General features: G+C 42.2%; 6 protein-coding genes and 1 long non-coding RNA gene across 11 annotated transcripts in view; 3 read left to right on the forward strand and 4 right to left on the reverse strand.

Annotated features, from left to right (window-relative positions):
* aldh8a1 (aldehyde dehydrogenase 8 family, member A1) overlaps positions 1 to 635 on the forward strand; it is an 8,955-nt gene extending 8,320 nt beyond the window's left edge. Inside the window, exon 7 of the mRNA XM_076271970.1 lies at positions 183 to 635. Coding sequence (XP_076128085.1) covers positions 183 to 635 — 453 coding nt within the window. The remainder of the gene's footprint in view (positions 1 to 182) is intronic.
* Positions 636 to 5,588: 4,953 nt separating this feature from the next.
* On the reverse strand, positions 5,589 to 14,731 carry LOC143110129 (zinc finger CCCH-type antiviral protein 1-like). The gene is made up of 8 exons (XM_076272969.1): positions 14,656 to 14,731; positions 14,188 to 14,329; positions 13,297 to 13,432; positions 12,659 to 12,779; positions 12,362 to 12,446; positions 10,627 to 10,735; positions 9,875 to 9,995; positions 5,589 to 5,769 (listed from the first exon to the last, which is right to left on the reverse strand). The coding sequence occupies exons 1-8, from the start codon at positions 14,708 to 14,710 to the stop codon at positions 5,714 to 5,716; spliced, it is 825 nt and encodes a 274-aa protein (XP_076129084.1). The 5' UTR covers positions 14,711 to 14,731; the 3' UTR covers positions 5,589 to 5,713.
* Positions 14,732 to 15,526: 795 nt separating this feature from the next.
* Positions 15,527 to 28,082, reverse strand: LOC143110130 (uncharacterized). 5 transcript variants are annotated; one of them, XM_076272971.1, is made up of 12 exons: positions 27,977 to 28,082; positions 26,568 to 26,907; positions 23,433 to 23,584; positions 22,681 to 22,924; positions 21,836 to 21,977; positions 21,508 to 21,643; positions 20,909 to 21,029; positions 20,531 to 20,615; positions 20,410 to 20,436; positions 19,360 to 19,468; positions 18,805 to 18,925; positions 15,527 to 16,299 (listed from the first exon to the last, which is right to left on the reverse strand). In XM_076272971.1, the coding sequence occupies exons 2-12, from the start codon at positions 26,905 to 26,907 to the stop codon at positions 16,244 to 16,246; spliced, it is 1,533 nt and encodes a 510-aa protein (XP_076129086.1). In that variant the 5' UTR covers positions 27,977 to 28,082; the 3' UTR covers positions 15,527 to 16,243. The 5 variants fall into 5 exon arrangements, with proteins under 5 accessions (XP_076129086.1, XP_076129087.1, XP_076129085.1 ...); XM_076272972.1 differs by having other exon boundaries at positions 23,433 to 23,581; positions 27,655 to 28,078; XM_076272970.1 differs by having other exon boundaries at positions 27,655 to 28,077.
* A 10,887-nt stretch (positions 28,083 to 38,969) lies between these two features.
* LOC143109558 (adhesion G-protein coupled receptor F3-like) lies at positions 38,970 to 88,687 on the reverse strand. The gene is made up of 15 exons (XM_076272328.1): positions 88,468 to 88,687; positions 87,461 to 87,616; positions 87,290 to 87,360; positions 87,133 to 87,194; positions 85,419 to 85,540; positions 82,823 to 83,053; positions 57,704 to 57,958; positions 54,044 to 54,190; positions 53,767 to 53,954; positions 53,448 to 53,630; positions 47,938 to 49,254; positions 47,814 to 47,855; positions 47,690 to 47,725; positions 47,531 to 47,593; positions 38,970 to 39,669 (listed from the first exon to the last, which is right to left on the reverse strand). Exons 1-14 carry the CDS (start codon positions 88,685 to 88,687, stop codon positions 47,540 to 47,542), a joined length of 3,084 nt encoding a protein of 1,027 aa, XP_076128443.1. The 3' UTR covers positions 38,970 to 39,669; positions 47,531 to 47,539.
* Positions 88,688 to 90,076: 1,389 nt separating this feature from the next.
* LOC143109559 (uncharacterized) lies at positions 90,077 to 108,363 on the reverse strand. Its single transcript, XR_012983900.1, has 3 exons — positions 108,227 to 108,363; positions 105,642 to 105,699; positions 90,077 to 90,217 (listed from the first exon to the last, which is right to left on the reverse strand). It is a non-coding gene; the product is annotated as an uncharacterized LOC143109559 (long non-coding RNA).
* Positions 108,364 to 112,945: 4,582 nt separating this feature from the next.
* LOC143109368 (transforming growth factor beta-3 proprotein-like) lies at positions 112,946 to 119,657 on the forward strand. Its single transcript, XM_076272081.1, has 7 exons — positions 112,946 to 113,516; positions 114,749 to 114,909; positions 115,315 to 115,444; positions 115,862 to 115,969; positions 117,746 to 117,911; positions 118,211 to 118,364; positions 118,850 to 119,657. Exons 1-7 carry the CDS (start codon positions 113,171 to 113,173, stop codon positions 119,006 to 119,008), a joined length of 1,224 nt encoding a protein of 407 aa, XP_076128196.1. The 5' UTR covers positions 112,946 to 113,170; the 3' UTR covers positions 119,009 to 119,657.
* Positions 119,658 to 127,025: 7,368 nt separating this feature from the next.
* Positions 127,026 to 131,823, forward strand: part of LOC143109693 (saccharopine dehydrogenase-like oxidoreductase) — a 12,952-nt gene continuing 8,154 nt past the window's right edge. Inside the window, exons 1-4 of the mRNA XM_076272495.1 lie at positions 127,026 to 127,224; positions 127,973 to 128,085; positions 128,614 to 128,694; positions 131,173 to 131,302. Of these exons, the coding sequence (XP_076128610.1) occupies positions 127,026 to 127,224; positions 127,973 to 128,085; positions 128,614 to 128,694; positions 131,173 to 131,302 (523 nt within the window). The remainder of the gene's footprint in view (positions 127,225 to 127,972; positions 128,086 to 128,613; positions 128,695 to 131,172; positions 131,303 to 131,823) is intronic.

Genomic DNA, 131,823 nt, shown 5'->3' on the forward strand with positions numbered 1-131,823 from the left:
TGCATGTGCATGTATGTGTGTGTGTGTGTATGAGTATGTGTGTGTGTGAGTGTGTATGTGTGAGTATGTGTGTGTGTGCATGTGAATGTGTGTGTGGGTGTGTGTGTGCATGTATGTGTGTGTGTGTGTGTGTGTGTGTGTGTGTGTGTGTAATTGTGAATATGCTCCTCCCCCACCCCCAGGTGCGAGGCTTTGTAACGTTGGCCCGTAGCGAGGGCGCCCAGGTGCATTGTGGGGAGGGCGTTGACCAGCTGCTTCTCCCAGAGCGTAACCAGAGCGGCTACTTCATGGCCCCCACCGTCATCAGCGGGGTCGCCGACTCCTCGCGCGTCATGCAGGAGGAGATCTTTGGGCCCGTCACCTGTGTGACGCCCTTTGACCTGGAAGAGGAAGTGATCTCGCGGGCCAACGACGTGCGCTTCGGCCTGGCGGCCACGGTGTGGTCCCGGGACGTGGGGCGCGTTCACCGCGTTGCCCGGCGACTGCAGGCGGGCCTGGTGTGGACCAACTGTTGGCTGGTGCGGGACCTGAACCTTCCGTTCGGAGGGATGAAGCATTCCGGAGTGGGCCGAGAGGGCGGGAAAGACTCCTACCACTTCTTTACCGAGGTCAAGACCGTCACCATTAAACAATGAGCTCAACACACACTAAAACACACACACACACACACACACACACACACACACACACCACACACACACACACACACACACCACACACACACTTCTTTACCGAGGTCAAGACCGTCACCATTAAACAATAAGCTCAACACACACTAAAACACACACACACACACACACACACACACACACACACACACCACACACACACACTTCTTTACCGAGGTCAAATCAGTCACCAATAAACAATGAGCTCAACACACACACACACACCACACACACACACACACACACACACACACACACAGTCAACACCCGAGGGAAGGGAAGGCCATGATTAAGTGGCATGCATAAGGACAGGTTAAGTTACCTTCTGCTCAGAGACAAGCTTACAGGTATGAGGTAATACTCACAAACGGTGTCAATGTACTTAGTTTAGCAGGTACTATTTACCTTAGTATATATAATTTAGTGACTTTAGAGTCCTTTAGTATAGTTTAAATATTTTTTAGGGATTATAGAGATTTTTAGTGTAGTTTGGACTAATAATACTATCTTTTGCTAGTGTCAAATGAGCCATTATTATGAAAATGTATTAGCAGTGTAGTTAACACCAGAGCCTCTAATTCTGTGTGTGTATGTGTGTGTGTGTTGCTCGATGGTGTTTTAAGCCCCCGTGTTGCGACCGTCGACTTAAGGCACCTAACCCTAACCTTAACCCGTGCCTAACCCTAGTGCCTTCCATGCAGCGCTGCCTGAAATATGACTTTGGGGGCATAAAACACCAAGTAACATGATGCTGTATCACCTCAAGCAAAGGACAGAACACTTGAGCTTGTGGTTTACAGTGTAGGCCTACATTAGTGATGCAGTTTACTGTGTACGTTAGCGATGCAGTTTACTGTGTACGTTAGCGATGCAGTTTACTGTGTACATTAGTGATAATATGCAGCAAACAACTGAAGCTTATGACTTTTCTGGGGCCACACAAACCGTTCACTCCATGCCCATGTGCCTTTTCCTAATCAGTGCCTGACCTGGACGTGATGATATCTGAAAATTGCTGTCAATCCTGTTTTGAGATGACATTGGCGCTTATATAACTGACTTTCTCTTAATACGTTGTTAATGCCATTTATTAGTGATTTACAAAGTGTCTTAGAGTGTCTTCCCTTTATGAAATGTAAGTTTTTTGTGTCCAGAATAAACGTCATTCTCACATCATCAACACGTTTGATCTCCATTTCACCATCAGCACTCCGTGTTTACTGTAAGCTCACACACACACACACACACACTCTCTCTCTCTCTCTCTCTCTCTCTCACACACACACACACACGCACGTACACACACACACACACACACACACACACACACACACACACACACACACACACACACACACACACATACTCCTATGTCTACCTGTGTCTTAAACGTTTGCATGTGTCATGATATCGAATAAGCACAGAGAGAGAGAAAGAGTGTATGTGTGTGAGTGTGTGTGAATATATGAGTGTTTATGTATAGTATGTGACTCTGTGCTTGTGTTTATGTATGTGTGGGTGTGTATGTGTGTGAGAGAGAGTGTTTGTGTGTGAATGCGTATGTGTGGTTTTATGTGTGTGTGTGTGTGGTTTTGTGTGCATATGCATGTACACCTCATAAAATTCTCAGTAATCACACCTATTTCTCTCCCACACACACTCGCACCCACCCACACGCACACACACACACATACATACTTTTATGTCTACCTGTGTCTTAAATGTTTGCATGTGTCCTCATGATATCGAATAAGCACACAGAGAGAGAAAGAGTGTATGTGTGAGTGTGTGTGAATATATGAGTGTTTGTGTATGTGTGGGTGTGTGTGTGTGAGAGAGAGTGTGGGTGGGTGAGAGAGAGAGAGAGAGTGTTTGTGTGTGAGCGTGTATGTGTGGTTTTATGTGTGTGTGGTTTTGTGTGCATATACACCTCTAATAAAATTCTCAGTAATCACACCTATCCCCCCCCTCCCCACACGCACACACACACTCACATCCACCCACACACACACAAGCAATAACATCAGCAACATATTATTTACGGCTATGTTTGAACATTGGAGATTTTTGTCTGTAAAGTGTATTTATTATATGGGCAGAAACAAAATATTTGCAAAATCAATCCAATCAACATACATAATATTGCATATTAGCATGACTGCAGCTTGCATGAATCGGAAGTTTAGCTGCAGTGTAGACAGTAGAGAGATTCATGTTGAGTTCAAAAAGCTGCGTTCAGCAGCTACACCAGACACAGGAGAAACATGTCAAGTCAAGTCAAGTCAACTTTATTTATATAGCGCATTTCATATACAGAGGTCATTCAATGTGCTTTACATAAACAAAAGTAAACAGGAATAGCTGATGAAAGCATAGAACAGCAAAAGTGAGTTTAGAAGCTGTGTTCAGCAGCTACAGCATACAGGAGAAACACGTTGAGTTCAGAACAGACGCTGTGTTCAGCAGCTACAGCATACATTCAGACTCAACGGTGTTCAGACGCTGTCTTCAGCCAACCCCACGTCATCATAGAGGTCTTCGTCTCCACTCTGCTGCCCCTCTCTGCCATGATGTCCAGAGGTCTGCCCTCCTCGTCCGGCCCTCAGCTTGACCCAGATCACAGCAGAGACCAGCCCCAGCAGCACGCAGGCTACCAGCGGAACATACGCTCTGTAGAAAGGAGAGTCCACCCCGAACGGATCCTTGTACTGAAGGCGAACGCTTCCCTCAAAACACGTTGTGAGAAAAGGGTTTGCGTCCACCCCTCCGTAGACTCTCCATGTGTACACTCCGCTGTCCTGTGCCGTGAGGTTGGAGATGACCAGAGAGTGATTGGGACGTAATTTGAGCACTCGGCCCCTCAGATCCGCAGGCGCAAGCACAGATGTATTCTTCGAGTCTAGAATCAGAACCCGTGGTGGTAGAACTTTCTGACGGTACCACTGGACCCAGTCCCAACGACCGCGTGCCGTGACCAGCCGGAGACTCTCCCCGTGAGAGAACATCACGTCCAAGGGGGAGATTCGGGTGCAGACATACAGGTGAACACTCTTCATCAGGTCATGCCCCACACAGTCATATTTCCCAGAGTGGTGCTGCCTCACAAAGGGGATGGTGAGGGAGTAGTCTCCAGCCTGGCTGTCATTGAGCATGTACATGCCTTCTTCCTGGAGCTCATCGTGGCTGAGATGGAGGTAGTAAGGGGGAGTGAGCCAGTGCACCTCACCGGGGAACTCTCCTTTTGACATGCAAGGAAGAGTCACATTGTCCTCTTCATAAGCAAAGGTCATTTCCGAGCGTATGTACAGAATTGTGTACGTATACCTTTGGCATTGAGCTCCTGTCCATATCGTACAGTAGAAGAAAGAGTCGGCCTCTGTGATCCCTGAAAGTGTGACCAACGAGTCGGTGAGATTGACCTGCAGCCTGCCCCTCAGACTCTCCAGGAGTGGCTCCAGCGAGGAGTTGGTGTCCAGGACCAGAGTCTTCTCGGACCTCTCCTTGTTCTCTCGGTACAGCTGTAGGCTTGTGTTCCCTCGGCCCAGAGTGGACCGCTGGCCGCACAGCGCAGCGCGGTCATCATACACGACGTCCGCCTCGTGCTCTATGCCCTCTGCGCAGACGGTGAGTCGGAAGCTTCTGTGGTCGATGACGTTGCCTCCTCTCCAGCCTTCAGCCCTGTAGGCTCCACTCTGGGACACGTTGAGATTGGTCATTGTGATATAGTATGTCAGAGGACAGTGGACATGGTGGCCGCCTGGCTGCGGTCCCACTGGCTGTGAGCAGTTGGCCAGGAGTAGATCTCTATCCGCTGAGACACTGTACAGGACCCAGTAGTCCACACTAGGGGAGTACACAAACTCTGCGTATCCTCCTTCAACTTTGATCTCGTGGTGGGGGTCAGCGTTCAGGTGGGGGTCAGCGTTCAGGTGAGGGTCAGCGTTCAGGTGGACTCCAGCGATGACCCCCAGCAGGAGGAGTGCACTCGCGCAGACTGCCGTCTCCATTCTGACTCCTGTGCTTACTTTGCTGCCGTCTCCATTCTGACTCCTGTGCTTACTTTGCTGCCGTCTCCATTCTGACTCCTGTGCTTACTTTGCGTTAACTTCAGGCTGGTGTGTTGCTCAGTGTCGCTCAGATTTTACCAGGCAGACAGAGAACTCTGCCAGGCTCATCCTGTCCTCTCTACAGAAACTGTGTGTGTGTGTGTGTGTGTGTGTTAGTTCCGGAGCCTTCACTCTCTCTATCAGATCTAATGAAGAGATAAAACTGTTGCAGATTAGACCATGTGTATGTACATTTAAACATCAGATTAGACCATGTGCATGTATGTCGTATGTGATGGTGTTTATCACTCTATAGTGTGTGTAATAAGAAATGGTTTGACTGTGTGTGTGTATTTGTACATAATGAGTGATTTGTGTTTGTGTGTGTTTGAGTTGCATAAGTGAAAATTTGTCTGTCTGTGTGTGTGTATGTGTGTTTAGTAAACAATAGGACACATGCACTGATAAAAGGTGCCTGTAAAAGATGCAGGAACTGTGTCTATGAGAGAGCATGCTGGTGCTATAGCAACACTGTGTATGAGAGAGCATGCTGCTGCTATAGCAACACTGAATCTGTGTGTATGAGAGAGCATGCTGCTGCTATAGCAACACTGTGTATGAGAGAGCATGCTGCTGCTATAGCAACACTGAATCTGTGTGTATGAGAGAGCATGCTGCTGCTATAGCAACACTGTGTATGAGAGAGCATGCTAGTGCTACTGAAATCACTGAATCTTGAATGAGTCTTTAGCCCCTTGGCATCAATTTGGTGTTAAGTTGGTATCAGTTCTATTACCATAGTAAAATAATAGAATGAAATACTCTTCTGCAATTGTTTTGCTCTTAAACAGGCTGTAGGAGAAACAGGTCAGAATTCAGTAGCAGCTGATTTATTTGAAGACAAAGACATTTGTCAAGACATTTCTATTCTGTAATCCATGATTTAATTTAATTAATAATTCAATAATCCATAGCACCAGAGGTGGAACTTGGAGAGTCTTATACTCGCCGGACCCTGCGGACCGTCCCAATGCTGGTGTTGGTTTGCGTCATAGCTGTGAGATTAAGGAACCATACAAAACAGATTAGGAAATTGTACCCACAGGAAATATGTCATTTTTGGATTGAGCTGCTATGCAGTATACTTGAAAAAAGTTGCACATCAAATAGAAGGCAGTTGCTCAGAGGAAAAGGCCAGTAAAACAGAAGAGAACACATGCAAACGGGCACACTGCATCTCCATGAGAACCCTGGAAGGAAGTTATAATATACTGTAGGTTTCTAAGGGACTGTTCGTTATTTATTTAAGGGGCTACCGGAGGATATTTGGGAGCGTTAGTCTAAAAAGACGTGACCCTCCCTCGCCAGCAAGAAATTGTTCTATGACCCTCCAAAGTGAGTGAAATAAAAACGCATGACCCTCCCCAACAAATTATTGATGCCTTCTGTACTGGGTCAATTTGGGAGCTTGCATGCTACCACTCCTTCCTTGATTCCTCCTCCACAATTTCACAAATAATCACCGGGACCGAAACATACCTGTCAACTTTTTCCGGGTTTATCAAGTAGGCTATTTTACTTTTTCCCCGCTGTCTTAGGAGGAGCTGCAGGGCCGTCGCAAGGGGGTGCGACGCCCTGTGCGAACTTGACAGGTGCGAGGCCCTTTTTTATTACGTGCATGAAATCATGCGATAGCCTACTTTACATGTAGCCTACTGTCGGTGCATTTTAATAGTAGGCCTAGGCTAATAGGCTACACCAGCTTGTCTTTAAGAGGGGAAATTGTATAGCCTATAACATTAGCTGAGTCACATATTTGGTCATAAGCCGTTTATCATAGGGTAGGCTTCATCACAAAACCAAGTGTAACAAAGGCGAACACTGTACTGAACGCTATTTGTCAATGAGCAGAAACACACACGACATTCAAACTATTCATAAGATGTGCTCTATTGACGTGTCGCCGACCGTATGGACCACAGAGCGGTAGCACAAAACCAATACGTCTTACAAGGCGAAAACGCAGAAAGGCTAGATTCAGCGCTAGCTATCAAGGTAATCTCTCTGATCTAGAAAATATGATTAGACAAATTAGGAAAGAAACTGACCAGGAATTGAATCGTAATGTTAAACCAATTACTTTGCAACCTACTCTTGAATTAAGATCACCTGAAAGCGTGGAAGTGAATGAATGTGTTGAAGCAGATGTTGAACAATGTGCAGGATTATTAAACCAGATTACCCTGACCTCAGAAATACTTGATGATTATTGAATATGAATAAAAGAATGGAAAATGAACCATAACTGCAAACAATGACCTCATAATAAATAATAAAGTGCGATGAATGAAATGTATCATTACAAGTATTTTAGTAGCATGACTTTGTAAAGTCTAGGGAGTTATGTATGTAAAAGAATTGTATGTCTCAAAACTGTGAAATGAGTAAAGTGCATTAAACTGTTCAAATGAATGTATTCAGATTGCATTGTGTGAAGAGTTAATGCCATAAGTGTTTGTAACCTGTAAGAATGTAACCGATCTCTCTTGATGACTGTAAAAGTGTATGTTGCTAAATGTAATGTGTTACATGGTTATAATTGCCATTGAATGTAAACTGTTTGTGTAACCTCTGGAAACTATCTGTAAACCTGAATGTAATGTATCATCTCCAAAATGTAACCCGGAGAAGGATGTGAATGCGTGTCATTTTAAATTGTTGGGTAAGATCAGTGGCTTCTAGAATGTATTAGCTATTGTGAGAATATTCCCAGCTATATTCCCAAGCTGCCGTGAGAATATTCCCAGCTATGTTCCCAGCTAACGTGAGAATATTCCCAGCCCTCGTGGGAACCTTCTAGAAGGTTCTAAACTGTCGTGGGAAAGATTGATTTGCCTTAGGAATGTGTGGGGGAGGACAAGTCTACCTAGTATAAATAAGGGTCGAACTAAATGATCGGGGCTGCTTCTTCTTTTTTCCTTCCTTCAACTCGCTGGGTTTTTGCTTTATGATGTCGCGTGTGGTTGTTAGAATTCGTCCTCCGAAATTCGTTGAGAAGCAAAGTGTTGGACGTCGTGCCAGGCTGAGTCGCGGACCGAAACTCCGTGGAACCTGTTGCAGATATCAGACCTGCTACTCCGACAGGGAGTGACTACAGAATGACAATCAGCTGACTTTTTCCCTTTTTGAGGACTTTTATTCCGTATCCGTATATTCTCTTCTTCTCCATTTGTGGATTTACCATTTTTATTGTAATCTCTTCTCCATTTGTGGATTTACTATTTACCTATTTTGTGGATTTACTCTTTTTACAACATTGTAACCTGCAAGTGGATATTACGCCGCATTTTGTTATCATCACCAAAATGCTGAAAAGTAAAGAACTTATTTAACCTTGGCATCTAATTCTTCAAGCAGTATTTTTTGTCTTTTCTTGGTTTTCCTACGAATTCCAGCAGGAGGGTAAGATAACGTGTCTCTTCTGTGGTTATTCATCTGTCTTTTCTAAGACTTAGGTCAGCGTGACTTTATACTGAACTCCACTCTTTAAAAACCTAAGCAAGAAGTAGCCTATAACCTGTGTCTCTAGATAAATTCTAGGGTCAAACATCTTCGCACGTTAGCCAACTGTTCGAGACCTAGGCGTAGTCGCTCCTTATTTCATAAACATCTCAATAAATCCACCACGGAAGCCTGATCAACTTCCAAGGGGGATATTTAAAAATAGGAGCTTTAGGTTATCTGCGCCGCAGAGGGAAGTCGTGCGACTGCACTCGACAGTAGGTCCCTGCTATCTACAATTACCTCCAGGGAGGTATCGTAGGTTTTAACTGCTTAGGCCTGGGGTTACGTCTGAGAAACGGCTGACGTTGACTAGGTTCTGGGGGTTACCTGCAGGGGGCAACACACTATGGAAACTGGTCTGTAGGCCAACATTGGACAAATAAAATTACATTGACTCGCCATATCCTGACTCAGAAAAAAAACTTTGTTCACCCGATGCCAGTCACTGATCGCAATTTCAAAGATCGGGAAGGTTTGTTCAATCTTGTTAAGTTTTAAATGCAGTAGCCTATCTGTCCCCTTTGGAATTATACCTCGGGCCTATTAGGTTATGGTGTAATAAGAATAAACGCTTAATGTCATCTTTGGCCAGGTGCGAGGGCCATCAGACGCGAGGCCCAGTGAGCAACGGCCCCAAATTTTGCTGTTTTCATGAATACAAAAGTTGGGTGACCCTCCCCCTTAGACTAAAAAAAAGTTGGGTGACCCTCCCCTCAACAAAGAATAAAAAGACATGACCCTCCCCTATTTTCCTCCGGTGGTCCATTCCATAAATACCGAACGGTCCCTAAGGGAAGTTATAATACACTGTAGGTTTCTAAGAGAGGGCAGTAAGTCTGTTTTTGTTGCTGTTCTACTATAACCTGGCTCTCGCCAGATGAATTTCGTTCCGCCTAGCTCCACTCATCCATCTGGGACCAATTCATTGGAGTGTTCAGAAGGCTGGGCCTAATCAAAAAATGCTTGCATATTATTGAATAAGCCACTTGTCCGTCATCTATTGACGTGCTACTTCAACCACTCACATCGAAGCCAACCCGTGACGCTGATAACAGTCTCACAGTCGCTTCTACGCTATGTCACATCTATGAAACTCCCGCCCTGCGTCCTGATTGGCTGTACCATAAAGTCGGTTGCAGAAATCACTCTCAATGGAAGAGGTCCCAGATGGATGTGAGTGAAGCTAGGCGGAGCTAAGCGGAACGAAATTCATCTGGCGAGAGTCAGGTTAGTTCTACTATGCAGTAGTGGAGAAAAAAGAATGTCTTCAACTTGACTGTTTCTCTAAGTGATAACTGAATGTATGAACACAAATGTGATGTTGTAAACTGTGATAACTGAATGTATGAACACAAATGTGATGTTGTAAACTGTGATAACTAAATGTATGTACACAAATGTGATGTTGTAAACTGTGATAACTGAATGTATGAACACAAATGTGATGTTGTAAACTGTGATAACTGAATGTATGAACACAAATGTGATGTTGTAAACTGCGATAACTGAATGTATGTACACAGATGTGATGTTGTAAACTGTGATAACTGAATGTATGAACACAAATGTGATGTTGTAAACTGTGATGGGACGTACTGGCAAAGTCCAGCAGGTAGGACTGTCCGCTCACAGTGAAGGTCATGGAGCCCTGCGGGTTCTTACGGTACTCAGCCTCAATCAGGACGCTGTCTGTGGAACATTCCAAGTTGGTTCCAACCTGGAGAACAAGAGAACATACTTCTTAGAACATGACCAGAGGCGTCAGCTCCAGAACTCTGATGTATCAAATGTAGAATTTATAAACAGTAAAAGTAAATACTATGCAGATTTCACGGCTGTGTCGGAAATGGCAGGCAGCTGCCTGCTGCCTCGGTCAATTGCTGTAGCAGGTTAAAAATGAGGTGTTTAAAAAATATTTGAAGTACTTTTACTTAGGGGCAGCCAGGGCCTAGTTCTTCAGACTTGTAACCAGTAGGAACAGCTGAAGTGCCCTTGAGCAAGGCACCTAACCCCTCACTGCTCCCCGAGCGCCGCTGTTGTTGCAGGCAGCTCACTGCTCCAGGTTAGTATGTGCTTTACCTCACTGTGTGTTCACTGTGTGCTGAGTGTGTTTCACTAATTCACGGATTGGGATAAATGCAGAGACCAAATTTCCCTCACGGGATCAAAAGAGTTTATATACTTATACTATATACTTCCCATAATTCACATTCTGTGTTACTTACAGGCCTACTCCGCCATTCAAAATACAACCTGTTGACTTTGTTCCCCTTAACATCTGCCTCTGGTCTTTTCTGAAAACAGCGCTCTCAAGGTCTCTTGCTGGGGTGAAGTTGAGGAGTCCTCACCCTGTGTTGGAAGTTGTGCCACTTGTTGCCAGTTCCACTGAACTGCCACTTGGGGGCGCTGGAGAGTCCAAGGAGGCTCATGGCGCTCATGGATCGGGTCAGTGCAGCTCTAGAGAGAGAGAGAGAAAGAGAGAGAGAGAGAGAGAGAGGGAGGCGTTTCAATACATGATATTTTATGTTAAATTTTACACATACAGAGAAATAATGCAGATATATTATCTGTAAGACAACTATCTTGTACGGAAACCTGGAGAGGTCATTGCAAGATATTTTTTGGTGTATATCCAGAAAACGTGCGCTCATTTTACTAAATTGTGCTCACACTGGACTAAATTGTGAGCATGTGTAACGGATGCCAGCTAGCTTAGCTGTGCTTGTGAAACGTTGGTAAACCTCACTCCCCGACGCCTCAAGAGTGCTGCTGGCATGCGAGCCAGTAGCCTGGGCTATTGGCTCAATTGTTAGCGCACTCGCCTTCCGATCCGATGTGCTGCTGTTCGCGGGTTGGAGTCCTGGCGTGTGCAGGGCTGAATCGCGAAGGTTCAACACACTGCAGGTTACACATGTTTAACTAAATAGTGCATCATTTTACTAAATTGTGCTCTCATTTTAATATTTGTAAAATATAGTAAAATGTGTGCCCGGTTTACTAAATTGAGAGCACAATCTAATAAAATGAGACAACAATTTAGCAAAATGAGAGCATTATGTAGTAAAACGAGCACACAATATACTAAATTGTGCACAGAATCTAGAAAAAGGAGACCATAATTTAGTAAAATGAGCGCACATTTTCTTGACATAACAATATTTTGCAATGACACCTCCTGGGCTCCGTAATCTATATACTGTATCTGCAAAATATTATGAACCGGAACAGCAGAAACTTAGCCTGACGAGCCAGACCCACATTAAAATGTAGGGTCTGGGCACTCACCGTTCACAGTGCTCTGTCCGAGGGGCGAGATAATCGGTTGTCTTTCAAATTCCCTCTGCACGCAATAGGACAGCGCTATGAGTCCCATGCGTTTCCCACCAGCGGAGCTAGTTGGCTAGTTCAAACTTTTGCCAACTTAATAAAAAGCTTAACTCATGTCACACTGTTCGCCAACAGCAACATTATCTTATTTGTTTTCAAGTAGCAGGGAATTCAAGCCAAACTGTTGCAACTCTGCCATCAATCATTATGTTAAGCCCGCCTAACGACTCTATACATGATTTGATTGGCCTGATAGAAGTTTAATTTTTCGAGCTCACAAGCCAACGGAGAGTTGCTAGACTAGCCCTGGCCGCTAGGGTGCGTCTAGATTTCTAGGCTAGCAGAAACTCTGTTATCTGCAAAACATTATGAACCGGAACAGCAGAAACTCTGTTATCTGCAAAACATTATATATGAACCGGAACAGCAGAAACCCTGTTATCTGCAAAACATGAACCGGAACAGCAGAAACTCTGTTGATGGTCCAAACAAACTTAATCCGAACGCTCCAACAGATGAAGAAGATGACAAACAGTGTTTCAAATCGAAGAGCTCAAAGTTGAGTTTAAAGATGTTTCAAATTATATATGACTCCTATTTCAACAATGCCGACAGGTCATAAGAAACAAAATAGTCAAGAGTAAGGCAGAGTAGCATTAGTCCTGTGATATAAGATAAAATAAGTTAATTTACCTCAAGAAATTATCTTATGTGTACACAAAACTGCATCTTTGAAAACAAGAGGTGCACACTCACTGCACAGGACTCTGAGTATCTAGATAGCAGGGCCTGCGTTTGACTTGTCTTCTACAGCCAGTCCTTATGTTTTCCTGATGCATGTCTGAAAGGGAAAGGGAAACTAAAAATGTGTGCATAGGGACCTCATATTCAAATTATTCAACCTTTTTCAGTTCTAACTGGATGACTTATCAATTATGCTGTCCAAAAGCTGACACCCTTGCACATTTGCCTCCTAATCAGAGGTTTGAGCCCAGACCTGCACAGGCCTAAACTGCACGGTCAACACAACACAAGTTACACAATGACACCAACCTCTGAATGTGATCTGGTAGGTGTACGAGCTGAATTTGAACTGATAGGAGCCCTGCTGATTCTTCTGATACTCCGACTCAAGAGTGGCGCTGTTAACCTTTGAACATCTGCCCTGAGGATCCTGAGAGAGAACACAAGAACACAGACACCAGCTCACAGCTAACACTGTTGGTTAGGTACACAATGTACACACCATAGGCTAGACACAAGACAAACAAGAATGTGGTTGAGTTATACAATTCAGTCTGGGAATTTAGCACGAGAACCTTCCTCGTCAAGTCAACTTCCCTTGGGATGGAGCTGGTGAGATGCCAAACAAACTGATCATTCATACTGCATACCAGATGATGTATGGATATGGAAAGATAGTTCAACTGGTGCAGTAAGATATATCAAAATAGATATACAGTATATGCAAGCATAATCTCACACACATATTCACACACACGCACACAGACACAGAAGCACGTACATACATACACACATGCAAACTGTAGTGTACATACATATGTACAGTACATACATAGATATTCACATACATGTGTATACTGAAGTCAGCCTGACACACACACACACATTCTGTAGTGTAGATACACATCCACATGAATGTGCTGAAGTCAGCCTGACACTTCACCCACCGTGTCTCCGTACTGACTCCAGCCCTCGTCGCTCTTGAAGAACCAGCTCCACGCTGTGTGAGGGGAACTCAGGCGACGCACCTGAACGTCCAGTCTGTGACGCACCTGCAGAAGCTGGAAATCTATAGAGATGGCCCTGCAGCGTGCGTCAGGGGAGAAATGAACAGCGCATTCTCCACCTTTTAACTTTTATTTGTCTCTATTACTATTTCTGTAGCAGATATATTATTGTTAACATTATTATTATTATTATTATTATTAATACTATTATTAATATGTTTATTATTACTTTTAGTAGTATTAGTAGTTGTAGTAATCAATCATGGTAGTGCTGGTTACAGTATCAGTGTTAAAGGTTTGTCCATTACAGTTCCTATATTAGATTAGATTCAACTTTATTGTCATTGTGCAGAATACAAGAACAGAGCCAACAAAATGCAGTTAGCGTTTAACCAGAAGTGCAAAGAAAAGCAGTAAAGTGCAGAGCATGTACCGGTACATGTAAGGGGATAATATACAGTAGAAACCGTATTCTCCGGACTATAAGTCACACTTTTTTTCATAGTTTTGCTGGTCCTGCGACTCAGGTGCAACATATATATATATTTATATATGTGTTTTTTCCCTCTTCATGACACATTTTTTGACTGGTGCAACTTATAGTCCGGAAAATACGGTAATAGTGCATTGTGAACAGTATAGTCAAATAGTGCAGTATGAACAGTATAAATATGTGTATAGTACTCAGTAAGGATATATAAAGTACATATCCAGTACTTTATAAGAGCAGTATGGATATGTATATGTGTATACAGTGTGTACAGCACATTAATAGAGTACTATACAGTAGGAGGGATGTACATATATGTGGTGCACTGCATGCCCACTCACCCCCAGGGTGTATTGTGGAGTGTGATGCCCCCTGTGTTCGGTTTGGAGTAGTGCGCCTCAAGGATGAGGTCGTTTGCTATGTCCATCCAGCCTTGGCCACCATTTAACTGCCACTTAAACAGCTCACCATTCTTCAGCTGATCTGAAACAGGTCACACCGGGGTGTACAGGACTGATCTTGCTCTTTTGCACACAACACACAACCAACGACTAATCTAAATGATGTTCAATGTCTTGATGTGGCGTAAGTCCAGGGCAGTAGCACTAGCACTGCTATTTGAAGAGCATTTGTGTGTGTTCTTGTTCATCTGTTGAGGTGGTGCATGCTGTTGGTTTCATATGCTAATACCCAGTTTGTCCTGTTGACTAATTCGTCCTGTTAAACCTATTGATGGTTAGTGGAGATAAACCTGTAGATTGGAGATTTAAGACACTTTACCTAACCCTTTATGAATAAAATAAACGTACCGTCTGATGAGTCGCATTGGGAAGCCATGATCGCTTCAGAAAACACAACCCACATTTAACCAAGGCAAAATATAAATTCTTTCACTTTCATTCTATGAACAGGTATTTCTACTAGGCCTGCGGGACTGAAGCCGTCATACAGGCCCAGTTGTGTAGACATGCACAAGGACTAGCAGAGCAACCTGCTCAGAGACAAGCTCCCAGGAATAAGGTCACACAACACTAACAAGCTGTGCTAGTCAATGGACCTGACTCAGACAAGACAATCAAAGGAAGAAACTTTGAAAACATCTGAGGTGGATGTGCTACACCACTTATGCGATAACACTGCAGAAAGTAATAACAAGACGAAATGTAATTAAGTTTCACTTTATTATGCAATTACTGTTGCATTTTATAATCTGGCACATTTTGTAATAATCTGCCACATTTTGTTCTTTGTAATAATTTGCCACATTTTTGTTTACGACAAAACCCAACATGTGTTATTTCATAGTTTGATCCTCAATGTAAAAATGATCAGAAAGACAAAGACCTATAAAAACTTTCAAAATGTTTGACTGGTGGTGTAGAAAACGCTGTAAAAACGTAGAAAGGGGGCTATTTACAGGACATCTGTCAGAGTTGGTTGCCAGGTAAGTTTAATCGCTAAAAATATTAAATATTACATTTGTATTTCTGTTATTATAAGATTGAGTGATTTTGATGAAAACACCAGCGACAAATTTAGTTTAGACTCTCCTAAGACCGTGTCTTTAGGCACTTTCACACACACACACACACACACACACACACACACAAACACACACACACACACACACACACACACACACACATTATTTACATAATAATCAGTTTGCATTAACAAAAGCACAGTCATTACAGTTTTATTAAGAGTAATTGACAGAAACAAATTCATCCTTCCACAAAAAATACAAAACACTGCATTTCATTTCTGACCTGAGAACAAAACAGCTTTCCTGATGAGAGGGAAGGAGAAAAGCACTGGAGGGCAGAGTGGCTCTCTGGCTTGTACGTTGTAAACAGAATCATGAATGTGTGTTTATAATGTAAACATTGTAAATCATCCAACATTTCAATTCTTTTATTATACCTGCCTATCGCCACAGACCCAATCACCCCACAAATAGTGTTCAGTCATGGTCATTATATTGTGGCACAGATATGAGTATAGACATACATTATTTCTGTTAAAATTGAAGTCTGGGATGGCAGTCTGATGAAAAACTCAGTTAGTGGCAGCCCTGTGTAGCATGATCACTAAGTGCTTTTAAAACTATTTATTAAAAATATATTAATCTAGCTCGTTCCTTGAGACACATATCCATGATTTCTATTCAATAATCCATATACAAAAGTTAAGTACTGCCCAAAATGAGGGGATTCTGAAAGAAGAAAGAACTGCTACCTGCTTGTGGAAGTCAAAGAGGCAATGATTATTTAGCACATGTAAAGCAACATTAGAAGGCAGTTGCAGTAGCTAGCAGTGCAATGCAGCATGTCAATGATGTTTAGGCATCAGAGGATGTCATTCCATAGCGCCAGAGGTGAAACCTGGAGAGTCAGCCTATACTCGCCGGACCTTGCGAACCGTCCCAATGCTGGTGTTGGTCTGCGTCATAGCTGTGAGATTAAGGAACCATACAAAACAAATTATGAAATCTTATCTACAAGAACTGCTTCATGTTTAGATTAATCAACTATGCACTATACTTGAAAGTTTGCACATCCAATAGAAGGCAGTTGCTCAGAAGAAAAGGCCAGTAAAAAAGAAGAGAACACATAAACAGGCACACTGCATCTCCATGAGAAGCCTTGAGGGTAAGTAGTCATATAGGTTTCTAAGGGAGGGATCTTTGAGGGTAAGTAGTCATATAGGTTTCTAAGGGAGGGATCTTTGAGGGTAAGTAGTCATATAGGTTTCTAAGGGAGGGATCCTTGAGGGTAAGTAGTCATATAGGTATCTAAGGGAGGGCAGTAAGTCTGTTTCTGTGTTCTTTTCTGTTTTACTAGGGGTGTCACGATTCTCCAAATCCTCGATTTGATTTAATTTTTGATTTTAAAGTCATGATTCGATTTTCGATCTGTTTTTAAAATTATATTATTATTATTGCATTTCTTATGTTGTTTACTTTTTTGCTTTATTTCCACAAACTTTTTTTTATTTTGAAACTGCTCCTACTGCGAGCTACTAAACAGAATAGACATAAACATAGACGTGAACATAGTGAAATGAAATAACACGGAATGATAATTTGATTTTCATAGCATACACGGTCAGAATGTTATGCTATTAATGTGCGTAATATACCTTAAAGTAATTTTGGACTCTATTTACAGTAGAACTTCAAAAGCCGAGTAAATGGACTGCATTTATATCGACTCCTCCGAGCACCTACCCTGGAAATGGAATTGTCTCTGCGAGACACTCTGGCAAAGAGCAATGATGCACGTTACTTTTCCCCCAACATTCCGGGGAACCAGCTAAACTGATGAAGATAGCGCTGCAACGATGGAGGACAGTACACATTGGTCATAGTGTTATCTGATTGCGTCGAAGTCCGAAATCATTCAGGGTAAACATGGTGTAGTGTTATCCAATTGCGTGCAGTGAGATTTTTAAATGCATGCTTGTTGCTGCCCCCCGAGTTGGACCATTACATTGTTCTCGGCCAGACCCTTAATCTTTCTAGATTATCAGGGTCTTTACAATGTCATGGTTACATTCACCCATTCACACACACACGGATGGCGGAGCTGCCATGCAAGGCGCCCACCTGCTCATTGGGAGCACTGGGGTTAACAGGGTTCCCACTCTAAGTGAAATGTAAAATTCCATGACTTTTTCCTGACTTTCCCTGACAAGAAAAACTGAATTTCCATGACCTACTTTATAATGAAGGGTACAATATACCGACCAAAGCTTTCAGAACAGTCGCGTAGCGTCCAAGAATCTTTTACTTTTTTTTAGAGCGTGAGATGAATAAATGGGTATTGAATGAACAAAGTTAGGCTAATCACAATACTCAAGCAAGCAGTAAAGCTAATAACCAGATATACTCTGAGTGGAAATATCTGTATTAATGTATTTTGGCAAGTACATTTTAAACTGCTACAACAAAATTCCCTGATATTCCATCACTCTGCCCCCAAAATGATAAAATTCCCTGACTTTCCATGTCTGGAATAGACTTTCCAAAATTCCATGATATTCCAGAAATTCCATGATCCGTGGGACCCTGGGGTGTCTTGCTAAAGGACACTTCAACAGGGTCAGGAGTAGTTGGCCTCGAACCGGCAACCTTCCAGCTGCTGGACGACTCCTCTACCTCCTGAGCCACTGCCATTCCTGAAGCCTAAGTTAGTGTTAACTGACGTGAATGAACTGATGTGAATTTGGGGGTTCAAATTCGGTTGATGTGTTTTTTAAGTGGCTGTAGTTTGAGGAGATAATATTGACGTGCCGCACTTCAATACACACGTGTGTGTTTTTCCCCCTCTTGGCTTGCACGCTGGACGTGACACTGGGGTAGCGTCAATTCTACCTTTGATTTCGAAGTTCGAGATTGTGATGTCATTCCGATCGATTTTCCACTTAAAACGAAGATTGTGACACCCTTATGTTCTACTATGCAGTAGAGGAGAAAAAAGAACGTCTACAACTTGACAATTCTCTAAGTGATAACTGAATGTATGTACACAAATGTGATGTTGTAAACTGTGATATCTGAATGTATGTACACAAATGTGATGTTGTAAACTGTTATAGCTGAATGTATGAACACAAATGTGATGTTGTAAACTGTGATAACTGAATGTAAGAACACAAATGTGATGTTGTAAACTGTGATAACTGAATGTATGTACACAAATGTGATGTTGTAAACTGTGATAACTGAATGTATGAACACAAATGTGATGTTGTAAACTGTGATAACTGAAAACTGTGATAACTGAATGTAAGAACACAAATGTGATGTTGTAAACTGTGATAACTGAATGTATGTACACAAATGTGATGTTGTAAACTGTGATAACTGAATGTATGTACACAAATGTGATGTTGTAAACTGTGATAACTGAATGTATGTACACAAATGTGATGTTGTAAACTGTGATGGGACGTACTGGCAAAGTCCAGCAGGTAGGACTGTCCGCTCACAGTGAAGGTCATGGAGCCCTGCGGGTTCTTACGGTACTCAGCCTCAATCAGGACGCTGTCTGTGGAACATTCCAAGTTGGTTCCAACCTGGAGAACAAGAGAACATACTTCTTACAACCCTGCTGAAAGAAACAGCCTGACCAGCTAAAGGTGGTTTGCTGGTTGACCAGCTTGTTAACCAGCTTGTTTGACCACCCTATAATGGTTGACCTGCTTGACCAGCAAAACTCTAGCGAAAACATACCTTCAGCTGGTTTACCCAGCTTATGATGGTAATTCAGCTGGTTTTGCTTGTCGTACCACCTCAAGCTGGTCATTTTAGCTGGTGTTGCTGGTCTACACTGCTGGTTTAACTGGTGCTTAAATCTGGTTAGAATCATAACCACGCTGCACTAATTTGTTAAAAACTGTTGCATTCGAGTTTATTTTGCAAACCTACCACCACAAATAGAATTACAATTCTGTGGGAAACACTGTAGAGTCACGTGTAAATGTATGGGGTTAAGTTGAGGAGTCCTCACCCTGTATTGGTAGTCGTGCCACCTGCTGCCAGCTCCACTGAACTGCCACTTGGGACCGCTGGAGAGTCCAAGGAGGCTCATGGCGCTCATGGATCGGGTCAGTGCAGCTCTAAACATTATATGAACCGGAACAGCAGAAACTGAACAACAGAAACATGGTGGTCCAAACAAACTGGGAAGTGTTGTGAAATATGAAACAAAAGGTAATTTACATTTACTGTAGACTAATGAATAATCTAATTTCACGTTAATCATCATTTACTGTAGACTAATGAATAATCTAATATCATGTTAATCACCATTTACTGTAGACTAATGAATAATCTAATGTCATGTTAATCACCATTTACTGTAGACTAATGAATAATCTAATGTCATGTTAATCACTATTTACTGTAGACTAATGAATAATCTAGTCATGTTAATCATCATTTCTATTCTATACACTCCTGAAATTATTGCTAAATTAATATGACTGAAGGTACATATTTAAGGGCTTTTCTTGTGCCTTGCCATGAATGTGTTGAGACATAAACAAGACACAAGAATCTAGACAAACAATAACAGCAAAGGCTGATGGAAAACTATATAAACTATATAAGATAATACACCATTTACGACACCTACGCCATTTAGACAAACAGCAAAGGCTGATGGAGTGTCTCTGAAAAACTATATAAACTATATAAGATAATACACCATTTACGACACCTTCATTTACTGAGCAAGGAAGTCATTTTACACTGCCATTATGAAAGAAACATTGAATCTTTCGTGAATTAATTACATTCATGATTGGAGTCAAGTATAATTAATTAAGGCACTACGCCACTACGCACCAACTGATGATGGCAAGATGACAAACAGTGTTTCAAACGAAAGAGCTCCTTCATATGATTTAAGGACAACAAAGTTGAGTTTTTGCATATTTCAAATTATTCTAAGAGATAAACTTATACACTTATAAACGTATAACTAGTGATAAACTAGTGACTAGTATTTCAACAATGTTGACATGACATAAGAAATAGCATAGCCACATAGACTCACTGTGATTGCGGCAGAGTGGCATTACCCCTGTAATATAAAATAAAAGAAGTAAATTTAAAAGTTATCTTATATGCACTCAAAACTTCAACTATGAAAACAAGAGGTGCAAAGCAACACTCACTGCACAGGACTCTGAGTAGCTGGATAGCAGGGCCTGCGTCGGACTTGTCTTCTAACGCCAGTGCTTACGTTTTCCTGATGCATGTCTGAGAGGGCAAACATCAATTCATATCAAAAAGATCAATTTACCGGTATATAGTAAAATATAGAGACTAAGATACTGTGCATAAGGACCTAAATTTTAAATTATTTAACCTTTTCAATTGGAACTGGACTGAACTGGACAGTTATGATATCTAAAAGCTGACACTCCCTTGCTAGCACATTTGCCTCCTAATCGGAAGTGCTGCAAGTTCACAGGGTTGAGCCCAGGCCTGAACTGCACAGTCAACACAACACAACACAACACAACGTAACGCAACGCAACGATGACACCAACCTCTGAATGTGATCTGGTAGGTGTACGAGCTGAATTTGAACTGATAGGAGCCCTGCTGATTCTTCTGATACTCCGACTCAAGAGTGGCGCTGTTAACCTTTGAACATCTGCCCTGAGTGTCCTGAGAGAGACCACAAGAACACAGACACACACACCTCACACACTACTCAGTTAGCACTGCTGCTAATAGGCTACACCATAGACTATACAGTCTATAGGCTGCACAATGTTAACACCGTAGGGCCTGGAAAGGCTAGACACAAGGCAGACATGAGTGTGGCTGGGTTTAGCAGTTCAGTCTGGGTATTTAACACATGAGAACCTTCCTCATCAAGTCATCTTCCCTTGAGGCCGTGTTGGGATGGAACTGGTGAGATGACAACAAACTGAATATTTGTCCTGTACATATAATAGTCATACTGAATATTCATACTGACCTTAACCCTATGGTGCAGTAAGATATATCAATATAGATATATATGCAAGCATAAACACACACACACACACACACACAAACACACACACACACACACACACATTCTGTAGTGTAGATACACATCCACATGAATGTGCTGAAGTCAGCCTGACACTTCACCCACCGTGTCTCCGTACTGACTCCAGCCCTCGTCGCTCTTGAAGAACCAGCTCCACGCTGTGTGAGGGGAACTCAGGCGACGCACCTGAACGTCCCGTCTGTGACGCACCTGCAGAAGCTGGAAATCTATTGAGATGGCCCTGCAGCGTGCGTCAGGGGAGAAATGAACAGAGCTGATAAACACTATGGCTTCATTCTCTACCTTTTAACCTTTATCTGCCTCTATTTCTATTTCTATAGCAGATATATTATTGTTAACATTATTATTATTATTATTATTATTATTATTATTATTATAATCATCGTATGTGGTGCACTGCATGCCCACTGACCCCCAGGGTGTATTGTGGAGTGTGATGCCCCCTGTGTTCGGTTTGGAGTAGTGCGCCTCAAGGATGAGATCATTTGCTATGTCCATCCAGCCTTGGCCACCATTTAACTGCCACTTAAACAGCTCACCATTCTTCAGCTGATCTGAAACAGGAAGTCACACCAAGATGTGTCCTCGAGTTAGCTAGTGGAGTATGCAGGGTAAAACATTCTCACACAAGACTGCACACACACAAACATAAACACACACACACACACACATATACACAAACACACAAACATAAACACACACACACACACACACACACACATTCCGTGCAAATCTAGTTGATACATGCTAAGACAAACTGTATGTTATATAACTGCATTATATTCACCATCTGCAAATACCAAAACATAGTTTTGTGTGTGCGCTCAGAAAAAACTCAAACAGTCATTGCCTTGTATACGTTACTAAGCAACAAACAATTTCAGTTCTATCAGCGCTGAAGAGAGAGGGATGCTCAAACATCAGCAATTTTTTGTTAGAAAAGAACTGTTCCATTAACGTTTGTGTAATGTGAGGCTTGGGGCAAGATTAGCTTGTTAGGAAAATAACTGTTCCATAAACGTTTGTGTAATGTGAGGCTTGGGGCAAGATTAGCTTGTTAGGAAAATAACTGTTCCATAAACGTTTGTGTAATGTGAGGCTTGGGGCAAGATTAGCTTGTTAGGAAATGTATGGTGATGTACTTAGCTCACAAGTATTTGAATCCATCAATGCTTTATAAGTCTGTACCAGTGTAACCTAATGAAGCTAATAAAGTGTGCTCCGTCTGATTTGCTGGCTGGCTTAGTGCCCATGTACCACTGGAAGATGGTGTTTCTCTGGAGTTCCTGTTTGTCCTCGTCCCTGCTGACCTCTTCCGTCTTCCTTCTGTGATGTCACTTCTTCTTCCTGTGTCATCCGAATCCGAGTCCCCAACATGCCGCAGCTGGCAGCTGTTGCCATAACGACAGGACCCTATCCAGGAGAACCTGCACACGTGCAAGTAAGAGCAGTTGTCTCCGTTCCGACATCGCCCCCTGTTGTAGAACCGACAGGGTTCCATCTGTTCCAAGACACAATGAGTTCACAAAGGTTGTTGTTCTATAGCTCTTACTCCATCTTATTTCCCATTTCATTCTGTATTAAAGACACACATGATAGCACAAACATAGTAATAGGCTAGACTAAATCATCTGAATAAGAATATTCTTCTGTTTATGTATACTTTTGTGTCTATGCCTAAACTGACACGTATAGGCTTTTGTGTCTATGCCTAAACTGACACGTATACGTTTGTGTCTATGCCAAAGTAAAGTACATTTCTCCATCTATTGAAGAGGCAGCTCTTCCAATAGTATGTCCTCTTCCAACACCTTTAAACAAACCAAACCTGCATGTGCCATGTAGTCCTTTCTTATCTGCTACTATCTCTGTTGAATAGGTTGCATCCCCTTGGCTTTACACTGCACCGTAATCCTCTAGTCATATGTTTCAAGAGTACCATTCAATAAGTGGAGCATTGATAGCATCGAGTATGCTATATTATACAGCACAGACGAGAGATAACAGACCCTTTGGTGTGCTGGTGGCGCCATCTGCTGGGAATACGAATTGTCATATGAGTCGTATCCTTCACTGAATTGTATGTAATCATCTTCCTCATCATCCCGGTCAGTGCCACGATGGCGAAAGGACATGGGGGTCGCTTGGCAGGGGCTTGCTTCTTTTTCAGATAAAGTGGGAACCACCAGTCAGCAGTCACACACAAGCAAACAGACAGACAAACAAACAAACAAACATAATTTACACGATAGTATGGACCTAATGGACACTGAATGAACAGACTAATGGAAGTTAGCGTAGACTGAATCGGACCTGGAACAGGAACATAATGTTAATTGTAGTAGGCTAGTTTGAAGACTAGACTAATAGTAGACCATTAAGACGAGCGGTAGCCTATCTATCAAAAGGAAAGCACAAGTAGTAGAGATAAACTACAATAAGGGCTATAGTATAGACTATACTGCACTGTCTGAGTAGCTAACCTCTTGACTTTAACGTAGTCTACTGTGGACTATTATAATAATAGATTATGCACACGACATACTTTGACCGCTGAGGTTGTAAGCAACGCTTCCCCCCGATGTGACAGTAACTTAAAATGGACACACTGGGATCATATCACAAGTTTGACTTTTAACACTCCATAATCCTTTGCAAATAAGACAAACTCACCGTCTGACGACTCATAATAAGCCATGACCACCGCTGAAAGCAGGACCCCCTACACAAAACGCACAAGAAACCAAAGGGTTCCTTTCACTTTCGTTTCAAGTGCCGGAACTGTGTTTGGGAAACGCCATAGGACTGAAAAGGTTTACAGTAAATATTCTGATAGCTATGCTCTAATTGTTTCAAGGCTATGATAATTCAAAATGATATTTAACCTAGCCTATGGCTGGTCTGAATATTAATAGTCTGATTGCAGTTAGACTGTAGAGACGCCCGAGCAATGTGTGAGCTGCTTTGTAATCTGGATGTTTTTTCGCTTTTCAGACAAAATAGGCATAAGCCTACTGCCCATGATGACTATCAATGCTCTAGCAAAAGGCTAGTAATAATTAAACAGTTTTTGAGCACAGTGTTGGCTAGGTCTACATTATTCATTCAGTAGGCCGAGATTCCAAAACGGGACAAATGTCAGAAATTGACATCACAATGTAGGCTAATTTGCGCTTTTGACATTGCGCTCTGGTGGCAATTCAGTAGCAGTTAGTCTGCAAAACTGAAGACATGAAGCTAAAGGCAACGGCTGACCCCTCCACTCGAAAAAAAAAAAACATAATAGGAAACGCCTCAATGCGCTCGGTCATGTACGAACTCATAATAATGGTAGAAATGCCCGGTCCAAAACGACTCCCACGCCCCAAATCGAACATGTGTTCCCGAGCTTTATTATGGCTGGAACTGGGGCAACTCTTACTGTACCACCCAGCACGCTCGTACGCCTCTATCAAAGCTCGCGCCGGTGTCGCTGTTGGCCCTGCGCCCCGACTCTGAACTTGTGTGTGACCACTAGTGTCATGGCCCTCATGGGAGCAACGTACTGAACAGAACGGCATGAGACCACGAGGACCGTCGAGTCAGCAATCCGCTCCATTTCACCGGACATCTGTGTCCCGCTGTAAAGGAGTAACCTGATAGTTTTTCTCTCTCCCATAGGCCTATCCACTGGCTTTTAATGCTAATATATTTTATTGGAAAGAAATGTGAGGTTAGCCAAAAAGAGGAAAATATACCTTAAACACATACCTTGTATTTAGAATAATTTAGGCTATGTTTTAATAAACGTGATTTAAAATATACTGTGGCCTAGGGCATTTGCAATAGGCATTGGACCATAAGATAGCAGGCCATTAAGTGGTCGGGAGACCAGAGAAAGTGACATTAAAAGGCATGCTATATTTTCAGTGAACAGGCGCAGATATCTAAGCAGGGGCATAGTGAGCCTTCAATACCAGAGCCAGCATCATGCATGCGAACAACCGCATACATACCAGAATGAGTGTATGTCCAGAACACATGAATTGTTTATCTTTATCCCTGACGTCTTTGTTTTTATAGATCAGAAATAGGTTTGTGATCATATTCTGCCCAATTAGCAATGCAGTAACTGGAAAGAGCACTAAAACACAACACTGCATTGGCCTTTGGGCCAGATTTGGATCATATTTGGGACACAGACCTGTTGGCCCCATGCCAGACATGTTACTGAATCAGATGCTGGTAGTTGATTTGGTTTGTGCCCTAAAGCTGATGATACACAAGGCTACATGTTGCTAGGCAATGTTCCTTTGGGATGTCTTAGAGAACAACCAGTTTGCAAATCTAGTTGATACATGCTAAGACAAATTGTAGACTATCTTATATAACTGCATTATATTGACCATCTACAAATAACAAAAAATAGTTTTGTGTGTGCGCACTCAGAAAAAAACTCCCTACACAGTCATTGCGTTGTGGGGCAGCCGTGGCCGTGGTTAGCACTTCGGACCTGTAACCGGAGGGTTGCCGGTTCGAACCCCGACCAGTAGGCACGGCTGCAGCTGTTGATGCAGGCAGCTCACTGTGCCGGGATTAGTGTGTGCTTCACCTCACTGTGTGTACACTGTGTGCAGTGTGTGTTTCACTAATTCACGGATTGGGATAAATGCTGAGACCAAATTTCCCTCACGGGATCAAAAGAGTATACTATACTATACTATACTATATATATGTTACTAAGCAACAAACAATTTCAGTAGGCTACTATCAGTGCTGAAGAGAGAGGGATGCTCAAACATCAGCAATTTTTTGTTTTGAAAATAGCTGTTCCATAAACATTTGTGTAAAGTGAGGCTTGGGGCAAGATTAGCTTGTTAGGAAAATAACTGTTCCATAAACGTTTGTGTAATGTGAGGCTTGGGGCAAGATTAGCTTGTTAGGAAATGTATGGTGATTAAGTTAGCTCACAAGTATTTGAATCCATCATGCTTTATAAACTATTTCCTGACAGTGTTAGTGTACTGTAGTAAGTCTGTATCCTAATGAAGCTAATAAAGTGTTCTCCGTCCGACTGTGTTAGTGTAGTAAGTCTGTACCAGTGTGTCCTTATACATGAGGCTAAAGTGTTCTCTGTCTGACTGGCTGGGTTAGTGTAGGCCTACCATTAGAAGATGGTGTTCCTTTGGAGTTCTGTTTTTCCTCCTCCTTGCTGACCTCTTCAGTCTTTTGTTCCTTTGGAGTTCTGTTTCTCCTCCTCCTTGCTGACCTCTTCCGTTCCTTTGGAGTTCTGTTTCTCCTCCTCCTTGCTGGCCTCTTCCGTCTTCTTTTTTTGATGCCACTTCTTCTTCCTGTATCATCCGAATCCAAGTAGCAGACATGCTGCAGGTAGCAGCTGTTGCCATAACGACAGGACCCTATCCAGAAGAACCTGCACACGTGCAAGTAAGAGCAGTTGTCTCCGTTCCAACATCTTCCCCAGTTGTAGAACCGACAGGGTTCCATCTGTTCCGAGACACAAAGAGGTCACAAAGGTTGTTTTATAGCTCTTACTCCATCTTATTTAGGCTACCATTTCATTCTGTATTAAAAACATACATGATAGCACAAACATAGTAATAGGCTAGACTAAATCATCTGAATAAGAATATTCTACTGTATACTTTTGTGTCTATGCCTAAACTGACACGTATACTTTTGTGTGTATTCCTAAACTGACACATACTTTTGTGTCTATGCCAAAGTAAAGTAAATTTAAAGAGTCAGCTCTTCCAAGAGTAGGCCTACCTCCTCTCCCAACACCTTTAAACAAACCAAACCTGCATTTGCCATGTAGTCCTTTCTCTATATGATATACTGCTCAAGGGCTGCCAACTCTCGCATTGGCCGTGAGACTCACTCATTTGATTGGCTTCACACGTTCTCACGTCACACTTCCGATTTATCACGGTGAAGTGTCAACCCAGTCAGTCAAATTGTAACGTTTCCGCAATAGCATCCACCAACAGATTTTTGAATACTGAAACGTCAGGTATTGTTCCCCTCAGACATCTCTGAGCCCCCTAGAAACATTCTGCGCATTGTACACCTGCCTTAACAGTTAGATCAATTACACAAGTATTTCCTACGGCTAAAACACCTCAGGCAACATGCCACTCAATCAATGCCAAAGCCCTTTACCAATGTAGTAAGAGTTCCCTTTTCTGTCAGACAGAAGAAGGGAAAAAATGCTCTTATGAGAGAAATACTTACCCCTCTTTCTCTGACACCCAAACACCAGTGGAACACACGTTTTCAACACACAAGAATCACGACTATTCCACAGAGATTTAATTTTAAGTCCACAAGAAAGAGTTGGGTCATTCCACAGACACCGGGAGGAAAATGTTCCCTTTTACAGAGCGACCAGACAATAAAAATAATTTTAACTCCTTACTAGAAGTAGTTTATTATACAAGACAAAAAACCAATGCTGAAAAGTACAAAAATCAGAAATATGAAAATACCCCAAATGAAATAAAAGTTAAAAATAAAAACCTGTGGTTATTAAGAAGTGTGCCCTGTGTGCCCTTACCCGCCCTGAACAGGTCTCAACTCTGCTTCAAACTCTCAAAGTCCCAAAATCTCAAAATCTGCCAACTTGTTTTTTCTCTCTCTTTTTATACATTGTGGTCTGACTACATTCAACAATTCACCCGATTCTGGTTCAAGCTGGTTTTCTGACAGTCAGGTGATTGACTGTGCTATGCCCCCCCCCCCTCCCCTCCAAACAGGATACTCATGTCTGCAACATTTACGCTTGCTTTTCTGGGTATTGTTCCCCTCAGACATCTCTGAGCACCCTGTGTTCTTTTGTGGTTTGTCTAGTGTAGGCTGCAAACAACCAGCGTGTGGTTACACCAGCATTTTGTTCTGCACTTGGTCCTTACACAGTCACATGTACATAAGCATGATTATATGTGTTACATTGCTGACATGATTATACAACAAATTCCATTTCAAAATATGATTAAACTTTGCACAGGTTTACATTTCAATATATTTCAAACATTGAAATGTCATATACTTCAAAGTTATATCACTAGCTAAAACTCCTTGACCATTCCTTGTGCTTGGGTGTCTTTCTCACATTTTATTCACACAAGGTTTGGTTTACAAATCACATTTCAATTTTGTTTCCAAAGTCTCTTGACAGCATGTTTTGGTCCAATTTTGGCAAATGTATTTATCACCCTACCCTTGGAACGAACATGCTGACAAACTCTGACAGGGCCAGGTCTCCTGACTTTCCATCGCTTACCCAGCGACTGCTCCGGGCATGTCTCGTTGTACAGGAAAAGTTTCTCAATGAAAAATGTCCATGCGTAAGCCTTTATCGTCTCCTCGAATTTGCTTGGGTGTCTGTCCCAACCATTCTCCCGAATCTCCTTTGGTGTTAAGGCCATATGTTTTCCCTTGTTCTTAAACCTATGTCCAGTGCCCCCCAAAACACCATACGTACAGTATTCATTGTTGCACAGACATCCACACAACCCACTGTACAGGCCCACACATGTGGGAGGGTTCATGTCAGGATTAAATCACACACCTTGGTCTAGCTGGCCTGGTATCAGTCCCTAGTAGGTGTTCTTCACCTTCCCAGTTCCCGTCATAACGGTAAACTTTATGGAATGCCCAAGTATGTACTGTTGTTCTCGTGCGCGCTATATGTACACCTTGGAAGTGGTTAACTGTTGGACAGTGGTGTCGATGCCTCCCAATTCATCCCCCAAACTCAGCGCAACGCCAAACTCATTTCCAGAGTGTAATTCAAGTGTATCTTCAGGGATTTTTTTTGGCTGCCGCCTCCCTGGGGGTGTCAATTGCACCCTCCGACTAAACACCTACGTATAATATGTCCATACTCAGTGAGGCTATAATCACACTTCAGTCAGCTTAACTTGGTCAAAGTGGATTTCAAAAGGTACGCTTTGTCTTCTATTTAATACTTTGAGTATTTATTGTATTTTTATTCTAGCAAAGTATGTTATACAAAAATACACATTTCAATCTTGTTTCCACGGCCTCTTGTCAGTGTTGCCAATTCCACTATTCGCAAACAAGCATCATTCAGTACTCTAAAACCAAGCACTGCATACTGTACATACTATATACAGGGAAGCGCTACATACTGTACATACTATATACAGGGAAGCGCTACATACTGTACATACTATATACAGTGAAGCGCTACATACTGTACTGTACATACTATATACTGTACATACTATATACAGGGAAGTGCTATACTGTACATACTATATACAGGGAAGCGCTACATACTGTACTCTACATACTATATACAGTGAAGCGCTACATACTGTACTGTACATACTATATACAGGGAAGCGCTACATACTGTCCATACTATATACAGGGAAGCGCTACATACTTTACTTTACATACTATATACAGGGAAGCGCTACATACTGTCCATACTATATACAGGGAAGCGCTACATACTGTACTGTACATACTATATACAGGGAAGCGCTACATACTGTACTGTACATACTATATACAGGGAAGCGCTACATACTGCACTGTACATACTATATACAGGGAAGCGCTACATACTGTACATACTATATATACAGGGAAGCGCTACATACTGTACTATACAGGGAAGCGCTACATACTGTACATACTATATACAGGGAAGTGCTACATACTGTACATACTATATACATGGAAGTGCTACATACTGTACATACTATATACAGGGAAGTGCTACATACTGTACTGTACATACTATATACAGGGAAGCGCTACATACTGCACCTGTACTCTGCTAAATGACAATAAAGTTGAATCGAATCTAATCTAATACGGAACTCTGACAGTGCTGCACCATCACAAAGTGTTCCTGCCGGACTCAATGATTTCCCAGAGCTGACACACACCACTGGAACCCTGCCTGGTAAATACACCATAAAACTTGAACCAGGTGCAAAGGGTGTAGTCCACCCTGCACGCAGACAACCACATATAAGTGTAATGGATGACATCCTCATAGCTGCCCCCACAGTACAGGAGCATGATTCAATTCAAAGAGAGGTAGGAGCTATAACTTGAAGCTTAACTTTAATAAATGTCACATACGCCAGTGATCAGTGCCATATGTGGGACATCTGATAACATGGCCTGGAGTCATGGAATGGTCTGAGGCCTGACACATCTTTTGGAAATTGATCTTAATGCCTTAATTAAAAAATTAAGGACAATTTTCTTCGTGAATGAATAATGTATCGTAAATAAATAAATGTTCTTCCTCAAAAAAAACAGGGCCCATAAGTATACATACCCCTATGTTAAATTCCCATAGAGGCAGGCAGATCTTTATTTTTAAAGGCCAATATCATAACTATTCCTTCTGTGTGTGCATGGTTAAAATTCTGAAGTGCAAAATAGTTTAGGCTACAGCATAAATATTTCCATCCATAGATAAAACAATACCGGTAAACAAGTTTAACCTCTGAATTTCTTTTCAAAGTGCACTGCACTAGATTGATGCATTTAATGTTAGAATGTACAACATGTTCTTCTAGGGGGAGCTACAATGTTAACTCAACTCTGGGACCCTGGTCCCTACACTGAGAAACACTGATGTGCAGCGAATGCTATCATCTACTCTTTGTTGCTACGGTAATGATGCTGAATGAGCTGCTGTGTACGTGGCAACATTGTGGGGGGCCCACCAAATCTCACTCCAAGGTTTTTTGAAAAGTTGGCAGCCATGCTACTACAAGGGCGCGGGAAGGGGGGTGCTGAGGGTGCTGCAGCACCCCCTGCTGGTAGGAGATAGATTTTTAAAAAATATTATATATATTTTTAAATAATTACTAATTCGCTGTCTGACATTATTTATATTTTTGTATGTTAAATGATGAGTCAAATAGCAAAAAAGGGTTATAGATAGGTTCGAATATAGGCTACTAAAAACAGTTATAGAGATCAACGTGAACGTGAGTCAGTTACTGTAAGAACCGTAGCGTGGTTTCATCTATGTGATAGCGAAGTGTGTAGGCCTACGGTTGATATAGGCCTACATATTCTATGCGATTTACACGTTAAAAAAAACATGGATAAGCTGAAAGAAACTTTAATTGTGTTTTACAGTTTTGCAAAAATAATAAATGCATATAGTGAAATCATTTCACTATCCTAGTCGCTAAGATTATTAGGACACATACTTGCTGTGGAGACGACACACTTTAGGCTATTCAGAAATTATTTGCGAGATCATTGCGGCCTGATTATTAGCCTATTAAAGCCTAACATCTCTGGTGTGGTTTTGACGATCAGAAAAGTATTTTTTTCTTTAGCTATACTGAAATAGGCTAACTATGTCAAGTGCGCTTCTGTGGGGTTAGGGTGGGCGCAGTGGACTCAGAGTGCTGTCGCGGAACATTGGAATTTGTGGCTGCCCAGGACTTTTCTAAAACTTCTCGCTATCACCCAAAATAGGTTCCCGCGCGCCTGTGCTACTATCTCTGTTAAATAGGTTGCATCCCCTTGGCTTTACTCTGCACCATAATCCTCTAGTCATGTTTCAGGAGTTGCCATTCAGACTATAGTATATATACAGCACAGAAGAGAGACAACAGACCCTTTGGTGTGCTGGTGGCGCCATCTGCTGGGAATAAGAATTGGCATATGAGTCGTAGTCTTCGCTGAATTTTATATAATCATCTAAAAATATGAAAATAAGGGGGGGAGGGGGGGTTTCACTTCACCGGCTTACACTTCAGTTAATAGACAAAGAAAGGGGGGGTATTGATTGATATGTGTGTGTGTATGTGTGTGTGTGTGTGTGTGTGTGTGTGTGTGTGTGTATTTACTAAATTGAGTACACAATATACTACATTTTTTATTCACAATCTAGTACAATGATAGCATAATTTATTTAGCCAAGTGCAAAATGTTGTCAAATGAGTGCACATTGTCATGATATAAAAAAAATGCAACGACGCCTCCAGGCCTCCATATTTAACTAGTGTACTACTCCATTATTTTCTTTCCTGTGCAAAACAAGAATAATTTTGATGCAAAAACACTTAATAAAGAAATAACTGTTTATAGTCTATATTTTACTCAATCCAAACAGCTCTGAAATGTATAACACTGAACTGTCAGATATCACAGAAAAAACATCTTCACAAGCAGCTCCAGAACCACAGCTCTGAGTTTGGTGAAGGCTTATATTTTCTCTGGCTTGTTTCTGTCCAGGCAACAAGTAGGCTAGCCTAGATGTTTGTCTTACACAGAGGTTAAACTCTGAGCAAGACATTTCATCTCACGCTGACAGCGTACAGTAATGGGTGACTCGCAGTGGCTCAAATGAAAAGTGCATTCTGTGTTGGGATAGTGATGACAAACAAACCGATACGATAGTAGCCTATGTACATGATAGCATGGGCCTAATGGACACTGAATAAACAGACTAATGGAAGTTAGCGTAGAATCGGATCTGGAACAGGAACACAAAAGTGAATTGTAGTTTAAAGAGACTGGGCTAATAGTCTCTAATCAAAAGGAAAGCACAAGTAGGCCTAACCAGAGATAAACTACAATGAGGCCTGCCCTATAGTAGACTATACTGCACTGTCTGAGTAGCTTGCCTGTTGACTTTAATGTACTGTGGGCTATAATAACAATAGTGGACAAAGTGCATTATGCAGACTTTGACCGCCGAGGTTGTTTATAGGCCTATACACGCTTCCCAACGATGTCACAGTAACTTAGCAGGGACACACACTGGGATCATATCACAAGTTTGACTTTTAACACACTCCATAACCCTTTGTAAATAAGACAAACTCACCGTCTGACCACTCATAATAAGCCATGCCACCGCTGAACGCAGGACCCCCTACACAAAACGCCAACAAACAACAACGCCACCCCTACACAAACCAAAAGGTACCTTTGCTTTCACTCTCGTTTCAGGCTCTTCCAGGAAGCTTTTCAGCAAACACATAGCTACATTTCCGATGGCCACTGTGGTCACTTGTGTTGTACAGCGGCTATTGTCTTAGTGTTACACAGATCCGGATAGCTGTTGCACCTAGTGGTGAAGGAGCATGTTAAGATGCAAAGGATTCAAAGTTGAATAAAAGTTGCCCTGTTATCAAACAAGATATGTAGTGTCCGAGTGAACATGAAAGGAGCAGAATAGTCCGTTAGATGTTTCAGTGTGATGTGGCACATGGAAGTACATGCCACTGGTGAGTGCCACTGTAGGCATATGCCAACGTTCAGGCTTGGAATTTCATAATTTTAGGATCAAGACCACTTGGCAGTGGGCATATTTGGCAGAGGGCACAAAGGCCACATATCAGGCCAGAGTTAACTATACAGTAGGCTACATAAAAATGATCAAACTTGTATTTAGCCTATATTCACAGCAGTAGACCTGCATCACTGTATAAAACTTCACAAAAACATGAAACATACATATCACATAGAACTGATTTTAATATTTACAGATATCTATTTGGCCTGTTAAATCATCTATTGAACAATTTAGCACAGCTCAGCTTTAAGAAACTCAAATAGCCTATGCATGCTTAGCATTTTGTGATCATTAAGGTTACTTTGACAAACTCTTAGTCAGCAGTATATCTTCTGATGTTAATATTTACAGATATCTAGGTGATATTGGTAACATTTTGTATTTGGCCAACATATGAAATCATATATTGAACAATTTTACACATTGTGAAACCTAAAGCCCAAAGTTGGAGACATGCATGTAGAAGTTTGCTGCAAATTCAAAACGGGATTACTTTGGAATGGCTACTGTACAGGGGAATGATTTACACCAGTGGTCCGCAAACTTTTTCTTCAGAGGTCCAGCTCACTATGCCTGGCTCTAAGAGAGGGCCAGAGACTCAGAACCATAAATATCTTAGTGCTGTGAACAACAGCAGTCTATCTTAGTTTTATATTAACCCTTTACATTCAATCATAGGCTATTGTAATCTAATACCATTGTTAGCTGTGTTTTTTTTTAAATATTGCCATCATGTCATATGAAATGAAACTAGATGTACCGCAGAGCGGTACAAAATATGACCGCCGCCCAGTCTAGCACATTTTTTCTACAAAAATAAATCACGCTGAAAGGCCTATATAATTCTAACTGTCTCACTAAATTGCATTATCCACACTCAATTCTCACTGGTATCTGCTAGACAACAAGTACCAAAACATGATTAGTTCATAGATTTCACATGTAAAATTCATTTTATACAACCCCACCCCCATCTTGCCTGTTCATAATTCTGAGAAATTCTTGAATTGTGTGCATGTGTACGTGTACATGTTTATGTTTATGTGTGTAGGTGTGTGTGTGTGTGTGTGTGTGTGTGCGTGCTTGTGTGTTTCCCTGCGTATGTGTGTTTGTGCATGTGCATGCATGTGTACATATGTCTACTGTGTGAGTATGTGTCATACGTATGATTACTGTGAATGTATGTGTGTGCGTGTGTATCTGTTTGCACATGTGTGCACATGGAATGGGTTAACATGACTCCTGGGGGCAAACATACGGAAAAAATTGGTCCTCCTAAACCCTACGGTTCTCGAGATATTCACAGAAAACTGTGTCTGCCCTACCCTCCTTTCGGAGGGTCCAGTCCAGCGGGGGGGCTACAGATCAAAACGAAAAACGATGGTTCCATGCTATCCATGTGGGGTTACATGCCCACCAAGTTTCGTCTACCCCGGTCTTTCAGTGTCCCGGGAATCTTTGACGGAAATTTGGACATGCTGCGCAGCGGTCATAATAATAGCCTACTTATAAAAAGCATTCCCAAAAGTATATTTTATTCCAAATTTGTGAACTTTGAACTCTGTGTTTTTACATACCAGACAAAATTCCAGAATTGAATTGAAACTGGCTCTTAAATTCCAATTCAATTCTTGAATTTCTCTTGCATTTCAATTGAGGTAGCAAACAGGAAGCAGAATTGCAATTCGAATTGTGCACAACCCTGTTACATACACAGCTCAAGTTGTGAAAAAGCAATAGGCCTATCCTACAAATAATTTAAAGTTAAGTTTAAGAATACTTTGAGCACTTATGCAGTCATCACATTCACAGGCCTATCTTACATTGTTTGCAGGTAGACCTACATTTCATTCCGTTTTCAATGGCAAACTCGGAAAAAAAACAACCACCAGTGGACAAAGAAAGGTATTACATGTGTACTGTTAAGACTCGCCAAAGAGAATGAATGGGGGGAAATTGGTAGCCTGGCTAGCGCCACCCAGGCTAGGAAATTGGGTCATTCTACAGAAACGTGCATTTTTTGCATGGCAACATGTCCAAAAAAATATTTCTTTTTTTTTTTTTTTACATTTAAACTTACACCACATTATTACTTAAGTAATTTGCTGCAAGGATATACATAAGGTAAATCATTTGTTTTTAAAAATACATTTAAGTTTTACATGTAATTTCTATGAGTCACTGGTGTAGTTACTTTACGATTTCATCAATGGTAAGTTGTCACTGGGGTTACCACCACCACCGCCACCACCAGTGACAATTTCGTGAAAAACTGCATTTTAGAAAATGGCTGCTATAAGAAATACATATATATATTCATTCAGTAGATTCCAAGACTGGACAAATGTCAGAAATTGATACATCACAATGTAATTTGCGCTTTTGACATTGCGCTCTGGTGGCAATTCAGTAGCTGTTCAGTTAGTCTGCAAAGCTAAAGACATGAAGCTAAAGGCGACGGTTGAAGGTGGAGTTTTGACGACTAACGAGGATCGGAAGCATGATTGTGCAGTTGAGGCCTACCCCTCCACTCGAAAAAAGAAAAAACATTATAGAACGATAGGAAACGCCTCAATGCGCTCGGTCACGTCCGAACTTATATAATGGTAGAAATGCCCGGTCCAAAACGACTCCCATGCCCCAAATCGAACATGTGTTCCCGAGCTTTATTATGGCTGGAAGGCCCCAACTGTGGCGCAACTGGCTGGGGCACCTGCACTGTACTCCGGCGACCCGGGTTCGATTCCCGCCCCGTGGTCCTTTCCTGATCCCACCCCAACTCTCTCTCCCACTTGCTTCCTGTCATTCTCCACTGTCCTCTCATTAAAGGCATAAAAAACCCCCCAAAAAATAAAAAAAATTATGGCTGGAACTGGGGGCAACTCTTCCCTACCACCCAGCATGCTCGTACGCCTCTATCAAAGCTCGCGCCAGTGTTGCTGTTGGCCCTGCCAGAGCCATATAAGGTACCTTTATATGGCAAATAGTACAGGCAATATAAGGCGAATGGTACAGGCAATATCAGAGCCATATAAGGTACCTTTATATGGCGAATGGTACAGACAATATAAGAGCCATATAAGATACCTTTATATGGCTTTGGGCCCTGCGCCCCGACTCTGAACTTGTGCGTGACTAGTGTGGGCTGGGCAGATGTCATGGGAACAACGTGCTGAACAGAACGGCATGAGACCACGAGGACCGTCGAGTCGGCAATCCGCTCCATTACACCGGACATAGGCCCATCCACTGGCTTCTAATGCTAATCACACTCCTTTATAGATTGTATTGGAAAGAACCGTGAGATAGCAAAACAAGAGGAAAATATACCTTAAACACATAGCGTGTATTAGATTAATTTAGGCTATGTTTTAATAAACGTGATTTAAAATATACTGTGGCCTAGGACATTTGCAATATGCATAGGCTATAAGATAGCAGCCAATTAAAATGGTCGGGAGACCAGAGAAAGTGACATTAAAAGGCATGCTATATTTTCAGGGAGACCAGAGAAAGTGACAGTTGGAGTGGTGTAATAGACTGCTACCTAATGTTTCATCCAACATAATTAATTAAATAATAAATAAAAGGGGACAATATCAATAACAGTGTCCATAGAAACATTTCAACACAGTAACACAAAAGTAATGTAATGTGTTACTTTCCATATAGAGTAAAGAAGTAATGTAAGGGATTACGCCACATTTTTTTTTATAGTAACGAGTAATGTGTAATACATTACTGTTTTGAGTAATGACCCGAAAACTGGTTATAATACAGAAATGTTGGTTTCCTGAGCCTTTAACTCTTTGTCTGGTTCAGTAAACACAACCACAATCATAGGAAAGACTGCAGACTTGATATTTGTCCAGAAGACACTCATTGACACCCTCTTTAAGGAGGGTAAGCCACAGAAGGTGGCCAGGGTGTTCACGGAGTGCTGTATGAAAGCATATTCATGGAAAGTTGACTGGCATAGATAAGTGTGGTAGGAAAAGATGTGCAAGTGTAACAGGACAGGTCCACGCCCTTTGTCTAGCCCGGTAGTGCCATTGCTCATTTTATTGTCTGTTGAAGTGGCCTGTGTGTTGAGCGCAGCGCTAACAGCCACTCTAGGACTAAGTTGTATTTGTGAGTGCATACTGTGTATTAGAATTGCTGGTGCACTCATTGATCTCTACCTCTTTCTTGCTGGACAGGAGCTGCAGGCCAATTGGATGGCAGGCTATCTCAAGGTGGTAGCATCCTTTCACTTTTCCTGCTGTGGTGAATCTGAGTATTTGGTGTTGACATGTTCACGTGTGGTGTGTCTTTAGACCCTCTACTCTGATATACTCTCCAGCCCTGGGTAAGCTCCAGCCCTGTTCCTGGCCATTTCTATTCTTCATCAGCCAGTAGTCTACTGCAACACAGTGTGTGTGTGTGCATGTGTGTGACGGTGTATACATGTGTGTCCAGGCCTTTTAGGCCATTTATGTCAGTGCCTTAGTGGCAAAAGGTTTTGACTGTTTGGAGGGAACCCACTCCCTGTATGTTTTTAATGATTGTTAATAAAGAGTTTATTTTTGGAAACACGCCTCAGGTTTTCTGTGACCACAAACCTGTGTTGCCTGTTTGGGCTTCAGGTAACATATTAAATAGTCCAATTGACTGAATATTTTGAGGGGCAGGGTCTCAGATGGCATAGTCGACATGTTGCAATATAGAGCAAACCTACCACTTGCCACACAAGCAACAAGGATGACAGCAGCCTTGAGAGAATGGTCAAGTCGATTCAAAAACTTCACAAGGAGTGGACTGAGGCTGGAGTCTGCATCAAAAAGCATTACAATATGGCCACCGAGTGGAGGGACTTGCCTAAAAGGACTTTGCCTGTACCATTCGGCTATCCTTACATCATGGTCATGGTGTCCTACCCTTCTCAGCTATGTAGGCCAATTTAATTTTACATTGAATTCTTATTGATGTTATTTTGTACCAAAAAGGAGTGTTTAGTTAGACATTTAATTCTCAAAGACAAACATTCTACCTGAAATGTCAGTAGTCAGCAAGAGGCTAAAAATAGGCCTAACTTGAACCCCTAGATATAATTGAGATGTCAGTCTTAACTGAGGTCTCCTTTTAAACTTTTTTTAACAACATAAACGACTAGAGTACAATTGGCTTTACTCCTGTGACATTTATGAATAATAAATAATCAGAAAATTAAACTTTTACAATTTTATTGCACAGGTGAACATAAAACATAGGCTTCTGATGGCATATAATATGATAGTTCATTACATTTAGTCATTTAGCTTATATCCAAAGCAACTTACAAAAAAGCAGTAAAAACAGTAAAGGTGTTCAGAAGGTGCAGTCAAAGATCCTTGATTTCTAACAGTGCCACAAGTACATGTTAGTGCAACAATAAGTACTACTCATATAGAATTAAGTGACAGTTCTAGAAGGGGGATGGTCATGTGGTAATGCTAGAAGAGGAGGTACTCTCTTAATTAAAATATTGTCGCTGAAAAATGTTTCCAACAAATAAACAAAGCTACTATTCTATTCAAAGACAAATACAAGCTCAAACATTAGCAGATTTATTACAAGATTTAGATTTTTTTTGTACAATCTAACCTACATAACATGACAGAAAATCAAAGGTTAGGCTAGCATGGACACCAAGAAACACTCAGCTAATGCAGAATTGATCCCGGAGGCTGAAAGGGAGATTATACTTTCCATAGTAACAGTTTTGTAATGAATATTCTGTCAAATGAGTCATCTCTAGTATTTCCGTGATGTCCTTGCGTGACCCTGTGAACCCCGCCGCTGAATGGCTTCTTTCCATTTAGCTGTGCTGAAAATGCTGGTCACGCCCTGGTCCTACAGTAGGTCTTCATACCCGGTCATCTAATGCTAGCGTTCCACAAGCTGTGGGGAAGAGACTTGCAGCAGACATGGATGACTTAGGATAGCTGTCATTTATTCGGGGGTTGTTATCTACTTGAAACAATGTAAACTAAAGAAACACATAAAGTGGCTCCATGGATTTTTTGCTTACAGTACCTTCCAGAATAATTGGCACCTTTGATAAAGTTGACTACGAACGGGTAAAAATGATATTTTGGCAATTTATTGTAATCTCACAATGAAAACAAAGAGGAGAAATCCACCCTTGAATGGAAGCAAATGTTATTTAAAGGTTTGGGGCAGCCGTGGCCTACTGGTTAGCACTTTGGACCTGTAACTGGAGGGAACCCTGACCAGTAGGCACGGCTGAAGTGCCCTTGAGCAAGGCACCTAACCCCTCACTGCTCCCCGAGCGCCGCTGTTGATGCAGGCAGCGCACTGCGCCGGGATTAGTGTGTGCTTCACCTCACTGTGTGTACACTGTGTGCTGTGTGTGTTTCACTAATTCATGGATTGGGATAAATGCAGAGACCAAATTTCCCTTACGGGATCAAAAAAGTATATATACTTATATTATACATATACTTAATCTCATAAAGAAATAAATAATTTTAACAAAAACACATTGCTCACATTTATTGGCCCCCCAAGAAAAATCTTATACAAAATGTAACAGAAGCATTTTCCCATCTAATTCCAACTTTTTTTTAAGTTGATCAAAGTGTCTTTCTAAAGTAGTTCATGAATTTCTTTTTCACAATGGTATGAAAAGAAAGTGACGCAGAGGCTAAATCCCAGAGTCCTTTTTCAACATCAGAAAGACAAGAGAATACACTAAATTTAAATAAAAAGAATGTGTGTTGACATTTGTAAGTCAGGGAATGTCTATACAATTGAGGTACTATGTTGAAAATGCCTATATTTACAGTTAAAACAATGATTAAAAGGTTCTAATCAACATACTTTGACAAAGACCCATTGTTATCTTGCTCCCATATGAAGGATGGTAAAATAGGCAAAAAATTCCATAAGAACCACTGTTGGAGAGTTACAGAAAAAGGTATCATCTTGAAGTCACCAAGTCCCCCAAAAAATCTTCAAAAGTGACCTCACTGCTTACAGATTAGGGAGGAGTTATTGAATGGTGACTTTATCTGGAAGTATGGTCCATTGTCAGATGAAATAAAAATTGCGCTCTTTGGCAAGAAACACTTAAGGTGTTTAGGTATACATAGAAGAATGACTTTACTGAAAAGAACCCCATGCCTAATGAGAATTATGGTGGAGGGGCTGTGATACTGTGGGGCTAATTTTATTCCCAAAGGCCTTGGGAACCTAATTAAGGTACATGGTATGGTGTATGGTATCAAGATGTAGGGTCTGGTAGCCCTGGCCGTGGCGCAACTGGCTGGGGCACCTGCACTGGACGCCGGCGACCCGGATTTGATTCCCGCCCCCCTGGTCCTTTCCGGATCCCACCCGACTCTCTCTCTCCCACTCACTTCCTGTCATTCTCCACTGTCCTGTCATTACAGGCATAAAAAGGCCAAAAAATATAAAAAAATAAAAAAATAAAAAAAGATGTAGGGTCTGGGAACTCACCATTGGCAGTGCTCAATCCGTGGGGTGGGATAAACGGTTGTCTTTTAAATTCCCTCTCCATGCAATAGGATAGCGCTACAACTAATGAGTCCCATGTGTTTTCCCACCAGCGGAGCTAGTTGGCTAGTTGATCAAACTTTTGCCAACTTAAAAAAAGGCTTAACTCGAGTCGCGCTGTTCGCCAGTAGCTGTATCCATCTTCTTTGTTTTCAAGTAGCAGGGAATTCATGCAGAACCATCGCAACTCTGCCGTCATTATGTTAAAGCAACACCCAAGAACTTTTCCTCTGTCGCACGCACGCTGTTTGTTTATCCAGCACCAGCTTTGCAAATAACAACGTCCACAGACAAGGTAGAGTATGTTGCATGATTTCATGAAAGTATGATGTATTGCGACATCATGCAGGTCAAATTTGTAGTTTCTTATGTCTCATTACATTGAACTACAGATCCGCTACCCGATCTGGCAAACTTACATAGTGCGGTTATAGCCGATAGAGGGTCGCGAAGCGAATGCAGAAGTGCCGTTCACCCTGTTACGAGTTGATGAACCACTGAAACAATTTTGGAAACATTATTTCAAGGTACAAAAAACTCTTTGGTGTTGCGTTAAGCCCCCCACCGACTCTATACACGATGTGATTGGCCTGATCGAAGTTTGATTTTTCAGCTCGCAAGCCAACGGAGAGTTGTTAGACAACCCTGGCTGCAAACTACATTTGCTGCCGCTAAGGTGCGTCTAGATTTCTAGGCTACATGGTATCAGTATAGTATATATACAGTATAGTATATATATATATATATATAAGTATACAGGGCATGAAATTGGCACCCGCCCACACGCCAAATGCGGGTAACTTTTGTGATTGGCGGGTGAAACTGTCAATCTACCTGCCACGTTGGCGGGTAGCCAATAAGACAACACAACACTGAGCAAGGAGATGCACTGTCGGGATTGCCGTAGGAAATGTACTCTTTACTCCGCTACATTTTCAATTGCCTTTCGTTACGAAAACAAGTTTATTATTGGAGAAAGTATCTCAAGGGAGAAAAGAGCACCTTTCCCCGGTACACAACGGCGTGGGAGAAAAGAAACAGGGCTTCAGAAAGCATTGCTACGTTTCCCCGCGATTATAAAAGTAATGGCTGGCCTATGTAGCCTACTACACAGAAGTAAATGTTCTATATAGCTAACAACTCAGTTAACGCAATGACGTCCTGCCAGTTGCTGCATCGGTAACACTCCATAATAAGGTGCCATAATAAATAGCAAACTAATAATTACCTAACCCTTTGTTAATTGTTACTAAAATATCTATTTGGCACAAGTTAATAGTTTTTTCATCATTAATTAAATATTAGTTGTTTGCATAAAATCTGTATGTTAATGTTTTAACAAATCTATTAACTAATATTGTATTAATATATGTTAATAGTTAACTAAATATATTTTTGCCACTAATTAACAGTTATTTCTTACATCATTTAAATGTTAAATGTTTATTTATTATTATTTACAAACTATATACTAATATAAAAGTTAATGACATATCATTATTTATCTAGCTTTTATGATTAGCTTTGTTGAGAATTTATGGAATTTATGGTTTATGGCTTTATGGTCTTGTGGGGTGCATACGGCACCCTACTGCCAGTGGTTGGTTGTGTGAGAGTTTGCGCTCCTCTTCTTCCACTTCATCCTTATTGGATACCTTTGTGGTTGGCTGTCCTGTAATTGGTGACTCTCTGTCTAGTCTTTGAAAGTAGTGTACTCTTTGCCTTTGGAAGTACTATTTGGTTGCTGCTTGGATTTGGTGAAATTCAGGGGAGGGGTGTAACAGAGTTAGAAATGTAGTTTAGTGTTTGTATGTGATGTAATTAAGCAGCTTTATTGATATTGGTGTTTTGGAGCCCCCTTTGGAGAAACGCTATACTGCAGTTCTGCTGCGTTTTGTCCTTGTATTGTTGCCATAGCCGATCAGAAGCGGTATCAGAGAATGTCTAATAGACGGGCTCTGGCGGTATGCTATGCTTTGCATTGGGTAGGTTGACTGTATAAAGCACTCCCCACTTTTGTAACTGTGAAATGTTGTTTAAGTTGAAAACTTTTATATACCACGTGTATTATGTTACTTTACATGTATTTTTAAGATTTGGGTGCAATTCTAGCGACTTAGAGAACGTTTATTAATGTTTTCATTATGACCACGAGTTCATACACACTGAGTCTAACGTGACTAGCTGTAAACTCCGCTAGCAACTTTCCATGCATTCAGTGTAGTTAAGCAGTTTAGCTTAGTGTGCATGGAAAGTGCAATTCAGTCTAGCAGGAAATGAATGTACATTTAGTTTAGCATTATGTTTATGCATTACCTCCGTATGGTCTACGTCTGTGAGTGTTTAGGGAGTCTCAGAATATTAATAAACTGTCGTTCTGTGCACCTGAACATTCCATGTCTCCCTTGCTAGTAGGGCTGACAGTGATGGTATAGGAATGATGCATGTAATATAGCCCATTCAACTACTTGTTGTTTTGTTTTAACTTTTCCTAAAAGAATAAATGTGATAAGCCAGTTTTGGTCTCAGTCCCTTCACCATCTGACTATAGTTATATATTACTAATATATTAATAAAGCTTAACCAACTTTATTATAAGGGTCCCCCATACTGATAGTTATATATTACTAATATATGAATTAAGCTTAACCAACTTTATTATAAGGGGCTCCACACTGATAGCTATATACTACTAATATATTAATAAAGCTTAACCAACTTTATTATAAGGGTCCCCCATACTGATAGTAATATATTACTAATATATTAAGCTTAACCAACTTTATTATAAGGGACCCCACGCTTATAGCTATATACCACTAATATATTAATTAAGCTTAGCCAACTTTATTGCAAGCGGTTCCGGCGCTGACAACAGTGGCAACATGTCAAGGTAGCTCCATGTTTTTTTCTTGAATTTCCCCTTGGGGATCAATAAAGTATCTATCTATCTATCTATTGTAAGGGTCTTATGGAGAGTGGTTCATATTGGGATAGGCAGAAGCACAGTTTAATAACAATTAGTTAAATAATAATATGTCATTAACTTTTCTATTAACATATAGTTTGCAAATAAACATTAAACATTTAAATGATGTAAAATATAACTGTTAATTAGTGCCAAAAATACATTTAGTTAACCCTTAGAACCCTAAGCTGTTTTTAGGGCATTTTCACTACCTTTATTCATAAGGATTTATTCTGGTCATTGTAAGTGCCACACACATATATTATATATTGTTTTTTTCAGGAGAGTCTAGGCTATTCAGATCTGCCATCATTTCATGTATTAATACTAGCATTGATTTTATTTTGATTTTTAAAGAATTAAAATATAAAAAGTGTATTATAAAAATTCTTATATTTCGACATGTATCTCACCACAGCAAGCTCACAGCTCTACATGCATTTCATGTGTGTGTAGGGCAGACTGTCCTGAATCGGGCAATATAATTGCCATGTTGGAGGGATACTCTGGGGCTGAGCAATTTACAGAAATATTTGCTGTGTGATTTACGGAAATAAATGCCATTTTTTATTTAGTGATGAAAAATGACCTTTCTGCGCTCCATATCTGTGACACGAACTGATCTTACCTGACTTGACCCGAGGTTGCGTGTTAGCCTGCGTGCCTGTGTGTATGCAGTCATAATAATTCTCAACTTTTACTGCATTGCCATGAACAAAGTAAAGGCAAAAAAGGTGTTTATTTGTTGAACAAATTGGGATGCAATGTGAGCCTTGAATTGGATGCCATGCAGGAATTTGCTAGGATCTCAAAACCGGAATATGAACATGCTTTGCCATAGAGAAACACATGATAGCATTGGATTATAAACATGCTTTGCCACAAGAACAGACAAAAACGTGGGGTAAGTCCAGCTATATGAAGTTATTATTTTGCTGTCACTTCGTCTGTTTTATAACCCAGAAGGATGTACTTGGTATCAAATGATAGCTCCGAGTCTCCTCTTTCATCTGACATGCGTGGCATATCTATGCGATCACGGGTCAGCGAGTAATTCAAACGAGAGTAATGAGTGTGCAGCGTTGGTTTGTATGCATGACGTTATTATTTTGCAGTCACTTCGTCTGGTTTTATAAGCCAGAAGGGTCGATAAACATGGTACCAATGGATAGCCCTGTGCCTCCTCTTTCATCTGATATGCTTGCCATATCGATGCGATCACGGGTTCGCGAGTAATTCAAACTAGAGTAATGTGTGTGCAGGTGAACGCAGAGAAGTATAGACTGTAAATATGATGCAATTTGATTTAATTTCATGATTTTTTTTAATTTTCATACTTGATCGTACAGTAGTAGTGTGTAGTCTCGTTGGAAAGCCCCACTTCTGCTCTATCGTGCAATAAAGGTTTCATCTCGCTGCGAACCGTTCAGGAGCAATGTAACAGAGAAGAAAGGGTGTGTTTTTTGACGCACTTTGCGTCAATCGGGTTCTAAGGGTTAACTATTAACACATATTAATGCAATATTAGTTCATAGATTTGCTAAAGCATTAACATACAGTTTTTATGCAAACAACTAATATTTAATTAATGATGAAAAAACTATTAACTTGTACCAAATAGATATGTTAGTAACAATTAACAAAGGGTTAGGTAATTACTAGTTTGCTATTTATTATGGCACCTTATTATGGAGTGTTACCGCTGCATCTTCTGGTGAGGCTGCCAGAGTGCCAACGAGACTAGCGGTATGACATGACACGGAAACTTCCACATATATTCATTTCTGGCCAGCATCGTTCAACAAGCACATTGGACAAGGAAAGTAGGCCTACAACTTTACAAGCAAAGCAAATGCACTGGAAATCGAGCATACAAGTTAGAAAAAGCCTATAGCATTCATTTATGTAGCCTCAATGTTGCAGGACATGACATGAGACGGTCGGCTGAAAAAAACGATAGCCTGCTCTGTCGCTCTGCCCGAGTGGATATGCCTAGGCTATTATAGCCTAAATATAGGTCTACCCATAATATAGCCATTGTTTTTAGGTTACATTGTCTGTATGGTTAAGTTATAACCAGACTTCTAGCAATGCAAAGCAGAAGAATCAGCTGCAATGTATTGGAAGACTGCTTTTCAATCCATAGCCACTTAATGCTTATTCTGGCTATGACAAAGTATATTAAATAAAATATATTTGAATTGGGCTTTTAAAATATGTTTGACTATATGATTAGCCTACAGAGGAGGAGAAAAGCAAATAGGCATAAAGGATACTTTTGTATCCCTTTAAAGGTCCATCAAAAATATAGAAATGTAGGCCTACAAAAAAGTAACTTGTTAGGCCTATTTGAGTAATTTATTAACAAAGTACTTTTTTACTTTTACTTGAGTACTGTAATGTGTTTAATCTGTACAAGTTCAAGAACCATTCTTATGCATTTTTGTTCACCTTTATTTTGGGCACAAAATAATTTTGGCTGGTAAAAAACCACTGTGGCAGGTGGATTTCAAAATTCACCTGCCACAGTGGCTGGTGGCCAAAAAAGTTAACTTCAGGCCCTGTAAGTATATATACTATATATATATACTTATATATAGAATTGTAATAGCAATTACATTTGCTGCCGTTAAGGTGCGTCTAGATTTCTAGGCTACATGGACCCCAAGAAAAACCTGAACATTTTCAAAGGAAATCTCTCAATCTCTGCCAAGACACTAAAATTGGGTCATAATTGGATCATTCATCAGGTCAATTGACCAAAACAAATGTCCAGATCAAACCAAAAAGGGTTTACTGAACACAAAATAAAGCTTCGACCATGGCTATCTTAGTCCCCTGACCTAAACTCCATTGAAGACAGTGGGGTGAGTCAAATAGGAGAATGCACAAGTGTGGACCTAGGAATCTGGACAATCTGGGGGGATTTTGTAAAGATGAACGGTCTTAAATCCCTTGCTTTGTATTCTCCAACTTTATGGGGTCATATGAGTTATGGGGTGATATGCTGTCTTATTTGCAAAGGGAGGCTTAAGAAGGTATTAAGCAGGGGTGCCAATACTTGTGAGCAATTGTGTTTATTTCTTTATGAGATTTTCCTTTTCCCCACAATACATTTGCTTCCCTTCAAGGGTGGATTTTTCCTCATTGTTTTCATTGTGAGACTACAATAAATCATCAACGGATTTTATTTTATACCTTTTTTTAGTCAACTTTAGCAGAGGTGCCAATAATTCTGGAGGGCCCTGTATATATGCATTATGTCTTACCTTAAGGTATCACTTCTTAATGGACGTTGTCAGGTTTTGCTTGCTCTCACTTTTTGTTGATCTCTATGGAAAATTGACAAGAGATTAGTAAAACCATTCAACAGTACTGTATGTAGTCTTGGGCGGAGGGATCAGTGTTGCATTGGTAAGGGACCTCACCGAGCCCAGTATGTTTCTCAGAACCTCCTCTCGAACCTGATTGAAACAAAATGGAGAGAAATTGTCACTGCAAAAGTCTATGAAAAGAGCTTAACAATATATGTGCTTTAGAGAGGACAATTACCCTTTTTTCACCAAGACATCCTGTTACTAAAATTAAGAAGCCCTACAAATAAAAAAAGGTTAAAAAATTACATCCTCAAAAACATGACTTAAAGGAGATATTAATGAAAGAAAATGAAATATACCTGAAGAGAGTTGACAATGGTGAAAGCATAGTCAAGTATTACTTTAAGAGTGGTTTTCTCATTTATTGTGAATGAAACAACTGCAAGAAGCCATGTTCCACCAAAGACAGGGGTCAGAAAAACGATTGCTTTGATGATACTTCTCAGAGTCTCCTTGTCGTCTGTCTTGCCCTCCGAAACCTTTGGCCTCAGGAGGGTAATGATCACCACCACCATAGAGATCAGGTTCATCAGAGTGATTACTCCCACCGGGAACAGGAAAGCATAAAGTGAGCCTTTCATTAGCCCCTCGTACCTCAGCCAGCAAGTCTCTGGGTTATGGTAACTGCTCCCTGGCTCCTTCCCTAGCACATCGTAGTACACATATGAGACACCGACTACCACTGTGGGGCTGCCATAGCCGACGGTGAAGGACAAGATCATGAAGACTCTTTTCCTGAGTGGACTGAAAACGAAGATGAGTTGATGGAGAAGCATTAAGCTCAAGCAGAGCATCCAAAAGAACATGGCCGTGAAGAAGAAGTGCTTTGCTAACACCAAGACAAAGCATGTTAGCTTTCCAAGTTTTTCTGGAAATGCTGAGGCTAGGAAACAGCAGTTGGCAAGTAGCAGAGACGCGGCAATGTTGGCCAAGGATGTGTGACGGTAAAGGGAGAGGTTGGACTTGACGATGGCACTCCAAACTAGCCATTCAATGAACAGAAAGACAAGGAGCGAACAGATGGAAATCCCAAGTCCAATGTAAGTGATCATATCCAGAAAGGGATGGTCAACTTCCTCTTTGGATATGAGAGATGAGAACGAGGTCAAGTGGCTGCACTCACAGACAATGTTTTCCTCGTTCTCTGTCCACACACAACCCTCGTCTGACCACTCACTCCGATTGGTGTGCCAGAAAACACATTTAATTTTATAGCCTGGATGGGCTGTGGTCTTGTTGAAAGGAAATATTAGGGTGATGTTTGTCATGTGATCAGAGGTGTTTTCAAGAGTGGCTGAGACCACAATGCTAGCACTCTCTGTCTTGTTGAAACGATTTGGGAGTTTATTGGACAGGTTCTTTAGCGCCACCACTTTCGCCTGTGCTGTAGTTGTCAATGCCATTTCCACACCAAAGATTGTTCTGTTACAGCCATCATCATTTCGACAAACTTGGAACTGTACGTTTGAGGAATTGTGCCCATCACTTTGGTTTACTTTCATATTTGTCACCAGGCCCTCAACGGCTTGCAGGTAGTTTGTAGAAAGGTCCTGTGTGATGGTGTTGTCATCAGTCCATTCTGTGGACAGAATATTGCTAGCAGAATCTATAAAGTCCTAAAAGAGAATAAAATCCATATATTTGTTTCTCCAAAGTATCAATCAACACAGCAATAACAATAACACGTATCACAAAACAGTAACACCAATAAGGTGATTGCTGGGTCCGGCTTGTGATATTGTACAGCGGCCTCCACAATTAGTGACACCCCTGGTTGAGTAAAAAGAGGAATACAAATGAATCTTTTGGTGTTTTATCTTAGTCTCACAATGAATACCGGTACAATGAGGAAAAATCTTTTCTACCTTCTACCAGACCTTTTCTATTCTGAAAAAAAAAAAAAAGAATTCATAAATAAATAAATATATTTAACAAAATCGCATGCCACAATTATTGGCACACTTACATTATATATTATAAACAAAATGTAACTGAAACTTTTTTCTATTTTTAACCATTTCTTTAAAAGCTTTTCAAGCAGTATTTCTACAACTGAAAAATGTCCACTTATTCATTAAGCGCTTAATGGAACCATATGTAAGAATGTGGCCAAAACTGGTACTTCAATCACTTCTAAATTACTGTAGAGCGGTGTATCCCCTCCCCCTCCCCCCTGACTCGAGGTTGCCAACCCAGATGCCGAAACACTACTGACTTTGTGATTAGTAGATAGGTAGAGGGTGGCGCATCAGGCCAAAACACAACATGACATGACAAAACACAACATCAACATCAGTTGAGGGCTGCAACTTCACTTTTTAAATGACAATATCCTGGCCGGACTACTGTTGTCAGTGATTGAAGTATTTGAAATGAACATGATTTCTTAATGTCTAGTGACATACTGTATCAGGGCCATTTTATGATTAATTGAAATACATTTCGGTAACACTCCATAATAAGGTGCCATAATAAATAGCAAACTAGTAATTACCTAACCTTTTGTTAATATTTGTTAATTGTTACTAAAATATCTATTTGTCACAAGTTAATAGTTTTTTCATCATTAATTAAATATTAGTTGTTTGCATAAAATCTGTATGTTAATGTTTTAACAAATCTATTAACTAATATTGCCCTACACACAACTAAATGTCTTTTTGGCACTAATTAACAGTTATTTCTTACATCATTTAAATGTTAAATGTTTATTTACAAACTATATGTTAACAGAAAAGTTAATGACTTATTATTATTTAACTAATTGTTATTAAACTGTGCTTCTGCCTATCCCAATATGAACCACTCCCCATAGGACCCTTACAATAGATGGGTACTTTATTGATCCCCAAGGGGAAATTCAAGAAAAACACACGGAGCTACCTTGACATGCTGCTACTGTTGTCGGCGCCGGAACCGCTTGCAATAAAGTTGGTTAAGCTTAATTAATATATTAGTAGTATATAGCTATAAGCGTGGGGCCCCTTATAATAAAGTTGGTTAAGCTTAATTAATATATTAGTAATATATAACTATCAGTATGGGGGACCCTTATAATAAAGTTGGTTAAGCTTAATTAATATATTAGTAGTATATAACTATCAGTATGGGGGACCCTTATAATAAAGTTGGTTAAGCTTTATTAATAATATATTAGTAATATATAACTATTAGTCAGACGGTGAAGGGACTGAGACCAAAACTGGCTTATCACATTTATTCCTATAGGAAAAGTTCAAACAAAACATGCCTTCAGGCACTGGCATACATAAAACAGCATTGCACAAGCAAAATAAAAAGAAGTAGTTGAATGGGCTATATTACATGCATCATTCCTATACCATCACTGTCAGCCCTACAGACCATACAGAGGTAATGCATAAACATAATGCTAAACTAAATGTACATTCATTTCCTGCTAGACTGAATTGCACTTTCCATATGCACAGTTGCACACTAAGCTAAACTACACTAAATGCATGGAAAGTTGCTAGGGGAGTTTACAGCTAGTCACGTAGGCCTACTGTAAGTGAGTGTGTATGAACTCTTGGTCATAATGAAAACATTAATAAACGTTCTCTAAGTTGCTAGAATTGCACCCAAATCCTAACAATACATGTAAAGTAATATAATACAGGTGATATCGAAGTTTTACAACATTTTACATTTTACAGTTACAAAATTAGAACAAAGTGGGGAGTGCTTTATACAGTCAACCTACCCAATGCAAAGCATACCGCTTCTGATCGGCTATTGCAACAATACAAGGACAAAACGCAGCAGAGCTGCAGTATACCGTTTCTCCAAAGGGGGCTCCAAAATCTCAATCTCAATAAAGCTGCTTAATTACGGCGAAAATCACATACAAACACTAAACTACATTTCTAACTCTGGTACACCCACCTCACCTGAATTTTACCAAATTCGAGCAGCAACCAAATAGTACTTCCAAAGGCAAAGAATACACTTCTTTCTAAACACTAGACAGAGGGTCACCAATTACAGGACAGCCAACCACAAAGGTATCCAATAAGGATGAAGTGGAAGAAGAGGTGCGCAAACTCTCACACAACCAACCACTGGCAGTAGGGTGCCTTATACACCCCACAAGACCATAAAGCCATAAACCATAAATTCCATAAATTCTCCACAAAGCTAATCAGAAAAGCTAGATAAATAATAATATGTCATTAACTTTTATATTTGCATATAGTTTGTAAATAAACATTTAAAATTTAAATGATGTAAGAAATAACTGTTACAGTAATTAGTGCCAAAAAGACATTTAGTTAACTATTAACAAATATTAATACAATATTAGTTAATACATTTGTTCAAACATACAGATTTTGTGCAAACAACTAATATTTAATTAATGATGAAAAAACTATTAACTTGTGGCAAATAGATATTTTAGTAACAATTAACACATATTAACAAAGGGTTAGGTAATTACTAGTTTGCTATTTATTATGGCACCTTATTATGGAGTGTTACCTACATGGGATTTCTTACATATGGTTCCTTTAAGGTCTAAAATTAAAGCGACACTGGGGTCAGAGGCACTGGTCATTCACATAGGAAAGACAAGAGAATACACCATTCGAATGTATTGTGTTGACATCTATTCTTATTTATTTCTTAACCTACTTATTTTCTAATGTATTTCATGTTCTTGACATTGTAAAGCACATTGAGCTGATTGAAATGTGCTTTATAAATAAAACGACTAGAGTAACTATACAAATAAGTACTCGCCTAAAAATGTCCTCTTCAGCTAAAAGCAATTATTAAGACATTTCAATCAACAGGAAATGTCCAAGTTTGCCTGGACATGGACCCATCGTGTCCCCATGCACAGCGAAGACAGTAAAAGAGACAACAAAGCCCAATTGTTGGAAAATTGCATAAAAAGCCTTTCTTGTAAATTAGGCCTAATTAAAAAATAGTAGGTTGGAGTTGCAAAATATTATTGAGAATATTGGGAATCATTTTCTGTGGTTAGATGGAATCAACTTTGCCAGGGGTGCCAAAAATACAGTTTATCACTTTATATACAGCACCCGCCACAAATAAAGTTGAGTAAAAAGAATTATCTATGTAGTAGTGGTCTATTCACTTTTATATACACTATATACAGCTTTAGAAAAATGAATAGACCACTGCATTCTTTTCTGATGTCATCCTACGGTTGCTGAGTGACATTCGAATGAGTCATGGACATGACGAATGTATTGTGCTTCCTTTTTTTCTTGTTGGCTGTAACATACTGTATTCGCAACAGCAAATTATTTGGGAAAAATCACTATTTTTGGTTTCAATATTGCTTACATGTTTACTGTGTATTTCAATTTCTCACTGTAGATGACTTTCATTATTGTCTGGAAATATACATAAAGGCCCATGAAAGACAGAAGAGCTTTTGGTTTTGAGCAACAGTGTGTACATGATGTACCCAAAATGTCATATTATGACAAAAGTGTTTATAATGTGAGGCGAATGTTTGTTTTAGAGATCTGTTTGTGACATTTTGAATGTTGTGTGTCATTTTGCTGGAGATCTGAGGCATTTTGCATTTGGTGTGAGCATTTGTGTTTTTTTGTGTTTTGAAAAACATACACAGTTTTGAAAATGTGTGTAAACAGTTGTAAAAAAAAATTGTAATTTTGAATATGACCGTCAGCTCATTCGAATGTCACTCAGCAACCGTAGGTTGACATCAGAAAAATATGCAGAGATCTCTTAATTTTTTGCAGAGCTGTATATGAACTGGCTTAGTAAGGCTTGTAAACACTTCCTAAATGCTCACATTCATCATTGAATCATCCTGTAGTGTGACTGCAGAAGATGCATTTTTCATCCCATCCAGTATGTTTATGGTGGCCGTGATATCCCCAAGACTCATATTGGTACCAGAAGCACTGTTGTTCTTCAAACCAGAAAATATTTTCATGGCGATCTCAGGAGTGGCATCCAGTCCAGTTTGGAAGTTCTGAAATGGTACATCCAAACACAGAAGAGGGGTGGCAAGATGGTTAAGTATATCGGTGATATTCTGTAACTTGGAAATGGCTGGTATTCTATCCATGTTGAATTTAAGTGCTGAATAACTGAGGTCATAGACCTACCTCTACAGCAGAACTCAACTTGTTTATCACCTCATTCACACAGTAGTCCAGTACAGACTGCCATTCACCAGCTACATTACAGGGGCGGATCCTGTAGCCTACCCTTTCAACTGGGCATTCCATAAGGGCTTTTTCACCAGCCTTGGTTTTTTGCCAAGGCAAGTCTGGTTCACAGAATCGGTCTACCGCTTGACATAAATGACACATTTTCTCTGTGAGTTGTATGGTATACGCACACTGAAATGCAAAGCAAAACAATAGCTCCTGTGACACTTACCTTGGAGAATTGGGATGTTTAATTCTTGTTTTTTATTCTGTTTACTGCTGTTTTCGAATAAACATGTCATGGGTTGAGACTGTTTTTTTTTATCTGCACAAGATATTGTTGTTGGCTTAATATACCAAATTTCGTCTGTTTTTTCAGCTGAAGAAAACAAACACCCATATTAGGAAAGAACAAACAGAAATATGCTAGTTCGTTCAATAGTACATGATGGATCAATGATGCTTAAAGGAGAATTTTGGCGATTTTTCACATAGATCTCTGTTTTTTGAGGTAACTGAGTATTATCAGTGCGAACCCACCCACCCACCCCCCCGAAAACAATCCGTTCTTCCCAGCTTTGCTTGCAGCCAACAGCTAGAGTGAGCAGGGAGCTACAGTGCTACAATCTGCGCCATTTTAGTTGTACTAGATCTTAGTGCTGCATTTGACACCATTGACCATCACATCCTGCTGCACAGGCTGGACCACAGAATTGGCCTGCAGGTCACTGAACTAACCTGGTTCACCTCATACCTCAATGACAGGACTTTTTCCGTTAAATTGGGACATCGCTCCTCTTCCTCTGCTACTATGAAATTCTATGGTTCTATCCTTGCCCCCTCCTCTTCTCTCTATACATGTTGCCCCTCAGTGCCATCTCTGATAAAGATGGCATCCAATACCACTGCTACGCCGATGATACCCAGATCTATCTCCCATTTGCTCCTCAGACTACATTAAACAAACTGTATAGCTGCCTCAATGACATTAAATATTTGATGGCATGTAATTTCTTACAACTTAATGACAGTAAAACCGTCACAAAAGTCATCATATTTGGCCCCCTTTCTTCTGCCTCCAGCCTCAGCAGTACTCTTGGTCCGCTCTAACAATGTGCACTCCATGGTTAGAAATCTTGGGGTCATGCTGGATAGCTCTCTTAATTTTAATAAACAAATCAATAGTGTGGTCAGAAGTGTTTTTTTTATCAACGTAGACTAAGAGTAATATCCAAGTCCTTTTTTTTTTATCACAGAATGATCTTGAAATTCTCATACATGCTTTTATTACCTCCAGACTCGATTACTGCAATATTTTATACATAGGTCTGACTCAATCCAACTTGACTTGATTTGACAATCTGGGGGCATGTTCATGAGCCCCCATGTTCACACCCCCAGAGTGTAGCACTGTAAATAGAGAAATAGAGAAGCGTATGAAAAATCGCCAGAATTCTCCTTTAAGCCCTATAATAATTGTTGAGAGATAGTGATCCTCAGTTACTACTGCTGCTGTAGTCTAGGAGTGTGTGTTACATAAGTGTATGTGCACAGCTACACTAAGCTAGCGCATGTTATGTGACTGTTTTCTAAAACCTGTGTTCTTTATCAAAGATAGCATTTCAGACACTCAAACTGGAGGCATGGACAAAATGAGTTTCTTGGTGTTTTAAGCCCCCAACGTTGTCTTCAAGGCGGTGCTATGGTTAGGCATGGGTTAAGGTTAGGGTTAGGGTAAGGGTTAGGATTAGGTGCCTTTAAGTTGACGGTGGCAGCGCTGCCTGGAAGACGACGTTGGGGGCTTAAAACACCATCGAGCACAAAATGACAAGAGCTGCTTGTTTAATCTATTACCCTTGGTGCCCAGTAGAGAGCGAAAGGTCATCGCTATTGGTTTATTCTGTCTGTGTATGAGTGAGTGAGTGCTTGTGTTTTTTTCTCACGCAGCACAACTATTAGTCTATCAATTTACACCAAATTTTCAGTCACAATTTGGACGTTGAGTATCTCAAATTATTAGAAGAGGTTATAATACAGACATGTTGGTTTCCTGAGCCTTTAAACTCTTAGTCTGGTTCAGTAAACACAACCACAATCATGGGAAAGACTGCAGACTTCATATTTGTCCAGAAGACACTTATTGACACCCTCTTTAAGGAGGGTAAGCCATAGAAGGTGGCCAGGGTGTTCACAGAGTGCTGTATGAAAGCATATTCATGGAAAGTTGACTGGAATAGATAAGTGTGGTAGGAAAAGGAACAAGGATGACAGCAGCCTTAAGAGAATTGTCAAGCAAAGTCTATTTAAAAACTTGGGGGAACCTCAAGTGTCCAAAAAATGGGTTACAAGTGGCATATTCCTATTGTAAACCTGCCCACAGTGTCAAAGCTGCTAGTAACCGGTTTGCTTACCATGGTAGTATTGTGCTTAACCCTTAAAGGAGTAGGTTTTTGAACGTTCTAAGTTCCGCAACAATTGAAGGTTTCTAAAATTCTATCTTGAATTCAATGAACCCAGATATTCTTTAGAACGTTCATTTCTCAACATTCCCGTCACACTGGTGTGACGGTACTCCTTTAAGGGTTAATTGGCCAGACAACTTGTCTGACCTGAACCCCATAGAGAATCTATGGTTTATTGTCAAGAGAAAAATGAGAGATACCAGATCCAACAATACAGATGACCTTAAGGTCGCTATCAAAGCAACATGGGCTTCCATAACACCTCAGCAGTGCCACAGGCTGTTTGCCTCCATACATACAACGCCTACATACACAGCACATTATTTCATCAGGAAGCTTCTCCAACACACTTACAGCACACTGCACCCCCCCCCCCCCCCCCAATACACAGCACATTGTCTCATGAGGAAGCTTCTCCAACACACATATTGCACACTGCCCTCTCCCCACATACACAGCACACTATCCCATCTCCCTTGTCATCCCCCCAACACACACACCAAGACCCCTGGCAGTTGGGTTAGCCCCTTGAGCCGTGGATCTGCCCAAGGTTTCTTCCTTGGTAAGGGAGTTTTTCCTTGCCCCTGTTGCTCTTGGGTGCTCCTTGTTGGTGCCCCCCCAATCCCAATCCTCCCCCACCTTTCTTATGCAGCCCTTGCCACTTAATCTACTAACCCCCTCTTCTACTGCATATATAATGCACAATGCACAAATAGGCTGACACCAGACATAATTTCACTGCATTTCTTACTTCCAGTAACTATATGCATGTGACAATAAACTTCCTTGTATCCTTGTAACGCCACATTGATGCAGTAATTTGTGCAAAAGCAGCCAGGACAAGTATTGAGTGTATAAATTAACTATTTTAGATTAGTCAAATTAGTCAGATTAGTTCATTTCTTTTCAAAAGGTCGACATTTCGTATCATAAGCTCCTTATTCTAATATTCTGAGATACTCATTTTTGGATTTCATTAACGGTAAGCTGTAATCATCAAGATTACAACAAAAATGACTTGACATATTTTTATTTTTATTATTATATTTAAACTAAATTAGGTGGGGAGTGGGAGGTGGGGGGGCTTCCACAATATTCAATTTTTTGAGACCCTGTATATTTGTATGGACAGAGGACACAACTGACATGGCAGTGAGTGTGATGGCTATAGATATGCTACTAGGTGTGATTTTCAACCAGTGGTCCATGGCTGGTAGTAAGTCTTTGTAAAGGCTTTGCCGGTGGTTCCTGACCATGCATTAAATAGTAGTAGTTTCTTTGTGGTCATCACTATTTGTTAATTCAGCAGTGGACCTCTGGTTGCCATCATGGCCAGAGTCAATTTATTTCAATTAATCATAATTAAAGGTTTTCAGTAACCAATCACTGAGATACTGTAAAGGTCCAGGGCACATCATCATGGTTCTTACCGGGATCCACCTTATCCATCAGCTCTTTATTGCCGTCTGTTGTATTAAAGGTGACAGTGTAATTCACAGGAGTGGTAGGACGGGGAATTGCACATTTGACCTTCACAGCAACCGAGGTTGAACTGCCTACTGTGCAGTCTGCTGTCGAGAGATCACTTGTCATTGTGATCTTGTCTGGAAGCAGGTCAATCTCTAGCTCCTCTCCGGTGGCCTTGTGTGAAACTGAACCCTCAGTAAACTTGCATGTATATACACCTATATGAAAAGGGAAAGAGAGAAATCCTTCAGGATATGTGCTTCAAACTGTTTATATAGATAGACCATGTTACAGTTTTTCACAGTTGCTAAAACACTAAACTCCATTCTCTGAACCAAATCCTCAGTTGCCTGAACACATTTTTTGAATCGATCCCCCTTTTGGCAAAACTTTAAACAGTTTTCACATATAAAACACAATTTGCAGATCTCATGATAGTCTCTATTGGCAAAAAACTAAACACATTCTCATGCAATAAGACACATTTTGCACTGTGATGCACTTGTGATGCATGATGGTAGCACAAGTGGCAAAAGGTAAACACAAATAGAGCACAAAAGTCATATGTTCAGTAAACAGATTGCTGAACAGTGCAGTTTCATATCAACAATGGACAGAAACTGTCAGTGAGGCATTCAGGGGGGACGATTCAAGAAATGGACACCAAATACAAACTGAGATCTGCAATAAGAAGAGCCAAATCCAAGTATGCCACTAAACTAGAAGAACAAATCACTACTAATGATACACGTTTTATCTGGAAAAAACGTGACAATTTACAAAAAGAAACCCATCCCCACACCTGACAGCGACAATCAGCTTCCTGACACACTCAAGATCTTTTGTTGTTCATGCTCAATCACCTAAAAACCGTCAGCACCCCCCTCATGGACCCATTCAAATTTGCATACAGAGCCAACAGGTCAGTTGAGGACACCGTCAACTTAACAATTCATCACATACTGAACCACCTCAAGTCCGCAAAAACATATGCCCGCATCCTGTTCATGGATTTCAGTTCTGCATTCAATACAATAAACCCAGCCAAACTGTTCAATATATTACTGGACATAAATATTTACCCATGCATCTGTCACTGGATTCACAGTTTTCTCTGGAACAGGCAACAGAAGGTGAGGATCAACAATAACACATCCTCCCCTCTGTTCCTCAGCACAGGCTGTGTTCTCTCACCCTGGCTATTCTCCCTTTACACAAACCAGCTCACATCACACCACAGTTCCGTCAACCTGTACAAATATGCAGACGATACAACCATCATAGGACTCATCACCAACAACCAAGAAAATGAATACCGTGCACAGATCAACCAAGAAGTGACCTGGTGCACAGACCATGATCTCCTACTCAACACATCAAAAACCAAAGAACTCATCGTCGCCCTAAGATGCCAGCCATCACCCAAAACTCCTGTGTTCATTGAAGGTGAACCCATCTCCATCACTGATTCACTCAAACTCCTTAGGACCCACATCAGCAACAACCTCAAATGGAAAATCAACACAGACCTCATCTACAAAAAAGCCCAGCAAAGACTTTTCCATCTTCGACAGCTCAAGAAGTTCAGAGTAAGGTCTCATCTCCTGCTCTGCTTCTACACAGCCACCGTGGAAAGCATCCTCACCTCCTCCCTCACAGTCTGGTTTGGCATCCTCACCTCCTCCCTCACAGTCTGGTTTAGCATCCTCACCTCCTCCCTCACAGTCTGGTTTAGCATCCTCACCTCCTCCCTCACAGTCTGGTTTAGCATCCTCACTTCCTCCCTCACAGTCTGGTTTGGCATCCTCACCTCCTCCCTCACAGTCTGGTTAAGCATCCTCACCTCCTCCTCACCTCCTCCCTCACAGTCTGGTTTGGCATCCTCACCTCCTCCCTCACAGTCTGGTTTAGCATCCTCACCTCCTCCCTCACAGTCTGGTTTAGCATCCTCACCTCCTCCTCACCTCCTCCCTCACAGTCTGGTTTGGCATCCTCACCTCATCCCTCACAGTCTGGTTTAGCATCCTCACCTCCTCCCTCACAGTCTGGTTTAGCATCCTCACCTCCTCCTCACCTCCTCCCTCACAGTCTGGTTTGGCATCCTCACCTCATCCCTCACAGTCTGGTTTAGCATCCTCACCTCCTCCCTCACAGTCTGGTTTAGCATCCTCACCTCCTCCTCACTCACCTCCTCCCTCACAGTCTGGTTTGGCATCCTCACCTCATCCCTCACAGTCTGGTTTAGCATCCTCACCTCCTCCCTCACAGTCTGGTTTAGCATCCTCACCTCCTCCTCACCTCCTCCCTCACAGTCTGGTTTGGCATCCTCACCTCATCCCTCAGTCTGGTTTAGCATCCTCACCTCCTCCCTCACAGTCTGGTTTAGCATCCTCACCTCCTCCCTCACAGTCTGGTTTAGCATCCTCACCTCCTCCCTCACAGTCTGGTTTGGCATCCTCACCTCATCCCTCACAGTCTGGCAGGCGCACGGGAACATATTTTTGTCCAGGGGTGCTGAATAACAAAATAATGGATGTCCGACGATTTCTCCCCTAGCATGATATGATTAGAATTTAGACAGCTAAATATGCCATTTCAGCGCCGTGTATGAGTAGGCCTAAGAGCGAGAAGTTTTATAATGCCCACTGCACCTATGCGCAGCGCCCCTCCGACTCATCAATAAAAACTGCGCGCACACACACCAGGCCCATAGAAGCGCACTTGATTTTACATCATTAAACTATTTCAGTATATTGCTTTTCTGATTGTCAAAACCACACCAGTCTACTGATAGGCAACAGGTCTCACCAACACGAAATTCTAATTGCAAAAGATGCATCCTACCTCATCTGTTGTACTGTAGTTATTCGAAATTGTGCTTTTCACAATCCAACGATATATCCTAAGTGCGAACTAGTTGGTGATGGTCTATGAAAACTGCCAGTATGCATGCTACACGGAGTTCTGACAGGGCAACGTCTCTCCTCAGCGAGTCACGTCATTTTCACTTCTATAACGTTTAATCTATGGATAGCTATATTCAAAGCTATCCATAACCTTTTTTGCTATTTGCCTATTTGATATACAACAAATATAATGATTGATAAAAAGCCTATTGATAAAAAGCAAGGGGTGCTGCAGCGCCCTCAGCACCCACCTTCCCGCGCCCTTGCAGTCTGGTTTGGCATTCTTGACACACTCTCCCGGAAGAAACTACAGTGCATCATCAACAGAGCATCCAAAGTCATTGGTTCACCCCTACCATCCCTTGAATCACTCTACCACAAACGGACACTACACAGAGCCCACAAGATCATCTCGGATATCACCCAACCTGCACACTACGCAGAGCCCACAAGATCATCTCTGATATCACCCACCCTGCACACTACCTAGCTACTGCCCTCTTCGAGGCGTTACAGGACAATCACCTGCAGAACAACCCGCTTCAAAAACAGTCTCATTTCAATAGCAATAAACATTCTGAACTCTGAACGCTGAGGATTGTGGATTGACCCTTATGTATCATGTTCAATGTGTCTGCCTGTATGTATATGTATGTATACTATATGTTTAATGTTTAATGTAATGTTGTAACCTGTACCAAAGAGCTGTACTGAGAACAAATTCCACCAGCCTGGCTGTGTGGTCATTACAGTAAGCAAGGTGTGTCAGCTTTAGCAAGAGAACTACAATGTTTTGCTGATTTGGTGAAAGGTGTTACTATTTGTGTGTAGAGTTTTGCAAAAATAGCCATAGTTACAAAAAATTTGCTTAAGCAATCAGAAAAAACTGTTAATTAATGAATTAATCAATCAATCAATCAGTCAATCAAATGTGTTCAGGCAACTGAGAATTTGGTTCAAAAATGGAGTTTTGTGTTTTAGCAATTGTGAAAAACTGTAATTGACTTCATTCTGATTGGCCAACCTATTTAGGCTGAAAATGTTCAATAACTATTTGCAAGTGGTAGCAACAAATCAGTGGTGGAATGTAACGAAGTACAAATACTTCGTTACTGTACTTAAGTAAATTTTCCACGTATTTGTACTTTACGAAAGTAGAATTTATAGTGCATACTTTTGACTTTTACTTCGTTACATTTTACAGCAATTATCTGTACTTTTACTCCGCTACATTTCTACAACACCATCGTTCCTTTTTACGATACATTTTATGATCAGATTTTTTTTCTCTCTGACAAACACGTTTGTTTTACCAGGGGGCGGGGTTGCTACCAAAGATTCTGGAGCGCTACGTGCCCAGCTTCTAAATCTTTGAAACATAAGCTTCTAGTCTAGACCAGGCAAAGCGTGAGCTTGTAGCCATCTGCATTCGGTATTCACCAGACCCATGGCTACACTGGACATGCAACTGTGTTCTGTGCCTTTCTCTTTCTCTCAGCGTTAGGCCTCCTCTGCTATGAGATTTGCATCCGCGGATCAGCGAAGTTACAGGCTATGTCCATGCTTCTGTCACACGTCTGATCATTTGCGGCACAAATGAATGGTAGACTATTATAGAACCGCTGGCCATAAAAAACGTAGCATTTTCCAGATTAGGAAATATTTCTTAATTGTGTGTGATCAAATAAAGAGGCATAGCCTACAATTGGGGGGTAGAAATGTGAGCGCTCATTCAATGTCTATGTGCGTCTGCGCAAGTGAAACTGAACCTAATCATAAAGACACCTTTCTCAGCAACTTTTCTGTTCAATCAGCAGAATTGGCATTATGATCCACCCGACGTTTTCCTTGTCTACCCCGTTAAACTTCAGGCTCTCGTGTTTTGCTGAATTATATTTTACTCAGCAGATCACCCTAGTAGATAACCAGAATTACAGTCTCTAGAATTTTAGGTCAGAATGTAAACTGGGCCACAGATGGTAAGCACAATTGCATTAGCTTAAAACTATTGTCAGACCTCACACAGTTCCTCATAGCCACCACTAGGTGGAGACATGATTTGCATGATGAAGTTTGATGGAATGCCAGAGGCATGCCGGGGTTTTGTGACTCAGTGTACCCTGGTCTTTGAATTCCAGGCTAATCAGTTTCCTTCAGAACGAGCTAAGGTGGCATACATTATCTCTCTTCTGGTGGGAAGAGCCCTGGACTGGGCTACTCCCATTTGGCGTCAACAGACCGCAATCTGCTCAGACAGCAGGTCCTTCATATCAAGGCTGGAGAGTGTGTTTGACCATCCAGTAAGCGGGAGAGGCTGTGCGACGTCTCATCACCCTCAAGCAAGGAAGGCGATCGGTGGAGGATTATGCCATTGAGTTTCGGACCTTAGCAACAGAGAGTCAATGGCAAGGTGAAGCTCTGCTCACCACTTTCTACCACGGCCTAGCAGATGAAGTCAAGGATGAGTTGGCCAGCCGTGACTGGGGAAATTCATTGGAGGAATTAATTTCCACAGCCATCTGTCTGAATCGATGCATGCAAGAGCGCCATAGGGAGCGGGGTCGAGGGGGACCCTTCTTTTCAACGTCTGCTGGCTTTGAGCATCCTTCTGGCCTACCAGTGAGCCATCCAACAACGGACGAGGAGGAACCCATGCAGCTGGGACGCTCCCGCCTGTCCCGTGATGAGAGACAGCGGAGAATCCATGAGGGGAGGTGTCTTTACTGTGGAGCTACTGGACATCTCCCTGCTCAGTGTCCTGAGCTTCTGGGAAAAGCCAACACTCGCTAGAGCAGGGGGGAGCTCTGGTGAGTGGAGCAGTTACTTCCCCTACTCACTCATCCCGATTGGTGCTGCCCATCTCCCTGAGCTGGCAATGGACTCAGGAGCTTAAGGTAAGACTGCTTGCCTTTGTTGATTCAGGAGCAGCAGAGAACTTCCTTGATGTTACTTTAGCCCAACAGCTTGATATTCCATACGAAGAGTGTGAACCTGCTCTTCAAGTTCAAGCCATAGACGGCCGCCCCATTGGGTCAGGGAGGTTGAAGTATCGTACTAATCCGTTAAAGATGATTATGGCAGATTCCCATACGGAGATGATACAATTTCTTCTAATCGAGACCCCTAATGATCCTGTCATTTTAGGATATCCTTGGCTGCAAGTCCATGAACCACAGTTCTCATGGGGAAGAGGTGAACTGCTCAGCTGGGGTCCTGCTTGTGAAACTTCTTGCTTCCTGGACCCGGTTACCATTAAAGCTGTTCACAAAGGTCAAAAACCTAAGATTACTCCTCCTGTGTCCTCACCTTCAATCACTTCATGCACTCTTCCTGATCTTTCCAAGCTCCCGTTAAGGCAGTGGTTCTCAAACTTTTTCTTTCATTCCCCACTTTGATCAAGGGGGCATTCTCGAGCCCCACCTGTCCCTCATCACTCTAAGAAAGTGGTAGGTCAAGCTTAAAATTGTCAAATGTATTGAAATAATGACAAGTTCTAAATATATCCTCTTCAACAGAGTTAAAATCAGCTGGTGCTGCAGATATAATAATAAATAAATACATAACACACATATTTCTGTTTTCCAGCAACATATTAGGAAGTATAGGCCATTTTACAGCATTGTACAATATATTCAATGAAATACCAACATGCTGCATTAAATGAATCCATAATCCAGTCATACTGAGCACTGCTGGTTGGGAAATATTTTTGAAATAAACTTTGCAGGGATGTGATGTGTAGGCCTACTGTTTAATACATGGGATCACAAGAGTGCCTCCCAATCAGACGTTTCAGCGATTTCGCTCAGAAATCTCAAAGGCATAATACTGTCGCGATCGAGGCGCCTGTCCCATAATCAAGTTTTTTTGGTGAATAATCTTATTTGCTAGGTGAGGTAGGTGCTTGTCTTTGCCTTGTAACTGGACATTTAACTCAAATGTATCGCTAAGATATATTAAATATATCGCTAAGACAGGCCAGCTTCGTCAAGAAATGTTCATTAGTGAACGTGCTTGCAGATTCAAACATGCGCTCTTCCTCCAAGAAGAGGCGACTCGGAGCTCAAACACGCGCGATAGCACTTTACCTCGGGAAAGCCACCTTGCCTCGCTGTGAAACAGTACAGCCTTTTGGTCAGCTACCATCTCTTCGCAAAGCGCGGAGAATAGACACGCTTTTAAGGGCCGGGTTTTGATGAAATTCACCACTCTCACAACAACGTTCAAAATCTCATTTAGGTCGGGACTAACTTAAGCTGCCTTGACACGAGCGCTTCCCTGTGAACAACACAGTGCGTCCATTGTGCATCGGGTGCTACCTGGGCCCAGGCTACAGATAAAAAAAAATTAAAAAAACTGTTTTTCACGTCAGTTCGCACCCCACCTGGCATGCCTCCGCGACCCAGTAGTGGGTCGCGACCCACAGTTTGAGAAACGCTGCGTTAAGGTATCATGACCTGGCAGAGGTATTCAGCAAGACTAAGGCATCTACCTTGCCTCCTCATCGCTCATATGACAATGTGCAATTGAGCTTCTGCCTGGCACTATGCCCCCAAGAGGGAGGTTGTACTCCCTATCATTACCTGAAACCAAAGCTATGGAGGAATACATCCAAGAGGCTCTGAGCAATGGATTCATCCGACCAAGCACGTCCCCTGCAGGAGCTGGGTTCTTCTTTGTTGGTAAGAAAGACAGGGGCTGAGGCCTTGTATTGACTACAGAGGTCTCAACAAGATCACAAGGAAGAACAAGTATCCACTACCCTTAATGTCCACAGCTTTTGATAGACTCAGAGGAGCCAAGATATTCTCTAAGTTCGATTTGAGAAATGCTTACAACTTGGTTCGTATTCGGGAGGGAGACGAATGGAAGACCGCATTCAATACTCCTAGTGGACACTACGAGTATCTGATGATGCCTTTTGGGTTGTCGAATAGTCCTGCTGTCTTCCAGGCTCTTATCAATGATGTCCTTAGAGAGATGTTGAATCGATTTGTTTTTGTTTACCTGGATGACATCCTAATCTTTTCTGAATCCTTCCAGGACCACATTCTACATGTCAGAGAGGTGCTACTGCGACTCCTTCAGAGTAACCTGTATGTGAAGTTGGAGAAATGTGAGTTCCACAATACCCAGACTACCTTCCTGGGGTACTGTATTGGTCATGATGGTGTTTCTATGGATTCCAAGAAGGTGAGCACCATCACTGAGTGGCCTGTCCCAAACAATCTGAAGCAGGTGCAACGGTTTATAGGGTTCGCTAACTTCTATAGAAGGTTCATTCACAACTTTAGTACCGTGGCAGCCCCTATCATTGCACTCACGAAAGGGGCACAGTCCAGAATTACCTGGACCCCTGAAGCACAGAAAGCCTTTGAGGAACTGAAGCACAGGTTCACCACTGCCCCCATTTTGACTCATCCCAACCCTGACTTACCGTGCATTGTGGAGGTGGATGCCTCTGATATTGGAGCAGGAGCTATTCTCTCCCAGAGGTTAGAGAGTGACGGCAAAGTACACCCTTGTGCCTTTTTCTCTCGCCGATTCTCTAGAGTGGAGCAGAATTATGATGTGGGCAATCGGGAATTACTAGCGGTAAAACTGGCACTGGAGGAATGGAGACAGTGGTTAGAGGGGGCCACACATCCGTTCATGGTCTGGACGGATCATAAGAACTTAGAGTACATCAAGGAGGCTAAGCGCTTGAATCCCCGCCAAGCTAGATGGTCACTGTTTTTTACAAGATTTAATTTTACTTTGTCATACCGTCCAGGTTCCAAGAATACAAAGGCGGATGCACTCTCTCGGGGGTCCCCGTTAAAAATTGACACTTCATTCACGATCATGGTGAATGGTGAAATGTAAGTACAACTGCAGCCGCTTGGGGGCAGCATAGTCCGCTGTGGAGTTCCACGGTCGAACCAGACGAATTCGACAGCAAGGGCTGTGATTGGCCGAGTTTTCAGTGCGTTTCTCTGTGTTTTTAGCAGCCCCTGCAACATGCTAGTCCACTGTAGCCTAAGCCTTGTACATAATGTTGGATTCAGTGGCAAGATTTCTTGATTGTACAGTGTCTGTCTCTCAGTAATGAGAGCTTCGTCAGCTGGCAGTAGGCTACTTTGTCGGTAGTCATGAGAAGTTCGCTTGCTAACAGAACATAAATATGCTGCCCAGAAACCTTGTGAATAGTTCTGATTTTTTTTTTACTACACTAACGAGGTTGAAATATAGACTTTGCCTACAGCATCTCCTTAACAGTAATGTTAACAAAATGACAGCATTCATATGACAAAGAAAAACGAATTCGGTCACTCAAGACTGTGCCACAGCAACCAGTGTAGGCTACAGTCCTACTCAATAGGCCTACTCGAAGCAGATAGCGTTGTCTGACGGTCGAGTGGGTTAATGCACGTATTTCCAGAACAGGTCTGCAACTTTCAGGCAGTTCTGAGTTCGAATCTAGGCAGGAGCAGAGCCATATAAAGGCCTATTGTTATCATTTTTTGCAAGGTGTTGCTCCTGGCAATACTTGTTTATAAGACGTTTGGTGATTAATTGATAGCTGTTTTTGGGACACGTTAAACGTTCTTTATAATGAGCGCATCCGGGGAGTAAAACGACTGTTACGCGCTGTTACAACTGTAGGCTACAATGATTGCAATACAAAAATATGCGCGTGTTAGTTTAGTTAGTTTTGTGATGTTTTGCACTTTTGCCTCATGTGTTTTCAGGTTTGAGGGCTTTTTTGGCAAGATTGACCTTGGTTAGACTCTGCATATGTTATTTCTCCGTATGGAAAATAAAGTCAATTTTCGACACACGTCTGTTATTAGTTCAATAAGTGTTGCTTGTTAAAACATGTGACTAGTGAAACTCAAATGATTTTAGAAATATTTAGCCAAAGCCAAAAAGTGTTAGAGAAGGTGAGACGCCGGTGCAGCTCAGATGTCTTCTTAATTTTCTTTATTCTTTAGTAAAAGGTGCAGAACATTATTAAACTTTGACTAACGTTTCGATGTTCGTTATTAAAAAACATCGACACATCGAAATGTTAGTCAAAGTTTAATAATGTTCTGCACCTTTTACTAAAGAATAAAGAAAATTAAGAAGACATCTGAGCTGCACCGGCGTCTCTCCTTCTCTCTAAAATATCTGTCCTGGCCTGGTTGCATCGGATTGTGGCCAAACGACAGAAGCGCGGAGAACCCTCCTTTGTCTACCAAAAAGTGTTACTTTGTGCCCCGCGCTCCCCCACTGCTTGTGAAAGAAGGGGATGGGGGAGGGGGGCTTAACGTGAAAAAGCTTAATGTCACAAAAAGGCAACGAGTCGTTTTAGGCTACAGGCCTTCATAATGGTAGGCTACAGGTGTAAGGGTCCTGTCGTGTGTTTTCCCTGTTTAGTGTTTTCCTTCATGTCTGCTCTTCTTCCTGTGTCCTGTACCATGTGTTTCTTTGTTTGTTTTGCCATGTGTTTCTGTTCCCTGTGCCTGTGTCTCCACCCCTCACCTGATCTCGTTAGTCTGTTAGTTTAATTATGGTTTCCACCTGAGTCTTGTTCCTTGTTCACCTGTGCCCTGTTAACCCCTGTGTATTTAAACCCTCTGTCTCCCCTCAGTCCCCTGTCGGTCTTTGATGTTGTTTCGTGGTTGTAGTGTGCTTTCTCATTAAAGATTCCTATTCTCAAGTTCGATCTCTACTTGCCCTGTGCCTCGGTCCAGCTCTCCATACTGCAACCCTGACAGAAAGACCGACCGACAAACATGGAAGAAGGCAAGTTTTTCGATTTTAATTCTGACTTGCCACTGCACCTAATGCCCTGGGAGTTGTTCTGGGAGGATGAAGAGGAGGGGGAAACCTCTGAGGATGACTGGTCCTCTGAGGAGGAGGGACCAGGCCCCTCTCCAGTCCCAACTCCCCAACGCCCTGGGCCTGCAGTTCTTCCGGTAGCTCCCTCTCCAGCCCCGATTCAGACTCCTGCGCCGGCTCCCGCTCCAGCCCCGATTCCGGTGCCAGCCCCGCGCTCTCAGGCGCCTCCGAGTTCCAGTCCCGAGTCCCCGCGCTCTGAAGCGCCTCCGAGTTCCAGTCCCGAGTCCCCGCGCTCTGGAGCGCCTCCGAGTTCCAGTTCCGAGTCCCCGCGATCTGAAGCGCCTCCGAGTTCCAGTCCCGATTCCCCGCGCTCTGAAGCGCCTCCGAGTTCCAGTCCCGATTCCCCGCGCTCTGAAGCGCCTCCGAGTTCCAGTCCCGATTCCCCGCGCTCTGAAGCGCCTCCGGCTCCAGCCCCGATTCTGGCTCCAGCGCTGATTCCGGCTCCGGCTCCAGCCCCGATTCTGGCTCCAGTCCCGATTCTGGCTCCAGTCCCAATTCCGGCTCCAGTCCCGATTCCGGCTCCAGTCCCGATTCCGGTTCCAGCTCCCTCTCCAGCCCCGAGTCAGACTTCTACACCGGCTCAGGCTCCAGTCCCGACTCCGGCTCCAGTCGCGGTTTCGACTCCGGCTCCAGCTCCCGCTCCTGATCCAGCTCCCGCTCCCGATCCAGCTCCGATTCGGGCTCCCGATCCAGCCCCGATTCAGACTCCTGCGCCGGCTCCCGCTCCAGTCCCGATTCTGGCTCCAGCTCAAGCCCTGATTCCAGCTCCAGTCCCGACTCAGGCTCCAGTCCCGACTCGGGCTCCAATCCCGACTCCGGTTCCCGCTCCCTCTCCATCCCCGAGTCAAGCTCCTGTGCCAGCTCGTGCTCCAGTTCTGACTCCGGCTCCCATGACTCCAGTCCCCGCTCCTGCTCTGCCGAGTCCGGCTCCTGCTCCTGCTCTGCCGAGTCCGGCTCCTGCTCCTGCTCTGCCGAGTCCGGCTCCTGCTCCTGCTCTGCCGAGTCCGGCTCCTGCTCCTGCTCTGCCGAGTCCGGCTCCTGCTCCTGCTCTGCCGAGTCCGGCTCCTGCTCCTGCTCTGCCGAGTCCGGCTCCTGCTCCTCCTTCTCTGCCGAGTCCGGCTCCTGCTCCTGCTCCTGCTCCGCCGAGTCCGGCTCCGGCTCCGCCGAGTCCGGCTCCTGCTCCGGCTCCGCCGAGTCCGGCTCCTGCTCCGGCTCCGCCGAGTCCGGCTCCTGCTCCGGCTCCGCCGAGTCCGGCTCCTGCTCCGGCTCCGCCGAGTCCGGCTCCTGCTCCGGCTCCTGCGCCGAGTCCGGCTCCTGCGCCGAGTCCGGCTCCTGCTCCGGCTCCTGCGCCGAGTCCGGCTCCTGCTCCGGCTCCTGCGCCGAGTCCGGCTCCTGCTCCGGCTCCTGCTCCGGCTCCGCCGAGTCCGGCTCCTGCTCCTGCGCCGGCTCCTGCCCCGAGTCAGACTCCTGCTCTGAGTCCTGCTCCGAGTCCGGCTCCAGTCCCCGCTCTGGCTCCAGCACCCGCTTCTGTCCCGGGTTTGACTCTGGCTCCGGCTCCAGGCCAGGCTCCGGCTCCAGTACCCCCTCCGGCTCCAGGCCCGGCTCTGGCTCCAGTCCCTACTCCGGTGCCTGCAGCCCAGTCGCTGGACCCGCTGTCCCTGACCGGCCGCCCACCTGACCAGCCAGACTTGTCCGGCCGTCCACCGGGCCGCCCGCCTGACTGTCTGTCCCTGACCGGTCGTCCGCCTGACCCTCCGTCTCTGACCGGCCGTCCGCCGGGTCGTCCACCTGATCCTCCGTCCCTGGCCAACCGTCCGCCTGACCCTCCGTCTCTGAACGGCCGTCCACCCGGCCGTCCGCCAGACCCTCTGTCCCTGTCCGGCCGTCCACCCGGCCGCCCGCCTGACCCTCCTGCCGTTTGCCCCCTCCGCCCACCCTGTTTGGACCTTTTTTTGTTTGGGCCGTCTGGAATCCGGCCCTTGGAGGGGGGTAATGTAAGGGTCCTGTCGTGTGTTTTCCCTGTTTAGTGTTTTCCTTCATGTCTGCTCTTCTTCCTGTGTCCTGTACCATGTGTTTCTTTGTTTTGCCATGTGTTTCTGTTCCCTGTGCCTGTGTCTCCACCCCTCACCTGATCTCGTTAGTCTGTTAGTTTAATTATGGTTTCCACCTGAGTCTTGTTCCTTGTTCACCTGTGCCCTGTTAACCCCTGTGTATTTAAACCCTCTGTCTCCCCTCAGTCCCCTGTCGGTCTTTGATGTTGTTTCGTGGTTGTAGTGTGCTTTCTCATTAAAGATTCCTATTCTCAAGTTCGATCTCTACTTGCCCTGTGCCTCGGTCCAGCTCTCCATACTGCAACCCTGACAACAGGAAGTGGGGGGAGGGTATGGGATGACCAGAGCAGTCATCTATCGTCTTTCCAGGCACACAGCTTGTTATATAGCCTATCGACTGCCTTAACAGATAGGCTTTGCTCTTGGATTTGGCCTTACAGCGAACTCAATGCTCTTGTTGCTTGCAGTTTGTTAAATAAAGCGATGCAGATTACATTATTTATTTCTGATTAATTGCGTCTTTTGATGTATTTTGCAACATTTGCTTGTTAGGCTGGGCTACTGTCAATGTCCTGTACAGGTCAATGTTCAACAATTGCTGGTGTAGGCCTAGGCTGTTAATCAATTAGGGACTGTTCGTTATTTATTTAATTAAGGCGCTACCGGAGGAGTTTTGGGAGCGTTAGTCAAAAAAGACGTGACCCTCCCTCGCCAGCAAGAATTTTTTCTATGACCCTCCAAAGTGATTGAGAAAAAACGCATGACCCTCCCCAGTCCCAACAATTTATTGATGCCTTAGGCTACTGGGTCAATTTGGGAGCTTGCATGCTACGACTCCTTCCTTGAAATGCCTTGAAAAGGCTGTCGTTTGCACAATTTCACAAATAATCACCGAAACAAACCTGTCAACTTTTCCCGGGTTTATCGCGTATTTTAACTTTTTCCTTGCTGTCTTAGGAGGAGCTTCAGGGCCGTCGCAAGGGGATGCGAGGCCCTGTGCGAACTTGACAGATGCAAGGCCCTTTTCACTTACGTGCATGAAATCATGCGATAGCTTACTTTACACATAGCCAAGGCTACCGTCGGTGTATTTTAATAGTAGCCTAGTCTAATAAGCTACACCAGCTTGCCTTTAAGAGGGGAAATTCAATTGTATACCCTATAACATTAGCTGAGTCACATATTTGGCCATATGGTGTTTATCATAGGCTAGGCTACATCACGAAACCAAATAGTGTAACAAAGGCGAACACTTTAACAGGGGGAATTAATTGGGCATGAATCATTGTGCTGAATGGTATTTGTCAATGAGCAGAAACACCCACGACATTCAAACTATTGATAAGATGTACTGGTCTGTATCTATAGGCTAACATTGGACAAATAAATGACACTGACTCGCCATATCCTGACTCAGGAAAAAAAAACATTTTCTTGCTTTGCCGCAAACTCAGCAATGAAATCATAGGCCAGTTTGCAGGTAGCCTAACGTCTTTTTCATAGAAGGGAGAGCCCAGTCTCTCCTGTGACATGGAGGTGCGCAAACAGTTTTTAATAGCCTGTTCAACTTCGAAAAGCTTCGTTCACCCGATGCCAGTCACTGATCGCAATTTCAAAGTTCGGAAAGCTTCATCTTTTTAAGTTCTAAGTGCAGTGGCCCCTATCTGCCCCCTTTGGAATTATATCTCGAGCCTATTATAAGGTCCAGTGCGTTATGTCCTGGGATTCGGATGTGCTCAAAAAGAAAAGAAAAAACACTTTTTTATAGATGGTTATGAGGAGCAATGTGAGAGAGAAATTTGATGATCATTGATCGTTGTTTTGGGACGTTAAGCCTTTTCCATAGGCGTCAGTGAAGGAGATTGAAGAATGACCATTTTTTTATACGAAAATATTTCTTAACTACAAAAACTCAGTGTCTAAAAACTCAGTGTCATTCAGACTCAACCCTCTTGTTGTTTTATTATCTTTTTCGTTGTCGTTTGAACGTTGGCAAGCAGGCATGTTGCGGTTGCAATTTAAGTGAAATTTCTACAGTATAGGCCTACAACATGCTGTTAGGCTGGGCTACTGTCAATGTACTTGTACAGGTAAATGTTCAACAATTGCTGGTGTACAGGTTATATAATCAATTAGCTAAACCATTTGTCCAGCTGTTTAAACATTTTTTCGTGCTACATTCAAACGCAAAAGGTGCTTTGATATATTTTTCGTTTGAACGTCGGCAAGCAGGCATGCTTTGGTTGCAATGAATGAGGATAATTGCTTTTTTTTGCATTATTTTGAATATGACTCGCTCCAGTCTCAACAGCACATACTTTTTCCACACGCTAAGTTCTAACACACATAGGCCTATCCCCTCTCGCTTTCTCTCTCTCCACCCCTGCACACGGTGCTTTCTTAAAGGAGCTGCACCATTTTACAACAATTGCATCTACATTTTCATATTAGAATGTTTTGTCAAGTGTAAGCTTAAACTACCGTGATCAATTTAAGTTCCCGTGCCCCCGCTGAAAGTCTCTTATGCTCTTATGCGTTTATCGTTTCACTATCAAATCTATAAGTAGGCTAACCTTGACAAATAGGGTATAAGATATATAAACTCACGCTATTGTATTATCATATATGTTTGGTAATGGCTCAGCTTTCTCTGATTGTTCTACTGACTTGGAAACTGCATCATGGAAGCAGTAAGTCAAGTCGCATCAAAAATAGTAGTGGCACCAAAGTGACACCTTGTGGTTGTTTGTGTCAACTGCAGTTTGTGCCATTTCTGCCGAGAAAATGGGGATCGTGATTCCTGAAGGAACCCGTCCAAACTTAACAGGGACCCACTGTATCCTTCCCTCCCTTTGCATTGTGGCTCCAGTGAGAATCGCCATAGAGGAGAAGGTTCGGCAAGCCCAAGGTCCAGCACCCCCGCCAGAGGATACTCCCACAGGTTGCCTGTTCGTCTGTGTCTGTGCGGTCTGATGTTTTACAGTGGGGTCACAGCTCCCGATTGGCAGGTCATCCAGGAGCAGAATGAACCCTAGAGTTTGTCAGGAGACGTTTCTGGTGGCCCAGTGTCACTACTGACGTCAAGGAGTTTGTGGCAGCCTGCCAGACCTGTTCCAGTCAGAAATCCTCCACACAACGTCCAGCTGGACTACTGCATCCACTCCCCATCCCTCACCGACCCTGGTCTCACATTTCGATGGATTTCATCACAGGACTTCCCGAATCCAGAGGTAATACAGTCATTTTTGTCATTGTGGATCGTTTTTCAAAGGCTGCTCACTTCGTTCCTCTACAGAAACTCCCGTCGGCCAAGGAGACTGCTAATATTGTGGTACAAGAGGTGGTACGTTATCACGGCGTGCCCGCAGATGTGTCGGATCGGGGACCTCAATTCTCCTCACGCTTTTAAGGCATTCTGGATTTTGTTTAACACTTCTGTGAGTCTCTCCTCAGGCTATCACCCAGAATCCAACGGCCAGACCGAGAGGATCAATCAAGAATTGTAAAAGTACCTGAGATGCATCACGGCTGAGAATCCTTCTACGTGGAGCCAGAACTTGATGTGGGCAGAGATGGCACATAATCAACTGGTGTCCTCTTCTACAGGGATGTCTCCATTCGAGGTCCAGAATGGGTTTCAGCCTCCCCTCTTTCCTGACCAACAGAGAGCAGTGGCAGTGCCATCGGCAGAAGCAGCAGTTGCACGATGCAGACGTACTTGGAGGAGGGCTCGTCAGACTCTGTTAAAGATGTCTGCTCGTCATCAGAAGCAGGCCAATAGAAGGCGGCAGCGGGGACCATCTTTCAAAGTCGGGCAGAGGGTTTGGTTATCCACTAAGAATCTGCAGTTACGGACTGAATCCAAGAAATTCCCTCCACAGTATGTTGGTCCATTTCGCATTATGCGGAGGATCAATGCAGTTGCATACCAACTGGCCATTCCCAGGGCTCTTCAGGTGAGTCTGGTTTTTCATGTCTCTTTGTTGAAGAAAGTGCATACTTCACCTTTGTCTCCTCCGGTGTCTCGTCCCCCTCCCCCTCGTATGCTTGCAGGTGGACCTGTATACACAGTGCAAAGGCTGCTGGACTCCCGCCGGGCTGGACGTGGTTGGCAATATCTGGTGGATTGGAAGGGCTATGGACCAGAGGAGCGCTCCTGGGTTCCCCCTAGACACATCATGGACCCTGGTCTCATACGGGACTTCCACACCGCTCACCCTGATCGACCTGGGCCGGCCATCAGAGGGGGGGTACTGTCAGACCTCACACAGTTCCTCATAGCCACCACTAGGTGGAGACATGATTTGCAAGAACATGTTACCTGGCCTTCTCAGCTACCTGTGAATTAATGAGTGGATTCACCTGGTGGCCACATGACTAATTGACAGAGTATATAAGCTGAGCTGAAGATGACTGCAGTGCCGCAACATGATCTTGTGCCTGAGCAAGCTCACAAGGTGGACTCTGCGTAGCTGAACTTCTCAGTGGATTCACGTTGGATTATTCTCTGGATTTGGACTTTCTCGGATTGTGGATTTAATTCTCATGGACAGTTTCTTGTGACTTTCCTCTCTGAACTTCTCTGTGGACATTTGGATTACTATTGTAAGTGGACTTTACTTTTGTTGCGGATATTTACCTGTGAACTGAACTGAATCCTGAAGCTTGGACTTACCTCTTGTGAACTGTGTGCGCTGGTGACTATTTTGGTGTGATTGAGCCTTTTGTCTTGCACCTCTGTTGAATTAAAGAGACTATTTCTGATAATTCTCTGCCTCTGCATCTGTGCTCAAAACCACCTCCTGACAACTATCTAGTCGAGTATAACCTAAAACTAGCTTAATTAAAATGCCACAGCCCATACTAATTTTTCTTTTAGAATATAGATATTAAGAGAATAAATCATTATGCAAATACTTTTACTTTTAACTTAAAGTACATTTAAAAGCAGGTACTTTTTACTTTTACTTAAGTAAGGTTGGCATTGTGGTACTTTTACTTTTATTAAAGTAAATATTTCTCTCTGTATTTGTACTTTTACTTAAGTACTGAGATTCAGTACTTATTCCATCACTGCAACAAATACAAATGGAGGGCCAGATGCACGAAAAACATGCACTTCTTCTACACTGCCTGCCTGGGAACCGAAGGTCAGAGACTTTTTTTACACACTGCCTGATCTAGGTGAGACCATGTAATGGAAGATGATGTTAATACTGAAGCATCGGTGTATAAGACTGTGTGCTAGTGTTTCCCACAATGCTTTGGGGTCAAGGTATCGGGAGAACTTTGGGGGGTTATTGTATGTGTCTATCTTTAATTACTGTTTATGTACGTATTTTAGTGTAGCGTGAATCCCTTTTGAGTTCTACCTCTTGTGTGACCCATCACACAAACACACTCTTTGCGTAAAATTGACTTTACTTGCATAAGCACACAGCATCTGACAAGAGAGGATGCACAGTTAACATTCAGTGTACTGACTAGTCCTAAACGAAGTCTAGTACTGGTTGCTAATAGGGCGGATTATGTTTAGACGTGCGCCCAGTGTGCTCGAACATAGCGTCATAGAGTTCAGTAATGTTACAATTATCTCGCAGGTTTATTTTACATTCATATATCATACAGCGGCAATAACTTTCACTCATAATACATGTAACCAAAATAACAAACCCAATTGCTCACCACAAAGGCTAGGCACATATGCACAAAGGCACAGTCGAAAACTGTTTGCTTCCCAAATCAGCAACACCCGTGTCTGGGTTTCCTGTAGGTTAAATGGCCTACCTGGGCTGACCCGAGGTCGGCTGAGCCACAAAGCATATACAGCCCCCTAGTGGCACCGAGCTAAATTAAATAAAATAATACAAAATGAATATGGAGCTAACTGTGGATTCAGGCTCAGCAGTGTCCATTCTGCCTAAATGCCTGTATGAGAGACACTACAAAAGAGAACAGCTACTGTCTCCTACAGTTAAGTTAGTGACCTACTCCCATGCTCCCATTCCAGCTATTGGCTGCTTACATGTTACTGTGTCATGGAATGATGCTACATGTCGGACATCCTTCTTCATTGTGGAATCTGGTACTGCTCGGCTGGGCATGGATTTGATAAATGGCCTGAGCCTGTGCTTCAAAGGCTCTACTGTCCAGCCCGCCACTTCAATGACCTCTGCTCCTGCACTGCTCCATTGCTCCGCCGTCTTCTCCATCTTAGCTTTCAGTATCGGTGTCAGTGGGAATCAGGAAAGGTTAATAATGCTGGTCTTAGTTTCAACGCATAAAGTTAAGTAGACGTTGTAACCGTGTTGTAAATCCAACAATAACATATGATAAATACTTACCAAAGATGTATTTTCGTGTGGCGTGCTCCAATGTTCCTTCTTTCCCGATTCCCACTGACACTAGTAAATGACTCTAGGCGTTGTGGACTTCAGCAGCCAATGAGAATTGGACTTAAGCCCCTGAATTTTCTGATTGGTTGATGAATTGTGGAACAAACGTAACGCTGTCGACAGTTTTGAGCGCGCACACAGATGAAGTTGAGTGAGCACGACAGATATCTCCTGAGCAAGTGGAGGAACAGTTTATGTGAGCACGTAGTGCAACTACTACTAGTGAAACTGAAAGAAAAGGAGCTGATGTTGCACATACATGTCAGTATTAGCAAAAAGGCAAAGACATTTGTGGAGCACAACATAGATTCCTGTTTGCTCAACTACAAGTTTTTTTGTGCTCAAGTTTCATTTTTCCTCAAAATATAATTTGTGTGTTCGCTCAAAATATTTTTCTGCGCTCAAATTGTGCTACTGCTCGCTCATAAAAGTGGAACAAATGTAACTCCATAGGTGGCCAGGCAGAGGCTGGGGCAGGATGTCATGCATGTGCGCGAACGTCACACAGGCCTACTGGGGATTATTTAATAATTTTTGTGGCAGCTCAGTGAGCTCATTTACCTATGATTTATTGAATATACATTGATTGGATGAAAAAGGGTCTGCCGATTACATAGGGGGCAGACACCGGGCCAGGGTTGGCCCTAAGTAAAAAAGGAGGTGTTTTTGACCACAAACAGAACGTGCGCACCTTCTCCCCAAGGCCTGGGTCGTGGAATCTCCGCTGCAGAGGACATCCATCATTCGCAACTCCTGCCTGGCGACACTTAGTCTCTGTGCATTCAGAGCTGTACCCAGGAGGACTTGTGAATAAAAGGCCACAAGCGGCCACTTCTCATATCAGACCGTTCTCAGCTGGTTTTTGTTAGTTCGTGATTTGTTTCCACGACAACATAAAGCACATACAGTACATACTGCAGTTTACCACCCTGCAGCAAACGGAGTGGTTGAACGCTTGCACGGTGTCCTGAGAGTGTCAGCACAGTCTGCTATTCTGCAACAGAAGCCCTGGAAAGCCACCGTTACAGAATCCCTCCAGGTGTACAGAGCAACTCCACATGCCACTACTGGACTTTCCCCATTCAAGTTACTACATGGGAGGAAAATGCGAACACGTCTTCATGTCCTTACCCCACCACAAGCAAGCATTGACAATATGGGGTTGAACGGTACACAGTACGTCACAGAATAAAGGCTTCACCCCCACACACTACTACTGCTGCAAGCTAACATTCATCTTCATCTCGTTTGCGAATCAGCATTTCTCTTCGTTCGTAGCTTGCTGCCTTCGTTTGTAGAAGTGGCTTGCTGACTGTTCTGGTGTTTGAAGGGGTTTGAAGCATTTTTTCCCATTAATCTGTTTTTTGCCATATTGTTATGTTTATATTATTATGTTTTGAACCACTACCATGACCTTGTGTTCACCGTTGTGAACGTGACCATGAACGATAGTTTGAAAGTTTGTGACTCACTGCCAAACACCATTGTGCAGAACACGTGACTGAACGAACGAATCAGAAGAACGAATCATCTTGGCGAACTGAATGACGCAAACTGTGTCATGACAACGAACGATAAAATCCATCACTGCTGACTCGACCGTCTAACAAAAAATTGTAACATACCTAATAGTTAGGTACCAATAAGGTACAGATTAGGTTTTCCTAAAGAACTCTCGTATTTAACAGTAATTCGACAATTCCACACAAAGGATCAACTGAGTGACGTCCCAGTTCCTGAGCCTGACTGTCCTGACACCATGAACACTCATACAACCCCTGCTTGTGTTAGACGGGCCTCCAAGCTGACTTCAGTAATATGTGACTTAATCACATTTAGTTACACACATTCTGATACTAATTCTACCATAATTACTTAAACTAAGTTAATGCAGCCGGTTAAATAGTTTATTATTGCTTGGCTATTGAATATTAATTGTTTTACATATTTCTACTGATACTTACGATTGTTGAGCTTTTGCTCTGTTTATTTACTACTAGTGCAGCACCCGTTCAAACATGCCAATCCTGAAGAAAACCTGTAGCCCAATTACATACCCACAGGTATGCCTTCTTTAAAAATAGGATGATAGGGAAACATCATTTCAGCTAAGCATTCAATAATGAATACTGAATATTATAATATATTAGCCTATAATTAATGTGGCCCTAATAAATGTGTAATAAATTTAGGCATGGCTGCATGGGACATTTCTACAGATCAGAATGACATAAGCCTAACTAATGCAAAGAAAATACATGTCATCTCATCTCAACTATGGGCGCAGCCATGTTTGTCGTAAGGTCGTATGTCCACCTCGGGGTACCCTCAAGTTGTCACGGTCTGTCACGAGCTGCTACTTGAATTGACCCAAAAGCAGGACAACACACCAAGAGTAGATTTACTGACTTTAGTTACAGAGTGCAGCGCAGGAATATTACAACAAATGACACAGAAGGAACATAACGAAACTAGAGGTTTATATACACAGGGATTTAACAAGGCTAACAAGGCACAGGTGGACAAGAAACACAGGGCTGGAAATCATAATTAAACTAGCAGACTAATAATGAGGAACAGGTGAGGGGCGGAGACACAGGGAACTGAGACATGGCAAGACAAACAAAGGAGCACATGGCTGACAGGAACTAAAACACAGGGACAGGAAGTAAACACAGGAGCACATGGCACAGGAGGTAAACAAAGGAGGGACAGGGAACACAGGATCGTTACACAAGTACTCCGAGGTAAAGGGGGCGTGCCTGCGTGAAATGCCACAAAAAAAGCTGGGTAATTTACACTTTCCAACTCGGGCGACGGATTTACGAGTCTAATGGAAATGGCCAAAAGTCTAAAGCATAAGTGACGTCGCTCAGTCTGCCACTTGTTGTCTAGCTATGTGGCATTAACGCTCGTTTCAATTTGGGACCTTGCAGTCAGAATTGTCGTTTGTTTAGTCAAAGTCTCAAGTCCAAAGTAGCCTGGGCTATTCGAAGCGTCAGTTTATTGCACATACTTTTATACCCGTGTTTGTTGTCTAGCTATGTGGCATTAGCCTACTGTATCGCTCATTTCAATTTGGGACCTTGCAGTCGGAATTGTCATTTGTTTAGTCAAAGTCTCAAGTCCAAAAAGCCTGGGCTATTCAAAGCATCAGTTTACTGCACATACTTTTATACTCGTGTTTGCAAAATCCGCGTACTATCATCAAAGTGAGACCTACTGTAGCCACACAATAGACCTCTGAAGTTCGCCTACAAAAAAGAACCAAAACGGCCATCTTTGCCTATAAGGAGATCCGGTTGTTAATTGAAGCTAACTACAATGGCAAGTTGCATTGCAAGTTAGCTCTGGGGTAGCAAAAATGTGTGCCACCTCCACCCGTTTAGCGTTGTAAAGACGTCACATAGCCCGTTATCGTTACCAAATTGATAGCCAATGAGCCAGAAGTGAACACGCATGTATGGCTATAAAAACTGTGCCTTCATTTTACAACTAAACACGAGAAAATACTTTTATAGCTATTTTCTATGTGATCTCAATGCCAATGCAGCGTTTGTTCGCACTTCCAAAAGCATGGCGTACCTGGAGTACCTCCCAAAAATGCCCACAAATACCCGTATGTTTGTGTGAAGGAATCAAACAATAAGATTAGCTGTTATGGTAGTTAATGGTTACATCTTGCTGCCTAATATGTCACTTACCAGTATCTTCTGTACAGTCTATGGACGAATACAACTTACCTGATGTGTTTAATCCTCTGACTCATAGTATTTTCATCGGCAAGGAAAGCCCAATTAAGACCTGCCGCTGGTATGCTTGTACAATGCAGTGTGGCTGTGAATGAGCTAACGTCACTAGTGCGACTGATGGGTTTGTAGTCGTTGGAATTACGATCTTTCACAATGTTGTAATTCAATAGTTACGAAACAAACTGCAAATGTCTACTTGAAAAATTGTCTTTAAAATGGACAAACATCATATGGGTAATTCAAGGCACAAGTCGATCGTGACTTAAAAATATCGTCGATCGGAAACTGAGATTGCACACCTTTGTGCCGAGCCACATACGAAATCTTAGGTCAGTCTGACGGTCAGCGAGATATGCGTGCCAGACATTAGGACACACAGACACACACACAGATGGTTCTTGCTTTATAGATAGATAGATAGATTTTCATTTCTACTTGTGGTTTCATTCTACTTGTGTTCTACACATTCGCCAGTAGATGGCGAGAACGTGTTACGCGTTATTCATATTTATTACACGGCTCTTCATAATGCTAAAGAATGCTCCATTCACTTGAATGGGCCTTCCCAACGTTCGGCGGTCTGCTAATTCTCAATAACAGACCGTTGCTAAGTATAATAGACCGCTGTCAAGGAAAATGAGCTTTGTGCTTCTATTTCACGTCTTTCATATCACTACGCAAGGACTGGAACTTCATTCAAAAGTAAAAGCAGACGGTTGATCAGCTGTGTTCTAAAGAATGTTTGAAGTTCAGTGTGCTGTTGTCGAACTATTTGTTTCTCACCAAAAGCCCCGATGAAACGGTTACAAATAGGCTATAGCCTAGGCTATGTAGGCTAAAGAGTCACATGGTGGGGAGTTTATTGTTTCGTTTTGGCAAGTAGCCGTGTAAATAAGTCCCTGCACGATGCGCGTCGGGGTCCGGTTCGCCCTGTCGGGACTTATTTTCCCAATAATGACCGGCGTTCTATACATTATCCCTTACGTACGTGTTCTGATTATAGACAGTAAAAGATATGGACAGAGTCATCATGTAGACGTCAGTCGAGATGGGTAAAGCAAATTTCAACCGTTTCCTGTTGGTCGACGAGGCTTTCTGCGCAGGCTCAGGGGACGTAGATGTAACATAGGCACGTAGTCTGACTCGTGTAACTCTTGTGATAGCTGCATCTAGAGATTGGGTATGTAGCCCCTTACTTTGTTACCACCACGTCTACATTTACTTTTTTTAAATGTCCTAGTTGTTCGTAGATAAATGTGATTTCATATAAACAGCACTCGCCACATTCATAGCCTACTGTCAATCCATCAAAACTTCGCTGAAATGTTGTGGTCCGATGCTTTCATTCTTATCCAGAGAATACGGTTATTTTGCTCCTGTGTGGCGCTTTCACCCGCTCTGGTCGCATGCTCATTACGTAAATTACGTCACGTTAGCATTGATTTTGGAAAAACGTTTATTACTCAGCCGGTAAGTCAGTTACGAGGTTATGACCCCAATCACACAATGTTGTATTACTCCGAAAATAGAAAAAGTTCATATAAAGGCTTTAAATGCTTCAGCTGTAACGTTATTTGATGTCAAAGTGGCACCAAATTGAATGGAGTTCAATGGGATGGCTAGGTGGAACTGGTCTACTATCAGCCATAGTGTCTACGCACTCCGAACGTTCGCCTGCCCCCTTGGTTCTGATATGATATGGGGAGAAAAAGAATACATGGAGAATGAATGACAGTCAGCCTACTGTTGTAGGCTACTGCGTACTTAATACTTACTTACCTACTTACAGTTACTTTGCATAGCCTACATTCTATCGTACAGTTATTACTACTACTTTACAACCTAACAAAGTCCATTTAACAAACATGGAAGGAAAAATATTTTGAAGGAAAAAAGTCAAATGTATTGTGAGAGAATGCAAAACTATTATGAAGAAAGCAAAAGGATTCCCCATCATATTGAGGGGAATATCACCAAATCATATCACCAAATAAAAAAAAGGAAAGAGAAAAAAATAAAAGAAGCTGAAATTTGAGATGAGAACCTTGGTTGATCTGATAACAGAGAGAGCAATTTGAGATGGTTTGGCTGATGCAAGGGGCATGAACTTACCTCTCCAAAGCCCTTTTGGTTTTCGCAGTAAAAGTCTTGTGACATTCGAACACCAAGACCCAACTTCAACTTGGGTCCCATTCCCAATGGCTGATGTTTCATTGATGCTGGTTTTCAAGATAAACCAACTGCAAGAACTCATGGGGTCATCTATGTTCAAGTTGCAGGTCAGTTCAACCTCTTCCTTTCCGTAGGGTATTTTGCCGCTAGGTGAAGACATCTCAACCAATCCTAAGAGAGCAACACTCATGACAACAACATACTATATCTTGATGTGATGCTTTACACAACAGAGTAAATGTCATCATTAACACAGGTGATTTCACCTGATATCAGGCTGAGGATTTTAGAAAATGTTGGAGTGAATAGAAGGACTTTTACTTTCTGAAGCCAGGTAACCCGACTCTCCTTGATATCCTATGTTTTTATTGCAGATTAATCGATTCCGTATGACCTTTGACCCCGAGCCGCTCTAGTCAGTAAAAATTAGACTGTAAAATGAAGGAGAGAAGAAAACGTGCTGCCTGGATCATTGATTGGAACATTTACTTTTAAAAAACAGCCTGATGGTGTTGATAAAAAATAAAGTGTTGAAAATAAAGTCCTCTGCAATGTCTGTAGCAAGGAATTTGCATATCACCGGAGTTCATCAACTCTATAGTCGCACATCAATGCAAAGAAATAAGTGTTGACATTGAGGGGAGTGTTGAGGGGAATTTATTTTCATTGTGTCCCCTAGGTTATATCTGTGGCCTGAAATGCCTTGTATATGAAAAAAAAAACTTCTTCCCGAAGCACTTTTGAATTTATTTCCTCAGCATATTAGGTCATATCATAGATTATTATGGCAATTATTTGAACAGTGAAAATAATAATAAAAGAGTCTTTGAACTTTAATGTCACTAATGCTGATTATTCAATGATTCATTTGAATTTAAATATTTAAAATACTTTCACAGCAAAAAATATATATGCGATTAATTTAGATTAATTAATCACAGAGTATGTAATTAATTAGATCATTTTTTTAATCGATTGACAGCCCTAGTTTTTATATAGTAACCACGGTACTTTGGTTTTAACATCCCTTAACAGCGTGTCATCTCACTATCGGCTAGCTGCCTGTGCCCTGAATACACTGTAAAAAAAAAAATGCGGTCTCTATGGACAACCCAGGCTCCAAAAACGGTAACAGAAACAACTTGGTCCAGCCTGGACCATAAAAACCTTACAAACTGTACCAGCCAATCACTAACGAGATGCACGTTTAGGAGAGTTTCAATTTCATGGGAGAGAGGGGTAGCCTAGAAATCTAAACGCACCCTAGCTGCTAGGGCTACATGTAGTCTAGCAACTCTCTGTTGGCTTGCGAGCTGGAAAAATTAAACTTCGATAGGGCCAATCACATCGTGTATAGTGACGTTAGGCGGGCTTAACATAATGATTGATGGCAAGAGTTGCAACGGCTTGAATTCCCTGCTACTTGAAAACAAAGAAGATGGATGTTGCTGTTGGCGAACAACGTGACACGAGTTAAGCTTTTTTTTAAGTTGGCCAAAGTTTGAACTAGCTTCGCTGGTGGTAAAACACATGGGACTCATGAGTTGTAGTGCTGTCCTATTGCGTGCAGAGGGAATTTGAAAGACAACCGATTATCCCGCCCCTCGGACTGAGCACTACCAACGGTGAGTGCCCAGACCCTACATTTTAATGTGGGTCTGGCTCGTCAGGCTAAGAGAGGAGGATATGGAGTAGCGAACTAGCCCTCTGTTTTGCTTGAATATCAGAAGTGACGATACCCAACCTGTGCGAATTTGGCACCACATATGAAAATAATACAATTATTTTTTATTTGTTTGTGCATCGTTTGTGCACAATTGTGCAGGCAAAATAAACATTTGTGCATGAACCGTCTTAGTAGTATTTAATATTAAATTGTTCAGGGACCTGGGGTCACCCAGCACCCCATCAACATCCAAATGACTTGAAAATAGTTGGAATCGTTTGTTCTTCGTTTGTGCAGGCAAAATAAACATTTGTGCACGAAACGTCTTAACGACATTTAACATTAAATTGTTTAGTGACCTGGGGTCACCCAGCACCCCATCAACATCCAAATGACTCGAAAATGGTTGGAATAGTTTGTGCACGATTGCACTAAGCACAAACGATTCCAACTATTTTGGAGTCATTTAGGTGTTGATGGGGTGGTGGGTGCACAATCGTGCACCATCGATGCACAAATGAATCAAAATACTTTTATTCATATTTTCATCAAATTGGGTGCCAACTTCCACAGGTCGCTAACCTAACATCGCTTAGAATACCTTTAACATGGTATTTTACGGTAACTACCATGATTAATATTCGGGCAAGAAAACATGGTTTTTAGTGGTAGTTTGTAGTGAAATAATAAAACCATGGTGAACCATGAGAAACATAAACCATAGTTTACAACCAAAACCCATGTTTAAACACGAAAAAAAAAGCCATGGTTATTTGAAAAACACCAATATTTCAGCTGTGGATTCCTCACATCAGCGCAATGCATACTGCCGACTGCTGCTGAGGCTTCAGATAGGAATGGGACACATACCTGTTGTTTCAACTTCTGTGGAGGCGTATACCGGAAAGAGGCTGAGGCTTTCAATCAACTCATTGAGTGTGGAAGTGTTGAATAATGCAGTGAGATTCACTGCAAAATCAGCTTTCAACCCGCTATTTGGAGTGTATGGGGTAACACAAAGGACATCAACACAATGCAGAGGTTGGTGTTATTTCAGAGTTCTGCCTACACCTGAACAGCAAACTATTAGGACAGCTCTATTGAGGAGTCGTACACTAACTATCAGGACAGCTCTATTGAGGAGTCGCACACTAACTGTCAGGTAGCTCTATTGAGGAGTCGTACACTAACTGTCAGGTAGCTCTATTGAGGAGTCGTACACTGTCAGGTAGCTCTAGTCACTAACTGTCAGGTAGCTCTATTGAGGGATCATACACTAACTTTCAGGTAGCTCTATTGAGGAGTCGTACACTAACTGTCAGGTAGCTCTATTGAATTGTTGTGTAACTGTCAGGTAGCTTAAACACATATGATGACAAACTAAAGGAGGCCTTCTCTCTGGTTCAGATAATCAAACCCTTTGGCGAGACATGGCAGGTGAAAACATCGTTTTTTCATGCACTGGTCAATTTCGAGATTTTGGGCTAATTTGCTACCTTAGCATGTATTCTTTACCACTACTACAACAACAAAGCCCGATTTACACATTTAGGTGTTTATTTCATTACATTTTGTCTACTCGCGCCTGTATATTTCTGTCTATGGGAAATAACATGGCGTTTCGAAATATCATACCGGTAAAACATCTGTAGGTAGCGAAGTAGAAAAAGCTGGTGGGCAGATTGGCCTACACACTTCTGCCATCTAGTTTCCACTGGATTTTTTGATTTTCGGTGCCGTTTAAGTAGTATACTTAAGCTCTGTTTTTCCTGCATGACATTGTGCTATCCAAATATGGACACTTCCTTTGTAACCGCAACCAATCGCGAAAGTTCAAAGGCGAGTCTACTGTAGGCTGAGAACGGAATCTCTTGGCTGTGTTCCAAGGCTGTTTTCTCAAATTGAGTTTTTCTCATTTTCCAGTAGAAACATCTCAGCTTATGTACAGTAGCACCTATGTACACCAAACTTTCCAGATATACACTTAGCAGTATTCTGAAGATATTTATGGGGATTTGTTAATAAATCATTCCTGGCCTGATTTATGCGACATTTTAATCAAAAATATATGGCAAAAATCGATTTTTTAAGGCTATGGACAGTATATTCTGATTTCCTAGGTAATGAAAGCAGATATCCTGAAATCCCTCTGTAATTTTATTTTCATCTTGTATGCAAACAAAATGAAAAAATAATTTTGTACCTGGCTTTATCATATGTTCAGATCTATCTACCGAAAATATATGCAAATGTGCACATATTTAATGAGATAATGCCTAATTTGCATAATTAAACATTTGAATTTCAAAAACTTGTAATACATTTTTTGTTCATACTTGTGTAAGTAATCAACTGAGTAAGTTTCATGGTGATGTCTATTATTTAAATTTATTTGCCCTATTCACCTGTAGTGTCTCGCCTTAAACAGTTTAGCATAAAATAGTTAAGTAAGTGCTAGGTTGAAGATAAATGTGTTATTGTTACACTATCAACATACTTTGATTGTTTGTACAGAGATACCAAGGATATGAATGATATAAAGACTTCAAAAGTGAATCAGGTCAATAATTGCAATAAATTGTACCTTGTATCTACTGTGGTTATGAGGCTCTCAAATCCGTTCATCTTATTAAACACGTTTGCCAGCTACAATAAACAAAATGGAACCTCATTGTCTCAAATTAAACAATGGGTTTGTAAGATGAACACACATATTGTTATCCAAATAGGATTATACATACTGAAGTATTTAGGCCTGCATTCCATATTGTAGAGGTAGAGGAATGTTTTGTCATTGTTCCCTCAAGTTGAACTGTAACACAATTAAGGGGGTAATATACACAAATTAAGCAAATCTGCTAATAGACACATTTATTTACGTTAATACTGTGGGATCCAGACAAAATACTCACTTGAAACTTTGAGATTGCACAAAGGTGTGTAGTGAGAAACGTTTGCCACACACTTCAGATTATTGCGACAGCTCTCGTGATCCTCAAACACAGCCTTATCCCAGATATACTCAGACTCGCACCAGCATGTTGTCTCATCTCCAATAATCCGGCATTCTACTCACGACACAGTATGTATACAATGATTAATGTGCATATGTGCATTGGTCTGTATTCTAACTTTATTAGTTATTTATAAAGTTATTTTATGTAATGTATTTTACTGTAAAGCCACTGACCATGGTAGGTGTCTTAATTAAGGGCTTTGTATGGTTTGGGATATTTAGCAATCATCCTATTATCATAGCATAGCAATCACCACAGTGTTTACAGATTATTATGTACAATGGTAAATGGACTGCCTGTGTACAGGGCTTTTCCACTCCTCTGAGCACTCTAAGCGCTTTACAATTTCACCCATTCACTCTACGATGGCGTAGGATGCCATTCAAGGTGCTGACTTGCACATTGGGAGTATTTTGGGGTTCAGTGTCTTGCTCAAGGACACTTTGACAGGGTCAGGGGGAGTCGGGCTCGACTGTTGCTGGATGACTCCTCCACCTCCTGAGCCACTGCCGCCCAAGGCTTAAAGCTGTCACTGGGTTTGTCCAATAAGTGTCAGAGTAGTACGCATGTAATTAAATCTGGTTTTGGTGAATTGGCCATGACCCCGTACGTTCTCCTTTCAGCATTTTCTCCTAATAATTAAAATGTTGATTTATATTATGAATGTTGCTTTTGTTGCTTTGTTGTTATTGTCAAATTATTTTCTGTTTGAACCACTCCCATGCGCTTGACTGTTGTCAGTGGAGACATAGGACTTGAATGTGTCCATAGACAGATATAGTAGATGTGTTGTTTTGCATGCTAGGGTTTTTAATCTAGGGTTTATCCTGAAATCATGTCAAGACATACTGAAAAATAAGGTGTTTAACATTCAATTTTCAGCAATTACATAATCACCTCACCTGCTGCTTGCTCAGCCTCTTCAATGGTTCCAATCTTATTATTAGCACTGTCAACCAGCTCTAGGTTTTTCAACTGTTCTAGGTTTACTGTGAGAGTCGAATTACCCTCAATCATGAACTCTCCGCTGAAATGGAATTCTCCTGGAACAGAATGCAAAATATCACGCGTACCAGAAGCGGACAGCATCATACAACCCCAAATCAGAAAAAGTTGGGACATTGTGTATAATGTGAATAAAAACAGAATACAATAATCTGCAAATATCTTAAACTCATATTTAGTTGCAAAAAGGACATAGACAACATGTCAAATCTTGAAACGACAAATTTGACTATTTCATGGAAAATATATGTTAATTTTGAATTTGGTGCCAGCAACATGTTTCAAAAAAAGTTGGGACATGAGTAACAAAATGCTGGAAAAGTTGTGTAATGATTAAAAAAACAAAAGGAGGAATGTTTCACAACTAATTAGGGTAACTGGCAACACGATTGGGTTTGAAAAAGAGCATCCCAGAGAGGCAGGGTCTGTGTAAACCTGTGTGCACAAATGATCGAACAATGTCATTTTAATGCTTCTTAACATGACATTGTGAATAACTATATTTGGGGAGTTCATCATATACAGGACATAATGTAATTAAAACATTCAGAAAATCCTGAGAAACAATATTGGATGGTTGTGGTCTTTTGGACCTCAGATGGCACTGCATCAAAACCAGACCTGTTACTGTAAAGAAAATCATTGTATGGGCTCAGGAAAACCTCTGATAGCCATTGTCTATGTGCACAGTTTGATACTCAATTCAAAAACTTTAAACCATGCAACAGCCAAAATTGTATTGAGACATGATAAAGAAAATACCACTGTCTTATCTGGGCCTGAGCTTGTTTAAAATGGACTGAGGTAACTTGGAAAAATGTCCTGTGGTTAGAACAATTAAAATGTGCAATTCCTTTTGGAAATGATGGACTCATCTGGGCTAAAGAGGAGAGGGCCTATCCAAGTATCCAACCTATCCAACTTGTTTTAGTGCTCAGTTTGAAACCCAACATCTATGACGGTGTGAAGGAGCATTAGTGCCTACAGCATGGGCATGTTGCACATCTGGCACAATCAATTCTGAATGATGTACAGGCTTTGAGCTATACTGCCATCCAGGCAATGTTTTTTTTCCAGGGAAGTCCTTGAATATTTCAGTAAAACAATGCACATGTTTAAATGGTATTTATCCATAGAGGAAGAGTCCAGGTGCTAAAATGCCCTATCTGCAGTCCCGACCTGTCAAATTAGGTGCATCATGGAATGAAAAACATGATTAAGGATACCCCATACTTTTGAGCAACTGCAATACTATATCGGACGGGAATGGGACAACATTTCATTCTCAAAACTCTGGCAACTGGTCCTCAGTTCCTAAACATTTACAGAATGTTGTTAAATGAAGGAGTGAAGCAGCACAGTGGTAAACAATCGCTGTCCCAACATGTTGCTGGCATCAAATTCAAAATGAACATATATTTTCCATGAAATAGTCCAAATTTTAATTTTCAACATGTGATATGTTATCTATGTCCTTTTTGCTGCTAAATTGTGTTTTCTGTTATTAATTTTTTATTTGCGTTTTATCCCAACTTTTTCTGATTTGGGGTTGTAGATATATTTGAACATTATTGTGGCATGGGAAAGCTCTGAGTGTGAAAGTTGTTCTGGATGCCAAAAAGGAAGCAACTCACCCACAGCAGCAACCTGCATTAAAAGGAAACATGCTCATTTAGTTTATTCTGATTAGTTATGGTGCAGTGGTTCTCAAACTTTTTCTGTCATTCCCCACTTTGGAGGTGGGGAATATTCAAGCCCCACCTGACCTCATCAACTCTGCAAAATGCTAATGTTAAAATATTTTTTTATTTTTTGCATTTTGGTTCCACGTTGCATTTCCTGTCTCAGTCCGCCGGATTAGATGCTATTTTTATTAATTCATATGTCAGTCTGTTTATGACTCCTATGTGTGTGTGGCTATTTTGTGTTGAATCTATGATCTCAAAAAAGAAAGGCATTATTATAGATCCTCCTGTATATCGGGCCCCATCTGACATGTCTCTATTCCCCACTAGTAGGGCCCACCCCACACTTTGAGAACCACTGTATTAATGAATAACCGCATGCTTCATGCTTCATATTGTAGATAGCTGTGTCAGATTTGGTTTGAAGCCAGTTGAGTTCACAGAATTTTTGTGCCTGAATTTAACTCAATGCAGATCTGACAAAAGGCAAGTTTCTGATTATTAGTCATAATTATGTTAACACATGGTCATCACATGCTCAAACATTAGCCTACAACAAAATGGACGAGAAAAAGCAGCTGATCAGCTACAGCATTAAGAGTACTAGTTCAGTACGAATTTATTTTAACAAAAGATTTTGTTCCGCAACAATGTAAGGTTCTAAAATTCCATGTGGAAGGTGGAATTCAATGAACCCAGAGCCTCTCTCTCTAGGGCTCTGAATGAACCCAAATATTCTTTAGAACGTTCAATTTCTAACCAATTTTCTAACCAATTGTTATCTTATGTTGAGATACATTTCTTTAGTTGGTATTGTTTTAGTATATTTCTCGTTAATTTTAAGTTTACTAGATGTATCGCATAGCAGTTCAAAACATGACTGCCACTTAGTCCTTTACATCCTCTTGAAAATAAATCACGCTTGTCAATTTGTCTCCATCTCTCCTACTCCATCCCCTACTTTTCCTTGTATGTGCGTGCCTGTTTGTGTGTGTGTGTGTGTGCGTGCGTCCGTGCGTGCGTGTGAGTGAGTGAGAGAGTGTGTGTTGGTGCAAATCACAAATGAGTGGTTACGGGCTAGTCTAGTGGGGCTACATGCCCACCAATTTTCATGTGCCCCAGTGTTTCTGTGTCCCGAGAATCTTTGTCCAAAAATTCAGGAAGTTGAAAAGAAACTTTGACAATCCCTATATGACTGCTACGCTAGCGTATAATAAGAATTTGACTTATGTCCCCTGCAGAATGCCAGCCTGTGGGCTCTGATGGAGCAAGATGCAAGCTCTCCAATAAAGTTAGCTGCATTGGTATGCGCTTCACTGCCTTTCAGTAAAAAGTAGTGAGCGCCCCACTCAAAATATGATGCATTTAAAGCACAACTAGTCTGCCAGCCTGCCCAGTTACAGCAAACCCTTGCTGCCCACCATCTACTGTATGTTTGACCCAGAATTTCAGACATGGTCTAAGAGGGGTTTGGCTTGTGTTAAGGATACTTTTGTAAATGTATTACCTTCCAGCAAATAACTCAATTCCACAGTCACATTTCTTTAGGAATTTACAGGTTAGGGACTATGTTAAAAAAAGAAAAAAACTTTTCTTCATTCCAAGCTTTGCCAGATCATGATTTGATTGATGAGTGCCTTGGTTATAATCTGGGAGAGGGTTAGTTTCTTGATTATATCCTACAATACAAGTAATAAACACACCCTCCCTCAACCATGTTAAGGAGTAGTGGCAAGAAGAAATATAGCCGCAAGCGGCAATGACGGGCCCGAGCACCTCCGGTCCGCAACCCGTGACATTTCGGAACCCAAGAAAGCACCGACGTGGTGCGTTTGTGAACTGTGCATATTTGATGTGTGTGCTATTCGTTTTTGCATGTTATTTTCTAGCACATTTACTTGCTTGGCCAGGTGGGGGCGCAATGCAAGGCAGGCCCATTGGGCGTCATCATAATCATAATATATATTAACCTGAGATATTTCAGACCATTCATTTTAAGCAAAGAACATTTCTGATACACTTCCTGGTTGGCCAGATGGTGGCGCTATGTTAGGCATGTAAATTACATATGTGAATATCATCACAATAATATTTTGTGATGTTTCAGATCAATCAGTTAAGGTATTGCCCATTTCTGGCACATTTCCTGCTTGGCCAGGTGGTGGCGCCAGCAAAGCAGGCCGATTGGGTGTCTAGATATTATCATAATCATAATATCTATTAACCTAGGAAGTTTCAGGGTGTTCATTCAGATTACTTTCTGCTACGTTACATTTTACTGTGACGGCATTCAGTAGGTGGCGCTACACTACAATTACATAGACTATGAATTACATTGGCCAGGTGGTGGCGCTATGCCAGGCAGGCCCATTGGGTGTCTGGATATCATCATAATCAGGGTGCGATTTGTGTAAAAACCAGAGGGGGGGATGATTTTAAATAAGTTTTACGAACCAGAACATAAAGACCATGAAGCTTCTATTTCTTGCAGCTGTTAAAACACCCACTAGATAGTTTAAATACCCACCAACATTCGTTTTTGCAGTACAGATTATTTCTAAAAGTTATTTGTCTACTACTGGCTGATTTATCAAACGAGTGCTTTATCGTTCGTCCTCCGCAAACTACAAGTGTTTCGGTAGAGAGCCATTGAATAAGCGATGCCAAGCAATTTCTGTAACACTTTTTGTGACATTCAGCAAATATCTCATCATTTAATGTAAGTTCCTTCGGACAATAGGCCTACGTTCTACTCTACGTGCAGTTGTCCTCCATCTCAGTTGCATCAGTTTTCTAATTTTGAAGGTTCTAAAACATTATTATGCTTCACTGAATCCTTCTCGTTTTCTTTCATTTGTCCAGCTAACTTTTCCATTGAACCTAGCCATTTATGATGGATTACACACTCGACATTCTGAAATGTCCTGCACGATCAAGGCCAAATTAAGTTATCACGCAGCCACTGTGTCAGCAGCATCAGTGCTGACGGTGACGGTGCGTTTCTGATGTCAGATTATTATGTAGGCTAGCCTACTAGACTGTTCTCACGTTGCAGCGCTTTACTTATATGAAGTAGCATTAATCAATATGAGGGGCAGAGGGGGATAAATGTTGTCCCCCCCGACGATAAAAATAATTTAGCAGAGGTAGGGATAGGAAAACCAGAGGGGGGGAAATCCTCACCATTCCCCCCTACAAATCGCACCCTGATCATAATCATAATATCTATTAACCTGAGATGCGTGTGCTATTTGTTGTTGCATGTTATTTTCTGGCACATTTTCTTGCTTGGCCAGGTGGGGCCGCTATGCCAGGCAGGCCCATTGGGTGGCTGGATGTCATCATAATCATAATATTATTAACCTGAGAAGTTCCAGACCATTCATTCAAAGCATAGAACAATTCTGACACACTTCCTGCTCATCCAGATGGTGGCGCTATGCTAGGCATGGGAATTACACATGTTAATATCATCAGAATATTGATATCCAATATTTTATAAAGTTTGAGATCAAACAGTTTAGGCATTGCCCATTTCTGGCCCATTTCTCGCTTAGCCAGGTGGTGGCGCTATGCCAGGCAGGCCCATTAGGTGTCTGGATATCATCATAATCATAATATCTATTAACCTGTTAAGTTTCAGACCATTCATTCAAAGTATAGAACATTTCTGGCACATTTCATGCATGGCCAGATGGTGGCGCTATGCTAGGCATCTGAATTACACATGTGAATATCATCACAATAATGATTTCCAATATTTTATACCTACCAAGCTTCATATCAATAAGTTGAGGCATTAACAATTTCTGGCACATGTCCTACTTGGCCAGGTGGTGGCACTATGCCAGGCAGGCCCTTTGGGTGTCTGGATATCATCATAATCATAATATCTACTGACCTGTTAAGTTTCACACCATTCATTCAAAGCATAGAACATTTCTGGCACATTTCATGCTTGGCCAGATGGTGGTGCTATGCTAGCCATCTGATATGTGCACATCATCACAATAATGATTTCCAATATTGTATACCTACTAGGTTTCAAATAAATCAGTTAAGGCATTGCCCATTCTGACACATTTCCTGTTTGGCCAGGTGGTGGCGCTATGCCAGGCAGGCCAATAGGGGTTCTGATTATTCTCATAATAATAATATCTATGAACCTGAGACGTTTCAGACTGTTCATTCAATGCACTTTGACTTTATGACACATTTCCTGTTTATGTGCAAGATATTATAATCATAACATATTACAACATATCAAAAATCCCTTCGCAATTTAACATCACCGTCATCTTGCTATCATATTTGCCTAATTTCACATGAATCTGACAAACTGTCTAGGAGGAGTATGTTAAAATTGATCATGTGACAGATATGCCAAATATGCATTATGGGCATGCGAATATCATCACTACCATGGTATTCAAAGACCTGTGAAACTTAAAACATTTCAAGCCATGCATTGTGAATTAAGACACATTTATTGTTTATGTGGAAGGGTATTAAAATTCATAGTTTCGCCATTTCGTTAAATTACAACATATCAAAAAAAGCTTCACAATTTAGAATCAGAAGCATATTGGCATAATGTATACCAACTTTCACATGAATCGGATCAATCGTCTAGAAGGAGTATGTTAAAATTGATCATGTCTACAATGCACAAAATCTCAATTACCTCACTTCCTGTGGGCGTGGCTAATGGCATGTTAATACAAAAGTTGATTGTTTTTGGGAGTTACATACAACCACCAAATTTGGTGTGTGTATGTAAAACTATATGCCACCACAAGTCACAGTGACATAAGGGGGCACTATGGAGTTCCTGGGCAACGCCCGGTGCCAAGCTTTTATCCCTGTCTATTCACTGTATCACTTGATGTGTGTGCCAAATTTCATGCGTTTTCACCCATGGGAAGCACCTCTTTTGGCATCATGATTCATCACATATTTCATCACATATTAGTCTGCACAAAATCCCAAATACCTCACTTCCTGTTGGGCGTGGCTAATGCATTGTACATACGAAAGTCGTTCATCAGTCGGGGAGATACAGACACCTACCAAATTTGGTGTGTGTAGCTGAAAATATATGCCCACCACGGGATCAGTCATCTAAGGGGGCGTAAGGGGGCGCTAGCGAGTCTCTGGGCCATACCCAGGGCCAAGCTTTTTTACCTAGCTGCTTTGTGTGACACCTGATGTGTGTGCCAAATTTCAAGACTTTTCGGTTATGTTAACCACCTCAAAATATTTGCCAACCAGTCACCTAAGGGGGCGCTAGCGAGTCCCTGGGCCATGCCCAGGGTCAAGCTCTTGTACCTAACTGCCATGCGTGACACCTGACGTGTGTGCCAAATTTCAAGAGTTTTTGACCATGTTAACCACCTCAAAAACAGGAAAACAAAAAAGTGGAATAACAATAATAATAATAATAATAATAATAATAATAATAATAATAATAATAATAATAATAATCTTTACAAAAACAATAGGGCCTTGCGCCCTTCGGTGCTCGGGCCCTAAAAATAATAATAATAATAATAATAATAATAATAGTCCTTACAAAAACAATAGGGCCTTGCGCCCTTCGATGCTCGGGCCCTAATAATAGTGAAAAATAATAATAATCCTTACAAAAACAATAGGGCCTTGCGCCCTTCGGTGCTCGGGCCCTAATAATAATAATAATAATAATCCTTTCAAAAACAATAGGGCTTTGCACCTCTCGGTGCTCGGGCCCTAATAATCCTTACAAAAACAATAGGGCCTTGCGCCCTTCGGTGCTCGGGCCCTAATAATAATCCTTACAAAAACAATAGGGCCTTGCGCCCTTCGGTGCTCGGGCCCTCCCTTCGGTGCTCGGGCCCCTTATAATAATCCTTACAAAAACAATAGGGCCTTGCGCCCTTTGGTGTTCGGGCCCTAATAAATAATAATAATAATCCTTACAAAAACAATAGGGCCTTGCGCCCTTCGGTGCTCGGGCCTGTAGTAAGAAATTCTGTCCTTAAAGGTGTCTTCCATATAAGTGTGTGTTATATTTAACCATTTACTCTTTTGGTATGGTCTGTGCAAATGGTAAAGAAAGAGTCGCTGCTGTAAGCAGAAAGTGAAGGAGAGATTTATGAGGTAACAACTGTGGAATTCCATGTTCAAGGTGTTTGCGCAGCCATGCTGTGTGTGTGTATGCTCCATGCTGAGTGTATGGTTGCTGTGTGTGTGTGTCATACTGTATGTGTGTCCTCCAAGAAGGCTGGGTAGGCCCAGTTCGACGAGCTGGCGCCCCTAAGACCTTATTTACTGCCTTGGGGTCAACTTTGACTGGATTCCATAGGCCTTGGTTGTTATGGGATACAGCCTTAGAGATATGGTTGACTCTGTGGTAATTATGTCGTGAACAAGTTTGCGTATTATTAATGGAGATGTCATGTCTTGTCTGAACTGTCAGTAGGGTATAAAAAGTGTTTCCTTGTTTGTGACATCAGACTGCGTCTGTTAGCAACATGATGTAGGTCTCCGGATTCGTGAATAAAGCTCTCTGAGATTTCTGACTTCACTCCTGGCTGACTGAGACTTCTTTTCTGAAGCCATCCCTAGACAAAATTCTTCGAGAGTAACTTGATCACGTGTGGCGTAACTTCCCGATTAACCCGTACTACGAAAGGTGGATATGTTTTAACCGAGGTATGCTGCCATGGCAATTTACGCTGCATCTCAAACCTGCTCCGAGCAGGTTATGTTCTTGGTTAACCCGAATGTTCCGTTAACCACACCCTTTATAAGTACCACCCCTCCACTAACAATTCGAGACAATGTCGGCGTACTTGGATGATCCATACGACATTGGAGCGCAAATCGTGAGGGGCTCTCTTCGCAGGGCGAGGGGTTTTAGAGACCGCCATATATAGTCTATATATATATATATATCCGGGGATGATATTCTCTATGAAGATATAGATTGTCAGCCGAAGGAATTCGTTATCTTTGTCAGAGGATCTAGGCAGAAGTCTCTAATGTCACCCGTCATAGCAATGGCCTTACGTGGACATTCATGTATTCCATCTAATCGGTGATGCTGAACATCTGAGCAAGAATACTGTATGTCCTAGCCTACAGTATGTTGAACATCTGAGCAAGAATAGCCTAAAATAAATCGGACATAGCCTACAGTAGGCCTAATAAATTAAAATCACCATTTTAACAAACTTGTTGAATTGAATGTCATATTACTGTACCCTGCACATAAAGGCTACACATTTCCACAGCACCAGAATCCGACCGAATGCCTCCCTCAACCCCTTCCATAATCGGCCTTCCACTATTATTTGCGATGGCCAACTCCTCTGCTACTGTAACTCTGCTACTCTGGTGCCTTACAGTAGTGTTCAAAGACACCTTTTTCTTGTTAGCTGTAAAACAGAGGCCAAGTGAAGGCTATAAGCATACTAGGCCTACGTGTTTTCATAAGAAATATTGATGCAAGCTATGACTATATAAACCACTATTCTGAATAATGTGTTTGTGTTTCATTTTCACCTGCTGCCATGTGCGTTTGGCAATGGTGTTGCATCTGAAATGTTCACAGGATTACATACACTAAATCAGTCAATGGGGCTACTGTAACGCCGGTTCAGCCTGCGCAGCCCTCTCTGTTCCGTCGGCTGCGTCGACCACGCCCACTCCAGTCCTGCTCCGCTTCGCCGGAGTTCTAACCACCTGCAGTCGATCAACTAATTAGCCACTGGCTTTAAAATGACTCTGTCTCCCTTGCCTCAGCGTGAGGTATTGTTTCTCTTGTAACTTACTAAGCCGTGTGATATTAGCAGTATTGCGAGATTTATGACTTTATTGTTCTTTGACCTTGTTCCGTACCCCGACAACGATTCTTGGACCTGCGATTTTGGATTATTTGCCTTACCTGTGAAACCGTGTATGACCTGGACTGTACCTTCTGACCCCGACTCTTGGACTTGTGTAATTTGGATTGTTCGCCCTTTACCTGTGAAACTGTGTATGACCTGGATTGTGTTACTGGATTTTGCCACTGGATTTGCCCTTTGCCTATAAAAAGTATTCTCCGCATCTGAGTCTCCCTCGTATTCATCACAGAATACCTCACCGCATGACCGACTCAGCGGAGGCCCAAGTCTCTTCGAATCTACAAGACGATACCATCCAAGAGCTTGTGAATATGATGCGTGGAGGCCTACAGCCAACCAACCCTCCGGGTCCTTCCCGGACACCCAGCGTACCATCTCTCCCTGCGACGATTGCTCTCCCTGAGAGGTATGACGGTAACCCCGACAAATGTAAGGGATTTCTTATGCAGTGTTCACTGTTCTTGACCCATCATCAGGATAAATATCCTACTGAAGAGGCCAAAATACATTTCGTTATTTCCTTGTTATCTGGCCGGGCATTAGAATGGGCCACTGCATTATGGCACCAGCCTAGCCCTATCTTAAACTCAGAACCCCAGTTTCACGCACAGTTCAAAGAAGTTTTTGACCACCCTGCCTATGGGAGAGATGTGGGAAATTTGCTGTGTGAGATTCGCCAGGGGAGACGTTCGGCAGCGGACTACGCTTTGCAATTCCGTACCCTTGCGGTAGGGAGTGGATGGAATGATTCTGCACTCCTGACCCTTTATCGTAGGGGTTTAAACCGTGACCTCCAGGCGGAGCTGGCTTGTAGAGCTGATGTACGAAGTTTGGATCATTATATACGAATGTCAATATCCGTTGATAACCTGTTGCGAGAACGAAGCCCGCGGGAACTGCCCCCTCGGAGAACGCCCGCCTATCCTGTTTCAGAGCCTGATCAGTCCTCAGAACCAGAACCGATGCAACATGTTTCTTTCCATGTTTCTCTGCTTAAGCCTGTCTGTTACAGCCCGATGTACCCGCCCACCACTGCGCAGAGTTGCCCCGCGCCCCTAGATGTGGGTGGTGAACCGGCCTACTCCGTTCGTGCCCTCCTCGACTCCAGGAGACGTGGGGGTCGTCTGCAGTATCTGGTGGATTGGGAGGGGTGCGGCCCGGAGGAGCAGTCCTGGGCCGACACTCGGGATATCCTGGACCCGAACATGATGGCAGCATTCCACCGGAGCCGTCCGGACCGCCCTGCACCTCGTCGCCGGGGACGGCCGTCGACTTCGAGAACCAGAACCGATGCAGCTCGGTCGCGTTCCTCTGACCCGAGAGGAGAAGCAGAGGAGGCTCCGGCTCCTCTGTCTCTACTGTGGAGATCCGGGACACCTCAGACTCCAGTGCCCCGTCCGACCCGTGCAGGATGTAGTCAGAGAGAGAGGAGCTGAGGTGAGACTTACGGTGTTATACAATGTATCCCACAAACAGCTCACAGTCCCTGTAAAGTTGGAAACTAATGGCACCATTATGTCTCTTTCAGCCCTGATTGATTCTGGAGCTGCAGGAAATTTTATTGATGCTCAACTGGCAACTGAGATGGGGGTCACGCTACAAAAAATTACTCCTCCTCTCACTGTTCATACCTTAGATGGTAGGCCTATGGGCAGTGGTCTGGTGACCCACCAGACTGAGTTTATATCATTAGATGTAGGAGCGCTGCACCGTGAGAGACTGCAACTCCTAGTTATTAATTCCCCTCGTGATCCCCTTGTTCTGGGCTACCCTTGGCTGCAGCAGCATGACCCAGTCATTTCATGGAGAGAGGGAGACATTGTCTCCTGGAACACTCAATGTTTCCAATCCTGTCTATCTATTCCCTGCCGATCCACCTCAATCGAGAGTCCCCATGTCCCCGAGGCGAGTATACCTCCTGCCTATCACGACTTTTCTGACGTCTTCTCTAAGTCTAAAGCTACCAACCTTCCTCCACATCGTCAATGGGACTGTGCTATAAATTTGTTGTCTGGTGCGCCTCTGCCTAAGGGCCGTGTGTACCCGTTATCTATTCCCGAGACGGAGGCAATGGAGAGTTACATCGACGAAGCGCTGAATCAGGGATTTGTTCGTCCGTCTACTTCACTCGCTGCTTCAGGGTTCTTTTTTGTGAAGAAGAGGGACGGAGGTCTGAGACCTTGCATAGACTATCGCAGTTTGAATACAAGCACAGTCAAGTTCAGTTATCCGCTCCCTTTGATCCCCGCTGCGCTGGAGCAGATGCGCGAAGCTATCATGTATACGAAACTTGATCTCCGCAGCGCCTATAACCTGGTTAGAATTAGGGAGGGCGACGAGTGGAAGACTGCGTTTGTCACCACTAGAGGACATTACGAATACCTCGTTATGCCATATGGATTAACTAACGCCCCCTCCGTTTTTCAGTCCTTTATGAATGAGATTTTCCGAGACATGATTAACAAATTTTTAATTGTTTTTATTGACGATCTTCTGATATACTCTTCAGATCCAGTCCAGCATGTGGCCCATGTCCGCCAGGTGTTGCAACGTCTCCGGGAGCACCAGCTGTTTGTCAAAGCAGAGAAGTGCGAGTTCAGCCGGCCAACGATTTCATTCCTGGGATATGTTCTGGGACCAGAGGGAGTTTGCATGGATGACCACAAGGTGAAGGCAGTTCTGGAATGGCCGGTCTTACACACTGTGAAGGAGCTACAGCGGTTCCTGGGATTTGCGAACTTCTACAGACGCTTCATTCGCAATTTCAGTGCAGTAGCGGCACCCCTCACCGCCTTGATTCGAAAGGGCCAGAAGCTTCTTAAGTGGAATGACCAGGCGCAAGAGGCTTTTGACAAGCTGAAGAAGCTTTTCTGCTCCGCTCCTGTCCTGAAGCAACCCGACCCCGCACTGCCTTTCGTGGTGGAGGTGGATGCATCCGACATGGGTGTTGGCGCGATTCTTTCCCAGAGGCATGGAGACCCGGCTAAGATGTATCCCTGCGCGTATTATTCCTACAAACTCTCACCAGCCGAACGAAATTACGATGTGGGTAACAGAGAACTCCTTGCAGTAAAGCTGGCCTTGGAAGAATGGAGGCACTGGTTAGAGGGAGCGAGGCACCCGTTCGTGGTACTCACGGACCATCGCAACCTGGAGTACATCAAAGGCGCCAGGAGAATGAACGCACGACAAGCCAGGTGGGCCTTATACTTCACTCGTTTTAATTTTGTTGTTACATATCGTCCTGGGTCTAAGAATTGCAAAGCTGATGCTCTGTCTCGAAGATTTTGTTCTCAGGACGCCCCCCCGGTCGACGAGCCTATCCTGAATCCGGCCTGCATAGTAGCCCCTGTCCGCTGGGAGATCGAGAACGCTATCTTGGAGGCGCTGCGTGAGGAGGGTGCTCCACCCGAAACACCTGCACAAAGGATGTATGTACCGACATCAGTGCGCTCACAGCTTATGCAATGGGTCCACACGTCCCTCAGCTCTGGACACCCAGGTATTACTCGTACTACCGAACTTCTGACGCGGAAATTCTGGTGGCCATCCCTGACCGACGATGTTAGAGATTATGTGCTGAGCTGTCCGGTATGCGCACAGTCGAAGACCCCACGAGGTCTGCCCTCTGGAGAGTTGCAACCGCTACCGGTGCCGGACCGTCCCTGGTCGCACCTCAGTATTGATTTTATCACTGATCTACCAATGTCTAATGGGTTCAACACAATTTTGGTGGTGGTGGATCGATCGTTTTTCTAAGATGTGCCGTTTGATTCCCTTTTCTGGTCTCCCCAGTGCTATGGAAATGGCAGAGGCCTTATTCAAGGAGGTGTTTCGGTTCTATGGAATCCCCGAAGACATTGTGTCAGACCGCGGCCCACAGTTTATATCTCGGGTCTGGAAGGCGTTTTGTCAGCGGCTGCAAGTGACTGTCAGTCTCTCGTCGGGTTATCACCCGCAGTCGAACGGACAGACGGAGAGGCTTAATCAGGAGATTGGGCGCTATCTGAGGCAGTACTGCAGCCATAACCAGACAGACTGGAGCCGTTATCTGGGCTGGGCGGAATATGCGCAGAATTCCTTGTTTCACTCGTCACTGAAATTAACGCCCTTTCAATGTGTTTTAGGGTATCAGCCGCCCTTGTTCCCTTGGGAATTGTCTTCCTCAGATGTGCCTGCGGTGGATGACTGGTTCAGAAGGAGTGGGGAGGTGTGGCGGACGGCGCACGTACAGCTTCAGCGAGCGGTGCGCACTCAGAAGCGCTTCGCTGACCGGCGCCGCCGTTCTAACGCAGACTTCAAACCTGGACAGCGAGTGTGGCTGTCCACGCGGGACATCAGGCAGAGACTGCCGTGTACTAAGCTAAGTCCTCGTTATATTGGGCCTTTCAGGATTTTGAAGAAGATTAACCCTGTTGCTTATCGACTCCTGCTCCCACCCAGATTTCGGATATCGCCCACTTTCCATGTTTCTCTGCTTAAGCCTGTCTGTTACAGCCCGATGTACCCGCCCACCACTGCGCAGAGTTGCCCCGCGCCCCTAGATGTGGGTGGTGAACCGGCCTACTCCGTTCGTGCCCTCCTCGACTCCAGGAGACGTGGGGGTCGTCTGCAGTATCTGGTGGATTGGGAGGGGTGCGGCCCAGAGGAGCAGTCCTGGGCCGACACTCGGGATATTCTGGACCCGAACATGATGGCAGCATTCCACCGGAGCCGTCCGGACCGCCCTGCACCTCGTCGTCGGGGACGGCCATCGACTTCGAGGTCGTCGGGAGCCTCCCGTGAAGGGGGGGGTACTGTAACGCCGGTTCAGCCTGCGCAGCCCTCTCTGTCCCGTCGGCTGCGTCGACCACGCCCACTCCAGTCCTGCTCCGCTTCGCCGGAGTTCTAACCACCTGCAGTCGATCAACTAATTAGCCACTGGCTTTAAAATGACTCTGTCTCCCTTGCCTCAGCGTGAGGTATTGTTTCTCTTGTAACTTACTAAGCCGTGTGATATTAGCAGTATTGCGAGATTTATGACTTTATTGTTCTTTGACCTTGTTCCGTACCCCGACAACGATTCTTGGACCTGCGATTTTGGATTATTTGCCTTACCTGTGAAACCGTGTATGACCTGGACTGTACCTTCTGACCCCGACTCTTGGACTTGTGTAATTTGGATTGTTCGCCCTTTACCTGTGAAACTGTGTATGACCTGGATTGTGTTACTGGATTTTGCCACTGGATTTGCCCTTTGCCTATAAAAAGTATTCTCCGCATCTGAGTCTCCCTCGTATTCATCACAGCTACTTAAACATTCAATTATCCTATTACTGTAATCTATATGCCCACTTCTAAATTGTGTTGCATCTGTAGGCATTTCTATGAACTCAAAATAGGCAATTTAATTATTTCAACTCATTTCATACATTCCGCAAGCTATTAATCCTCCGTAACACATATTTGAAGAACATGTGGAAATAAAACTTTACTTTTAGGCATTTAGGCTACCCGATCTGCAATACGTTGCCAACAGCCTTGCCTTGCTTTGTTCACTGCCGACGTATTTGTCGTAGAGTAGGTTTTAATTCCTCATAACTTGTCATAATAATTGTGCATTCCTCATCCGTAAAATAAGGTGATCGCGTCATCACTGAAAATGGTGACTTGCGCTGCAGCCCGCCCCTTTTATGTGAACGCGCACAAACTCCAATTAGGTTAACCCCGGCTCAACAAATCAACTTCATAATCAGCATCGTAGTACCGATTAACACCACTTAAGATAACCAGGTTTTGTCAAGCCCGGTTTAACAAAGTAACCCTGGGTTACTGGGTAGGTTAAGCTCCCTTCGTAGTACAGGCCCCAGGTCTCGGTGCCAACCAACTACTATAGTCATTATTAAGTAAATAAAAAAAAAAGATAAAACTTTTCCTCATGAGCCCTATCCGTCTAAAAGCAGTCCTATCCTTTTAAAAACAGTCCTATCCTTCTAAAATCAGTCCTATCCTTCTAAAAACATAGGATACACTCCTCCTCCATATGTATCAGACATGGAGTACTGCAGTTTACGATCTGCCATAGACTCCACCTATTAAGGGCAACACTTGCTAAGATATATCCTGTTTCCGATCCAACATGCCTTAGGTGCCATCAGGAGCCAGGAACACTATCATATGTTCTGGTCTTGCCCTGTCCATCAGGAGCCAGGAACACTATCATATGTTCTGGTCTTGCCCCATCCATTTTGGTCTGCATTTTTTAATACATACACACAGGTGTTCAATAAAGACGGGAACCCCGATCCTACGATTGGTATTTTTTGGGATAGCACCTTTAGGCTCTGAACTCACAACTGCTCAATCGGAAGTTGCCTTCTCATCTCTGCTGGCTAGATGACGCATCTTATTGCACTGGAAATCAGCTAACCCATTTGGACGCTGGGTGACTGACGTTATGGCACATCAGCAATTAGAAAGAATGAGATGCTCCCTTGGTGGATCAGATAAGACATTTTAAAAAAGCGTGGCAGCCCTTTGTAGAACATATAGAAAATAATTTCAGACTATCTCATATACCCCACTACGCAGCACGCTCAATAAACAGAGTAACATGTTCAGTGGCTTGAGGAGGTGGAGGTTGAGGAGGTCCCATCTAACTTTTCAATGCCACACAAAAAGGGAGGGGATAAATGGACTTTTCATCATGAGCCTGTCTCTCTCAGCCCCTACAATCATATCACTTTGTCTGCTGTCTACCTGTTTTAAAGGCTACAGTATATTAGCTCTTCTACACAATCTAGACTGTGGTCATAATATCTCACCTTATCACTTAATCACTGTTACAGTAGCACTTTTAACTTTAACTCGATGAGAGGTGGAAAATGAGTGTAATTCCCCAAATGGTGGAATATCCCTTTAAGCAATTATATTATGTTTACTTTCTTGTCATTTAATAGTCATAGTTAATATTTAATAACAAGCTTAAGTTAAAGTAATAAACTTAAAGTTATTGCACTGTTCAATCACTGCACTGCTTACTTTTGCCCCACCACCATTGCACACACTCTACCATAGCACCTTTATCATGGTCAATGCATCACATGCATACCAGACCTTTGTAATCACTTCACAAGCTTTCATTTTTCTCTGTGAGTGATTTTTATGTATGTGAGATATATGTGTGTATGTTTGTTTGCTCTGTTATGGTTGTTATGGTTGTATAAGCTACTGGATGCCTACAATTTCCCTCTGGATGAATAAAGTATCTTATCTATCTCTGTAATAATTATTAAATCAGGTCAAATGCTTTTACGAGAAAGTGCTAGATAAGTGTCTAAATACTAAAAACAACACAAACTAGCTCTATATCTCATATAAGATTAATAACACTTGGTTAGACAAGCAGTTTTTGCAGTATACATAAAACAATAAATATTTAAGTTGTAATGTATACAAGTACAACACTATATATGTATAAACAGAGGTTTAAATAAAGTGACTAATGTTGCCTCTTACCACTGCATACATGACGAGCAGACAGGACATCAAGGAGCAGCCGGAGGCCTCTGAGGTCCTGCAGGAGAGAGCAGGTTAACACTCGCTGGACAGATGGTCTGACAAATGACATGGTCCCTCATATCCACCACAGCACACCACAGATCTGCCAGTCGGTGACGGAGGCAGCCAAGCATCATGCCTTTCTTCGATATGTGGTCTTTTGCATATATTACACGTATACATAGCCATACTATACTGCTTTTTATACTGTTCTTACTGCACATACACTTATTTTTACTACTTCTATAATGTTACTTCACTGCACATATCTGCGGTTCATACTGAATATCTACATTTGTTCTGTTTTTTTTAAAATAATATCACTGTTAATACACTAAACATATCTATATTATTTTTACATAATGTTACTGCTACTACACTGCACATGATGTAGCTTCTGTTCATACACTGCTCTTACTGCATATCCATATCTATTCTGCTCCTATTGTATTAGGCTACTGCTAATACACTGCACATGTTTATATTTATATTTAACTTATATTACTGTAAACCATACCACTTTCTTAACTGTATACCACTGGTTACACTGCACTATATGTCTTATACTGTTTATACTGCACCACCTGTCTATACTGTGTATGTCACATTGCACTTGCTTTTTTGCACTTTATTTAGATGCAAACTGCATTTCGTTGTCTCTGTACTTGTACTCTGTACAATCAAAATAAAGTTTAATCTAGTCTAATCTTTGGGCCCCCACAGTCGACTTCAAGGCATCACAGCCTGGAAGGCACTAGGATTAGGCAAGGGTTAAGGTTAAGGTTAAGGTTAGGATTAGGTGCCTTTAAGTCGACAGTGGCAGCGCTGCCTTGTAGTCGACAGTGAGGGCCCAAGCCTTTTCTTCTCTTTTAAAAACCAGAGAAGGTGACAGAAGAAGCTGATAAAATATCAGGTCAGCTTTGGGACATTGATTTTAAGCTATGTGAACAGCCTTGACGTCACTGAGAGGAGAGGATGTCTGTTTGCAAAATGATTTACTGCGCATTTTGAGCTTGCATTGCTCACATTTTGTCTCATTTTTTTCCTGCTCACATTTTTTGTTTGTTTTAATATCATTTCTGAAATTTGACACACAAACAACAAAACATGACACCAAATCTGCAGCCCTCTGCTCAATTTTCAATTTCATGAAACACAGCTGCTGTACATTGCACTCATAGTTCACGTTCTAAGCCAGATCCAACAGACATGGCCAAAACATAAACATGAGATCCAAAGGAAGCCATTTTCTCTGTTGTGAAGGGGAGGCTGTTTGTCTTATCAGGCCCATAGTTGAAACCTTTCACGCAAACAGCAAAATTTGACAGCAAATCTGCAAAACTGTAAGCTGCATCTCAGCCTTTGACTCAAATGAGAAATAAATTCCTTGAAACAGCTAGGCTATACTATACATTGCAATGCTACAGACATGGCCAAGAAGAGATTTACATTGATCACAGAACACAACAACTTATTTAGATACTTCATGCTTATCCTAATGCATCAATGTTAGAATTATGTCACTTACCGTCACTGCATGTTGATGAAGTCCTGAAGACAGGACTTCAAAATCGTTCCAGAATGCAAGCTTAAATTTTTTTTAATTGAGATTGCAATTTTTTTCTCTGATTACTTCAACACTATCACCCTCTTTTCTTTCCTTTTGTTCAACAGGTGCATTTTCCAAAAGTTGCATTAATCCAGAATAATAAAGATGGTCACACTTAAATCACTCTTATTGTATTATGAAATTATTTCTCAGTAGCAGCAGGGGGTTACAATTTGGTCATTAGGCATTTTTCATGTTTGTAACCCCTGTTGTTACTGAAAGAATATCAAAAGACAATTATTTTCATTTTTGAATACAACTATATTTATTATTGAAGCACTATTTCTGAAATCTTTAACACCTGTAGCCAAAGCATTTTCTAAGTGGCGCCAGACTAAAGTTAAATTCTTTTTTTTTTTTTTTTTTTTTAAATATATTTTTTGGGCTTTTTATGCCTTTAATGATAGAACAGTGGAGAGTGACAGGAAGCGAATGGGAGAGAGAGCAGGGGTGGAATCCGGAAAGGACCACGGGGCAGGAATCGAACCCGGGTCGCCGGCGCACGGTGCAGGTGCCCCAGCCAGTTGTGCCACAGCTGGGGCCTAAAGTTAAATTCTTATGACAAGCGTTATGTAAACCTGTCAGCACAACATACTGCTTTACAATCTATGCTAAAGCTGGTTAAAACAGCTGGTTCTAGCCAAATGGTTAACACTTATATAATGTCTATAACATGACGTCACCTGTTATGTGGATGAAGTCTTTACAGTGTCAAGTCTTCTTTTTGATCAATCTTTGTTCTTCTTCTCATCTTCATTCTTTTTCATTTTAATTAACTACACTCTTGTTGTTTGAGGAGTGTTTTGACATGTTGAGAACCCCCTGTCCTGCTTTGCAGGTTTGGTGTATGGTTTTGTGCTATGTGTGTAGAGTTTTGCAAAAAGTAGCCAATAATTTAAAAAATAGTAATCCTGAAAATGTAAATGCCACTTACCCCATTATCTGTCTTTTCATTGAGTATGTCCAGACAAGTCCTATTTAAGCATTGAGATGCTGGTTATTTTCAGGGGGTGAACAATATGCTTCTAGAGGAGAACTAAGGAAAGGTGTTTCAGACAGCTTGTCCTGAGAAGAAACGCTCGGTGGGGTTTGCATGGAGCCAGTCTCCATGCAAGTTTGTGCAGCTTCTTTGGCCAGTGACTTTCCATTTACTTTCCATCACATTTGGATAAACAAATATGCCTGCCAGCATCCTTCAGCCACAGCCTTTGTTATGTATTATTAGAGGTCTAAAGGTGAGGTACTTCAACACTATCACCCTCTTTTCTTTCCTTTTGTTCAACAGGTGCATTTTCCAAAAGTTGCATTAATCCAGAATAATAAAGATGGTCACACTTAAATCACTCTTATTGTATTATGAAATTATTTCTCAGTAGCAGCAGGGGGTTACAATTTGGTCATTAGGCATTTTTCATGTTTGTAACCCCTGTTGTTACTGAAAGAATATCAAAAGACAATTATTTTCATTTTTGAATACAACTATATTTATTATTGAAGCACTTCCATTTACTTTCCATCACATTTGGATAAACAAATATGCCTGCCAGCATCCTTCAGCCACAGCCTTTGTTATGTATTATTAGAGGTCTAAAGGTGAGGTTAGAAAAGATATCAGCCAATATATTCTGTTGGTTAACTGTTAAAGAATTAATGCAATCCATGCAGATAAAGGTTTGTGTTTATTTTATTTGGTATGCTGGATACATTTTGACAAATGAGATTAACAAACTACAACAATTACAATATGACAATGGACTATAAAAAACACACAAAGCAAAGAATGGAAATATACCAGTTGTTTGTTATGGTGACTCGAATAACCAAGTGTATATAAGTATAAGTATATATACTCTTTTGATCCCGTGAGGGAAATTTGGTCTCTGCATTTATCCCAATCCGTGAAATAGTGAAACACACAGTGAGGTGAAGCACACACTAATTCCGGTGCAGTGAGCTGCCTGCAACAAAAGCAGCGCTCGGGGAGCAGTGAAGGGTTAGGTGCCTTGCTCAAGGGCACTTCATCTGTGACCTACTGGTCAGGGTTCGAACTGGCAACCCTCTGGTTACAAGTCCGAAGCGCTAACCAGTAGGCCACGGCTGCCCCATATGGCAAATATGATATAAAACAATGATAAACAAATTATACACCAGTTTTGATACATCAGAGGTGGACAAACAAAGACCCAGTGGCCACATGCGGCTATTTAATTCGGCCTGCACCTTCATAAAATGGGCCTCCTGGCCTGCTGGTCTATATCTAAAACCCAAGGTGGCCCTTTAGCTGAAAAAAAATCACATTATGGTTTAAACTTGCCAAATAATTGTGAATGCCATCACTTGTAATGTCACAGGTCTTTCATTCTGACAATAAATTAAAGATATGTTAGCAGTAATAAATAATAAATTAAAGATTGATGTTAGCAGTAGCTATATATTGTTAGGACACCTATGATTTTGAAAAAACTTCATTTGTTTTACTGTAGTTTTTCTGCCTCATACTGTGGTCAGTCTCCCACCTCAGGCCTATGTAAATTCAGGCCAACAATGCTGATCTCAAAATGAGAGAATGATGTCAGCCATTTTGTTAAACTTGCCATCTTCATTTGCCTAAACCAAACTAGATTTAGCAGAATAGCAATTGTCAGGTATAGGAGACACCATTTTAAAGTATATTTTTACAAACAGATGCTAATGCTATTTCTTAAATAATGCCATTACATATTGTGGTTAGCAGGTACATTGATCATTCATTGAAGTGCTCCTGGCTTGTTAAATGTCAATTATGTTTGTACCTTAGTTTACAGTTCAGCTACACAAAAACAAAAGAATATTCCCTTAGGTCACATATACAGTGGTTGTGCATTAAGCCTCCTTGCGCTTCATTTTCTGCGATCATAGGACACCAAAAGGATGATACATTTGTCTCAAAAAGAGTTTTGTGGTTTGTCCCAATGACCCCTCTGGGTCTTTTAGGAACAGGAACATTCTTTTGGTTTTGGATGCTGGGTACATTGTGCAAATGAGCCTGGTCCTCACTAATAATTTGAGAGTCAAATTTGCTGGGACTGGGACTGCTTTGCATAATGTAATTCAACTTGGGCAGATATTTCAAGTGAAAAATATGAATGTATTCTTAAAAGAGGTGTGCTTTTCTCCATGATTCTTAGTGTGATTATGAAAGTACCAACATCCTTTTATCTTCCTCAACCACTTCTTCAATTAAGATCATTGGAAATCTTGATTGTTTGAAGTATAGGCATCCTGACTGTTTTTTTCCCTTTGTTCCCCCACATCAGGCCCGCAGTGTCTATGCCCAGTGGATGCCTTGTAATCTCCCTGCTGTGATTCCCTCTCCAGCAGCATCATGCTCATCACCATTCCTTGTTGTATGGCCATCTCCTGTGGTTGAACTCCCTGCACCACCTGCTATCATCCCTTTGCCCCTGTGCATGGGCGGATTATGAACTTCCAGGCCCCTGGGCCCAGATGTATTAAGGGCCCCCCACTAATTGTCGCATATGTGGAAAAAAAAAAATCAATTGTTGCATATGTATTAACTTCCCCCGAAAATGTGTAATTTGTTTGATGTGATTTCCTGTATTGCATTTTGGGGATGGCCAATACTTTAATTCAATCAGATTCATAGCCTACATCCTGATTTGTTGACATTGAGGCAATGATTCCATGCAATGGCTTGGGCTTCAGGGCCCCCTGACCCCTTGGGCCCTGGGCCTGGGCCCGGTAGGCCCGTGCAGTAATCCATCCCTTTGCCCCTGAGACGGTGGTAGGACTGAACATAGACAACACCTGAACATGCACACACACACACACACACACACACACACACACGGAGTGAAACCGAATGCGACAGAACTGAACCTGAACTGAAGCTACACACCTACAGTATGCATGACATGATATTGCTTTTCCGCACTCTCGTTATTTGGGGGTATTTACATTTTTGTTGTTTCATTTCTGAGATCTCAAGGAAATTATCTATTTGTTTTCTTATTTGTTTATTTATCTATTTGATGATTAGGCAACTTATTTGGTAACCTGTACTCCAGCTTTAAATAACTCAAGCACCAGCACTCTATATTTTAAGAATTTGCTTGGAAAGCGTACATTCCTTAACTGGTAACACCAAAGGTACTTTCAAAATAGTAGTTTTCATAATAGTGACTAATGGGCCTGGTAGTAGTTAAATAGTTAAACAGAATTGAATATATATATTATTTGAAATATATATTTTTCTGTCTGTTCTGTTGGCAAATTTTGCAAGTCATTTTTTGTTTTATTTTATGTAGTATTTCTTACAAAAAAGGCAATTGATAGGTCAAAATGGCTTGTTATGAGAAAATAATAAAAGACAAAAATAAGCATATATTAATTTCCTTGACTTATGTACGGTTATTTGTCTCAGATTTGAATTGTAGGAGTTTTTGCCGTTTCCAAATAGGTTATGGAATACAGAACATTTGAGTTTGAGTTTTTGAAAGTCCTTAGAGCCCAGGCTCCTCACTCGTCATGTGGGCTACACATGCTTTTCCTGCCCATGTTCCTCTGTCCTCCAGCTGGCGCCATGGAGATCATTCCAAGACACCCATCATGAAGGACATGCTATTTTTGTGAGACTGCTCTCAGAGGAACCAAGGAACCTGTGAGCAGAGAGACAGGAGCATCCGGTGGGAAGAGTTGAGGGAATGTCTGATGTACAGCCCAGGTAAAAACTCATATATCTTCACATCTGTTGACCACATACAGTGTGTGTGTGTGTGTGTGTGTGTGTGTGTGTGTGTGTGTGTATGTGTGTGTGTGTGTGTGTGTGTGTGTGTGTGTATGTGTGTGTGTGTGTGTGTGTCTTCCATAAAGTGAAAATGCATCAGCTGGGCTCCCACCACACAGAGTAAATTGAACATTGAATATTGAACATAAAACAATGTGAAATGGGCACTGGCAGGCGCATCACTAGAGAGATTTGACTAATTGTCAATGCCGATGAGGACACGATGAGGACACGCAATGTCTTTATTTTCAACTCTAGATGGTGCAACATAGCAGTGATGGACTTTAGGGGCTATTCCCGTGGCTGGCCAAAGACAAGTTAAGGGTCGGACTTTCTTCCTGTTGATGGCAAAGGATGACTTTATTTGTGTGAATATATCATGAAAATATCTTGACAAAAATATTAAAGATTCTCTGTTATAAAACCATTGTTTTGAATGACAAGAACCTAGAAGAACCTATAGCCTGCTATATTCATTCATATCAAAAGGCTTTGTATTTACAAATGGGTCCCAGTCATTCAAAGTATTTGGTTTGATGATGGAAATGTGTGGGCACATAATGCTGTGTAGCCTACAGGTCTAAGTGATGTGAAATAGCACCTCATTACGTGAAATGAGGATTAACTTCATCAGCAAAAGCAGGACGATTTTGCAAAGTTGCTCTGTAGAATGAATCATCACTATCGAGCAAATCACACTGTCTTCACTTAATGCTTTTTTTGTCGCGCCTAACGCACATGAACGCGCACTTGTGTCATGACGTTAGTTTGAGTAGCCCCGCCTGTTCTGTAACCACCAGCAATAATTCAACATAACAGGCAGTTATGGCTCTTGTATTTAGTGGAAGTAAATAGCTAATTCCGAGGGTGAAATGTCGCACACGCAGCGTCCTGGTTAGAGATCGTCTCGGGGTGATTGAACCTTTAAGCAACTTACCAAGAAATGCCGAGTAGGGTACTTTAAACACCTGAACTCCCTTGGACTGAATAAAACGATGAGTAACCCATCACCAGCAAGCTTCGTTCACGCTCCACGTTGGACATCGCAGAGATCTATCCGCTTCGGAGACCACACGCACCCTTAAAGCCAGGATGCATTTGGTACAGGTGCTTTGGGTTTTTACACTTATACGGCATGCAATAACGGATCTCTCTCCGTCCGCTTGCACTAAACTGGAACTAGATCACCTGAGGAGGAAAAGGGTGGAGGCAGTGCGGGGACAGATCCTAAGTAAGCTGCGACTTAGCAGCCCCCCAGACGGTCATGTCTCCAATGAGGCGCCGCTGCAATTTCAAGCGCTATTTAACAGCACCAAAAAACTTCTAGAGGAACTTAACAAGGAGCGACGGCACAACTGTGGCAGTGCGAACCCTGAGGATGAGTACTATGCCAAGGAAGTCCTCAAAATCAACATGATGGATGAACCAACCGAGAACAGTGAGCAAAATATTTGTATACTTGTGGTGGATCATACTCTAATGTACTGTAGCGTTCATTAGTGTATTCATATTTAGTCGACAAGCATTCGCACTGTTGTTAGGCTATATGTGAGGATTTTTAACAGTTTCTCCTCAGTCGAAAAATGTTCTTAGATCAAATAAAACGTGCAGTGTGTTTTCGACTGTCAACATGGCACCGTTTATCACCTGCAAGTTATATGGCAAAATAACAACACCTGACGTGCATTTTCATTCATTGTCAGTTGAAATTTGATGACCAGTCTACACAATGTAATTTCAATATAGTTGCGTAAAATTAGCTGCACAAATTAATTGCGTAAAACAGTTCAACACAGCAAGTAAAATAGGCTAATTTGTTTGATTGACATTATGTAATGACTGTGTGGAATAAATAACAGATATGTCCCTCTGCATTCTTACATAAGTAATCGATATGTCAGATGAGGTGTGATCAGATATCGTCAGTGAGGCCTCAGTCAACGTGCGGCTAAATGATCACGTCCAATTTAACTAGTTGGGTTACTTAAATTACGTCTTCATGACTAGAGAGGTCAGCAGGTTTCATACCGAAGTGATGTCAGAAATTATTAAAGTTTAATGTTTACATGTGTTTTAAGCAAGTTTGGTTGAACCAACTGAGGGAGATACGATTCAGTTCAGTAGCCTAGAGGGTTCATTATTGCAAACAAAGCTAAAGACATTCCTAGTGCTTAATGCAGAGGAAGAGTTGACCTCAAGGTGATGTTGGTATAGGCATTTGTTCTGCTATGTAAGTGTTTCATAGGCTTATTCGAATGGCTTGGGTTTGCGTAAAAGATGCAGCAAAGACGATTAGTGGAAAACGATTTAACAGTGAGTTTGACCTAGTTGCAATATTTCATTCTACACAATTGAAATTCATCAAACATACTGCTCCAAAATTAGTTTATTTAACCAAGCCTACTGAATTTGTCAGCGTTGCAAATTGCCGCAACATTATTTAAAAACAGACAATTAGACCATAAATAGTGATGAATAGAATATACCATGAATAGTGAATTTAAAATGTTTGTGATGTATTATTTTGGTTCTGTTCTATAATTTTATTTTGAGTTCTACATATAATTAACTTACCAGTGCTCTTCCTGTAAGGATGGGGTGTCATACAAGGACACACTCATGTGAGGTTTGTCTGCATGCATTTTGGCATGGTTGCTTCACTTGTTGCAGGTGGGGTTTATGATTGTGCAAAGGAGAGTTCCAGATTGTTCTTTTTCAACGTTACAAGCCTTGAGAGGAATGCCAGCAGCCTGTTCCGTGCCAAGTTTCGACTCCTGCGGGAACCAAACCCCAGGGCCAGACAGAGTGAACAACGCATCGAGCTCTACCAGGTCTGTCCCGCTGGAGATATGCAATGGAAAAAGGACTAGTTTCACAAGGGCAGAGGGGACGATGAGTAGCCATCCATTTACATCCACAAGACAGTGCAGGTCAGGCCCCAGTGAAGTTAGTATGAATAGCACATACTCAGATTTCCATTCTAAATTACATGTCAAAGATTACATGTAAAAGTAGTCATATATCAGGTATATGGGTACTTAGGTGACATCATTTCCTACTCCATGGACCTTCAAGGTGGTTTTTACAGCATTCTTTTCAGCCTTTCAGGATCAGAGGATGAGTAGCCTACTGATTTTGCATTTGTATCAGGCAGAATTCAGAGCATGACCATGTTGCTTGGTCTGTGGTGGATGGGTTTGAGGTTTATTGACTAACACAGGTGATCTGCTCCTCAGAGACGTAAAGGTGAACAAGGTGTGTCAAACCAACGCTACATTGATGGCAAAAATGTCCAGACTAAAGGTGCAGTTGAGTGGATCACATTTGATGTGACTGAGGCCATTAGGGAGTGGCTGACACATCCAGGTAAGTGGCAAAGCTGAACCCATCCAGTAAACAGTGATTGAATGAGCGAAATCATGTAGTGTAACAAAATAACATAAGACTAATTTCTGAAAGCTAATAAACAAAGAAAGATAAGAGATATTTTACACACCAGATATTTCCCATTCATAATCGTTTTTATTTATTTTGTGATGTTATGATTATACCGTGCTATTTGGTTTGCGGATCACCCTTTATCCTCTTGTGATACTCTCATACTGGATCCTGCACCCATCCAACTTTGGCCGGGGATGTGCGTGGCCTTACACTTCTTCATGAAAGCTAATATACAGGATTTTATAATGCAATGCAATACAGCTCTCATTCTGCATGGTACCAGAATAGGCTCTGAGATTAGATCTGTCGGGCTGAGCTTTTTTCAATTGTTTCCATCCACAGAACACAATCTTGGTTTAGAGATTGGTGTGCATTGTCCATGCCCGTCCTTCAATCCAAATGGTGACACCATCAACAATGAAGATGAAATACTGGAAGTGAAATTCAAAGGTAATCAAACAACTCTCCGCTGATGTTGATGGGAATCAAATCAATGACGTGTGTGTGTGTGTGTGTGGGGGGGGGGGGGGGGGGGGTTGATAATGCCTGGGAGTCTTCTTTCCATTGGGGCGAGTCATTCTGGAGTGCAATATGTCCTGTTTGTTCTGTTGTTCAATTCATCGGGAAAGGGAATACTAATAACATCAAATACGTGGGTTCAACTCCAACCAACGAAGCACACACATTATATATTACTACACCTTACATCTGCTATTTCTTGATCTATTAAAAACAGCCTGTTAACTCAAGATATGAAAGTTTTGGAGTTTTGAATCTGATATTTCAGAGAGGTTTTATACTTATAGTATTAACAGTTACACATGCACAGAAAAATTGGTTAGTCTCTTTCAGAATTCAGTATATATTTTTAAGAGCTCTATTAGTGTAGATCTTGGCCCAGTCTCTCTAACTAGTATACACATGCACAGAAAAATTGGTTAGTCTCTTTCAGAATTCAGTATATATTCAACGAAAAATTAATCATTTGCCTCTGATGCACAGTCTCTCTATATATACAGTTTATCCACCTCTGATATTTCAGTATGCATGCACAGAATAATTGGTTAATCTCTTTCAGAATTCATTATATATTCAAGAGCTCTATTAGAAGCTACCCTGCAGAGAAGCAGAGGTTATGGGCAGGGCTATAGTGGAGGCTAAACGCAAGTAAACACAGTTTATCCACCTCTGATATTTCAGTAATAGAGTTTATCCACCTCTTATTAGAGTTTATTCACCAATTGGCACTTTTAACAAAGTAAAATAAATCCACACTGTATTATCCATATTCACATTATGTACACTCATTAACACTCTAGGAACCATTTAAAGGAATTATCCGGAGTAAAATGCACTTTAGATCGATTTACGGATGATTGGGGGTACATACGTTGAGTTGACATCAAAATCATGTCATTCGGATGTGTTTTGAGAAAGTTCGATTGTACCGTTTTCAGTCACAACTCGTAGCCTGGAAGTGAGCAGGGCATTTCAATTTTGCCGCTACAAAACGCTATTTTTATACCTCTTCTACAGTTCCAAACAACATAACACTTACGTGGTAGTGAGTAGAGGGTTCCTAAAGCCAAACCGAAGTATCCCGAGGTCTTTATGTGGTCGAATAGAGAGTCCAGAATGAATTTCATCAAGCCAGTACCTTTCCGGAAATGTTGCCATCTTTGCTGTAGGAGTCTTATTGCTGAGTGTGTTGTAACACGCTCTGGAAATTCACAATTGCGTCGCCGTTTTTTTTTTTAAACGGCGACGAAATTGTGAATTTCCAGAGCGTGTTACAACACACTCAGCAATAAGACTCCTACAGCAAAGATGGCAACATTTCCGGAATATAAAAATAGCGTTTTGTAGCGGCGAAATTGAAATGCCCTGCTCACTTCCAGGCTACGAGTTGTGACTGAAAACGGTACAATCGAACTTTCTCAAAACACATCCGAATGACATGATTTTGATGTCAACTCAACGTATGTACCCCCAATCATTCGTAAATCGATCTAAAGTGCATTTTACTCCGGATAATTCCTTTAATACCACTGGAAAAACATTGGACAATAACCTCCATCATCATCAAACATATTCTGAATGTATATTTTTAAAATCCGATACCGCATGGCGCAGTCCATCTTACTGTGTTACCCAGCTCTTATTTTACCACTGCACCCCTGCTTATGGGCCCATGATGGTATGGCTTTGGTGTGCTGTTTGGTGCAGGTGTAGTGGCCCAGGAGGAGAGGAAGCGTGGAGACCTGGGACGCCTGAAGAGGCAGCGAGAGGACAGTCTGCCCCATCTGATCCTGATGATGCTCCCATCACATCACTCCAGTACCAAGTCCAATCACCGCCGCAAACGGACACTGGACACCAACTACTGTTTCTCGTAGGTCTCTACTTAACGACGAATAATTAATCATTTGCCTCTGATGCACAGTCTCTCTAACTAGAATATGTTAAACATTCTATTGGTAATTATTATATTCAATTATTATGTTCATATTGTATATGAACGTTTTGCCCTTACAAAATACTACATAGCCTACTCACCCATTGTCATGGATGGACATACTGTATGTATCATTACTCAAGTATCTTTTCTCCTCCAGCTAATGGAACTGATTAAAACTCCGTTTTGTTTTCCTCTCATGTCTCTTTGTCCCCGGGTCCCATCTGTTCCGTCAGTAACTACGAGGAGAACTGCTGCGTCCGCTCGCTCTACATCGACTTCCGACGCGACCTGGACTGGAGATGGATACATGAACCCAAGGGTTACTATGCCAACTACTGCTCTGGGCCTTGCCCCTACATGCAGAGCTCCGACGCCACCCATAGTACGGTAAGGACACCGTACCTCTAGGACTTTGTTGGTGTCAGCTATTTTTTTACTACTTTGTCCTTCCAAACAGTGTGGTGTAGTCAAAAGCAGTGTAGGCTACACCTATTACACTACATCAAAGCAGAGGTTGGTGTCACTTGAATATCGTGAACAGTTGAAGCAGATGTAGAGAAATTAATTAGTCAAATGAGAGACCATCACAACTCGCCGAGCTATAGTTTGAGTTTAAGGCATTCACTTTAGTCCGGTTTATGGTTTAGCCTGTGTGCACAAGTATTGTGACATTATGTTATTCTGTAAAGAATGCTCTTACAAGTATTTTTATTGCATGGTTATCCAGTTAGTTTTCGAGTATGAAGAAGCATTCAAGTAAGAATTTGATTGTACTTAGTACACTGCCTTTTACACATGCCAATGAACATTGAACGTTGAACATGGGTCTACTCCTGGCTTACCACCATGTCATCTCTCTCTGATACCAACAGCTGCTGAGTCTGTACCAGACGCTGAACCCAGATGCGTCCATCTCTCCCTGCTGTGTTCCTCAGGAGATGGAGCCCCTCACCATCCTCTACTTCTCTGGCCGCAACCCTAAGGTGGAGCACCTCTCCAACATGATCGTGAAGTCCTGCCGCTGTAGCTGACGGAGAGGAGGGAGCCAGAGTGCCTGGGCTGGCTTGCCAAGTTTGCATGTGGGGACATTAGCACGTGTTCCACATCAATGTCAGGTTAAGGGCATGCTTCAACACTGCTGACTAAGGTTATGCGTGCAGCCATGCGTGAGATCACGTATGGATTCTGATCCCATCCCAGGATGTGGACTTACAAAAGGACCTGCACACTGACAAAGAACAAAGAGTTGAGGTCAGATGCTAAGCCCGTTGGATTTCATGGGTTTTTTTATTATCTGATTTTGTTTTTGTTTTTTGTCGCCTACAGATTGCTTTTTTGAACGGCAATCCAAAAATGGAACGTATTGCAGTACATGATGTATTTCCCATATTATTTTTCTGCATTAAACTCAGTGGTTTACCTCAATTACGTCACATAGAAGGGACAGTAAGTCAGAAGGTAGAGACTTTCAGGACTTTTTGCACTTGACAATGCATGTGTTATGTAAACTCTAGATCCCTTGCTAGTTTAGACTTAGTCTGTAGAATACAGAAGAAAATGTAGACGTTTGCCAGCAGTAGATGTTAAAAACATGGAGGAGTGTTAATCGAAAAGTATTTCTTTTCATCTTGTATTCCATTTGACTGTGAATCTAAAGTGAAATAAATAACTCAGAATGGATGATGGGTCATTATTTACTAATAGGTGAATATGGGATGCTTTGTCAACATTTGTTCATCTAATATTACTGTTTTTTTGTTTTAATCCATAACCCTTTTATGTGTTGCACTGTCTGAGTAATAACAAAATGCTCCCAGGAAAACCATTAGGGCTTACACACTGATGGATGTGTGCTGACAGGTGGTCAGGGAGAATGCAGTGCCCAGTCTCTCTCTCACACTAGGCCAGGCTATTCCCCTAGTTAGGCCAACAATGACAGGGGCCCCAGAAACCCTCCCCATGTTTTCTGAGTGCAATCAGGCGACGTGCACAACCACCCAACCTGCTTGAAAACTGCAGCAGTGGTGGAAAAAGAGAGAGCTGCTGCTTTGTGCATGGCTGCCCTGTAGTCTGAAGAAAAAACAAAGCATCTTTCGAATGTTCTCCCAATTTGCCCACAGAAAGTAGCACCAAATCTCTGATCATAGTGTTTAATATTTGATTATTTAAAACGACAGTAACATATTTTTTAAAGTATAAAATAATATCAGTATATAAAATATTTGGGTGTTAGATATTTCAAGGCCTGCTTGCATTGAGGCTATGTTTGTATAGCCTGTAGGCCTAATGTTGCGTTGATTCATGGATATCGAAATGTCAATACGCTTTTTTCCCTGCTTTACAGGGGTCCATTTCCCAAAAGCATAGTTGCTAACTATGATAGCAACTATCTTGGTAGTGTCACTGCCAAATGTGAGTAGAGTTACGCATGCACAAACACTTAATCACATTGTCACATATCACGTTTTTAATTTTGGAAAAGTAAAAAATAAGAGCATGTGTTAGTTTTACTAAAAAAATTGGCCAACATAATTTCAATACCATATTTCGTATCGTTAACGTAGGCCTATCTGTAACGTGTGACGCAGCTGTCAACTGATATTTGGAAGATGCATCGTAGTTAGAAACTATGCTTTTGGCAAACGCACCCAGTAAGGCTAACTGATAAACAACGAAAGAAAGAAAGAAAGAAGGCAAAAAAGGATGTATGAATAAATGAAACTGACAAGCTAATTGTGATGTTATCCCTGTCCGCTGAGATTGACATTGGTCCATATGTTTCCCTAATAGGCCATTAGAAAAATATATCGGCTAACAGATAAAAGTCCTTAAGGCCAGCTGAGTACCCTGCTCCATTTTATACGCGTTAGCATGTATGTAACAGCTAACTGAGCGGAGTACACTGTGTATCCATGGAGGTTAATAGGCAAGAGATCGAAAAGTTGCCAGTGGGCTTAGAGGTCCATGCGAGGACAGCAATCGGCACAAGAGGATGGATGAGGAACACCAATAGAGGCCAACTATAGCCTCATTATCACATATGTCGGGGCAGAACGGCAGAGTGAAAAAACACACATTTATGAACTAATTTAATTAACCAGAAGAATAAAAACGAAAAGCTGATTAAATGATTGTCTACACGTGAGCTATCGTCACTCTGACCGCTATACAATAGGGCCAAGGTCTTTCTGCAGAAACAATGAGTGCCTTGGTGCGCGCACCCCCGCTTTCACTTTTACTCCCTGCATTTCTACATTGTGACAAAAACTGTCAGTCAGACAGTGAATTTTGGTTTACTAAATTAGCATAGTGGTAACAATTATCCTTTTAATTCTACCTGAAATCTGCTCAATGCAGACGTTATAATGCAGACCCAAGCAGCAGCAACTGTCTTGAAAGACGCACACTTTCAATTTGATCAGAGCGGCTCTAGTTCTTCACTGGCTAAATTAATGTGATTGGCTGGATGACCGTTCAATCAAATCAACAGACCTATTGTGTCTCTCTGTGTGTGCGTTATGGTAGATACGGTTCCGACTCTTTACGGGAGCGTTTATTTCCATATTTTACTTTCAATTTAATCTGACAAAAAGTGTGGGGGATAGAATCATGTTCCAGCAAAAGTGTGTACGTTATAACACCCACATCCCCCACGCTTGGTGCGAGTCCAATTGGGACAATATCCTTTATGCCTGTTGATACAGTTCAGGATCCCATATTATTTTGATTAACTAACAGCCTAATATTTATACAATGACAATGAGTTTGAAAAACAATGAATTATAACAAACATCTATAGGCATGTGCATAAAACAGCGATTGAGCCAGTGAGTTAGTAGGCCTAATCAAGGATCTTTGAATGAACTGCTTATGAAAGAATCTTTGCTGCTTATTTACTACGCAATAATGTTGCTGTCATAAACGTCATAAACGACACACTTAAAACTCCATGCATCTGTTCTGGATGGAGCGCAAAGCAACACACAAACAGACCGATCGAGGAAAGGAAGTTTAGGCCTATTAGAGAGTTGTTCTGCCGTAGCCTATCAATATAGCGAATTCACATTTTGTCCTACAATCAAGAGGTTGCGTCTTCTTCACTATGGTGAGTTTGGAGGAATTTCGGTGATATTGTCATTTTATTTGATTTTATAAGTCCCCCTATTTTTCCACTTTTTAAATGAATCATACTAGTCTACTGTGCGTTTCCAAATAATAAGTAGAGTAATAAATGCTAGGCCTACCCATTTCACCTTAAACATTGTGGGAAAAGTTTGAGAGGAAAAACGGCACAGGTAAAGATTAACGTCTTGGTTTATGTTTAGGCCCATGTGAACAGTAATTCACCAGCGACCAAAGGGAGAGCAACCTCCCAGGTCAAATCCAGTGCAGAGGACCTTGATGTGGTAAGACTCGGAAAATGTATTGCACATAAAAAAAGAAACCTATCTTAGATAAAGTTGGAATGTAAATCACAGTACTGATCAGTGATCACCTCACATTTAACTTGCAGGACCTGACTGAGTTCACTTCCAAATTAATTTCTGCAGAGGATCTGGAACGTATGCATCGTTCTTCAGAACCTCACAGACTTAGCTCACCAAGGCTTAATTTGGACCTCAGGGCTGAGACGCTGAAGGTTGTGCGGGATGCTGCAACAGGTCAAGAACAGGCTTTGAAGGTGGCCATAGAAAGCATGAGGAGAGAGATGAAGCAAGTGATGAGGAGCAGACAGGGGGAAAGAGAGAGGAAGTTAGCGGTCCTGCTGGAGGGTAGACAGACGCGGGTCACACAAATGGAGAAATGGAACGAGGGAAAGAAACACATCTCCCATCAAAAAAGGGAAGAAGGAGAGTGTTTAATGCTCAAAGACGCCATTGCTCAGCTACCCAGAGTAATACATTCCCTGGACCGCATGAGAATGGTGGAGCTTGAGGAGTGGGTCAAGAAAGAGGAAGAAGAGGACAGCTTGGAGTGGGCAACATGGAGGGAGCAAGTTTTACACTTGGACACCATCTCCAGGCAGCAGAGCAGAGATGCAGTGGCCAGAGTCGCTCAGCTCTGGAATACAGCAGAAAATGGAGGACGCAAGAACATTGTGAGTTACTGAAAAAAAGATGCAGTTCTGTTTTGATCTATCTTGTCAAAATATTAGTGTCTAGTTCTTAATGTATAATTTCCTAAGATAGCACAGTACTCATAAGTTATGGATTATGATAGAGGATGCGGAGGAAAGGAACACCCTAGCTCCTGTCATTTCATCTCAGATATTGTTGGTGCATTAGTATCAGTACAGCCTTTCACCCTTGAAGCGTTGTCAATTACAAGATGCTATTTTTCTTTCAACAATACAGAGTGCTGCAACACTGGCTCTGCCATCCAAGCTCCCTCTACTGCCATCTAAGCTCCCTCTACTGCCATCACAACTCCCTCTACTGCCATCACAACTCCCTCCTCTGCTGTCAAAGCTCCCTCCTCTGCTGTCAAAGCTCCCTCATCTGCCATCCAAGCTACCCCCATTGCCAGCCAAGCTCCTCCCTTTGAACCCACCCCTTCTGAGAGCATTCTGCAACCCAGTTGCCCCTCTGCCTCCCATCCAGTGCAAGAGAGAACAAGAGGACCTAGACTTAGAGAGTGTTTCAGAACATTCCACACAGGTGAAAGAACATTCAGACCATCAGAACCATGTCATACTCCTCACCAGTATAACCCAGAATAGAGTTTTATGGTGTATGTAATCTACACACATGTTGGACATATTTAGGTGTCAGGCAGAACTTGGACAATATTAGCCAATTAGAAGTCCAGTCTGACTGCTGCAGTCAGTAAATATGTAGCTGAAGGAAAAGTATTGCAGCAACCTAATGACAGTCAAGCTCCTCTCTCTTACTGTCTGTCTGTCTGTCTCTCTCTCTCACACTCTATCTCTCTCTCTCTCTCTCTCTCTCTCTCTGACACAGAGTGCTGTGGCAGAGCACTTGATGGTGAATCTGGATGCTGATGGTCAAAGTCCAGAGGCTACCAGCACACTGTCCTCTGAGTCCCTAGCAGCAGGTGACAGCGTGGTAGAGCAGGAGAGGAAAAAGACGAGAAGCATTAAAGAGAGGTGAGATTGCAACCACACAAAACAGTTAACATGATCTCTTTGAAGAATGTACTAGACTTGAGGTCGCTGATGAACTGACACAAGAAGTTGGGGGAAATGTAAACTTATACCTGTCAGCTCAACAGAAAGCCGTTTTTGAATACTTCAAAGTTTTTGATGTTGTAATAGAAATTGCAATAACTCTGTGAAACATTTTCTTTTGTTTGTAGGTTTTTCCATTTCCTCAGAAAACTGAACTGCTGCAGTGCCAAAGAGGACTAGGCAGACCCATGGTCCGTGTAACGCTTTGCAGTGCTATGTTCTATTTGCAGAATTCACATGAAAAAAATATATAAATAGGTCTAAAAATCCGTTATCCATTCTTTAGGACGGCACAGTAAATGGGTTATTCTTGCATATTTTGATTTTCAATTGAGCACAGTTACGGTTTTCTGTTCAGAAGTTAAACATTTAAATGATGCGTCAATTGTCTAATTTTCCTTTTTTGAGCTTTTGGTTGCACTGAACCACGAGCACCGGGGGGAGAACACCATCTAACTGGGCCAGGCTAGATGGTGGAAGAGAGCGCCGCCTGAAGTTGTGCGTTTGACTCATTATAGAGATTAATAACTAAAACTTCGCCGATTTTTGGGAGATGGCACGTTAAACATAACTTTCAGCCTACGTTGAACATATCTACAGTATATTTGAATACCATGGCCATGCCATACCATAGCAAATAATTCCCCAAAGCAGAATGCTTTGCCATCGACGTCAGTCTATAGGCTACTACGGCTCAAGTCCATTGGATCATGTAGGTCTCCAAAGCCTCCCAGAACATGAACATTTACACACGTAGGCCTACTCATAAGTGTCAGGATGCAGCAATGTCTCCCTCTGCATCTGAGGTTCTGATCTCGAGCTGACATTATCAATCGCTTGGCACCTTGATGCAAGCTGAACTGTGTTTGATAGCCCTCCATCTCTACATCCGCTGATAAAATGTGATCACCAACACCGCGCGCCAATATGTATCAGGTCACCCCCCTACGTTTGTGGTTCACCCCAACAAAAACGGTAAAAAAAAAAAAAAAGGCAAAAATCCAATATTAACTGAATTTTACTTTTGTTTCCAATCCAGTTTCTGTTTTTTTCTTTATCTTGCGTGACTAATGACACATTTAGAAAATAGCAGCAATTATCTATTTGCTGACCAGTTAAAAAAATTGAAAATTGGATTATTGAACACATTTTTTATTTGGATCAGATGGATGGAGCAAATAGAACAAAGCACTGCAAAGCGTTACACGGACCACCCATCAACCCACTGTGATCATTTGTATTAGTTTCATTTTCCTAGCCACCATAAATACATTTAATAGAAATCCATGGTCACATGAGTAATTCAATTAATTTAATTTCTTAGGGATATTATTGTTTGGCTATCAGAATATTCTTGATGAGAATTGCGAAATATCTTCTGAGCATCCCAACATGCCTGCTTTATGTTTAATTATAGATAAACAGGGCACCATACTATTACAGTAACAACTGTCTGGGTTATATCTTTTTTGTGCCTATCTCTACCACTAGATGGTGTCAGTCTTCCCTGTAAAATCTGAATGATATCCTGAACCTGAAACATGGCCTGGCCCCAGCCTAGTCCATAAGCGCACATTTTGCCACTGCCCTGGGCTTGAAACTCTACATTAGGTTTAACTGACTGTGCCTCAGGGAGCACCATTCTGACTAACAAGTGCCCTGTCTGTTGTTGTGAGGTGTGAGGTAAAACTGAAACTACATTATTGAATGCATGCTCAGAGACCACCTGCACCACCAATGGACAACAGCAATTTGGGCAAGTCACAGTTCTGAAGCCCAAGCTTGAAGAATGTATTTCAGATGAGAGAAATTAGATGAACTGACATAAGCAGCTGTAGAAAATGCTAATGCATACTGCATTCAGCTTATTTGAAAGTTACTGATGCTGTAATTTTCATTTATTTGAAGTATTTTCCAGTTCCTTCGAAAACTGAACTGCTGCAGTGCCAAAGAAGACTAAATGATGCAGCAATCCATTTAGATTATTTTTAATAATTAAAAATAAATTTGAATTAAAACCCCATTTTCATATTCTTGCATCTGCTTTTAATTCCTTAATCTTGTTGTTTGGACTTCTGCAGTCTTGAAGAAGGTCCTCAGAAGAAGGTCCTCAGTAAAACTGGAACTGCGTTGGTGTGGTTCTCAGACACTCAGTGCTGTCAGACATATGGTTTCTTTTTGTATGGTTTTTGTATGGCTAAAATTATGTTTATGTGCCATGATATAAAATCGCATATCGATTCATAATCGTAACATCCTGAATCATTTTTGCTCAAGAAAAATACAGAATACTAGTTTCAAGAGTTATGCTACTCAGCCAAGTCTTCTCTTAACTTTATTCATTATGACATAGGCTATTGCCTCATTGTGACCCCAAATGCTCCAAAGGGACATAAACTGTCAGATATCGTCCCCTTACGAAAAAATACCCATTCCCAATGTTGTTTGAGTCTTCTGCCTCTAATTGTTACGTGTATCAAAGTCTTACAAGTTTTTCATGGGCCCTCTGCCAAACAAACTTTTTGATGACACCTTTGGTCGCAGATACCACACCATTTCAATCTCTGGACACAAGATGTCACTGTCGCTCCATTTTAATGTGAAGTATTACGATACCACTGGCCTTTGGAATCATATAGAATTCGGTTTTTACGAAAAGTAGCCTCCTATAGTTGAAACGAGGTTTTTCCTGTTCAAACGCCAGTCTGATGAATAATTTGCAACCTATGTTCTCAGTAAGCACAACTATATTGAGCTGCAAGCATGCAACAGGCTACACTAATTCTAATCCCACAAGATTAGTTGTAGAAACGACACGTCCCGTGTCTCATATCTGTCAGCACAGCACGCTGAGTCTGACAATGGCGACTGTGACCACTTCAAGCAGAAGACCCTACCATGTTGTAATTTTCGGAGCTAGTGGCTTTACTGGACAATTTGTCGTGGAAGAGGTCGCAAAGGCAATCGGCGAGGGACCGGAGGGGAACCTGAAATGGGCGGTAGCAGGACGAAGCAGGAGGAAACTTGAGAACGTTCTCAACCATGTTGCGAATACCCTCGGTAGGCAGGCTACGTGAAGAATATCTAGGTGTTCATGCAACACTGACTAACTAGGCTATAGGCCTAGTTATTTTGTGTTAAATAGTGAAAACTATGACTGATTCCAATACATTTTTTCAGGGCTGATTTGAAATATATGTTTTCTATAATGTCCTTCGTGGATTACATGGTATTCCTTAAATATGTGCAATATCGTCATATACAACTGCCAGGTGCACATAATGAATGACAACTGGCTTGCTTTTTTACTTGTTGCAAAATCTGGAGAATGGCCTGTCAAATCTATGCAAGCAAGTTGACTTACATTTCCCCAGAAGAAGGCACCATTGAGCCACTATAAATCTGTCCTCCGAATATCTGAACCGCCTGCAAGCCCATTCAGCAAAAGCCTATGAGGAATAGATGGCTTATTGCACACAAGGCTGAATGTTAAATGGAAACTATGAGCAAAATACCACTGGGCAAAGTGGGGGAAACATTTTGCATGAGCCTACAGCTAATACAGCGGATTACTGTAGCTGTACCTAATATGGACCATTATACAGTAAGAAGGCCTAGACTTAATGCAATCTTGCTCAATTGTTAAAACAAATCTTTAAACTATACAGTTTGTGTGAACATCAGAGATTGGGCTTTATAACTAAATGGGATTCATCACCATCACAATCTCCTGACCTGGTGGTTTTCTGGCGTCCACTGTTTTACAGAGGTCCTCCTCCATAATTGTACTTGTGATTTTGTTGAGCAGATACACCAGAGCTGAAGTGTGCAGTGGAGGTCATTGTGGCCGATGTTCGTCAACCAGAATCCCTGGCCATCATGTGCAAACAGGCTGTGATTGTGCTGAACTGTGTGGGGCCAGTAAGTCCAGATCTTATATTGTCTCTCTCTCTCTCTCTCTCTCTCTCTCTCTCTCTCTCTCTCTCTCTCTCTCTCTCTCTCTCTCTCTCTCTCTCACACACACACACACACACACACACACACACACACACACACACACACACACACACACACACACACACACACACACACACAGAGAGACTGAAGAGAGAAAGCAAATAAATAATCAGTCCATAGTGTGTCTAGTCCTAGATTTAAGTATTGACAATGGCTCATAATATGCAGCCTTGCAGCATAGACAAAACTCAAAACGGTGTTAACTGCAAGTGCATTGAACCACAAAAATAGCCACTATTGTCTGTAAACTCAGCATACAGATGCTTTCGTACACCTCTGAGATGCTTTGGAAAGTGCACGCGTTGCGAAACAAAAGTCCATTCCCTCCGGGAGGCCAGACATTTTGTTTATGTAGAAGCCAAACACGCACTCTTGCTCATTACTGTGGCATAGATGCATTAACAAGTTTGTAATGTTATCCTCTTTCCTCAGTACAGGTTCTATGGGGAGCCGGTGGTCAAAGCGTGCGTTGAGAACGGGGCACACTACATTGACATCTGCGGAGAACCACAGGTGCAGTACCTTTACCATCAGTGCTAGGTTGAGTCTGTTGAAAATGACTATGTTACTGTTGCACATATAGCAACTTACAATTTTAAATAAGCACAGAAAACAAATGAGTTATCATTGAACTGAGTTACTATTGCACAGAATACAAATGAGATACCATTCAGCTAAAATATTATTTATGTTGAAGGTGACTATCACACAATTAGACTAGAACAATATTAGTATATAATATATATCTGTACAATATTAGTATATAATATATATCTGTAGAATGAACTTGCAGTGTCTTCTCACACTTACCCACTCACATGTCAAGCTTTTAGAATTAGATCAGAGTCAGTGCATGGTGTCACCAGACTGCACCCTACAGGATTCAGTATGGCTACAATGGGATGATAACTGCCCCCTTTGCGTTTTACAATTGGACCAACAACAAAAGGAATACAGTAAGCATATAAGAGTAAATGGACAGTAAACATTGGACAGTAAACATTTCCATTCATTCTCCTCAGTATGTCAGTGACGCAGCTCACACATCAGTGGTCAGTTTAGTCTATACAGTATGGGGTTCGTGGTTTCTTTCTTCAGCTGAGGCCGAGGATGCGATGTTCCCCCATGAGCATCTCTGCAACGCGCCCCCTACGCCATGCTGCTGTGTCGACTGCAGCTCGCTGCCCAGGGCGTGCTTTACACTGACATCATGGCCACTGTTAACACGCATGTTCCCCCGTGATTACTTCAGTGGTGAGTCACTAAGTTCAGCTGCCAGATCCCCACTCAGGCAAATGAGTCTCAGAAGCTTCAAGAGCTTAAAGCACTGGATGTAGAGTGGCTATAGACTATTTTGTTTTAAGTAGTGTATTTGACAGTGATGCATTGCACAAGCCAGCTAAAAAGACTGCAAACAAACAGAACCCCCAAAACAAATCACATCAGCCAAATGTTTTCATTCGAAACTTTCATCAAGAGCAAACAGCTCTTGTTGTGCACGCTTGGTAGCTCAGAGCATCGTGATCTGAAAGGGGAGGCCACACATAGCTTGTGTATAGCACAAATGGAATAAAGAGAGACTCTTAAAGAGTTTTAAACACACCTGTGTGCTAGCGGCTAAAATGAATGAGCGCCGAAAGCCAGCCAGACTGGAGCAGCTGTGCGTCTCTAAGCCACTGCTGTGTCATCATGTCGAGTGTGGTCCCTACCTTATACCGTCCTGCTAATTAGGATGCCACTCCACACAGAGAAGCCTGATGCACCTGCTGCAGAGAGGCAATTAAAGCACAGGCACCCAACCTTTAGCGAGATCAGAACCAGGGGCTCAACAGCCATACAGAATATACTGTGTGTATCACATTGCACTTTTCTGCTTTTTTGCACTTCTGGTTAGACGCAAACTGCATTTCGTTGTCTCTGCACTTGTACTCTGCACAATGACAATAAAGTTGAATCTAATCGAATCCAATCCAAGAATTGTGTTTACAGCGCTAAAGGTTTGGTTGTAGCGACTGAGCGAAATGCTTTTAGTCTCATGGTGCACTGCCATGTTTCTTGTGCTGCCGGTGGCCTTTCTCATTCACCCTGAACGGGCTAACGTCATGGGTTGCCCGACTGATTCATGTGCAGCAGGTGTCGCCTATGATGTCAGCAAATGGTCATGAACGCACTCTTTCAAATGAGTAATGAAATGTCATTGAGCTAATGAAGGACACTAAATGGAACTCCTATACTACTTTAACTTGTCATTGGTCACTGGTCACTGGTCATTTTTTTGGGGGGCAGCCGTGGCCTACTGGTTAGCGCTTCAGACTTGCTACCGGAGGGTTGCCGGTTCGAACCCCGACCAGTAGGCACGGCTGAAGTGCCCTTGAGCAAGGCACCTAACCCCTCACTGCTCCCTGAGCGCCGCTGTTGTTGCAGGCAGCTCACTGCGCCGGGATTAGTGTGTGCTTCACCTCACTGTGTGTTCCCTGTGTGCTGAGTGTGTTTCACTGATTCACGGATTGGGATAAATACAGAGACCAAATTTCCCTCACAGGATCAAAAGAGTATATATACTTATACTGTCACTTTAGTGTGTCATTTCAGTGTGCTGTAGATGTGTATAATCTCCCCTGGGCTGCCCTGGTAGGCAGACAATGTGCCAATGGAGTGGGCCATCTGATTTAGAGATGAAATAGACCTTAGTGAATATCTTTTATTCTAGAGAAGGGATGGTGCAGCCATACTGTGGTTTTCTGGGAATGTTGGGTATTCTTTGAGATTTTTGACTGCTTTTTGACAGTATGACTGTGTGTGTGTGTGTGTGTGTGTGTGTGTGTTTGTGTGTGTGTGTGTGTGTGTGTGTGTGTGTGTTATGGATGGCTATTTCTGCAATTTCTGTGTGACTGTGTGTGTGTGTGTGTGTGTGTGTGTGTGTGTGTGTGTGTGTGTGTGTGTGTGTGTGTGTGTGTGTGTGTGTGTGTGTGTCTGTCATTGCTGTCCTAGTTTCTGGAGGCCATTCAGCTGGTGTTTGACAGAAAGGCGAGGGAGAACAGCGTCTATGTCATCGGCAGCTGTGGCTTTGACTCCCTCCCAGCAGACATGGGCATCCTCTACACTAAAGAAAAGTTTAAAGGTGGGACACTGTGTGTGTGTGTGCGCGTGTGTGTGTATGTGTGTGCGTGTGTGTGTGTGCGCGTGCGTGTGCGTGTGGGTATGTGTGTGTGTGTGTGTGTGTGTGTGAATTAGTAGTGTGTGTGTGTGAGTCCCACGTACTAAAACCACATGAATATAAAATAATGACCTCAAGAGAAACTTGACCTTTATAAATACAGACAAGCCCATTTTTACCATTCAGGAAAGTTTCTACACAATTCTTCCAATTCTTTCTATACAGTTTCTAAACAACATATTTTATTCAGGAAGGCTTTTTGACCTCGTACTAGTACAGAAAATAGCTCACAGTCTTGCTGCCACTTGACATGCAAAATGGATTTTGCATTTTTTGTCTGTGCTTTAGTGTGTGTGTGTTTGTGTGTGTGAGTGTGTGTGTGTGTGTGTGTGTGTGTGTACGTATGAGTGTGTACTGTATGAGTGTGTATAAGTGTGCGTGTGTGTGTGTTTGCGTGCATGCGTGCACGTGTGTGTGTTTGCGTG

Source organism: Alosa pseudoharengus, unplaced genomic scaffold (assembly GCF_046254945.1).
Source record: "Alosa pseudoharengus isolate Yale_2024_CS ecotype anadromous, Long Island Sound unplaced genomic scaffold, YU_APseudo_1.1 YU_APseudo_1.1_scf_7, whole genome shotgun sequence".
NCBI lineage: Eukaryota > Metazoa > Chordata > Actinopteri > Clupeiformes > Clupeidae > Alosa > Alosa pseudoharengus.

What these genes read in the sequence shown, in the direction of transcription:
- LOC143110130 (XM_076272971.1), bottom strand. Translation starts at nt 26,907, where the DNA reads ATGGAACCCTGTCGGTTCTACAACTGGGGAAGATGTTGGAACGGAGAC. An exon ending in CTCCACAATACACCCTGGGG is followed by an intron (nt 21,644 to 21,835) that starts GTCAGTGGGCAT and finishes CGCACGCTGCAG; the next exon opens with GGCCATCTCAATAGATTTCC. An exon ending in GCCACTCTGCCGCAATCACA is followed by an intron (nt 19,469 to 20,409) that starts GTGAGTCTATGT and finishes TATAATGTTTAG; the next exon opens with AGCTGCACTGACCCGATCCA.
- LOC143109558 (XM_076272328.1), bottom strand. Translation starts at nt 88,687, where the DNA reads ATGTCCCAACTTTTTCTGATTTGGGGTTGTATGATGCTGTCCGCTTCT. An exon ending in AGAGGCTGAGCAAGCAGCAG is followed by an intron (nt 87,617 to 88,467) that starts GTGAGGTGATTA and finishes TGTCGTGAGTAG; the next exon opens with AATGCCGGATTATTGGAGAT. An exon ending in CACAGAAGTTGAAACAACAG is followed by an intron (nt 83,054 to 85,418) that starts GTATGTGTCCCA and finishes TTGCTCTCTTAG; the next exon opens with GATTGGTTGAGATGTCTTCA.
- LOC143110129 (XM_076272969.1), bottom strand. Translation starts at nt 14,710, where the DNA reads ATGTGGGTTGTGTTTTCTGAAGCGATCATGGCTTCCCAATGCGACTCA. An exon ending in CTCCACAATACACCCTGGGG is followed by an intron (nt 13,433 to 14,187) that starts GTGAGTGGGCAT and finishes CGCACGCTGCAG; the next exon opens with GGCCATCTCTATAGATTTCC. An exon ending in GATACTCAGAGTCCTGTGCA is followed by an intron (nt 10,736 to 12,361) that starts GTGAGTGTGCAC and finishes CTCTCTCTCTAG; the next exon opens with AGCTGCACTGACCCGATCCA.
- LOC143109368 (XM_076272081.1), top strand. Translation starts at nt 113,171, where the DNA reads ATGCATTTGGTACAGGTGCTTTGGGTTTTTACACTTATACGGCATGCA. An exon ending in AACGCATCGAGCTCTACCAG is followed by an intron (nt 114,910 to 115,314) that starts GTCTGTCCCGCT and finishes TCTGCTCCTCAG; the next exon opens with AGACGTAAAGGTGAACAAGG. An exon ending in GGAGTGGCTGACACATCCAG is followed by an intron (nt 115,445 to 115,861) that starts GTAAGTGGCAAA and finishes TTCCATCCACAG; the next exon opens with AACACAATCTTGGTTTAGAG.